At 45.3% G+C, this 114,135-nt stretch overlaps 1 protein-coding gene and 1 non-coding gene across 8 annotated transcripts; one reads left to right on the top strand and one right to left on the bottom strand.

Annotated features, from left to right (window-relative positions):
* The first annotated feature begins 37,002 nt into the window (after positions 1–37,002).
* Positions 37,003–88,719, top strand: Plekha1 (pleckstrin homology domain containing A1). Of its 7 annotated transcripts, none has more exons than XM_045151129.1 (13): positions 37,003–37,101; positions 50,940–51,100; positions 54,425–54,481; positions 56,870–56,915; positions 60,167–60,264; positions 70,187–70,312; positions 73,602–73,745; positions 75,254–75,322; positions 79,644–79,708; positions 80,280–80,343; positions 82,530–82,619; positions 83,754–83,794; positions 85,072–88,719. In XM_045151129.1, the coding sequence occupies exons 2-13, from the start codon at positions 50,960–50,962 to the stop codon at positions 85,280–85,282; spliced, it is 1,152 nt and encodes a 383-aa protein (XP_045007064.1). In that variant the 5' UTR covers positions 37,003–37,101; positions 50,940–50,959; the 3' UTR covers positions 85,283–88,719. The 7 variants fall into 7 exon arrangements, with proteins under 7 accessions (XP_045007064.1, XP_045007060.1, XP_045007076.1 ...); XM_045151125.1 differs by having other exon boundaries at positions 83,754–83,824; XM_045151141.1 differs by having other exon boundaries at positions 83,754–83,824; positions 84,990–85,209.
* A 5,247-nt stretch (positions 88,720–93,966) lies between these two features.
* Positions 93,967–94,073, bottom strand: LOC123458307. The gene has a single exon (XR_006635594.1). It is a non-coding gene; the product is annotated as a U6 spliceosomal RNA (small nuclear RNA).
* Between the last annotated feature and the right edge of the window lie 20,062 nt (positions 94,074–114,135).

The raw sequence follows: 114,135 nt of genomic DNA, 5'->3' as shown, positions 1-114,135 counted from the left end.
GGCTCCCTTCCCAGAGCAAGGGTCTGATTAGCTGGTGCAGTGAGATGGGAAAGGATTCAGTCAGTCCTCCTTCCCCCTCAGGGCTGGGACTAGGCTGAGAGCCGTGAGGCCCTGGAACAGGCATAGTGCCTACGGATGTCAGAAAGCTCAGTAACCCAGACAAATAAGATTCCAATGAAAGGTTTTAAAACTCAGAATTGGGATGGAGAGATGGCTTAGCAGTTAAGCGCTTGCTTGTGAAGCCTAAGGACCCCAGTTTGAGGCTCGATTCCCCAGGACCCACATTAGCCAGATGCACAAGGGGGCACACGCGTCTGGAGTTTGTTTGCAGTGGCTGGAGGCCCTGGCACACGCAATCTCTGTCTCTATCTGCCTCTTTCTCTGTTGCTCTCAAATAAATAAAAAATAAACAAAATTAAAAAAAATATAATTAAAAAGGCCATTTTGATGGGCTTGCCCAAAAAAGAAAAATAGAGACCACTGCTGTCACTGAGGGGCTTAGCAGGTGACCCTCTGGCATGGATTTGGTGCACCTAGAGTTTTCTCTCTCTTGCCCACAACCTCCAGAATGCAAAACAAATCTGTGAATCTCTTTCACTGGCTAAAAGAAGAAATCATGTCTGTCGGTGAGGAAGCTCCTCCCACGGTGAGCTGTAATTCTGAGAATCCATTTCTCTCCACTAGAGGGGGAAGTGAGCTGAAACTTTAGGAGCTGGAATTCCAGCGGTTATCGTACCAATAACTGTGGGCTAACTCCACAATGCACGACCCGTTTACATCAACAAGGAGGGTCCAATGGGAGGGGGTAGATCATGGATGAGCCTAAACAATGGTACCAAACTGCCTGTATTGGCTGAAAAGAAAACTAATAAATTAAATTTTAAAAAAAATTAAAAGAAAGAAAATAAATAAATAAATTTGGTCTTGGCCAGGTGTGGCGGTGGATGCCTTTAATCCCAATACTTCCAAAGGCACAGACAGGAGGATCTTTGTGAGTGTTCAAGGCCAGCCTGGGACTACAGAGTGAGTTCAGAGTGACTTGGAAAATATAAGTTGAGACCAAACCAAAGACGATCTGACAAGCTCTTCTTCCAAAGGGTAGTTTCCTTTGACTAGGATTTGAAGACCCACAGTTACAATGCTGAGGCCCTGGCCCTGAGAACACACATGACAGTTAACGTTGATGTTACAGTTACATGGATGTGCTGCATCCGAAACCTCTCTGCTTGGTCCTCTCACCTTCCAGACCCAGCCCCTCCATGTGAGTTGGCCCACTTCGGTTCTAGAATCAGGATGACCTGAGTTTGAGCCCCACCCACCTCTGCCCCTCACTTGCTATGTGGACTTAGGCAAGACCTGTCTAAGGCCCAGAGTCAAATCTGAAACTGGTGCTATTACATTAGGCCATTTGATGGGATTTTTAAACCATCCGGTGCACTGTATGCGATACAGTTTACTCCTGTTCTTCACTCGAGGCTTGGAGTCACATCCTAATTACTGAAGGTCAACATGGATTCCGTGGGCACCAGAGTACTTTCTCCTCCTTGGCTGCTTCCCTGATAGGGGTGACCAGGCTGGACCATGGGCTCTCTCTGGTCATTCCGGCTGCATTCATGGGTCCTGATTCTAGGACTGGAAGAGCAGAGGGGCTGAGCTTGTGAACTGGGAGGAGGAAGTGAGCCACGTCGTATTTTACCATGGGCTCATCAGAATGTCCTAGAAAGAGTGAGAAACATCCTTTTTCTCCCCATCTCTTCTCCCCCCACTTTTTTTTTCCTTCAAGACAGCACCTGCTATGTAGCTTATTGTCACAGTTAGGTTCCCATTGCTGGCAGAAAACATCCAACCAGGAGCATTTGTGGGAAAATAAAAGGTTTATTTTGGCTTATAGATTTTTTAAATTTTTTGGTTTATTTTTATTTATTTATTTGAGAGCCACAGACACACAGAAAGAGACAGATAGAGAGAATGGGCATGCCAGGGCTCCAGCCACTGCAAACAAATTTCAGACACGTGCGCCCCCTTGTGCATCTGGCTAACGTGGGTCCTGGGGAATCGAGCCTTGAACCAGGGTCCTTAGGCTTCACAGGCAAGCGCTTAACCGCTAAGCCATCTCTCCAGCCATGGCTTATAGATTTGAGGGGAAGCTCCATGATGGCAGGTGTTGCAGTCTGGTTCACATTGCTGGTAGAAATCACCCAACCAAGAGCAGCTTCTGGGAAAAAGAGATTTATTTTGGCTTACAGGCTCGAGGGGAAGCTCCATGATGGCAGGGGAAAACGATGGCATGAGAAGAGGGTGGACATCACCCCCGGCCAACATAAGGTGGACCACAGCAACAGGAGGGTGTGCCAAACACTGGCAAGGGGAAACTGGCTATAAAGCCCATAAGCCCGCCCCCGACAATACACTTTCTCCAAGAGGCATTAATTCCCAAATATCCATCAGCTGGGGAGCTAGCATTCCCAACACCTAAGTTTATGGGGGACACCTGAATCAAACCTCCACAGCAGGAGAAAACAATGAAATGAGCAGAGGGTGGACATCACCACCTGGCCAACATCAGATAGACAACAGCAACAGGAGAATGTGCCAACTCTGTCAAGGGGACACTGGCTATATCACCCATAAGCCTGCCCCCAACAATACACCGCCTCCAGGAGGCTTTAATTCCCAAATCTCCTTCCCTTGGGGACATAGCATTCAGAACACCTAAGTTGATGAGGGACATCTGAATCAAATAACCACATTCTTCCCCGACCCTCATAAACTGATAATGCATGATGTAAAATACAATGCATTCAGTTCATCTTTAAAAGCCATAGTTTTTATCAATCCTAATGATTTTTAAACATTTCCATAATTCCAGGTCTTTAAATTGATCCATAATACCAAAAACTCCCCCCAAACCCATAATGGCACAGAATAAACATTCACGCTACAAAAGATGGCATTGGGCATAAAAAGAAATATTCAACCAATACAAGACTTAAACAGAGCAAACGTCAAACTCTGTAGTTCCAAGTCCAACAACCTCTATCCAGTGACGTCTCTGGAGTTTCAATTCTGTCTCTCCAGCTTGGCTACTCACAGTCCTGGAAAACTTTATCCAGTGCTGGCAGCTCACTTTGGCAGTCATCCCATAGCCCTGGCATCTCCATTGGGTCTCCACTGCACCCCATGGTCCATCCTCATGGCTCTATCAGGTCTCCATGCAGGTCATCCAACAAGCTTGTCCATGGCCATTTCCAAAATACAAAACTGTGTTGCAAATTCAATGACTTTTTCTTTCCTGCATTTGTTATACTCCATACTATCAGGTGGGCGACTGCCTTGTTAGTCCAGGGGGGGAATAAAGCAGACTTTGAAGAACAGGACACTCCTTTAACATCCAGGCCTCTTGAGGGGACGCTCCATGATGGCAGGGGAAAATGATGGCATGAGCAGAGGGTGGACATCACCTCCTGGCCAACATCAGATGGGCCACAGCAATAGGAGAGTGTGCCAATCACTGGCAAGGGGACACTGGCTATAACACCCCTAAGCCCACCCCCAACAATATATTGCCTCCAGGAGGCGTTAATTCCCAAATTGCCACCAGCTGGGGACTTAGCATTCAGAACACCTAAGTTTATGGGGGACACCTGAATCAAACCACCACACTTAGGCAGGCTGGAACTAATGATCGTTCTACCTCAGAATGATAAGAATGCAACACCATGCCCAACCCTCTCCCCTCTGTTTGAGAGGTTTTGCATCCTAGAGACCAGCGTCAAGAGTACCAGGAGCACGGAGGGTGTAGGGTTAGCATGGGAAAGGAAGCTCTGGGCTTGCAAGGTGTTGGGGGATGGTGCGCTCCTGAGAGTGATGAGGAGGCCCAGGCATGTCCGCTCTACCCGGGGATGGGTGTAGGATGTGGGAGACTGTGGAACATGGACCCCAGGGTGGAGGAGTTCTCCAAGAGGAAAGAGAAAGGACAAGACTCTATGAGGAGACCTAGGGCAGGGCTGGCAAACAGAACTTTCTACAGTGATGGAAATGTCCTGTCCATTACATGTGCCCTAAGCCATGTATGGCCACTAAGGGTGACTACTGTGACAGAGAAAGCAAGTTTTGACTTTTATGTCATTTTGCTGGATGTGCATTCGAATTAGCCATAAGTGAAAGTCCAAAGAGCAGGAGAACATAGTGCCCAGCATGGAACCTCCCTAATGCTGCAGACATTCCAAGGTTCTACCTCTCTCTAGAACCTGGAGGAATGGAACATCGGGGACCAGCCACGCCTCAGGCTCAGCCTGTGGTCACTCTAGAACATTACCTGCAGAGCTGAGTGAGGGATACCTCCCAGGGACAGAGAGAGGCTGTGCTTCCAAGCTCGGAAGCAGAGTTCAGCTCCATCTCAGAGTTTCACTGGTACCCCACTCCTTCTACCTACGCTGTATATATTTCAATACATTGAACTTAAACACAACGTAAAACTTCTCTTGGTCATAGCTAGTGACTAGTCTTACGTGGATGATGCCAGCCTATGTGCAGGGCAGGAACAAGACAAAGGGTGTCATTCCTCCTCCTCATGACTTTGAGTCACACGACCTTTGTGCTCTTGTTTATTTGGACTTTTGACACTTCCACACACATATGTATACACATATGTATATATATATATATTGGTTTTATGAGGTATGGTCTCACTCTAGCTCAGGCTGACCTGGAATTCACTATGCAGTCTCAGGGTGACCTCGAACTCATGGCGATCCTCCTACCTCTGCCTCTCAAGTGCTGGGGTTAAAGGCATGTGCCACCATGCCCGGATATATATTGTATTTTAATCTTATTCTCCCATTACCTCTCTCTTCTGCTAAAACCCTTCTTCCCAATTAATCCCATTGTATTTTCATGCCCTGATTTTTTTTTTCTTGATGACCCACAGAGCTAAAGTAGGATGGCTTGCATGAGCCAGGGTCTAGAAGAGTTATGGAGTATAATAAGACCAAAGACAGTGGCTAGAAATGCAGGAGGTGGGACTTCACCCGCCCTGGAGACCTGTACTGTCTGAACTAGGCTTTGGTTTTTCTTCAAGCCTGGGTCTACTCTGATGTCACATGAACTTTGAAAATGTGATTCTGGGGCTAGAAAGAAGGCTTAGCAGTTAAAGCACTTGCCTGCAAAACCTAATAACCCAGGTTTGATTCCCCAGTACTCAAGTAAAGCCAGATACACAAATGAAGAAGAAAGGAAGAAAGAAAGAGAGAGGGAAGTGAAGACGAAGAAGTCGTTCTGGGTTATATGCAGGTAGCAGAGGGAGCAACTGGTATTATGAGGCTTCCATGGGGACCTGGGCACAGGGAAGGGGAGCAGGGAGAGGAGTGACAGCCCTGGCACTGGTACAAAGCACACAATCTGGGGGAGATGTGGGGTTTAGCTCCTGCTCTGTCCAAAGCCAAGTGGATACCTTTCTTTAGCTTCCACTGGTCTGGTCACTACTATGTCACTACGGTCCCTGGAGAGATAGAAAGAAGGTCACCCTGCTATCATGGACTGGGCACACCATTTCACAAATGGTTGAACCAGCTTATATGAAGACATGCCTGGTGGCATTATAAGTTGATACTGGCTTTCAGGGCCAATGTGACCCCTGGTCAAGAAGGGTTCCAACGGTCAGGTCATGGAGGAGACCGTGGTGATAGTGACCCCAGTGAATCACACAAGATTGGACCCACATCCTGGCTCTGCTGCCCCACCCGTCAAGAGGTAGAGTCTCTTTGTATTTCCTCTGCACCCTGGGCTGGCCCTGAGGCTTGTCTTGGCCAACAGAGTAGAGAGAAGTGGATCTGCCCATGAGTTCAGGTGTTTGGAGCCTGAAACCATACAGCTTCTTCTCTTGTCATTAGGGGGCCCTGTGCCCAGGCAGTGCCTGCCGTTCACTGAAAGCCACATGGGCAAGAACCAGGGGCCTCCCCCAACCTGCAGCACCAAGTGCCAGAGGCAGGGCCACCTGGAACATTCCAGTCAAGTCTCCTCTAGAGGAATGCAACCTCATGAACCATGCCAAGAGAAGCCCTGGAAAGGTTGCAGCCAACAGCTCAAAATCATAAATAATTCATTGCTTTAAATCAGTAAGTTTTGGGGTAGTTTACTACCTAGTAAGAGATAACTGACATAGTCTTTTGATTAGGAAAATACACTTTAGGAGAGTAGAGTAATAAAAACAAAATCCAGAAAAGAGCCAGTGTTTTAGCTACAAATTTGTTCCTTGAAGCATTGTTCATAACATGCAGCATTAGCCCGACCTTGGATGTCTTACAGCAGGAAGTATAAACAATGTGGGTTCATCTGTATTACCAGACATTCATCCAAAAATTATTATGTTGGAGCCAGGTATGGAGGCTCTTGTCATTAATCCCAGAACTTGGGAGGCTGAGGTAGGATAAACTCTGTGAGTTCAAGACTGGCTTAAGCTGCAGTGAGACCCTGTTTAAGAAAAAAAAAAAAAAGTTATATTGGGCTTGAGAGATGGCTCAGTAGATTAAACAGTCATTCAATGCTAAAGCTGGAGTACCCAAGTGCAACCCCCAGACCCCACATTAAAAATGGAAGCTGGCAGTGAGATGGGAGGTAGAGAAAAGAATTTCCCAGAAGCTTTTGGAAAGCACAGGGGGGGAAAAAAACCCTCCAAAAACTTGCAGAGCAGGAAACTCTGCCTCAAATGAGGTGAACAGGCAAGACCAACCCCAAAATTATCTTCTGACCTCCACATGCATGTTATACCCACACCCCCACATTCACACACACACACACACACACACACACACACACACACATACACAGAAAGAGAGAGAGAGGGAGAGAGAGAGAGAGAGAAATAATTTCGTTTCGAAAGTTATTTTTAAAAGTTATTATTGAAGCATCTCTGTGGTAACATCTCCAGAGCATACTGTTCGTTATATAGTTTTAAAAATATATGAATATGGTCTGTTAAATGTGTTAAACATTTTTATGTGAAACAGATAGGTCCAAACATGTGCTGCACTTTAATTTTCTATAATAAAGTTGTTCTCCAAAGTGCGTGCTATGACTTCTCATCCCATCTGAAGGGAGAAGCCTTCCTGTTTCTCTGAGTCTCTTTCTGCTTTTTTTAAAAATAAATTTATTTAATCTTATTTATTATTATTTTTTTTCAAAGTACGGTCTCACTCTAGCCCAGGCTGACCTGGAATTCACTATGTAGTCTCAGGGTGGCCTCGAACTCACTCACAGTCATCCTCCTACCTCTGCCTCCCGAGTGCTGTCGATTAAAGGCGTGCGCCACCACCACCCAGGCCCAAGGTTCTTCCTTGGTATCACTTCCTGCCAGCCCAGCTGCCATTGAGGAAAGCCCTTCACCTGCCGCAGCAGCTGATGCCCGAGTAACATACGTCAGAGCGAAAGAAGTGACTTCAACCTTTAGGTCACCACCCTGAATCTGATGCTTTCCCCAGCCACCCAGAGACACCTTTCCCCTGGCCCGTTTCTCACCAACTGAAAGGCTCTGACTGGCTCCTGGGCTCCCTTCGGGAGAGGAAACTTTCCAGTATAGCATCAGGAAAAGCAGCCGGAGGCCAGGCGTGGAGATGGAAGCAGTGGTGCCAGGTGCCGTCACGAGCTGGGTCCCTCGCAGCGATGAACTTTTCCTTAGTCTCCGCATCACCGAGCAGCTCGCTCTACTGCCAGCTCCCACCGCGAGCGCCGTGAGTCACTCCTGTCTTCCGGGGGCCTGAGTGTGTTTTATCACAAGGAGGTGCATGCAATTGCTCACTCACGTGGCCTTGAGGTATTCAAAAAGTCACAATGCCTGTGGTCCCCTCCAAGATCGATTAGATTGACTCAACAGAGCTTTGGTTAAAACAAGTGAGTGTTCAGCACTCGGGAGGCAGAGGTAGGAGGATCGCCATGAGTTCGAGGCCACCCTGAGACTCCATGGTGAATTCTAGGTCAGCCTGGGCTAGAGTGAGACCCTATCTTGAAAAACCAAAAAAACCAAAAAAAAAAAAAAAACCCAATAAACAAAAAAACAAGTGAGTGTTAATCTAAGAGTCTTCTTTTGGGAGGTGGGCTGACTTAGTGCCAAAAAAGAAAGCCCTATTTATTTTAATATTATTAAGCATTATTTCTGTCATTGGTGTCTATATACATACATGATGTGTGTGTACGGGCACACATGTGCCACCATGATTATGTGGAGGTCAGAAGACAGCCCTAGGATGTTGGTCTTCTCCATTTTGTTTGAGACAGGGTCTTTCTTGTTATGTGTCACTAGGAACAGACTGGTTGGCCTTAGAGTTTGGGGACTCTCCTGTCTCTGCCTCCCATTGCTGTAATCACCTTGGGATTGCATGTGGGTGCCGGGGATCAGAACTCTGGTCCGTAGGCTTGTGAAGCAAGTAAGAACTTTTAGTCACTGAGCTAGCTCCTCAGGGCCAGAAAACCCTATTCCTTCTTTTTTCTGGCTGTTGAATCAAGGCTGGGGGTCCCTGGGATGCAGGGCATCTGTGTAGGTCACAGGAAGGTTACTGCCTAAGTCATGGGTTAATTGTGGAAATCTTTGACTAAACCACGTGTGGGTGCCAGGCCAGCAACCCTTGGACTGCCATAACAGCTGGGCAGGGAGGGAAAGCTGGAGCTAGCTGTGGCCCAGTTGGCTCTTTTCTTCTGACGTGGGTCCCTTCTTGAACTAGGACAGCCTGCAGGTGTTCTCTTTGTGCTCACACATTCAACTCCTAACCCTTGGAAGAAGGCGGCGGGCACAAAGGCCTGAGCTGGAGGAGTAATAGGCGGTGGGAGGGAGGCATCCGCAGGCTTTCCCCAGCTGCAGGGCGTCGGCCTCTTCTGGCCTGTTTGTCCGCCGTTAACTTGGGGTCTTACGGTTCTGAATTCCACCACTTCCTCACCAACTCTCTGGCTAGGTGACTTTGGCAAATTATCTAACCTCTCTGAGCCGCAGCATCTGATCCTTCCAGAGCCAGTTCGGTGATGGAAGGGGCAAGAATAATAGACCAAACGCAGCCTGGAATCTGTGACGATTGCTTCCTATAACAAACAGGACTCTGAAACTGTGATTTCTTCAGGGATGAGTATGTAATTATCCAAGTGGGCCTGATGTATACACAGAGATCTGTGTAAGAGGGAGGCCGGAGCTCTGAGAGGCAGGGGATGAGACAGCAAAGGCAGGGATGCAAGGCCGTGGTCACTGGCCAGGGAGCTCACGAAGCAAGGAAGAGAGCACAGAAGGAGCCAGCCCTGCCAACACCTTGACCTTGGCCTGGTGATGGGGACTTCAAACCTCTCCCCTCTAGCACTGTAAGGGGTCAGATGCGTGGCTTTAAGCGGCCACGTTTGGGCTCTCTTGTTAGAGCAGCTGTAGGCAACCAATTCAGGTTGGTATGTAAAGCACTGGGAAAATGAAAAATCTGTCGTCACCTAGCTAGAGGGAGGGGTAGAGAGAGGCCAGAGGTGTGGGTGCCTGTGGGCCAGTGAGGTGTCTGCCACAGGGTACCAGTTTGCTTGAGGGGAGAGGTTAGGGCCTCCAGGAAGATCTGTTTGGCACTAGCTTGTTCACTGCCTAACTGCCTGGTCACCAAATTAGAGCTTGAGCGCAGGCATATTCTAGTGTCTTCAAGGCTACATGTCAGGCAGCCAGTGTCAAGGAGAGACAAGAGCCAAAGGCACAAGGTTATGCTCAGCTCTTCTCAAGAACCAATAGGATGGTCCCTGCAATTCAGACTGATGTGTGGGTATCCACTTGTTGGGCAGGCCCTGGCACCGGCAGGTCTCCACAGGGCCTGCCTTGTGGGCATCCACCAAGGTTTCTCTGTGGGACAGACACTGACTCCGGAGCAAATCCACTGCCCTGGAGTCACAGCACAGCCGTGACCACACCTTGCTCTTTGCAAAGCGCGGCTTAGTCACAGGGAGCAGTGCCTTGGGTTCTAATGGAGCCTCCCCCCATGTCACATGGGACTGCCTGGAGAGCAGTCAGACAGGGTGGCAAGGTTGAGGAGCCCCATGTCACCGGGCGGCTGCCAGCTCTCACTGCGCCTCTTCCGGCTTCCCCGCCGTCTCTGGGTGGAGCTCGCCCATGCCCGGCTAACTCCTCACCGCCCGCAAGTGCCCGGGCTGCGCCGGCTGGCTGCTGTGCCTGCCCTCACAATGCCACCGGCTCAAAGGTCACCTAATTAATTAGCTGACTCCCCCAGCATAATGACTGAGAACGGAGGGTGGAGTTTTGGGATTTGAAAGCCACACACAGCCTATCTCTCAGCTCACTGAGCTGGAAAATCTCCCAAACTAGCTGGGTGGAAGAGGCGCAAAAGGGATTGTTCCATCATGTTAGCCTCAGGGGGCTTGTGGAAAGCTCTGGAAGAGTGCACCTACTGCTCCTGCCAGAGGCCAGCCCCCCCTTCCCTGAGGGTGCCTGGGATCTCCTTCTGCATCTTTCTCTGCCCACCATTTTTTCAAAGTAAATTCTATTACTTTTACTCTTTCATAATTTCATACATGTATATAATGTATTTAAAAAAAATTTTGCTGTTTATTTTTTTGAGAAAGACACAGAGAGAAAGAGGAAGAGAGAGAGAGAGAGAGAATGGGTGCACCAGGGCCTCCAGCCACTGCAAACGAACTCCAGATGCGTGCGCCCCCTTGTGCATCTGGTTAACGTGGGTCCTGGGGAATCGAGCCTTGAACCGGGGTCCTTAGGCTTCACAGGCAAGCGCTGAACCACTAAGCCACCTCTCCAGCCCTATAATGTAGTTTGATGATATTCACTAGCATTGTGCTCTCTTGTCCCCCTCCCACTAACCCCTTCCTCTTCTCAAGTAGTCCCCAGTCTACTTTCAGGTCTTTTCCTGGTGGTGGTGGTGGGGTAGTGATGGCCCGTGAGTTTAATCAGGGTTGCCCGCAGGAACATGAGCAGGAGGTGAGGTTACTTAATGGAACGCGGATGACTGACCAATGGTTGCACCGCTGAAGAAAATGTTTTCCCCTCCCCCAGCAGCCACTACCTGCCAATAACTCCTCGGGGAGGTGTGGGGCCTGGTGAGTGTTCCTCCCATGCATGCCTGGCTGTGGACCGGCCCAGTCTTGCCCAGGTGATTACAGCTGCCCTGGGTTTATTAATCTCCCACTACCCTCTGCCTCAGTCTCATGGCACTGACTCAGACGGCATCATCACAGCCCACCCAGCTTTGTCTCTTGTCCTTCTCTAGGCACAGGTTAAAGATGGGTTAGAAAGTTCTTCCCAGTCACTAGGTGCTTGGGGAAAGGCCTGAAAATGATCTTGGCATTCCTATAGGATGACCTCTAATCCCTTTCTCAGAAAGGGATGTCACTAGTTATTCTAGAACTTCAAGGCCAGGGAAGAAGGGGCAGGAAGTAGTGGAGAAAGAGACAGAGATCTTCGGTGTTTATTATGTAGGCTGTGTCCTGCAAGTCAGGCCTCTGAGTCTGCAGGGATCCTGGTGTCTGAGCTGCTCACTGACCTCAGAGGCAATGCTGTATGTGGCGGGGACCAGCCAAACAACATTCGTATAAAATACAAATAACCAGACTTCTAAAACTATATATATAAAGACATCTAAACCATGTGGTCACTGATCATGCCTTTGCAACGGCTACATTCAAATGCTGTTTGCTTCCACTTACTTTCTGTGTCTGTAAATGCCCCAGTGAGGATGCACAGTGAAAGTGTGGGCACCGGTACCAGTCCAGGGAGCACTCTTTGGGTGGGAGGCATCGATCCATGAACAACTACTTGCTTGTTCAGGGCTGTGATCCCGAAAGTGTTAATTCTAAGCCTCTCTCAGCAGAGGAAAAGAACGCTTTCACCATTCACTCACTGCCCCTGATCTTGCTGGAGGACAAAAGCAAGCTCCCTCCAATAAAGTGAGGGCCACCAAAGCTACAATCTCTGGCAGGAGGCAGAGGTGACCTTGCTGGATTGTTCAGGACTGCCAAGAAAGAAAGGAAGCCATGGGAAGCCTAGGGGTAGGTGGATTCAGAACTAGGACATGGTCACGTCCCTCCACATGGCCTAGTTGGCTGCCTGTCTATGCTAGGGGAATCCTCACAGAGTGGCCTCTGAAGACAGGGTGAGTACCGCGATAGTGAAGTTCTGTTGTCAGCTCTCCCACGTCAGGAGTCCACAGACATTTCTCTTGCGTGGGTCTCCGTTTGCTTGATGTAAGGAAGCTCTGGAAGAAGACAGCCCCTTCCTGTCTTCCTGCTGCCTGCACTGCCGGCTGGGTAGTTGCCTTTGCTCGCACGTGCATCTGTCCTGTTCCACTATCCTTCCTCGGCATTGGAGCCACATTTCCTCAGCCTCCCATCGTGGGCTGAAGACCAGTGGCTCCCCAAGAAGCCTTCAGGCCTTCAGTGTTGGATTGGGACTGTTGAGACATCCAGCCATGTGAACTGAGCCGCTGCTGGGTTCCTTGACTCTCGGACCTGCAGAATTCCTGTTTTCATACAATCCATTTTCTCGGTTCCACTCCTCTGGAGAACCCCGACTGACACAAATGCTTGTACTAGGATCCCCACATTGTAGCTCTGTTCAACTTGCAAAATGGCACTGGTGTTTAGGATGGGCTGAGTGGTTACTGTGTGGTAAGGGATGACCTCCAACTGTCCATCGGGATGTCGTTGCCCTTGCCCCCCCCACTTCATGTACAACTGGGACCAGTTTACAGGGCTGGTGATTGGCAGAGCTAGGTGACTCTATGACTTCGGAGCGCCCTTCTCTGTGGCATCATCACACCTTCTCCGCACCCACGTAAGGTGCTATTTATGACTCTTAGGACAAAGATTCCTTGGCACAGGGCTCCCTGGAGTCAAAGGCAAACTGTGCATTGAAACGGCGACAGCAAGAATTCAGTCTCAGGCTAGAGAGATGGCTTAGCAGTTAAGGCACTTGCCTGTGAAGCCTAAGAACCCATGTTCGAATCTCCGGATTCCACATAAGCCAGACACACAATGGTGAGGCAAGCTCAAGGTCACACATGCCCACTAGGTAGAGTTCAATTTCAGTGGCTGAGGCTCTGGCATGCCAGTTCTCTGTCTGTCTATCTGTCTGTCTCTCTCTCTCTAATTTTTTTTTTTTTTCAAAAGAATTCAGGGGCTGGAGAGATGGCCTAGCACTTAAGGCATCTGCCTGCAAAGGCCAAAGGATCTGAGTTCGATTCTCCAGGACCCACGTAAGCCAGATGCACAAGGGGGCACATGTATCTGGAGTTCGTTTGCAGTGGCTGGAGGCCCTGATATACCCATTCTCTCTCTCTCTCTGCCTCTTTCTCTCTCTCTCAAATAAATAAATAATATTTTGGAAAAAAAAAAAAGAATTCAGTCTCACAAAGAACATCATTCAAGGCACTAGTTCTCAGACTTGAGTGGCATCAGCACCACCTGGAGGACTTGTTACACGGACTTCCGGGCTTCTGGCCAAAGTGACGCCTGCTGGATAGGCCTGAGGTGGGAGGCGGGGGACTCTGAATTCAACAACTTGAAGGTGATATCATAGCTGCTAGGCCCTAGCTCATGCTTTGGAACCAACCTTTGAGGCAAAAACAGGCAGGACCGCACACGGGGATGCGCTCTGTGTTGCTCCCTGGGGAGACGGTTTGTGAAGAAGGGAGTCTTCGTGACGTCTCTCCATCCACTCGGATCTTGCCAGCAGCTCATGGTACTGACCGTGTTCTGAAAGCCCGCGCTGTGAATCAGCACAGCCGCACGCAGTGAGCTTTGGGGCCCAGTGGCTCTGACCAGGTTTGTGAAGCCCAGCAAGGGCCCTCACTAAGCTTGTGCACACACCTCCCTTCCTCATGAGGCTAACCTGGGCCACACCCAACCCCTTCTCAGCATCCATAATCCTCTTTTCTCAGCTTGACTTTCTCACCTTCCACCTACCATATAATTTATTGAATACATCTATTGTTTACCTGCCCCTCACACCTCTGCTCTACACAGAACATAAGCTGTAAGGGACTCAGAGCTTTGGTTGATTTTGTTATTTTTTTTTCTCTCACTATTATATCCCAAGAGGCCAGAAACACACCTGGCACTTAATAAGCATGTGGAGTAAAAGTACATGTCTCACTGTATTGGAGATGGGGAAAAACGTGAGGGTCTTTCCTTATATGACCAGGAGTTGGGAAAAAGCCTGACCTCCTTGTGTAGTAATATCTGGAAGATCTGCTGGCTGAAGCTCCTGCAAGGCAGGGAGGGTCTGGGGGGTTGTAGGAGTCCCCACCTGAGTGTGGACCTTTTGAGGGACCTCCCCCTGCTCAGGCCCTGCACCTGGAGCCTGAGGTAGAGTCCCACAGAGCAGAAGGAGCTGGGGGAGGGGAAGAGGGAAGGAAGATGCTAGACAGACTTACGAGCGATGAGGAAGCAGAATAAAAAAAACAGAGGGAGAAGCCAGGTGCGGCGGCGCACGTCTTTAATCCCAGCACTCGGGAGGCAGAGGTGGGAGGATCGTCGTGAGTTCGAGGCCACCCTGAGACTACACAGTGAATTCCAGGTCAGCCTGAGCTACAGTGAGGCTCTACTTGAAAAACAAAAAAACAACAAACAAACAAAAATCAGGGCGAGAAAAGAGAATCTCTAACAACCAGGGAACGATGCCCAGGGCTGAACCACCACCCGGCCCCCAGGACAGAGCACAAGGGGTTTATGTGTGCTGCAGACTCCCACAGAGAGCTGGCCCTTGTGAATCTTGTGACCGTGTCAAAGGTGGGACTCACCTGTGATCATAACCAACCACTGCAAAGAGCGCAGGCATGCAGAGCACCCCACTCACCTCTTTGACCGAAGGGCCCTGGTGCTGGGGCAGCACAATTGTTGACAAGCGTCAACTGCAGCTTCTGCCTCACAGCAAAAACAGTTTTGTGCCTGTTACCAAATGCTGCACACCTACAGCTGCGGCTGAAGTGGAAGGCAAGTTCGGCTGGCTGGGACAGAAATATGGACCAGCGTCCTCATGGGAGGGAGCAGATAGGGAAGTTCAAGGTCATTCTCCACCCTAGTGTTCTTTGTTGCTGCACTAGCTCTTCATGTGACTGTAGATGAAGACGTGTAGATGGCCGGAAACGTAAATAATGCCACTTTCACTCTCCAGAGGGTTGCTAGAGACACATGTACATGTCACTCAGGAGGAAAACAGGGGCCATGTACCGTGAGTTGTCCCATGGCCAGGCCCTGCTAGAGCCTAACCTGCAGGCAGGATGGCTTTACCTGTGCATCATGAGGCTCAACCCTTCCCAGTACCCCCTGGTCCCTCCACAACCCAGAGTTGTCCTTAACGGCTAGATGCAGTTACCAAGAACAGCCGGGTGCAAGGTACGCCCCACACCATACCCGAGGCTTCATGGCAATGCCATCCTGGTCTATTTTTTTTAAACAAAATTTTATTTATTTATTTATTTATTTATTTATTTATTGGTGGTTTTTCAAGGTAGGGTCTCACTCTAGCCCAGGCTGACCTGGAATTCACTATGGAGTCTCAGGATGGCCTTGAACTCACGGTGATCCTCCTACCTCCGCCTCCCGAGTGCTGGGATTAAAGGCATGTGCCACCACGCCTGGCTCAAAATTTTATTTATTTATTAGAAAGAGGGAGAGAGAAAGAGAAAATAGGCACGCCAGGGACTACATAGTGAGTGAAATCCAAGTCAGCCTGGACTAGAATGAGGACTTACATTGAAAAACAATACAAAACAATATTTTATTTATTTATTTATTTGTAAGGAGAGAGAAAGAAAGACTCAGAGAGAAGAAAGACAGACAGAATAGTCCAGGGCCTCCAGCCACTGGAAAAAAAAAAAAAAAACAACCCTAAGATGCATGAGTCACTTTGTGCATCTAGCTTTACATGGGTACTGAGGAATAAAACTTGGGTGATTAGGCTTTGCAGGAAAGTACCTTAACCACTAACCCATCTCTCCAGGCCCACTTTCTATTCTTTATTGGTTTTTAATGCCAAGCTGATGGGCAAAATTATTCATTGATTTACCAAGAATGCCTTTTCTGTTTTATTTGATTTCTGCATATACATATATATAGATAGATATCTATATCTATATCTATATCTATATCTATATCTATATCTATATCTATATCTATATCTATATCTATCTATCTATCTATCTATATATATGTCTTTAGTCTTTATCAACTTAAGAAAGTTTTAAAGTCTTAAGTCTCTTTTGAGATTTAAGATGGTATCTTAGGTCTGGAGAGATTGCTCAATGGTTAAGGCGCTTGCCTGAAAACCCTAAGGTCCAGAGTTTGATTCCCCAGTATCCACATAAAGACAGATGCACAAGGTGGTGTACATGTCTGGAGTGCGATGGCAGGGAATCAATTCAACTGAAATTGATAGCTTAAAACTGCATTTACTGACATCAAAAAAGATGTGCCCGTCATGTTATTGAATCTCAACTCATAGAGCTGGGCTACAGCTTGGTAGAGTGCCTGCCCCAAGCATGCACGAAGCCCTGGGTTCTATTCCCATCACTGCATGAAACCGAGTATGGTGGGACATGCTTGTAATCACAGCGCTCTGGAGGTGAAGGTGAGTGAAGTGCGATAAAGTTTAAAGTCTTCCTTAGCCTCACAGTAAGTTCAAGACAAGACTGGGCTATGTGAAACTTGTTTCAGAAAAAAAAAAATAATAATAAAGAAAGAAGAAAGGATGTAAGGAAGAAATGAAGGTAGAAGACAGGGATAAATATGGAAAGGAAGGAAGAAAGGGGGCTAAAGAGATGGTTTAGTAATTGGGATGCTTGCCTATGAAGTCTAAGGAACCAGGTTCGATTCCCTAGTACCCACATAAGCCAGATGCACATAGTGGTGCATATGTCTGGAGTTTATTTGCAGTGGCTAGAGGCCCTGGCATGCCCATTTTCTCTCTCTCTCTCAATAAATAAATAAAAATTTTAAAACATTTAGAAAAAAAGAATGGAAGGTTAAAAAAAGAGAGAGAGAGAGACATAGATTGCCACTAAATATATATAAATATTTTAGATATTATAGGTCAGACAGGCATAAGAAGAATTTGTAAGGTTGACAGAAGGCATCCTGGGTAGAGAGAGCCTCGGGACCCAGGGCAGTAAGACGACAGGGCTTTCTTTTTGCCACCCATGCTCCAGAGAGCATACAAGAGAAGCTGGAACCTGGGCTCACCAGTAGTCACAAACAAAGAAAGCTCTAGGCGAGCCTTGCTTTCTGCAATGAAAGGCTCAGGAAAGGAGCAGCCGTGCAGCCCAGCTGTTAGCCAGTAGCCGCTGTTCTCCAGCCACACCACAGAAACACCGACTCCACCTACACTCCCCCCAGCAATGCTGTGTGGACAGAATTCGCTTCTACGGCTGCCAGGATGAAACAGGTGCCCCAGCTCCACACTCAGCCACCCATCCCACGCACTGCAGGGTTTCTGCCAGAGCAGGAAGTTAAGACGGTGGGAAGTTAAGACGTGTAGCAACATGTCCCCCACTCTCTCAGCACAGTGTTGGTGGGGATTGTCCACGGATCCTAAACTTCCACTGACACCCCAAATCTATGAGGCGCCTCTCTCCCTTCTAGCTGGGGTGCTATCAGAGGTAGTAACAAGGCTGCTCGTGATCACTGGAGTCAGCGGAGGCACCACGGGGAGCAACAAGAGCACCCTTGTCCTTCTCAGCAGGATATTATCAGCTGAGGATCCTAAGGATCAAGGACATCCGTCTCTATCCAGCAATAACAAGGACACCAGCAGCATCAAGGAGAGAGCCTGGAAGTCCACCATTACCTAGCATAACAGATGGTTCAGTGGTTGAAGGAGCTTGCTTGCAAAGCCTGCTGCTGGTCTGGATGAATTCCCCAGCATCCACATAAAGTCAGACATAAAGTGAAGTATTGTCTGTGACCCAATGTGCCTATAATGATGCGAGGTGGAGGCAGGGGAATACAAAATTTGAGGACTAGCTAGTCTGATATTCCTTTGTAGTTTGGCAGTTTGTTTGCAGTGACAAGAGACCCTATCTGAAAGAACGTGAAACAAAGACACGTCAGTTATACTCAGATCTCCTCATGCATACTGTGGCATGTACCCCCCCTAACACACAAATAAGTAAATAAATAACATTTTAAAATAAGAGATAAGGGACTGGGAAAATGACTTAGCAGTTATAGCATTTACCTGTGAGGCCTAAGGACCTGGGTTCAATTCCCCAGGAACCATGTAAGCCAGATGCACAAGGGGGCATATGTGTCTAGAGTTTGTATGCAGTGGCTAGAGGCTTCTCTCTTTCTGTCTCTCTCTCATAAATAAATAAATAAAATCTTAAAAAGTAAAAATGAGATAAGATTAAGAGCCTCATAATATTGTACCCAAATGTCCAAGTTTCAACAAAAACAAAAATTCACTCATCATTCCAAAACAAATATTTTTTACTTGAATGAAAACAAAAGATAATCAAAAGACACAACACAAATTTAAAATTACCTAACAAAAAATTAAAGCAGCTATCATAAAAATGTCTTAATAATCAATAATAATCAAAATAATAATCAAACTGCTGGCATAAATATCCCAGCAGAGAAATAGAAATCTCAGTAAATCTGCACAAGTTTCAAAGAACCAAATGGAAATTTCAGAGCTGAAAGACACAGTGTTTTAGTATGATCCAGTTTTTGTTGCTGTGACCAGCATGCTGGAGCCAGACAGTCTAAGGGAAGGAGAACTCACAGCAGCCGCTGGTTTCAGAGAGTCCAGTACTATGCTCAGGGCAGCAGGAATGCCTGGCAGAGGACAAACATTTGACAGGAAGCAGACAAGTACTTCTAGCTTTCTCCACCAACCTTATTCTTTTTTTAATATATTTTATTTTTATTTATTTATTTATGAGAGAGAAAAAGAGAGAATGGGTGCACCAGGTCCTCTAGTCACTGCAAACAAACTCCAGACTCATGCACCACCTAATATGTCTGACTTTATGCAGGTACTGGGGAATTGAACCTGGACCCTTAAGCTTCACAGGCAAGTGCCTTAACCACTAAGCCATTTCTCCAGCACCTGCCCCCCGCAGAACCTTATTCTGTCCAGGCCCCCTGTCCATGGGATAATGATGGCCACATTCAGGGTTGATCCTCCATCCTCACTCATGGCACAACCAGAAGTGTGCCTTACCAGTCTCCTAGCTGATTTAAAGTCAGTCCAATTGACTATGAAGATGAACTATCCACTATAATAAACAAACAAGAATGAAAACAATCAGAAACCACTTTGAGGCAGTTTGAATGTAAAAAGTCTCCTTTAGCCTCGTGTGTTTGTGGTGCTAGATGGGTCTGTGTCCCTCAGTGGTTGCAGTACATAGCCCTGTGACCGACAGGATAGAGCCCCGCACACATTAGACCTGGTTTCATATTGTAGCGTAATTGTGTGGATGTAACCATCAGGGAAAACAGAAAGAGTCCATGGGGATAGTTAGTGGTGCCTTTTCAATTTCCTAAGTGCATTTAATTACTTCAGATTGAAATTTTCGAGTAAGGATCATGTACAATGTGATTTAAAAAAAAAAAATCTAAATGTATCTGTGTAGAGAGGTATAGGGAAAGATATTTGTCAGTTTTTTGAGACATGGTCATTGAAGGATGAGTGAGTTTCACCTTCTTCAACAGTCCATGTATTGCTGCAGTCATTTTCCAGTTAAAGTTTAAGGTAGCAAAGAGCCTGATCCACCCGGGAAAGGAAGGGAAATTAAAAAATCCCTCCATTTTGCCTCAGCAGGGGTGAGGAGGGTGGTGGAAGCAGGCTAGCTGTGTCGATTCAACACTTGGGGCTGTAGCCCAGTTAGGGACACTAACCCCTTCCCAATGGCTACTCCAGGGAGCCCAACACAGCACCAGTTGCTGATTATCACCCAGAGGCATGTGCGTTAACTCACCCAACTCCAGCCTTCTTCTCCATTCACCATGTCCTTGAGAATGCCGCTGACATCAATTAATTTCAAATTCCCACTTTAGTCAGCAAGTTATGAAAATACTGATTTATTTATTTGAGAGCGAGAAAGATAGAGAGAGAGAGAGAGAGAATGAATGGCTGTGCTAAGGCCTCTAGCCACTGCAAATGAGCTCTGGGTTATGTGGATACTGGGGAATTGAACCTGGGTCCTTAGGTTTTGCAAGTAAGTGCCTTAACTGCTAAGCCATCTCTCTAGTCCTAGCCAGCAATTTTTTTTTGGTTTTTTGAGGTAGGGTCTCACTCTAGCCCAGGCTGACCTGGAATTCACTATGTAGTCTCAGGGTGGCCTCGAACTCACAGCGATCCTCCTACCTCTGCCTCCCAAGTGCTGGGATTAAAGGCATGCGCCACCATGCCCGGCTTAGCCAGCAATTTTTAAATTTAGTCCTTAGGCAAAATAGAGAATAGACAGATCCTCCTGAGGTTTTTATTTCTTTGTTTTGAACTCATAGGCACTAACTATCCCAACTGGTAAAACAATAGTAACTCAGTCATAGCTGTTTGAACCCCAATGTGCTAAGACATGACATCCCCAATTCGTAATGCTTCACAGAAGGGCTGTTTTCATGCAAGCAGAGAAACATGCATAAGTTCAATGACAGTATTATTATTCATGGTTTCAATGAACAAGTGTTTATTCTGATTATTTCACTGGAGAATTTGTACATAAAGAACTGACATTAAAACGAGTTAATCTGTGTGTGCATGCACATGTGCATGTGCACGTGTATATAGGTTTTTCTGTTAAGCTCAGGGTTCTATTATATCTATTTAGACAGATGTGCCTGGCATGACAGGAAATTCAGGTCTTGAGTCTGGGCTATTCCACTGTCTAGGTGTGTGAGGTCCGCCTCCCTCATCTGTAAAATGAGATGCTTACCTGACAGTCGTGAATAAATGCTAAGTGAGGCATCTGCACAGCAGAGTGGACATGTTCTCTAGTCCATATAGCTCCAGGGTTGACTTTTGCTACCAACATAGACCCAGATGCACTTTTGAAGAAGCACAAAGCTGTTCTCTTCAAAACTTTTGCTTGTTTTGAAGCAAGGTCTCAGGCTGGCTTCAAATTCCCAACCCTCTGAGTTCTGGAATTCCAGGTACATGTCACCAGGTCTAGCTTCTTCTGGAATGTTAGCGCCCTGGATATTCACAGAGACATCTGTCTATCACTAAGGTGAGGTGACCAGTGCTTTACTCACACTGCAAAGGTCAGGCAGGAGGAAGTGAGCCTCGGGGCCATAAGGGACAGTCACCTACTGTCCCATCTTCCTGTCATTCCTTTAGCGATTACTCCATCAGTCATTGTTCATTCATTCAGCTGCTCACTTAGCCCTTGATTTTATTTAGCTGTCACTTTATCGATCCATCTTTTACTCAGTTAGACCATCACTGTCCACAAATTCAGTCACTCATCTAACCACCCATCTGTCCATCCCTCCACTGGCCCATCCTCTCATCCCTCCATCCACTCTCCACCCATCCATTCACCCATCCTTTCATTTGGTCAGTTACTATTTAAATTAGCCAATCAATGGACACATCTGAGCTCCAAACTTCAATGTTCAATCTTCTGCACTGAGGACAGAAAGACACTGACATTCGTGGCCAGGTTACTTTGTGCCAGGAATGGCGCTCACGTCTAAGCATACTAGATTGTCACAGAGGCAGGCATTAACCTCTCTGCTTACAGAGGATGAAAGCAAACCCAGAGGACCAGCTGGCTTGTCTAGAGAACATAAAGATGGTTAAGAAGTATGAGACAGAGCCAGAATTCCACACGAGGTCTTCTTGGCAACTCATCCATGTCTTTCCAATCTTAAAAAAAATTATTTATGAGAGAGAAAGAGAGAGGGAACAGGCACACCAGGGCTACTAGCCACCGCAAACAAGCTCCTGATACAGGTGCCACCATGTGCATCTGGTTTATGTGGGTACTGGGGAATTGAACCTGGGTCCTTCGGCTTTGCAGGCAAGCACCTTAGCCACTAAGCAATCTCTCCAGCCCTTTCTCAGCTTTGATTTAGGTTCCCACTTAAAGGAGTGCCTTTACATTCTCCTCACTTACCACAATCATATTTGTCACTTAGCTCCAGGGAGGCGCACTGGATTATCCTACAGAGCCAATGAGGAATATGTGGCTCCAAGAACCTGTAGAGATTCTGAAGACCACATCATTGCTAGACAGACTCTGAACTTGAACTCAGGTCTCCTGACTGCTAAGCTTTCATTCTTCTCACTGCACTGCGTGCACCAAGAATTAGCTGCCTAAGGCAGCAAGTTCTAAGTACCTGTGTCCAGTGGGAATGTGGGGAAGAACCACAGGCTCCGGGGGTGGATAGGCTAGGCTAGGCTAGGCTGGGCTAGGTCAGGTCCAGGGAGGGATTACTGGAGCAGGTTGAGCCAAGCTAGGCCTAAAGCACACAGGGAGCTATTTCCAGTAGGGAATACTGTGAATGGGGTAGCAGTGCAGAGTCTGCCTTGAAGGCTTTGACAGAGCGGAACATCTGTGCTGGGCAAAAGACGATGAGTCTGGAATGTGGGCGGAACATTTCTTTTTTAGGAAACTTACCCACCTTTCAGATCTGATCCCGTCTCACTCATACTTAAAACCCTTTAATATCACTTTCCATTTCTCCAGGATAAAGCCACTGTCTTGTGCCAGGCTTGTCCAGCCCTCTGTCCCCAGGCATTCTGTCTCTGGCATGTCTGTGTAGGTGCTGTGATGGGCCGGTTTTTCCCAGCAATGACTCCGGGATCAACTCTTGTTTCAAGGAACCGTATGCGCAGGCCCGCCACTCCTTGGTTGGCCTCCTGCATCCAAAACAAACAGTCTGGCGGGAGGCATGTGGGCGCTGGAATGAGATGCAGGAGGGCATCCCAGGATAGGCAGGAGGGCTTCCAGAAGAAAGGTCACTTGTTGCTGGGAGACAGATGATGGGCCCAAGGCATCTGGCTGGATAGGGGGTCTCGCGTGGCTCCTGTGGGCGTCATCACAAAAGTCACTTGCTACATGCTGCACGTGATCCTCACAATCTCTCTACAGCAGAGAGACCATCTTTCCATGAGGAAACTGACCATCAGAGCTGAGGTTGAGTGAGTGTCTCAAAGCCACACGGTCAGCAAGCCGTGGGACTGAACTCAGGTTGGTCTGGGACTGGCCGTGTCTGCATCAGCACTGTGGTATTTTGATTCAGGTGTCCCCCATAAACTTAGGTGTTCTGAATGCTAAGTTCCCAGCTGATGGAGATTTGGGAATTAGCATCTTCTGGAAGCAGTGTATTGTTGGGGATGGGCTTATGGGTGTTATAGCTAGTTTCCCCATGCCAGTGTTTGGCACACTCTCCTGTTGCTATTGTCCACCTTATGTGGGCCAAGGATTGATGTCCTCCCTCTGCTCATACCATCGTTTTCCCCTGCCATTGTGGACCTCCCCCTTGAGCCTGTAAGCCAAAATAAACCTCTTTTCCAACAAGCTGCTCTTGGCTGGGCGATTTCTACCAGCAATGCGAACCTGACTGCAGCAATAAAGTGTTACTGAGGAGTGGGGTTGCTGCTAGACACCTGACTGTGTGGCTTTGGTCGTTTGGAGCTGTTTTTCTAGAGGAATGTGGAAGGATGTGAAACCTTAGCCTAAGAGATGCCTTGCAGGACTGTAAACACAGCTTGATGGAATATTATGGTCAGAGTTGAAAGACCTGAATGCAGTAAGAACTATGGACTGTGAGGTTTGGTGTATGAGGTGAGAAAGAGCTTTACTTGGACTGGGCTAGCAGTTTGTATAAAAAGCTTGCTGTTATGGCCATGTCCTGAGAAGTTCTGCAGGGTTGCTTTGTGTAGAAATGAACTGGTTTGAGCAGAGGGATATGGCACAGAAAAAAAAAAAAATCTTTGGGCTTAAACTTCTGCCCATTCACCTGCAAATTGTTTGAGAGATTCCAACCTTTGAGATTGGGCCAGCTGACCTGCACTGGGGCAACAGGAAGAATATAGACTCTTTGCAAGGGGCTCAAGGAGTGTCCTGCTCTTCAAAGTCTGTTTTATTCCCCCCTGGATTAACAAATTAGCACCCTAGATGGTATGGTGGAGTGTAAGAAATGTAGGAAAGGGAGCCATTGAGTTTGCAACACAGCCTTGCATTTTGAAAATGGCCATGGGCAGTGTGAAGCAGGTTTGCTGGTTTGCCTGCATGGAGACCCCATGGGGCCATGAGGATGAACCGTGGCTTGCAGTGGAGACCCAGTGGATATGCTGGGACCACGAGATGGCTGCCAAGGAGAGCTGCAGCCCTGGATGAAGTTTTCTAGGACTGTTAAGTAGCCTAGCTGGTGGGGTGGAATTGAAATGCCAGAGACTTGTCACTGGCTAGAGTTGTTGGACTTGGAGGTACAGAGTTTGATGTTTGCCCTGTTTAAATCATGTATTGCTTGAGTATTTCTTTACTACGCCCAATGCCATCTTTTGTAGTGTGAATGTTTTTTTTCTGTGTCATTATGTTTGTTTGTTTTTTTTTTATTATGGCTCAGTTGAAAGATCTTGGAGGGCTGGAGGGATGACATAGTGGTTAAGGCATTTGCCTGCAAAGCCAAAGGACCCAGGTTTGATTCCCCAGGAGCCACATTAGCTAGATGCACAAGGGGGCGCATGCATCTGGATTTCATTTGAAGTGGCTAAAGGCCCTGGTGTGCCCTCTCTCTCTCTCTCTCTCTCTCTTTCCCTCTGTCTCTCTTTCTCTGTCAAATAAAATAAATAAATAAAAATAAAATATTTACAAGATCTTGGACTATGGGGATGTTTGCACATCATTGGGATTGATATAAACTATGGGGACTTTTAAGTTGGACTGAATACATTATATTTTACCTCATGTATGGATATTGGTTTATAGGGGCCAGGGGCAGAATGTGGTGGTTTGATTCAGGTGTCCCCCATAAACTTAGGTGTTCTGAATGCTAGGTTCCCAACTGATGGATATTTGGGAATTAAGGCCTCCTGGAGGTGGTGTATTGTTGGGAGTGGGCTTATTGGTGTTATAGCCCATTTCCCCATGCCAGTGTTTGGCACACTCTCTTGTTGCTATGGTCCACCTTATGTTGGCCAGTGGGTGATGTCCACCCTCTGCTCATGCCATTGCTTTCCCCTGCCATTGTGAAGCTTCCCCTTGAGCCTGTGAGCCAAAATAAACCTCTTTTTCCCAGAAGCTGCTCTTGGTTGTGTGATTTCTACCAGCAATGCGAACCGGACTGCAACAAGCACCAAGGATCAAAGAGCTGAGACTACATGGATGTGCTCAGTTAGGTTTTGATGGGAGGTCAGCTATTGTGCTGCTGTTATTACTACTTATTTATTTATTCTGCAGGTATGTATTGAATGTACATGTGTGTGTGTGCATGTGTTTGTGTGTGGGGGGGTGCATGGAGGCCAGAGGATGAATCTCTAGGGTCAGCCTCCGAATGCTGTCCATCTCCTTTGAGACAAGATCTCTCATTGGCCTGGAGTTCACCAAATAGGCCAGATAAGCCAGCTAATAAAGCATGCTTCAGGGACCCTCCTGTCTCTGCCTCCCCAGTATTGGTATTACGGGCACATGCCATCACACCGGGCATTTTACATGAGTCCTGGAGATTCAACTCAGGACCTTGTGCTTGTCAGCCAGATTCTTTACCAACCTAACTACTTCCCTAGCCCTATTATGTGTGGGCATGTGCATACCATGGTGTGGGGTATGGAGGTCAGTACACAACCTTCAGGTGTCAGCTGTTACCATCTACCTTCACTGAGATAGGGGTTTTCTTGTTGTTTGCCACTGGCTGAGAATACCAAACTAGCTGTCCTGTGAGCCTCAGGCGTCTCCTCACACTGCCTCCCATTGCTGTGTGTTGGAATTACAGATGTGTGTGCCACTTGTATCTGACTTTATGTAGGTTATGTGGGGATCTGAACGCTGGTCGTCAGGCTTATACAGCAAACACTTTTAGTCACTGAGCCATCTCCTAGCCTTCCCCATTATTGTGTGTTTAAAGCAGCTTACCTACACAGTACTTTTCATTTGATTATGACAAAAAGTCTATCCGGAGGCAGATCTGTGGCACTGAGCTTTGTGAGAAGCGCTATAGTAGGGTTGGCTTGTTGAATCGAGACTGATGTGGATGGACTGCCAACACATGCCACACAGATGAGTCGCAAAGTGGGCTGAGCAAAGAAGCCACACGGGAAAGTGTGCACACTGCCTGATTCTACTTGTGGACTGCAGATCAGTGGTGGCAGTGGAGGGGGCAGAAGGGAAGAATGGGAAAAGGTTAGAAGGAGAACACTTTTGCACTTCTAGAGGGGTGAGATGTGTTCATTATTTTGATTGTGGTGATATTTCCAAAGGTGTATTCACAGGACAAAATGTGTCAAATTATACACTTCACAGACGGGCGCTTTACGGCCTATCAATTATACTCAGTAAAGTGAATTGCGGGCATAAGGGGGCTGGCCCAGCCTGGGTGTGAGAACCATTGTGTTAGATTGGAGCCAAGCCTAGGCTTAGATGCCAAGAGAATGTTGTGCTGTGGAATGAGGATCTCATCCTGAGGCAAGCGGGAGTCATGGAATGCTTTCAAGCAGGATAGTGGGCACTGGTGCATTTGTACGTGGAGAGGTCTGCTGGGAGGGGAGGCTGATGGGGTGCTAGGCACAAACCGTAGGGCCTGACCCAGCTTAGGAGCAGTGACAGACAGAGGATTAGTAGGGTTACCTGACGGTTAAGAGTCAGCCTCAGCATCTCGAGGCTTGGACAACAGGGAGGGTAGGACTTGGGGGAAGGGGAAGGGTGGGTGGGGGCACAAAACTGAACTCAAATTGAACTGGTACCATAGAATCCTATATCCTGGAAGTTAGACTAAAATGTAGAACCCTCAAGAGGATCTTATGGGGAGCACCTGAATTGAAGGGCCCTGGAGTGGATAAGATGAAGCCTAACCTTAAATTTGTCCTGTTTGATCTTTCTTCTCTTCTCTTCTCTTCTCTTCTCTTCTCTTCTCTTCTCTTCTCTTCTCTTCTTTTCTTTTCTTTTCTATTTTTAGTTTCTCTTGGTGCTGGCCTATAACTCCCTGTACCAGGATGTGATTTGCATCCACAATGAGCTGTTGATCAGAGAGACCTACTAGATCTTCTAAAATAAACAAGACAGACTTCTGTCAGAGCACTTGATTACCCACCAAAGGTGAATGGTAAGATCCTACTGCTGAAGACACCATACACTATTGGCTGGGACCATTGAGAGACCTGGTTGGAATCCAGAAGAGAGCCAGTCCCCAGACAATTAGCCCATCTAGTGCTGGAAGGTGTGACATGAGCTACCAGGGGGAAGTGGCCAACATCTGTCCGAGCAACTCAAAGTCTAAGTGACTTAGAGGCAAACAACCTGACGTGATGCTCATACAAGTGCAATAGTGGCACACAGCCATGATGGGTAACCAACTGCTCTTGGATTGGCTGACAGATCTGCTCAGCAGAAAGCTAACCATATCTGGAGCTGGGAAACAAGTTAGAATCACTTCCAGATAACGATTCTGCTTTCCATTTTCAAGCTCCCACTAATCTTGGGCTATAAGAGGGTCTACACCCTTTAAATTCTCTCTGAATTAGCAATGGCTATCCCATTTAACTGGTGCTGTCTTTAGTCTCCACTGGAGAATCTGCTTCTCTTTCAGAGGAGAGTTGGACCTGAGGAGATAAATGACCCAGTGCACTCCACCCTGGCCCCAGCTGAAACCACAGAGGAATTGAGGAAATGAGCAAGAGTGTGGCTTTCTTAGTGAATCTGATATCAGCACAAGAGTGAAGGAGATAGACACTGAGGACACTCAACACCTACCAAACCAGAGATCCAGAGGCTCCTAAGAGCCCATCACTGAAGTAGACTTAAAATGTACCCAACATGGCTGAGAGAATTTTGCAGAAGAGGTGGCAGAAAGGTCATTAGAGCCACAGGTTGGGACATTTTGCACAGAGACACTGCCTCTCCCCCATAACTGATGTTGCCCCCATAATGCATGACCCACAATCCCCATGGGGTTGGCCTGCATCCCCAATGAGGAAGGCCTCTTCAGAAAAGGGACAGGGAGGAGGGAAAGGATGGTACCAACATGTGTTGTTTACATATTAAATATGTCCATATCTAATAAAATTGAAAAAATAAATAGAAGAGGGACCAACTTGTTATAAACAAGAGATTCAGTGGAAGTGGGATGGGAGAGAAGTGACAGAAGAAGGTAATGAGAGAGGGTTATGATCAGAATGAAAACTGTCAATAAAGAAGTTTAAAAGAAAAAGAGTCAGCCTCAGAAATACTTAGTGTTCAGCAGCTACAAAGCAGGAGGCCAGGAGGGCGGCAAAGGAAGTGATCAGACCTCTGTTTGGTGACTAAAAGGCAAACCACAATGAGGGTACATGAGTTCGGCTGTGCTGGGTAAAGAGCATGATGCCAACAGCCAGCTGCCTGGCACCTCAGGCCCTAACAACACCAGGGAGCTTCCTCTGACCGTGGGCCATGATTCCTGGCAGCAACCCTGCTCTCCCAGGGGCCATCGAACCACCAGGTCCTCCGGTGCCCCACATGGTGCTGACCTGCTGGAGTCACACCAGCTTGCTGGGCCAAACCTTCTCGGATGCTGAAGGGAAGGCGGAGGACAGGCCTAAGCATCAGTGATTCACTGCGGGGGTGGGGGTGGGGCGAAACCAGGAGTGCAGTCCTGTGCTTGACTTTGACCCTACCTTATCTTCCCCTTTTCCTTATCTATAGACCAGGGCAGATAAGATCCTTGAATCACAGCCCAGGCTGGTGCATTAGAAGCACTTGGCAATCTTTGGAAAATGCTGACAGCACAGGGATTCCATTACACCCTCCCCCCTCCACCCCCAGAAAGGCTAAAATGAAAAGGCTAAGGGCAGCAAGAGCTGATGGGATTATGGAGCGGCTGGAATGCCCCAACTCCTGTCTATTGCTGGTAGAAGTGAAGTTGGGGCAGCCCACGGCTTCTTAGTAAACGTTACCTTCCTGGATGACCTCCCAACACCACCTGACATCCAAGAGGAAAAGATGACCCATGACACATGTCCACCACTGAATTTCATTAAAAGGTTCTGAGGAGCCAGGCACACGCCTTTAATCCCAGCACTTGGGAGGCAAAGGTAGGAGGATCGCCATGAGTTCGAGGCCACCCTGGAACTATATAGTGAATTCCAGGTCAGCCTGGGCTAGTGTGAAACCCTACCTCAAAAAACAAAACAAAACAAAGTTCCAAGGGCCTCAACGGTCAAAGGTGCTTGCTTGCAAATCCTGACAACCCTGGTTTGATTCCCCAGTACCCATGTAAAGCCAGATGCACAAAGTGGGGCATGCATATGAAGCTCATTTGTGTGCAGGAAGCCCTGGCACATCCAGTCTCCTCCTCCTCCCTTCTCTCTCCCTCCCTCTCTCTGAAATTATTTATTTAATTAATTTAAAATGATTCTAAGCAACTTTATTCACAATCGCCTCAAATGGGAAACTCCAACATCCAACAACAGGCAAATAGATGGTGGTTTGCTCACAAAAAGGACTGTCACATAGTGATGTGACACACAATGCAATAGTTTCAGAGATACAACGTTGAGCAAAAGAAGTTAGACCCCCAAAGAGTACATGGCATACTTAGTCCAATTCTGTGACATTCAAGAATAGGCAGAACTCATCCGTCTATTATGACAGATCAGAAGTGTGGATTCCTCAGGCTAGCATAGGCAGTCTTACGGGGTGCTGGATATACATCTTGCTCTGGGTAGTGGGAACACAGTTTGTTAAGCTTTACTCTTAGGAACTGCAGACAGCTGGGGAAATGGCTCCGTGTGGGTAAAAGCACTTGTCACAGAAGCATGAGGCTCCCCAGCATCCATGTGGAAAAGCGAGGTGTGGCTGTGCACCTCCAGCACTAAGGAGGGAGGCAGAGATGGAAAGACCCCTGGGGCTCACTGGTCAGCCAGTCTAACAGAAAAAAATGGCTGCTCTAGGTTCAGTGAGACACCCGTCTCATGAAAATAAAGCAGAAAAGTGAATAGTTAGAACATGCAATAGCTTCCTCTGGCCTCTCTGCACACATGCCTAAGGGGCATACATGTTGGCACACACACAGCAATTTTCTTTTGTTTGTTTTTCGAGGTAGGGTCTCACTCTAGCCCAGGCTGACCTGGAATTCACTATGTAGTCTCAGGGTGGCCTCGAACTCATGGCGATCCACCTACCTCTGCCTCCCAAGTGCTGGGACTAAAGGCACGCGCCACCACGCCCCACATGACTTGGAATTCTCTATGTAGTCTCAGGGTGGTCTCAAACTCATGGAGATCCTCTCCTGAGTACTGGGATTAAAGGTGTGTGCCACCTCACCCGGCAAAATATTTTTAAAAACACTAAAAGAAAAGGGAGCTGAAGAGATGGTTTAGTGGTTAAGGCATTTGCCGGCAAAACCAAAGGACCCAGGTTCGATTCCCCAGGACCCATGTAAGCCAGATATGCACAAGGTGGTGCATGCCTCTGGAGTTCGTTTGCAGCAGCTGAAGGCCCTGGTGCGCCCATTCGCTCTCTCTACCTGCCTCTTTCTCAAATAAATAAAGTAAATAAACAAATGAGACTTTACATTATACCTCAGACAAAACAGGAAGAAGAGAAGAAATAATAGCAAGGCCAGTTCCTGTGGACAAGGGCCCTGAGTGAATTGGGCTCAGGTTCCCCAGCACAGCGGAATGCTAGAGCATCTTTTTCAGCCACCTCTCTTCTCAAAGGTTTCAGGACCCGCTGCTGGGCTCATCCTGGAACCTAGAGGACTGCAGCTCAGGCTCAGGAAATAGGTGCAGAGCTCTCTTTTATCTGGAGGAAGTCTTGCATGCAACGCTGGTGCAGAGAAGGCGCTGGACTCTCCAGCCTGGAGCCCCCTGGCTCCATCACAAGACCACCGAACAGACTTCTCAGAGCTAGCCCCTGTGTGCACACCTGCTCTTGGATAGGGCCCAGACTCGGCATCCCTTCCCGGCCCCTCGAAAGCCCCACTGAAGAGGCAGGAAAGCCGTGATTCAAATAAGCCACAGTGGGACTGGGTGAAGAATTGTGAATGGAATTCATGCTGGAACTTCTGGTTCTCACAGCTGCGGCGGGGGCGGGGAGAGTCGCCATGGGAATTCAGAGTACTGCTCAGCCCTGACTGCAGCTTGCATTGTCGAGCTCTGATTACAGCTTTTGTTTTTACCATAAAGTACAGTTGTTAAATGCCAGCCAGGAACAAAGATGTATTTACATGCCAGGGGGTCGGTGAAGGCGGGCTATTTTTAGAGCTGCTCCTGAGATTGGTTGCTGGTGGGACAGTTGTGGAGGATGTAGGGAGGTCCTGGAGGGGGAGGACAACCTGGGAGCTTTTAGGTAAAAGCAAAATGTCTGTGAGGGAGCCATCAAGGACTGAAAAGGACGAACTCATCTCAGTCTGGCCTTTGCCAACTTAAGCATATTTATTTATTTATTTATTGGTTTCTCAAGGTAGGGTCTTGCTCTAGCTCAGGCTGACCTGGGACTCACTATGTAGTCTCAGGGTGGCCTCGAACTCACGGCGATCCTCTTACCTCGGCTCTCAGGTGCTGTGATTGAAGGCATGCATTGCCATGCCCAGCACATTTTCTCTCTTTTTTCAAAATTATTTTTATTTATTTATTAGAGAGAGAGAGAATGGGTGTGCCAGGGCCTCTAGGCACTGTAAATGAACTCCAGACACATGTGTCACCATGTGCATCTGGCTTATGTGGGGCCTGGAGAATCGAATCTGGATCCTTAGACTTTGCAGGCAAGTGCCTTAACCTCTAAGTCATCTCTCCAGTCCAAAAATATTTTTTTTTTTTTTTGTGGTTATGTCATCCGAGTCCACTTGAGGAAACAAACAAACAAAAGTTCCCACCTTAGAGTGTCATCCCCAGTCCTTCCAAGGTAAGTCTTCTACTTCCCCAACACTAGATCTACCTGGCTCTGCTCTCCAGCAATACTGAACCTCTCAATTCCATCCCAGTCACCTTGATATAAGCGTGAGGGCCACAGCAGTCAAAGGAACTGGGCTAGAGAACACGGTGTAATTGCTGCTGCTGATGGAGCTGTTCTTTGGGCCAGGACGTTATATGTTTTTCATTTAGGACTCCTGAGGAGGTTTCGAAGGAGGATCCGTTGTCCTCCTCATTGACAGATGAAGAGATGTTAAAGCTGGAGAAATAAGGTCATGGCTCAAGGTCACGCAGCTTGAGTCGGTCTGGTTCCTTGTCTTCCCTCCCTGGGGAGGCGACACAGCAGTTGGGGTCCCTTGGTGAAAGCTGTAACTTCCGTGTTGCCTTCCTTGGGAGTCTGGTCGTGGTGCACGGCCCTGTGGGACACTTGAGGCATTGATTCTTGTTTGATGCTAGTGATCTCTTCTGGCACACGGAGAGGTGGAGGAGAGAAGCCAGTGTCCTTTGACTAAAATTGGAGTTTGGTTGAAGAGGGGCAGTTAAATAGCACGGGTCAGAGAAGTTACCACATGCTCAGGTGTTAAGGAAGCCAAGGTGAATTTGCACCCCTGCTTTCTCTTGACAACTGAAAAAGTCTTAATTCTCTAGAATGTTCTTCAATTTAACACAGCATGCAGCAACCTAGCTACGGCCCTATGATCATCTCAAGATCAGAAAACCTTGCTTTTCAAGTCTGCATGACACACCAGAGCAAGAGGCCACATGTCTGGATGCTAGCGAGCGATCTGCGCACCTCAATTCTAAGGTTTAGCAGCTTCTCAGCACTGCTGCATGTGGTCAGAATAATTAGACTATGATTTAACCACGGAGTCTGATGCAGCTAGGGCCTCCCAGACCCCAGAGATCATGTGGTCGCTAGGGATTTTGAGAAAGTTCTTGGTGGTGTTAGGTGCTTTCATAGACCATCAGTCCAGATGTGGTTACACTCCTTGTCACCTGATAATCAGGAGACCTGACTGTGTCCCTTGTCTTGGAGGCCATCGACTGCTCGCACTCATTTTTCCTCCTTTGTGGGCCTGAGCTTCGGGCTGGCTGCTGACCTGCTTGGAAATCTTGCTTACTCGTGGTTAAGCTTGAAATGAGGACAGTTCTTCACATTCTTTCCTGGAGGAGGACTGCACTCAGCCCTGGGGTGCAAGAATTAGCTCCAGAAGGAAACTCCAGCTGCCTCATTTGTAGTCTGGCAGGTCCCTTAACCTGACCAGCCCCGGGTAATTATGGGGAACCAGTCTCCCTGTCACCAGGTTGATGCCAGGTGTGTGGGTGTGGCAGGGAGCCAGGAGCCAGCTCCTCCGCTCCAGCTGCCGAAGCAACCTTCTGACTTCTCCCAGCTCCAGTCCTACTTTTACAGCAAAAAAAAATAAGGAAGAGCTGTTTTCTAACCCTCTGCTCCCCAGTTTCCGGAGAGAGCCCCAAAGAACACAGTTCGCTTCAGACACTGTTCAGTTCTTGTTCTAGGTTGGTCCTGATTTGGGGGAGATGAGTTGTTCAGGAATTATCTCTGCTGCTTGACTTCTGATTCTGACTCTGGCCACAAAGGGGGTTTGTGACATTCATCATGCCACAGAGGTTTCTGTGAGGGATAGTCAGAGGATAGCAATGAACAAAACAGATACAAATCTCTGTCCATGTGGGGATTGTATTCTAGAGAGACACGAAGAAAATAAGATCCCTGAGATAGATATATATGTAATTTTCTAATTATAACTACATAAATAATATATAATCATGGCTAAGGAGAAAAAAAAAAAAGCAAGAAGAGGCTTGAGGTATGAAATGTTCCTACAGAAAGGGAAATCAACACTGTACCAAACAGTTGAGCAGCGCTCAGTAACACTGTCTGCCTTCGATCAGTCACGTGACCTCCCACTGCTCTACTTCCTTGTGCCAAAGGGGCTGGTGTCTTTCTGGAGGATCTAAGGCCTGGCACTTAAGCACTTAGAAAGAAATCAAGAAATACTTTTGAATCAGACATCAAAGTCCTTTTACTCATGTAAAACGTGATGATGATAACGATGATGTTTTAAAGGTAAATTACCAATCCTTGACCTAAGATTCCTTTTTCTTCAGGCGACAGCAATCCATGGAATATTCCAGCATGCCTCAGTGCCTTCACTGGTTCTGGACTCTTCTTGGTTTGCTCTGAGACTGTAATTTCAACAGGGGAATATTCCACGTACTTTTTTTTTTTCTTTAAATAACACTGAAAGTACTGTTATGTAATGAGCTTCTCCATCCAAAAAAAAAAAAAAAACAGAGGAAAAGAAAAGCAGAGATCTTTTCTCCCCACACCCTCTTCAGCCTGCACTTATTGGTAAATCAGGAGCTATCAATCAACTTTTGGCCGGATCCCAGCCTCAAAGTACTCCTGGGACTAGGCATTGTGTGTGACTGGGTAAACTAAATCTTGTCTCTGGCCTCCATCATTGTGTACAGATGAGGCTGTCAGGGTCAAGCTTATTTGGGGTTTATTATGTAAAGAAGAGCGAAGAAACAACACACTAAGTAATCACTGGTAAAGTCAGTATGACTCCCTGGTCTGGCCCAGAGGCTTACTGTTTCGGCAGTCTGGTTTCTGAGTTACAGCTTTCAAATTCAAAAGGATGTTAAACTTAAATTTGAATTTCAGATTACGATGGAGTTGTAGTTAGCTTCGAGTTGCCGGCACAAACCATCCTACCAAGGCAACTTGTGGGAGGAAAAAGTTTTATTTTGGCTTACAGACTTGAGGGGAAGCTCCACGATGGCAGGGAAAAATGTGCCTTGAGGAGAAGCTGGACATCACCTCCTGGCCAACATCAGGTAGACAACTGTAGCAGGACAGTGTGCCAAACACTGGCAAGGGGAAGCTGCCTATAACACCTACAAGTTCACTCCCAACAATACACCACCTCCAGAAGGCGCCTACTCCCAAACTGCTACCAGCTAGAGACTTAGCATTCAGAACACATGAATTTATGGAAGACACCTAATTCAAACCACTACAGATTTAGAATTGGTTAAGAGACATACTGCTGGGAGTGTCTGTTGAGGGTGTTTCTAGAGGGATTCAACTGAGGAAGATTGACTCTGAGTATGGGGAACCCCGTTCCATAGGCTAGGATCCCAGTCTGAAGAAAAGAAGAAAGCTAGGGGAAGAGGAGCCTCCTTCTCCATTGCCTGACTGCAGAAGACATGACTAATCAGCTGACACTCCCACTGCCACGCTCCGTCTGTCATGACCGACTCCTTCTTCAAGCTGTAAGCCAAAATAAGCCCTTCCTTCCCTAAGTTGCTTTAATCAGGTATTTTGTTATAGCAATGAAAAAAAAAATGACGAGTACACTGATAAACAGGAGTTATCTGGAATCTTCTAGGGCTCCAGCACTGAAAAGCTAGGGATTCCTTCCAAATCTCCAAGCCATTAAAGGTCAGCTCAAACGCCTACAAAAATCAGACAGGTGACATCTGGATTTTTATGTGAAGACTTTATTTTGGAAATGTCAGCCTCACATTCAGTGACGTCCACAAGCACTCACCGTGGGGATCAAAAGAAGCCCTCACTCTGACTGCTTTCTAGTCTCAAGTGAGTCTAAACTCATTCAAGCCATTCTCCAGAGGAAGACAAGAGACAAGCAAGAAGAGAGGGGTTCAGCATGGGGGATGCCGCTGAGGTTTCTCCTCAAAAGACAGCAGGTCATCTTGGATAAAAGAGACAGCACAGGAGGAGTCCATGCATTTTGCAAGTTGTTTGCACCTCCATGAGCTTACCAACGTCAACGTGAGAACAGTATGCCTTGTTTCCCAGTATGAACGGTCTCAGGTATATATGCTCACAGAGGAAGGATGTTCTGAAAGATTTTGAAATGAAATGGCATGTTTTACCGCTGTGCAAGGACAGGAGAGGCAGAAGGGCACAAGAAGAACAAATATTTATTGAGAATCCAGTGCGTGCCATGCACTGTGAAAGGTGGGACATGCAACTCTTTTCCACGACTTTGCAAGTCTGAATATTTCTCCTTCTTCAGGTTTCAGCTCAAATATCATTCAGTGAACTCCCCTGACTATCCTCCCTGAAGAGACTTGCTTTCACTGTGTCTATCATTGGACCTTGCTCCTTTCTCCAATACACTTCGTAATGATCTTGCTTAAGAGCTAGCTCCTCTTACCGAATGCAGGCTCCGCGAGGGCAGGAACTCTGCACACTGTAGTTGATCAGCAAATATGGCAAATATTTATAAATCTTTATGCGAATACACTTGTCCTGAGTTTCGACCAACCCGTCTTTAATTCTCTCTTAGTCTCGTGTCATCAACATCCTTCTAAGGAGGTGCAAAAATAGTGTTTCTAAGGAGAAATAAATGATTAGGAGCGGAAAAACTGGTGCGGAAGTTTTAAAACGTTTTTCTCCAGGTCACACCGCAGCCTGTGAATTTACGCCTCTTGGGATGAATTGTGGGACAGCTTGCAAACAAATCATCTGCAAGCTGAACCAAGCCTATTTTTAAAAGCTCTCTGCGCCTCGCAGCCCTGGGCGATGACATCAGAGAACCCGGAGTTCCACCTCCCGGGCGAGCCTCATGGTCCCCCTAAAACTACAAGCCCCAAGATGCAGCGCGGCGCCGAGGCCCAGCACTTAGCGCGAGGCCCTCCCACCCGAACGCGCTGCAAGCCACGGGCGGCCCCTGAAACCAGGAAGGCGTCCGCTTCCCTCGCCGACCCTCCTCCCCAGCCCGCCACGCAGCCGGGCGCGCGCGGTGCCTGTCGGGACTTGTAGTCTCTCTGGCTGGGAGTTGTCCGCTCCGGAATCTCAGCCGCCGTCTGGGAGGGTTGAGGCGGGCGCGTGCACGCGTGCGCAGTGTGCGCGGGCGGGCGGGCGGGCGAGCGAGCGGGCGGGCGGGCCGTCGTGGACGCCGCTCCCCGGGCAGCTGGGTACCTGTGGGAGCCGGGACCGAGGCCGCGGTGAGGCGGGACGCGCGAGGCGAGCGGGGAACGTGGTGGGACCCAGCGGGAGCGTGGCGGCCAGCGTGAGGCGGGTGAGTGGCGGGGCCGCGCCCCCGAGCCGAGCGTCCGTCCGTCCGTGCGTGCGTCGGTGCGCCCGCGCGCGCGGTACCTGGGCGAGGCCGCGGGGTCGACTCACCTGCGCGCGGGGCGCGGGCGGGCGGGCGGCGTGGGCGCGGGCGCGGGCGCGGGCGCCGGCCGGGGGTCCCGCGGGGAAGTGCCGTCGCGCCTCTCCTCCTCCCTCAGTCCCGCGGCCGCTCAGCTGCCCGGGGATTCCCGGTGGCGACGCCTGTCGGGGTGGCTGCGGTCCAGGGCCGTGCCCACGGTGCCGCGGGCGCCGGGCATCGCTCGCCGGCCTCGCCGCGCGCGCGCTTTCTCGCGTGGGGACCGGAGCGGGCCGACGTCGCGCGGCGTGCGTGATTGACCCGTGTCCCTGCGTGGGCCCGCGGGAGAGCGGAGAGTGACTTGGGCAAGGTCACACCAGCGGGACCCGGGATGCGTGCGGCCGGAGCCCGCCGCCCGCTCTCCCCCCACCGTCGCTCGCCCGGGTCCAGGGACTCGGTGGCGAGCTGCCAAGCACAGCCACCGGGGAGGCGGGGTTGTGGGGTTTGCTTGCTTTCCGCTGACCCCCTCCTGGGGCGCTTGTGGAGGGGCCAAGGATGCAACTTCTCCGTGCACCGACTTGGGTATCCACTGTGGGCTGCGCGAATATCGAAATTCTAGTTGCTTTCTGTTCGCTGGCAGGTCCCAGAGCAGGTTTAAGGAGCCAAGGATCCAGGCAATGTGTGTCATGTCCTTCACCGCTTCACCTCCCTATGCCCTGTGGTACCTTCTTGACAGCCAGCTAGCAGATCGCTGCCTGCCCGCATAAGGGTTGCCTTCGCCTCTAATGAAGCCATTACCCTTTGTGAACGACTTTTCCTACTAGAAAAATCTCATTTCCTGTGTATCTAGTGACTGGAACGGAGAGCGCCCTCTGAGGTTTATACCATTGACTTTTAACTTTCAACTCCGGTGCAGTCTTTTATTTTCCTTCATTACCCAAACTTGCACGCTTTCTAGGTTTGTTTAAAAACATTGAAGGAGGGGCTGGAGAGATAGCTTCTTGGTTAAGGCACTGGCCTGCAAAGCCTAAGAACCCCAGTTTGATTCCCCAGTACCCACGTAAAGCCAGATGCATGTAATGAGTGGCACGCGCATCTGGAGTTCTTTTGCAGCAGCTGGAGCTCCTGGCATATCCGTTCTCTCCGTCTCCTCTCTCTCTTCTCCCCGCTCCCCCCCCCCCCCGCGCTTGCAAATACTTACTTTCCCCCCTCCCCCCTCATATTTTGGTTTTTCAAGGCAGGGTCTCATTCTAGCTCAGGCTAACCTGGATTTCATTATGTAGTCTCAGGGTTCCTTTGAATTCATGGTGATCTTCCTACTTCTGCCTCCTGTGTGCTGGGATTAAAGGCATGCACCACCACGCCCGGCTAATAAAAATATTTTTTTAAAAAATTGAAGGACATTACAGCGGAGTTTAGGTGAGCGTTATATGATTTAGAGAAAAACTTTGAAAAAAGCATGTAAAACTATTTTTTGTTACAGCTGAAAGAACTTGAACTATGATTCAAGAAGAGTAACATTTATTTGATCACAGTGCCTATAACTTCACATTCATATTTTTCAATAGGCATTTCCTAAATTTAAATATTCCTTATCATGGGCAGCTCTTTTCAAGGGACATTATATTTAAACAAGAACTTTTTATTTTTCTAGGTAAGGTCTTGCTCTAGCCAGGCTGACCTGGGATTAAAGGTATGCACCACCACACCCAGTTTTAAACAAGAATATTAAGCTTGGCAGAATTTGATGTAATTATTCTTTAGTGTGTCCATTGACAGATTTCTCTGGAAGAGTATGCCTGTGTCAAGAACATGCTGGGAATCTCCTTTGGGGTAAACAGTTAATGGCTTGCCATACTAGAAATATGATTGGTGTTGCCCTCTCTGTCTCACTTTATCTTGTTAGCTGGTAGTTTTATTGTTGCTGGTGGGGAGAATAGTATGGTTGTATTTTTTTTTTCCTTTCTAGTTTTAGCAGTGTAGCAAAATAGGAAAGAGTTTATGTGCAAATTTGTTTATTATAGAATAGGAGAGACAGTGGGACAGGATAAGTATACAATTGTGAGGAAACTGCTATGAGTTCATAAGCCGGAAGGACCTTTTTAGAAGTGTTTAAGGATGTTAAGAATAGCATTGGGTTCTTTTCTTTAAACAAGTCATTGTGGCCCATAGTCAAGTATTGGCTGATGAAATTTGGGATACAGAAAGATACTAAAGGTGGAAACACTTAACTTTTTTAACATGGGGCTTTCCCTTTAAGACCATTGACTAGAACTTTTATAATTGATATATTTCTCCTGAGGCAGGTCTCACTGTAGTCCAGGCTGGCCTGGAATTCACCTTGACCCTCCTACTTCAGCCTACCCAGTGCTGGATTAAAGGCATGTGCCACCACATCTAGCTTAGTAGAATTTTTCAAAGACCAACTTCTTGGGCTGGAGAGATGGCTCAGCGGTTAAAGATGCTTGTTTATAAACCTTCATGGCTCAGGTTTGATTCCCCAGTACCCTCATAAAGTCAGATGCACAAAGTGCCACTTGGATCTGGAGTTTATGTGCAGTGTCAGGAGGCCCTGGTGCGCCCATTACCTACTCTCTCTCTCTGCCTCTTTCTGCCTCTCAAGTAAATAAAAATTTTTTTTTGTTGTTTTTATTTGACAGTGATGGGGGGGGGAATGGGTGCATCAGAGCCTCCAGCCACTGCAAAGGAACTCCAGACGCATGTGCCACCTTGTGTATCTGGCTTACATGGGTCCTGGGGAATTGAGCCTTGAGCTGGCGACCTTAGGCTTCACAGGCAAGCACTTAACCGCTAAGCCATCTCTGCAGCTCCTAAAATATTTTTAAAAATAAAAAGTAACTTTTTGATCTGAACCTGAAAGTTATTTACTTTTTAAGTTTCCGATGTCACAAATTCCACATTTTTTCTCTGTGATAATTATAATTCAGAATGACTCTTAAGAAATAATTTAGTAGGGTGATTTTAGTTAGGCGTTGACATTGCTTGGGGCTGGCTTTTCTTGTTCTTGTTTAAATAACAAGGAAGTTGGTGCTGAAGAGATGGTTCAGTGGTTAAGGTGCTTGCCTGCAAAGCCTAATGACCTGATTGTGTTTCCCCAGCACCCATGTAAAATGAGATCTGCAAGCTGGTGCATATGTCTGGAGTTCGTTTGCAGCAGCTAGCGGCCCTGGTGTGCCCATTCTGTCTTTCTCTGGCTGGTATGGTAGTTCCCATCTTTAATCCCAGCACTCAAGGAGGCAGAAGTGAGAGGATTGCTATGAGTTTGAGGCTAGCCTGATACTCTGTAGTGAATTCCAAGTTAGCCTAAGCTAGAGTGAGACCCTACCTCAAAAAAGTCAACCAGGGGGCTGGAAGATGGCTTTGTGGTTGAGGCATTTGCCTGCAAAGCCAAAGGACCCAGGTTCGATTCCCGAAGACTCACATAAGCCAGATGCACAAGGGGGCGCACGCATCTGGAGTTCGTTTGCAGTGGCTAGAGGCCCTGGCATGCCCATCCTCTCTTTCTCTTTCTCTCTCTCTCTCTGCCTTTAAAGAAATAAATAAATTTTTAAAAAGTCAAACAAACAAAAAGGGCTAGAGAGATGGCTTAGCGGTTGTGGTGGTTTGGTTCTGGTGTCCCCCATAAACTTAGGTGTCCTGGATGCTAGGTTCCCCAGCTGATGACAATTGGAAATTAAAGCCTTCTGGAGATGATGTATTATTGGGGGTGGACTTATGGGTGTTATAGCCAGTTTCCCCATGCCAGTGTTTGGCACACTCACCTAATACTCTGGTTCACCTGATGTTGGCCAGGGGGTGATGTCTAGCCTTTGCTCATACCATCGTTTTCCCTTGCCATCGTGGAGCTTCCCACTTGAGCCTGTAAGCTAAAGAGGTTTATTTTGGCTGCTCCTGATCGGATGATTTCTACCAGCAATGCGAACCTGACTGCAGCAGTAAAGTGGTACCAAGGAGTGGGATTTCTGCTAGACACCTGACTGTGTGGCTTTGGCCTTTTGGAGCTGATTTTCAAGAGGAATGTGGAAGGATTTGAAACCTTGGCTTAAGAGACACCTTGCAGTGCTGTAAGTACAGCTTGATGGATTATTCTGGTCAGAGTTGAAAGACCTGAATGCAGTAAGAACTATGGACTGTGAGGTTGGCTTATGAGGGTGAGAAAGAGCTTTGCCTGAACTGGGCTAGGAGCAGTTTGTATGAGAGGCTTGCTGTTACACCCATGCCCTGAGCACTTGTGCAGGGTTGCTTTGTGTAGAAACCAACTGGTGTGAGCAGAGGGATATAACACAGAAAAATGAAATCTTTGGGTGAACTGCTGCACATTGAGCTGCAATTGAGAGATTATAACCTTTGAGATTAGGCCAGTTGATCTGCACTGGGGCAACAGGAAGATGTAAACTCTTTCGAAGGGGCCTGAGTGCCCAAGGAGTGTCCTGTTCTTCAAAGTTTGCTTTATTCCCCCCTGGGTTAACAAAATGGCACCCCACCTGGTATTGTGGAATATAAGAAATGCAGGAAAGAGAGGGTCTTTGAGTTTGCAACACGGTCTTTTGCTTTGGAAATGGCCATGGGCAGTGTGAAGCAGGTTTGCTGGATGCCTGCATGGAGACCTGATGGAGCCATGAAGATGAACTGTGGCTTGCAGTGGAGATGCTGGAACCTCGAGATGGCTGCCAAGGAGAGCTACTGGCCCCAATGAAGTTTCCCAGGACTGTGAGTAGCCTAGCTGGAGGGGAGGAATTGGAACTCCAGAGGCTTGTTGCTGGTTAGAATTATCGGACTTGGAGATTTGTCACTGGCTAGAGTTGTTGGGCTTGGAGCTAAAGAGTTTGATGCTTGCCCTAGTTGTTTTAAATCTTGTATTGGTTGAATATTTCTTTGCTATTCCCAATGCTATCTTTTGCAGTGTGTTTATTTTGTGCCATTATGTTTTTTTGTGGGGGAGGGTTATCTTGGTATTATGACTCAGTTAAAAGATCTTGGACTATGGGGATGTTTGAACATCATTGGGATCAATTAAAAACTATGGGGACTTTTAAGTTGGACTGAATGCAATATATTTTACATTGTGTATGGATATCAGTTTATGGGGGCCAGGGGCAGAATGTGGTGGTTTGATTCAGGTGTCTTCCATAAACTTAGGTGTTCTGGATGCTAGGTTCCCAGCTAATGGCATTTGGAAATTAAAGCCTCCAGGAGGCAGTGTATTGTTGGGGGCGGCCTTATGAGTGTTATAGTCAGTTTCCCCATGCCAGTGTTTGGCACACTCTCGTGTTGCTATGGTCTCCCCTCTGCTCATGCCATCATTTCCCCCTGCCATCATGGAGTTTCCTGCTTGAGCCTGTAAGCCAAAGAGGCTTATTTTGGCTACTGTTGGTTGGGTGATTTCTACCAGCAATGCGAACCTGACTGCATCAGCAGTTAAGGCACTTGCCTGCAAAGCCAAAGGACCTAGGTTCAATTCTTCAGGATCTACGTAAACCAGATGCACAAGGTGGAGCATGAGTTTGTTTGGCTAGAGGCCCTGGTGTGCCCCTTCTGCCCCTCCCTCCCTCTCTCTCTTTAATAAATAAGAGAAGAATAAAAGAACGAGGAAGGTAATTTTGTGATAGAATGGATTAACTATAGATGCAACAATAATTACACTCTACTTTTTTATTAGAAAAGTGCTACAGCACAGCAGTAAGGGCCTCCATTTCTTTAGCCATTTGATTACAGCTGAGGTCCGAGGTAATGTGTATTCCCTTCCTCACATGCTTGAGAAGTTCGCTTTTGAGCTTTAACATGACCACTTAAAATTTCAAGATTAAAAGATCATTTTAGAACTGCAGTTATATCGTACAAGAGAAATAAATATTAAAGTTTAGGTTTTAACAGAAACATTTGTGAGTACACAGCATTTGGAAATATGTTGGCTAGTTGGAAATGACTCAACAGGGCAGGAACATTTGATAGTTGTAATGCTTAGTTATTTTTACAAACACATAGATAGGATTGTTTTTTTTTAAAGATTTATTTTTATGTGTTTATTAGAGACAGAGAGAGTGGGGGAGAGTGAGAGAGAGAGTGAGAATGGGTGTGCCAGAGCCTCTAGCCACTGCAAACGAACTTCAGATGCATGTGCCACTATGTGCATCTGGCTTACGTGGGACCTGGAGAATCAAACCTGGGTCCTTAGGCTATGCAGGCATGCACCTTAACTGCTACGTCATCTCTCCAGCCTGATAGGATTATTTTTAATAAGAATAAAACTTTCTGTTTGTATTTGCTCTGTTACAATCAATGAGTAACTAAGTAACCTAATCCTAAATAGTGGTTTTCTTTGTAGGTACTACATGATAAAGATGTGAACTTGAATTCTTAGAAGACATTGAAGTAAAGATTTGTTTGCTGTTTATTTTAGTAAATCTTTTTACCAGTTGAATAGCTTTGATTCCCAAAGATAATCTTTTGGCTTTTTTTTTTTTTAATCAAGCTTTCCTTAAACAGGGGTTTCTCGTGAATGTTAAAATTTGAGTCAGTTAGGATATTTTAGAATTACATATATGGTAAGGTAAAATATTGTTTCTACATCAAACCTGTATTAGATTTGTCACTCTGAAACTTTATTCTCAAAAAAATAGTAGGTTGTTTTTGTTTTTGCCTTTTACAGTTCAACCATTGAGTTTTAGATTCTGGATTCCACTGAACCTCTTCTTGAAAAAAGGACAGTCACAAGTGCTAGACTTGGAAGTGATCTCAGAGCTGTTCTCATGTGGCCTCTAACCCAGTACAGTAAATCCTTCTGACAGTCTCCATGGAGGCCAGGTGTCCCTCCCGTTGCTAAGGACGGCTGTGCAGCTCCTATGTCATCTGGCCATTGAACAGTCCAGCGTGATGACAAGCACGAGGCGGGGCTGACTGCCCCACTCGCGGCTTTGTAGTTTCTCCTCCCTCCCACCAGCTCATGGCTGGCTCAAATACAGCTTCTCATCATGTATAGCTGTTAAAAGCTCCAGTCGGATCTATTCCAATTTAAAACCTCAATCTTCTATGCAGTTTAGAGCTTCTTTCCCCGTACCGAGGCTGTGGCCACTTGCTATCTAAAGCTCTTGGGGTAGGAGGGCTTATGTGTGCTCTGGAGTCAACCTCTTTCTTTCTCTGTGGGGATCTAGTCAGAAGAGAAATGGAGTCCCCCCCCCCCATATTTCCTGCCTGGTTCTCCCACAGTTCCCTTGACTGCCTGTGTCAGGCCAGTGATGTCCACCCATAGACAGCCACATTGGCGTTTCTGGTGAGATTTTGCATGGAGACTCCCGATGCATAGCTCCTAGATATGAAATTTCTGTGTTTAAGCCCTTTCTACCCCACAGTTTCCTTGAGTGTGTGAGGTGAAATAGGGTGAGATCTTTTTTATTTTTCTGCAGCCAGATTAAAAAAAAATTATTTTATTTTTACTTATTTATTTGAGAATGACAGACAGAGACAAAATGAGGCAAAGAGAGAGAGAATGGGCACACCAGGGCCTTCAGCCACTGCAAACAAACTCCAGATGCATGCACCACCTTGGGCATCTGGATTACGTGGGTCCTAGGGAATTGAGCCTTGAGCTGGGGGTTTCTTGGGCTTCATAGGCAAGTGCTTAACCACTAAGCCATCTCTCCAACCCTGTAGCCAGATTTTTTTTTTTTTTGTTTGTTTGAGGTAGGGTCTTGCTTTGGCTCAGGCTGACCTGGAAATAACTATGTAGTCTCAGGGTGGTCTCGAGCTCACGGTCATCCTCCTACCTCTGCCTCCCAAGTGTTCGGATTAAAGGTGTGTGCCATCACGCCTACAGCCAAATTTTTTTTGACGATGGCAAGACCACTTGAGTCCACGCACTTCTGCACTTGCTGCTCAGTTCACTGAAAACTCATTTTTTTTTTTGTTTAAAATAAAATTAAAACTTAAAAAAATTACATAATATTTTCCACCCCTTCACTGAATTCTCTTTCCTCCTGTTCTCTATTATTGTTATCACTATTAATTATTTTGCTCTCCATTGTTCATAGCAGCTTGTTGCTATGCATGTCATAGCAGTTTCTGTGAGGGCATGAACACAACCACCTAGTGCAAAGCACTCCTTCCCATCCACCGGCTCTTACGTTCATTCCTCCGTCTCTGCCGCTGTGCTCCTTGGGCCTCGTTTCTTTATGCCTGATGGTAGCTTGCAGGCTGCTCAGGCTGACCGCTTTCAGGGTCCTGCCGGCTCTCATTACCTCTTGCCGTTCTTGCTCAGAGAGGCAGTTTTGTGCAGGCTCCTGTGCAGCTGAGTGTAGTGCCAGTCTCCCTGCCTTCTGGGCACTTAAGATCTTGGTGAAAAGAATCTTGGAGGTTCCTGCCACTACTTTGAGGTGAATACCTCTTTCCTTTCCCAGTTCTCACTAGAGACTTGAAGTACTTGGATTCTTTCCTCTCTTCTGTCACTTCCAGAAAGGACAAGGGTGGTAAGGTAGTGGTCAGGGTAACAGCCATGTGTGTTTTTAGCCATATCTGACTGCACGTGTGTGTGTGTGTGTGTGTAAAGACACAGGGAGGTGAGGGAGCTGTGCCTGACTCTACACACAGGTAGGGTGAGTGGGTGAGTGTAGATAGAAAGAGACAGACGAGGTGAGGGAGCCGTGCCTGACACGGGGGCAGGCGTGTGTGTGTGTGTGTGTGTGTGTGTGTGTGTGTGTGTGTGTAGATGTTGTAGTCAGGTTCGCATTGCTAGTAGAAATCACCCAACCAAGAGCAGCTTGTGGGAAAAAAGAGGTTTATTTTGGATTACAGGCTCGAGAGAGAAGCTCCACGGTGGTAGGGAAAACGACAACATGAGCAGAGGGTGGACATCACCCCCTGGCCAACATAAGGTGGACCATACCAACAGGAGAGTGTGTCAAACACTGGCATGGGGAAACTGGCTATAATATCCATAAGCCCACCTCCAATAATACACCGACTCCAGGAAGCATTAATTTCCAATTGTCATCAGCTGGGGAACCTAGTATCCAGAACACCTAAGTTTATGGAGGACACCTTACTCAAAGCACCACAATAGAGAAACAGAGAATGATACAGACAGACAGACAGACAAAGACAGGGAGGCGAGGAAGCAATGCCTGACTGCACATAGATTATGTGTGTGTACTGCACAGATATCTGATCCTGATGCTTGTCTAGTGCAGTCTCTGTCCACAGATTCAACCAACCATAGAATGAAAGTATTAAAAAATTGCAGAGAAGTAGCTGTTTAATCATATTTATGTTAAGAATTGTAAGGACCCTAGAGATGCTGTACAGCAGATGAAGGGTGTGCATAGGTTACCTGCAAATACTCTCCCATCACAGCTTTCCGTGTCCGTGGGGTCCTGAAGACAGTCCCTGTAGATGAGGTGGGACAACTCTTAAATCCTCAGCTTTGTTTTTGGATTCTGGGACAACAGGATTAGGCCCATGTGGCATCTAGTCAGCAATGAACAGGAATGTCAAGAGAGTTGTGATGGGGAGGTAATATGATGGAGAATGGAATTTCAAAGGGGAAAGTGTGGGGGGGGGAGGGAGGGAATTACCATGGGATATTTCTTTATAATCATGGAAAATGTTAATAAAAATTTAAAAAAAAAAGAGAGAGAGGCTTCAGGAGTTCTTGCTGTACAGAACTTAACTTTTTCTTCTTTGTCTTTCTAGTTTTTGTCTTGGCTTTTTTCTTGGCTCCTCAGTGCTACAATGTTAGCTGTGAATGTTAATTTATGGTTACTGTGTAAGAGCTCCCTGCACCTTACATCAGTAAAGATGAAGGGTGACTTTGAGGGGTAATTAATACTATGATTTTATTAGTTTTTGTCTGGTGCTAGCTTTACTAAGAATATAAATTTAAATAGAAATACAACATTTGAACCTTTTTCCTTCTATCACCTAAAAGCAGCTAAATCTGCTAGGTGGCTTCTTGTCTGAGGGACAGCAACTTTGTGTCTGCAAACTTGAGCCTTCCTGTTAGATGCATCATAATGGATATTATGTTGATATTATATATCAACATTTCATTCAGCAGGTAGCCTGTGAGTGCCCTCCCTGATCCAGCACTGTTGTAGACATTGGAGGATTAAAATGGAAGAAGTCCCTGGTCTCATGCAGTGTGCACTCCAGAGTTGGTGAATAGTGGGCTCTCATTTGAGATACTGGTGCGTGCTAAGAGAAGAGTGAAGCAGAGAAAGGAGATGGGAAGTGGCAGGTTTGGAACACCTGCGTTTTGAGATAACTTCCAGTCCCAGTTGGGTTAAAAGGTGGTTCTGCACTGGAAGCTTATTTGTCGAGGCCAGCAGGCAGCTGAAGAGGGAGACGAGGCCTGTAGGCCTTGGTACAAGCCTTGGTTTGTACTTGGAGTAGGATGGAGTCCTGTTGAGATAATGGTTTTCAGCCTTGTCTGAACACTAACATCTGACATAATTGGCCTTGAGTGAGTGGGAATACTCCCTCAGCTTTTTAGGCACTAGGGTTTTCAAGAGCTCCTAAGTGATTCTTCTGAATATCTAACTAAGGCTGGTGTCCTGCATTGAAGCGTTTTGAGCAGATTGGAACCACAGAACTGGGGAACATGGCCTCTCCCTTATTGGAATCCTGGCTGTGTTATGTCCTTGGCTTTACTTTTCTCCTGTGTACAGTCGTTACAAGTATTAAGATAAAAATACTTAGAACAGTATCTGGAAACTGGTAATATGTATTATTTTTAGGTAAACAATTGAATTTTTTTTCTTTGGTGGGTCTAGCTGGGACAGAACACGTGACCAGAATCAGCTTATGGAAAGAAAGAGTTTATTTCAAGGGCAAGTTTCATCATGGTGGGGAAAGTGTAGCATCACCAAGGAGGTGGTCGTAGAGCGACCTGAGCCAGCACTGGCAAGGGGCCGGGTTATAAAACCCCAAGGCCTGCGCCCACTGTGGTCGTTTGGATGTATGCTCCCTACCAGACTCAGGAGTTCATTAAAGCTTGAAACCTGGATTTGCAGCTGCCTAGCTAGAGAAGGTGTCACTGTGGGCAGGTCCTGGTGTCCAGCCCTAAGGTGTTACTGGGAACGGTGCAATAGAGTGAGATCTTTTTTATTTTTCTGCAGCCAGATTTTTTTGACAGTGGCAAGACCACTTGAGTCCAGGCACTTCTGCACTTGCCACTCAGTTCACTGAAAACTAATTTTTTTAATGTTTAAAACAAAAATTTAAAACTTAAAAAATTACATAATATTCTCCACCCCTTCACTGAATTCATTCTTCCTGTTCTCTAGTATTATTATTATTATTACTATTAATTATTTTGCTCTCCTCCATTATTCACAGAAGCTTATTGTTATGCATGGCATAGGATTTAAATAAGGTCTGCTTGTTTTGGTCAGTCAGATGTCTTTTGCATTCTTTTGTTAGTTTGTAAGTGCTCTCTGCTTCTTTTCCCCTACTGCATTTAAATGCTTTTCAGAGTAGGTATACCATTTTGCATCCAAGAAGCAATGTGTGAATGTTCATTTGCCTATATCTCTGACAGCATGTACTGTCAACGTTTTGTCCATTCTAGTAGGTAGATAAGTATTGTCTGTAGTTGTTTAATTGTACTGCCTTTCTGGCTGATGAGAGTTTAGTATTTTATGCATACTTACTATTTGTATATCTTTGTAAACTTCTCTGTTAAGATTTCTTGCCAGTTTTACTATTTGGTTGTCTTACTGAGTAGTAATTACCAACCTGTTCTTGGATATCAGTAGTTACGTGAATATAGGCATACTATTTTCACCAATTTCATGGCTTGATCCATATCCACCCCCCCCATTTGTAGTACTGGGGTTTTGAACCCAGGTCCTCGTGCATGCCAAGCAACTGCTGTACCACTGAGGTACATCCCCAACCACATTTTACATAATTTTTACGGGTATAGATGTAGCTCAGAAGTAGAACGGTTGGGTAGTATGCTCAAGGGTCCTGGAATTAATCCCAGGATAAGAGAAAATACCCACCCCCCCAAAAAAGCCTTGAAAGAAATTTCATTTAGATGTCAGATTTTTTAAACCTGTTTTTTTTTTTTTTAAAGAGAGAATGAATTGGTGCACGAGGGCCTCAGCCATTGCAGTGGAAGTCTAGATGCTTGCACCACCTAGTGAGCATGGGCGACTTTGCACTTACCTCACCTTTGTGCGTCTGGCTTATGTGGGATCTGGAAAGAGATCGAACATGGACCCTTAGACTTCACAGGCAAGCACCTTAACCACTAAGCCATCTCTCTAGACCAAGTGTTTTTTTTTGTTTTTTTTTTTTAAGTATGTGATTGACTTGTGGAGGAAATTGGGTTGTTTGCCTTGGGGTTTCCCCCAGTCTGACTTGTGCTGGTGGAATGCTTGGAGCACAGCTTACCATTTCCCTCCGCCTTCTGCATTTCTTGGAAGCTGGTAGTTAGATATGGGGGAATCTATTAACTTGTTCAGATTTAGAGACAAACATTTTTTATATGCTGGGTTTCTAGGTGATGTTAAATGTCTTCCATCAAGCAGGTCATAATACCTGTTTATCTCTGTTTTGTTAGCCAAGTTTATTCTGATTCACCTTAGTTTCAACAATTTAAACAGTTTTAAAGAGAGGATAGTGTGTAGTGCTTAAGATAGGAGCTCTAGAGCCCAGGAATCTGCGTTTAAGTTTTGACTCTTCCTTCTTTCCTTCCTTCCTACCATTCTTTCTTTAAAAAAACACACATAAAACAGTTCTATAATCTGGGAAGATCACTCTCTGGGTCAGTGCTAGTTTCCCCACAGGTGAGGTGGAGGTGATGATGGTACTCATAGGGCAGTGTTGTTTAAAAAATATCTTTTTAGCAAGGAGTGGGGAAGGGGGAGATAACTATTGAGATTAAAAGATTGAAAATGGACACACCTGGATCTCTGTCACTGCACATGAACTCCGGATGCATGTCTTTATGTGGGTACTGGGGAACTGTATAAGGGCCAGCTGGCGTTAATCAGTGAGCTGTCTCCTCAGGCCCTCAGGGTGAGTTTGAAGATTGAGAACCTCCCACAAGGCTTATATACAGTAGGTAGTCAGTAAATATTAACTACTGTTGTGAATTTAAAAGTATTCTGAAATAGTATAAAAGGTAGGTTATCTTGATTTGTAAGTGAGAAAATTAAAATTTGGATAGCTTAATTTCTAATTCACTTGGGTTTGTTTATTATTTATTTGAGATCAACAGAGAGAGAGAGAGAGAGAGAGAGAGAGGAGAGAGAGAGAGGGAGGGAGAGAAAGAAAGAAAGAAAGGGCACGCTAGGACCTCCAGCCACTGCAAACAAACTCCAGATGGATGGGCCACCTGTGTATCTGGCTTACATGGGCCCTTGGGAATCAAGTCTTGAACCGGGTTCCTTAGGCTTCACAGGCAAACACTTAACTGCTAAGCCATCTCTCCAGCCCCACATTTGGGTTTATTTTAAGGGAGAAGATGATCAGTTATTGAGTGGAATGATTCTTGTTTTCCTTACTGGTTTAACAGCTGCATTTAGGAGGCATCTTTAGTAGACCTGATTTCCAAAATGATTTTGCCCATCTGTCAGATATTGATAAAAGTTCTTGTTAACTGACTTCACCTATGTTAGAAAGTAGGCTTCTGGGAGAGCAGCGTACCATAGCCCAGATTAAATCTTGACATCCACTGGAAAATGCTTTTGTTTTCCTTAGGGAGCTTACTGTTAACATGCTTAATAAATAATGTCTTTATTTTACAGTGTAATGTTCAAGCCCAGAAATGCCTTATGTGGATCGACAGAATCGTATTTGTGGTTTTCTAGACATTGAAGAAAATGAAAACAGTGGGAAGTTTCTTCGAAGGTATTTCATACTGGATACCCGAGAAGATAGTTTCGTATGGTACATGGATAATCCACAGGTTCGTAATTACCTTTGAAAGCATAAGCATTTGGCATAGGTTGTAGGATTTGTCTTTATAAGCAGTATATATTAGATTTATTTTCAGTAGGTTAGCTTTAGTTTCATGCTCTATTCTTGGCACCCAGGATCATGTTTGAACTTCTAAAGGTAAAACTAAGTTTATTTCATTAAAGTTAGAATTTGTGCCTATATATTTATCTATTTCCTCTCTTGGGAGATGCATACCATTTCTGGTTGAAATTCTTGACTTTTACACATTTGAGACCCTATTCTTAGGTTAGAAAATGTTACCTCCTGGAAAATAAACTACTCAGTATTCTTGGACATAGTATTTCTTTCATCTTGTAGAGTCAGACATTTGAAATACATCTTAGTTTTGTTGTTGCCATACGAATCATTGAGACTAGTGGCATAAGCCAGGTATGAGCATCCCAGGTTTGAGATGTGTGAGAGACCTGGAGTCAGAAAACGTCTGTTGAGTAGTTTTAAGCTTTTCCTACTTGTGGCAGGCACTCTTCAGTGTTGTTTTATGCAAAATGTATGTGCAGTACACATAGAGGCCACAGGACAGCCTCAGGTGTCACCCTCAGGAATGCTGTCCACTTCCCTTGAGGCCGTCTCACTGGCCTACAGTTAGGCTAGACCAGCTGGCCAGGGAGCCTCAGCAATCCTCCTGCCTCTGCTCCCCAGTGCGCTGGCATCGCAGCCATGTGCTGCCCTGTCTGGCAGTTTTACATGGATACTGGGGGCGGGCGTCAAGCTTCGGTGCTCAGGCTTGTGAGGCGAGCACTCTACCTATTGAGCTCTTGTCCCTGCCCTGTGAGGCTTTTTATTTCAAATAAAAAGCATTGTAACAGCTAAAAATGGAGAAGTATGTCCAGTGTGAGGGATGTGTCTCTTTACAGTGTCCACCAGTGCTGCTTGTGTGGATGGGAAACAGCGAACTCGAGGACAAGGAGAAATCAGATAATTAGCGTCTGCGCTCTTCATCACCCTGCACTGTTTTGACTAGATGAGATATATATATATGCTAGTGATGAATATTTCTTCATGTAGATTTTGAGTTACATGGTACCTCAGTGTTAAGTCACTCCCTTCACCCTGGTCTTCATTTTAAATGGTGCTTGAGTTATACATTGCTAAAAGCATATATTATATTTGGAATATTAATTATTTTTTGAGCCATAATCTAGTTCCTTGCATTTTCTACCCATCAGGCCTAACTTTTACCCTCTGATACGCCATGATATGAGTTTAGTCCTCTGCTTACATCTGGAAGGACAAGTGTGTTTTGATTCAGCTATGTTAACTGCACTGACTTTGCATGAGGCTTTTTCATAGGAAATGTCTCCATGTCACTGTCGCTGTAGAGCTTACTGACACCTTGTTTTGCTCCCTTATCTCTGGGTCTGATGCCCTTGGGAGGCAGCCACATGATTATTGCCTTTATGTACTTGACACAAGGTGCAGGTTTGCAGAAATCAGAAGTTTATGTTCAGTTTTTTTCTAAATTATGTAAGTCATATTCTTCCCTTGTATGACCCCATGTTTTAGACTGGGACATGATCCTAACACTTCCCTTGTCGTTGGTACAGCTGCGTTCTCCTGGACTTTCTCTAGTCACTTTACCAGATCCTAGCTTCTGGTTCCCACAGAACTGCATACATTTGCCAGTGTGCTTTCCCTGATCTCTCAGGGTCTGAGGGCTCACATATGGTGTGTGTACACACACACACACACACACACACACACTCACTCACTCTCGCTCACTCACTCGCATGTAGATGTGTTGCCACTTGCTCACCGTTGAGCAGATCAGAGGAAGATACCGGGTCCCCCCACCTTCTGCCATATTTCCCTGACACAGAGTCTGCCGCTTGTTGTTTGGTTTGACGACTCCTCTCTGAGGACAAACATGCACACAGTCCTGCCTGGCTGTTTAAGTGTGTGTGTGTGCTTTCCCAGCAAGTGCTCTTACCTTCTGAGCCATCACTTAGCCCCATAAAACTTCTTAAGATTTCACTTGTTTATGTCTCTAAATATTTTTTCTATTGCCTTTTGAAACAAAATCAGATTTTGTTTATGGTTCTGTAAGCTCATACAAAAGAATATTAGCTAAGCTGCAGTGAGAAAGTAGTCTTTAGCTATAGGATACATAACAGTAGAACAGTAAGACTCAGCCTCTTGTCTGAATTGTCTTTTTGCTCACCTGTAGGGGCTGGAACAAAGGGCCACACAAATGCGAGGCCAGTCAGTACTCTACCTCTGAGCCACACCCTCTGCTCTGCACTGTTGTCTTGATCCAGAAACTAAATAAACTGAAAACCTGAACAAAGTTGATTGAGAAAATGTGGTATCAAAAAATCAGGGCCAGAAGCTGGGCACAGTGGCGCAGGCCTTTAATCCCAGCACTGGGGAGGCAGAGGTAGGAGGATCGCTATGAGTTTGAGGCCACCCTGAAACTACATGGTGAATTCCAGGTCAACCTGAGAGAGGGTGAAACCCTACCTCAAAACAAATAAACAAAAAATCAGGGCCAGCTGGGCGTGGTGGCACATGCCTTTAATTCTAGCACTTGGGAGGCAGAAGTAGGAGGATCACTATGAGTTTGAGGCCACCCTGAGACTACATCATGAGTTCCAGGTCAGCCTGAGCTTGTGTGAGACCCTACTTCAGTAAACAAACAAACAAATAAAAATCTGGGCTGGAGAGAGACTCTGCTCCATGACTAAAGGTGCTTGCTTGCAAAGCCTCACAGTCCAGTATCCATGTAAAGCCAGATGTGCACTAAGTAACATACACATCTGGAATTTGTTTGCAATGGCAAGAGGCCCTGGCATGCTCATTTCTTCTCTCTCTCTCTCTCTCTGTCTCCCTCCACTTGCAAATAATGCACATTTTAAAAACAGAAATCACATTTCTATGCTGGGAAGGTGGCCCCAGTGGGTAAAGCATTCACACTCAACCTCAGACACCCGGGCTCCATTTCTAGAGCTCATGTAAAGCCAGAAGCTGTGTCAGGCTTCTGGAGTCGCAGGGCGGGAAGTTTCCTGGACGCTCCTAGTGAGGGCAGCAAAGAACCTCAGAGCGAGTGCCTGTCAGGAAGCCCTGCCTCCGATAGTTGAGGTGGGCAAAAGGACTGGCCCAGAACTTTTCTTCTGATCTCTACACATGTTCTCTGCCACGTGCATGCCCACACTGACACATGGACGTATACACAAAATAAATAATAATCAAAGTTGTTAACATTTTAACATATGAAATAGTATAAAATGAATTCATAATGTTGACTAATAATTATATATTAATAATTTGTTTCCAGAACCTACCTTCAGGATCATCACGGGTTGGAGCCATTAAACTTACCTACATTTCAAAGGTAGTGTTTATACATTGTATTAGTACTTTTTGTTGTCTGGTTTTTGTTCTTAAAAATTTTTTTTTTTTTTTTTTTTTGAGACAGGGTCTATCTTATGTAGCCCAGGCTAGTTTTTACAACTGATCCTCCTTCCTCAGTTTCCTGAACACTAAAGTTAAATGTGTATTCCATCTCCCACAACTATCATTGTGTTACTTTCATATGTGCATGAAATCCTTCCAAGTGAAAGTGTGAACAGAATTAGAGATGTTCAGGTTCATATCAATGATGTATACAAGAAATTTTTAAAAAAATATTATTTTACTATTTTATTTATTTGAGAGAGAGAGAGAAAGAGGCAGATAGAGAATGGGCATGCCAGGGCCTCTAGCCAATGAAAACAAACTTCAGACACATGTACCACCTTGTGCATCTGGCTTTACGTGGGTACTGGGGAATTGAACCTGGGTCCTTTGGCTTCACAGGCAAGCTCCTTAACCGCTGAGCCATCTGTCCAACCCAATAAGTATTTTAAATTGATAAAATTGAGAAGAATATAGATTTAACTTTCGGGATGTGGCATGTTGTAAAAGATAATATTCATTTTCACGATTGGGCACATGGTGAGAACGGTTTCTACACAAGGACCTGCATTCAGTCCCTCGCATCCATGTCAAAAGCCAGCATTGCCAAAACTAAAGCTGGGGCAGGGCCAGGGGAGACAGGAGCATCTCTGGTGGTCCTGGTCTGTAGCCCTGCCCTGCCAGTTCTGAGATGTGTGGGGCAGAATGCAGGAGGCGCTCTGGTGGTCCTAGTCAGCCAGTCTAACAGACAAGAAAGGGAGCCACAGGTTCAGTGAGAGACTGTTTTGGAAATAAGGCAGAAGAGTGATAGAGGACGCCCAGTGACCTCTTCCACACAGAGCACATGCACCTGAATGCGCATGTACACATATATTGTACTTCCCCCAACTCCAAAAAAAGAGGGCAGGGGCTTTCCAGGAATAGTGGCATTCCCATGATCCAGCATGTAGAGGCTAAGGCAGGATTTCCACTTTGAGGCTGATCTGGGCTTCTTAGGAAGTCTGTCTCAAAAGTAATAAAATAAAAATAAACAGGGTGAGGGAGGAGTCAGTAAACAGGCTGTGTCTTGAGTTCTTCGGGAGATTTTTCTACATTTGTATTATTATTTTTTTTTAGATTATTTTACCTCAACTTTTAAAATGCCATTGCCTCTGACATTTCCTTTTTTTTGTTTTGAAAGGATGATTCTACTTTTTGCTTTGATTCTACGAATTTCTATTTTCTTACTCGTTTGTTTTCCTGGTGTTTTGCGACACTGGTTTTGTTATTTTAAAAACGTTTTTAAAGCCAAGTGTGGTGGCACATGCCTTTAATCCCAACACTTGGGAGGCAGAGATAGGAGGATTACTGTGTGTTCGAGGCCAGCCTGAGACTACATAGTGAATTCCAGTTCAGCCTGGGCTACAGTGAGAACCTACCTCAAAAAAAAAACCAAAAAACTAAAAACAAAAGTTTTTAACCAAGTGTGGTGGCCTATGCCTTTAATCCCAGTACATGGGAGACAGAGATAGGCGGGTCATTGTGAGTTTAAGGCCACCCTGAGACTCCATAGTGAATTACAGGTCAGCCTGGGCTAGAGTGAGACCCTACCTTGAAAAACCAAAATAAAATAAAATAAAACCTGGGTTTTCTGAATGTTAATCTTTTGCTTATTTGTGTGTGTGTGTGGATTGGGGGAGGCAATATGGGCACAGCAGGTCCAGGTCCAGATGCATGCGTCACTTTGTGCTTTTAGCTTTATGTGGATACTGGGGACTTGAACCCTGACCCAGCAGGCTTTGCAAGCAAGTACCGTCTCTCCAACCCTCAGATGGCTTTTTGTGAGGCGCTAGCCCTGTAGGTTTATTTAACACAGAAAGGCTGTTGAGACGCAGAAGCACCAAGACTTAGTCAGCGGTGCTGCTGCGCATGTGCCGTAGTCTGATGGCAAATGGGAATTGTTCCAACAGAACACCAGTTTACTAAAGTGCCCGTGTTCAGAAGACATACCTTGATAAATAAAATGCCTTGCTATCAGTAGTACAATGCAGCTACTCATTCTCTTGACAAAATATATTTTGGCTGTTAGACAATATAGATTAGATATTTAAAAGGAAATATTTTCTGTTCAAGTCATATTGTCTAAGTTTACAAAACAAATGTTATGTAAAAGGTGTTTAAACAATTCTTCAGGGTAGATTGCAACCTTACATTCTGTAGAGATTTTCTGGGAAGGGAGAATTCCGTCGTAAAATTAACACCCCCCCCTTACCTGTTGGCTGTGGCACAGCAGCATTTGAAGAAGGGAGTAACCCGCTCTTCCCTCTTTCCTTTTTCTTTTAATTAGGTTAGCGATGCAACTAAGCTCAGGCCAAAGGCTGAGTTCTGTTTTGGTAAGTAACCACAGTTCATGTCACTTATTTTAACTCAGGCAGATTTAATCACATCGTATTGTAAAATAAAACAGTGACAGAAAACAAATCTAGGGATAGGTATACTGTTCTGTGGCACCTTTCCTTACAGCCATTTTCCAGTGAGGGAATAAAACTTGGACCCTCACCTCCAACCCAGAGCCTCTTTCCTGTGTCTGGTCCTTATTGTAGCTTCCTCCCTGCACCTAGTGTTTATCTCATGCTATTTCAGGTAGATTTTTAAAAAATATGTTTTCATTTATTAATTTGTGAGGAGATAGATATTTGGATGTGTCAGAGCTTCTTGCCATTGCAGATGAACTCCTGCTGTATGCACCGCTTTGTGTGCCTGGCTTTATATTATGTGGGCACTGAGGAACTGGACCCATGCTGGCAGGTTTTATAAGCAAGGGCCTTTAACCATTGAACCATCTTCTCAACCCCTGATAGTTTTTAACTCTGTGCATTGTATTATTCTATATTAAACATGTATATAATAAAAAGGGTTTCATCTTTGGCTTGTGAATAATGAGAAAATTACAGCTTGGAGGCAAGTGTATTTCAGGGCATTAGACTTACCTGCTGAGCAGACACTGTGCTTGTATGGGGGCCATAAGGGAAACAAGGGCTGTTGCCCTTCAGGATCTCCCAGGCTGGCTGCTGTGGAATGCTGGGTTACTACTAGAGCACTTCCCAGCTTGAGTCATGGATGCCAAAGGGGATAAGGAGGCTCTTGCATTGATGGCCAATTAGCATCTGGACCACCTTTTGCCATAAGGGAGAAGAAATCGGAGGCCCTCACGGGCAGAGAGTGTGGAGAACTGAAGGCAACTCTGGAAGGCTAGAGAAAAAATCAGGCAAAAGTCAGGTTTTTTGTTCTATACATACATACACACATATACATATATATACATACATACACATGCATATGCATACACACATATGAAGATAGGAGAGAATAATTCACGGTGTGCTCCAGTTCTTGACTTTCTAGATGATCTTTTGTGGGCTGTGGGCGTAGATGTGTGCTCTGGTGCCCTCCTCAATCCAGGTAGCTCTGGTTTAGAGAACCTGGGGCTCGCTCCCAATTTCGAAATCATACGTGTTTGAGAAATACCTTTTTTTGTCTTGAGGGTTTTCATTTCCCCCTCATCTTAGTCATGTTCAGCATGGGGCTGGTACATTAATTATTCAATGTTTTATAGAGACTTTTGGAAGTTATTTTTATATTTGACCAGTTCCAACAGTATTCAGTATTCAGAGGCTGTGGGTCCTATAATAACATTTTTTAAAGAAATACATATGCATAATATATAGAAAATAAGTATTGCTCAAGAGCAAACTGTGGTAGCTTGTAAGCCACTGTCTATGCAGGTGTGCTTTGCTTTGAAAAGCAGGTAGTCCCAGTCCCTAAAATTGCATAGAAAGCTTCAAATGTATTAAAGTTTTAAATTAAAAAAAAAAAAACTTATAAAGACTAGGTAAAGATGTTTATAATCTTAAGTTACTTTCAAAGTATATGAAATATGGAGAAATTAGACGAAAAAACTGATAGATTATTTGTTTCAAGGAAGATGCCATGGGCAAAGTCCTAAGAGACTAGAAGAATACGTAGATTTAATAGCGACAGATGAACAAGTCAAGAAAAATGGACAAAGAACATGTATAAAGCTCCCAAAATAAATAGAGATGACATAAACATACAGAGCTTACTTGTTGCACAACTGAAAGAAATTCCAATTTAAACATGGTGTTATTATCCACTAATTAGCAACTAATTAGGCCGCTAATCAGAACATTATATATCAGTCAGGGTCCTGGGAAGAAAACATTGCACGAGCTTTTCAGTCCCAGGGAATTGTTGGTCCACATGAGCACCAAGTAACTCAGAGATTAGAGACTGTGGACTAGCAGCCTGGTGTCTGCAGGGCTGGCACTGGAGCATCGGGAGTCTTGAGGTAGCTAGTCGTGGGCTGCTGCTAGTACAGGGAAGGCAACAGGAATGAGGCAGCCAGTCTTCTCTCCTCTTCCTCACTCTTACCTTCCAGGCTTCCACCAGCACTTTCCACTGGCAGAGAATGACTCCAGTTGGCACCAAACCTAGGAAATAAAGTCTGAGTCCTGGCCCCAGTGCCACAGAACTTTGGGGCTGAAAACAAGGTTTATAGCAGGTGCAGGTGCTAATAACAATACTGGTTAGGGATATTAAAGAGGCCTTTCTGTATATAGTTGGGAAGGTGTAAATGGGAAGACAATTTGCTCATCCTTATAAAAATCTTGAATGTTAATTCTATGCCTTGGTCTGTTTATGTCAAGAAGATCATCCCATAGAAAGGTTAAGTATAAATCCCTATGTGGTAGCACACACCTAAAATTCCAGCAATTGGAAGGCTGAGTTAAGAGGGTTCAAAGTCAGCCTGGGCTGGAGTGAATCCCTACCTTTAAAAAGAAAAAAAGCATAAAGAATGATGTATGTATGATGTTTCATTGTGTTATTTTTTTTCTTTATTTTCCAAATTTGTAGCCAAAGTATGTCAAAGGTTACATCATTAGTAGATTGACTTTCTATATAGTCGTATGTGCACTTAATGAAAAATATGGCCATAAAAACATCTTACCTTGGCTAGGGAGATGACTCAGGGGGTCAGAGTGATTGGTTCACAAGCATGAGGACATGAGTTTGATCCCTGGCACCAATGTTAATAAAAGCCAAGCAGAGGCCACACATGCCTAGAACACCAGCATTGCGCTTGTGTGTGTGTGACAGAGAGATGTGTGGGGTAAGGGTTAGAGGGGTGGAAAAGGAGGACTGCCGGGCCTCGCTGGTCAGCTAGTCTACCCGGAAAACAGAGAACTCTGGGTTCAGTGAGACCCTGTCTCAAGGAATTAATACAAGAGCAATAGAGGAGGACGGTGGTGTCCACTTGATGAAGTACGGTGGGAGAGCCGTGGGGGCGGACGGCGGTGTCCATTGATGAAGTAAGGGGGGAGAGCTGTGGAGGAGGACAACTGCCCATTTTTGTCCTCCACATGGGTTACACCCAAATGTGCTTACATCACATTCCAACACATACACCCCAAAATTTTATTTATATAATTAAATGACAAAAGCAGTATGTTATATAGTCCAATGTATTTGTCAAATTTAAAAGTCTAAGGGTTGAATCCAGACTATATCTGCTGCAAACATGCATACAGGGACAGGTCCAATATCTATGCATTTTCCCCAACAGTTATGAATGCAGGAATGAGGAAATACTTCCTTCAAGCCAATGATCAGCAAGACCTAGTGGAATGGGTAAACGTCTTAAACAAAGCTATAAAAATTACAGTAAGTATTTAAAAATTTTCAATATAGATAATCTTTAAATTTTGTAAATGTGTTTACTAATGTCCACAGGTTGCGAACCCAAGATTTGTTTTCAAAGACAGATGTTCTGACTGCAAATATTTTCTTGGACATGGTGACTCAACCTGTTCTTCAGCCAGTGAATGAATGAATGCCTATTCACTCAGTATACTTAATGAGTACTCAGGTTAACACTGCTCACAGGAGTCTTTCTAGAGAAAGATGTATGTAGCCTGCTGAGTTACCTGGAAGGCTTTAAGAACAATACTTGTGATGTAGGGGGTGAGCATGACCCCTGTGAGTTAAGGCAGGTGGTGACAGTGGGTGCAGGACGAGGGAGGCGAAGGACCGGGACTTGAGTCTGAAGAGCTGTGGCCCTGGGGTTTGTCTGAGTCTCTAAACGTCGTCTTTTTTTTTTTTTAATTTAATTTATTAGTTTTCTTTTCAGCAAATACAGGCAGTTTGGTACCATTGTTTAGGCTCATCCATGATCTACCCCCTCCCAATGGACCCTCCTTGTTGATGTAAATGGGTCGTGCATTGTGGAGTTAGCCCACAGTTATGGGTAAGATAAATGTCTGCATATCATGACCCAACATGTGACTCTGACATTCTTTCCGCCCCCTCTTCCGCAAAATTTCCCTGAGCCATGTTGGGTTCATTTTTGGTCTGCTTCAGTGCTGAGGTGTTGGGGGCCTCTGAGGCTCTGGCTCTCTGATTTGGTAGGAGTTGATTTTTCTCTGTGTTGGTCTCCTTCCCCTTTGTGCTGGTATCCAGTTCATCAGGAAAACAGCACCCTTGCTTGTTTCGCCAGTTATCCTTAGTTTCAGTCGGGCCCCTTTTGAGATATGTTGGGGCAGCTCTCTCCTTAGGATCTGCATCTATCTGAAAAAGAGAAGAAGATTCTCCGGAGGAGAGTAAGTTAGCACCCGGAAAATTGAGATAACACTTACTTTTTTGATAGAGAGTTTAATAGGTGTAGGCCCTCTTGTACCCCATGATTGATGGTAGCTTGATATTGGAGAGAGGGTTTATGTTTGGATAGGATTCTGACTTGTTTCCCAGCTCCAGCTATGGGTCTCGTACCACTGAGGGGATCAGTTAGCCAAATCAAGAGCAGTTGGTTCCCCACCATGGCTGTGTGCCACTATTGCACTTGTGTGGGCATCACATCAGGTTATTTGTTGCTAAGTAGGTTAGACCATGAGTTGCTTGGACAGATACTGGTCATTTTCCCCCAGTCGCCCATGTAGCACCTTCTGGCACTAGACACACTGACTGTCTGGGGACTGACTCTCTCCTGGCTTCCAGCCATACCGTTCCATTTTACATGTCAGCTGCATATGGAGTCTTCAGCAATAGGGTCTTACCACTGACCTTTGGTGGGTCATCAAGTATTCTGACAGAAGTCTGTCATTGTTTTGGGAAACCTTGTAGGTTTCTCTGATCAAAAGCTCATTGTGGATGGTAGCCCCAAGCTGGTAGTGGGGGTTACAGGTCGGTGCCCACTAAGAAATTGAGGAAAAACATAACTAATATACAAGAGTTAGAGAGGGGAGAGGGGGAGAGGGAGGGAGGGAAGATGTAGAAGGTTTAGGTTAGACTTGATCCTACCCTCTCCAGTGGCTTGTGGTTCAGGTGTTTCCTGTAAGGGTCTAGTGAAGGTTCAGCCATTTGGTCTGCCTTTTAGGTACCATAAACTTCTTTTTTGACCCACTGTTTTCTCCTTTTCTTCTAGAGCTTTCTATCCTAGTCTTTCCTCCTGAGGCTTTGAACCCTTTTCTTCTGTCTCATTTTCTAATGACCCAAAGTACTTATTATTTACATAGTGTCAGGCTTTGAACTGCAGCCTTTCCTGAAACTCACTGGTGATGTGAGGTAGGAAGGTCCAGTTTTCAGAGCTGGGAGCCCAGGCCAGCCTAAGGGTCTGGAGCCTGAGATACGGAGCACAGTGACCAGAGATCCTCTTCCTAGTGTCTGTCTTCACAGCCAACCAGGTGGCTGGATGTCGTCCTCCCTGACTGAGCCTGGCCCTCCCTTACCTCCTTCACACTCAGGAGAATGTGGCTGGCTGCGCAGGAAGGCTCTTCCCGCGTGGGTTTTGTAGCTGCTGTGTTCTCACTGACTTGTAGCCGCTCACTGATCCTACGCTTCTTATTGCCGCAGAACAAGTGCTCCAAAGTCTCCATGGACTGGCTACTCTGGATGGTTTCATGCTTATGCCACAGCACGATACGGAGTTAATGTGGTTAAAGCTGTTCTTCAAGGTGGCTGAAGTTTTGTCTTGCACCAGAGCAGTTTGTTAACATGACAGTGCACGCCCACATACCGCATCTGATCTGTGCACGAAGCAGAAGTTATTTTGGGACTTGTGCAGTTGCAGGAAAGCAATATTTTGAACTGATTCAGAAGTGTGTATTGTTAAAAGGTTTAGTTGATCGTTTTGAACTCATAATAAATATTCCCTATTTGGAAAACTTTAGAAAGACAATCTGTAGTACTTTACTGAATTCATCTTTCACAATTTATAGTAAGCATAACTGGTTTCTCAGTGCTGAAAGACAAGTGAATGGTTTCATCTTTTTACAGTTTTGGGGGGTCTGGAATTGTATGTCTAATTTATTCCTGGGATAGAACAATCTTATTCCTACACTGTCAGACTTCAGAAATAGGGTTAGCAGTTGGGTAATGTTTAAGGCATAGACTTTTGATTGGCTCTTGGGATCTTGAAGCTTTATTTTACAGGCTGAGAATTTTGATTTTCAAGATACATTATTTCAATTATTTTCATATTTCTATAATTCATATTTAGAAGGCATAAGCACATGCAAGACACAGAAAGCTTTGGCTCATCAAATAAGGTGACTAAAATTTCATTGAAGTGGCCAGGCGTGGTGGTGCACACTTTCAATCCCAGCACTTAGAAGGCAGAGGTAGGAGGATCGCTGTGAGTTCATGGCTGCCCTGAGACTACATAGTGAATTCCAGGTCAGCCTGTACTAGAGTGAGACCCTGCCTCAAAAAAAAAAAAAAAAACAACCAGAAAACAAAAAAAATTTCATTGAAGTGAACGTGGAACTGATAACTAATCCGAAGTCAATGACAGAATGTCCCATGCTGTAATAAGAGCTATTTCGTTAACTTTAGTTTTATGAAAATCTAATTAGTTTGATTTCATATGTATTTTATGCATTTAAGTGTATTAGGGTGTGGCATCTCTGATCTCCTGAGGCACTGGCTAATTTAAAGTAGGTTCATTGAATAATTAGTTCACCAGCTTGATGCAAGTGTAGTCTGCCTTCTGTGGAATCATCCCAAAGGACGTTTTGGTCATCTATATTAGTTAGGTGTCTCCTGAGTACTATGTGACATACAAACTTTAAATTTTTAGAAATTCAGAATCAGAATTTGGGAGTGTATGGTTTCATCATGGTGATTAGAGGTAATGGGTAAGAGAACTGGTTCCTAGTCATAGTAGCTTAGCATTTTAGTGTACTGTCTTTCTGTGCTAGAGTCTTTTTTTTTTTCACCCAGATTTTAATTTAAAAATCAATCTTAGATTTCATTCTAAAAACTAGCCTTTTGAAGTTGTAACCAAAACCATCCCACAAGATTTTTTTTTAATGAGTGAAAGAATTGGCACTCCAGGGCTTCTAGCCGCTGCAGTCAAACTCCAGATGCGTGTGCCACCTTGTGTGTATCATGATCTTGTGTGTCTGGCTTATGTGGGTTCTGGGGAGTCGAACCTGGATTCTTAGTCTTCACAGGCAAGCACCTTAATTGCTAAGCCATCTCTAGCCATTGCCGATCTTTCTATGCTTATCAGTGAATAGCTCTTAAAGAGTTATAAGTAGAAATTATAGTCAAAATGTTTAACCTCTGGACTAGGTATATGGCTCAGCAATAAAGGCTGTTGCTTGCAAAGCCTGCTGACCAGGGTTCAGTTCACCAGCACCCACACAAAACTGGATACAAAACAGCACATGAATCTCCAAAGCCGGCGAGCCAGCTAGTCTGATGTTTGGTTGCAGTCTGACATTGGTTCGCAGTGGCAAAAGAGCTTGTACTAGGACGCTGGAGAGATGTCTCAACAGTTAAATACACTTGTTTGCAAAATCTGGATCCCCTGTACCCACATAAAAGCAGATGCACAAAATGTCACATGTATCTGGAGTTGATTTGCAGTGGCAAGAGGCCCTGGTATGCTCATTCTATCAAATAAATAAATTAAAAAGCTGGATGTAGTGGTTCATGCCTTTAATTCTAGCACTTGGAAGGCAGAGGTAGGTGGCCACCCTGAGACTACATAGTGAATTCCAGGTCAGCCTGTACTAGAGTGAGACCCTACCTCTAAAAACTAAAAAAAGTAAAAAATAAAAATAAAGAAACAAAATATATTTTTTTATAAAGACAAGGGTTGGAGAAATGGCTTAGTGGTTAAAGCACTTGCCTGCAAAGCCTAAGGATCCGGGTTTGATTCCCTAGTACCCATGAAAAACCAGATGCACAAAGTGGTACATGCATCTGAAGTTCGTTTGTAGCAGCTAGAGGCTCTGCTTCATACACACACACATACACACACACATACACACATTCTCTTTCTCCCTCCCTCTTGCTGCTTGCAAATAAATAAATTATTTTGCTGGGCATGGTGGCACACACCTTTGTCCTAGCACTCTAGAGGGAAAGGTAGGAGAATTGCTGTGAGTTTGAGGCCAGCCTGGGCTAGAGTGAGATCCTACCTCAAAAAACAAAACAAAAAAGCTGAATTACTGTATGATCCAGAAATCCTACCTCATGCCACCCAAAAGAATTGAAAATGGCCTCTCACAGTGATCTGTGCATACACACGTGTTCATAGTAGCGTTACTCACAATAGCTCATAGTAGAAGCAACATGAATGTTCATTGACAGATGAGTTGATTAAAAAAAAAAACCAATAAGGTACTGTAGAGTTTTGTTTTGTTTTGAGGTAGGGTCTTGCTCTAGCCCAGGCTAATCTGGAATTCACTATGTAGTCTCAGGCTGGCCTGGAACTCACAGAGATAATGCCACCTCTGCCTTGCGAGAGCTGGGATTAAAGGCGTGCGCCACCATGCCTGGCTCCGTGGAATATTATCATTTTTATTTTTAAGTGGTAGCTAGAGCAAATAGAAGGGTAAGCTGAAAATAGGACTTTGGTTTAACAAGACGATGTGCCTGCCTTACAGTGTTAGCCAGGTCTCTTCCTTTCCGGTGGTCAGGTACAGAACACTCAAGAAAGACCCAGCAGCCCGGGAGGTTGGCTGAGGTGTAAGTTCCTGTTTTCAAGCGCAGTCATTGTTCTTGGTGACCTGAATATTAACGTTTCTTCTCCATTATTCACGGTGAGCCAGATGCCACCTTTCGCTCATCGTGACTTGTGATGAGCTGAGTATTGCTCTTCCCTGTAACTTCAGAGAAACTTGTAGCATTTTAATTGCTTTTGTTTTTCCTACCATTAGATTTTCCTATAAGGGCCATATGCAAATGTCTGCTAAGAATACATTTGAATCCCTCATGAAAAACAAAGTTACATTAAAAAAAATGAAATAGGAAAAATGAGGAAAAGCAATAATAGTCAAAGACCCCAAGTATATTTGATTTCTGACATTTGTTCTCTCTGCTCTATGAAGTGACTTGACTTTTTAAAAACTAATTATTTATTTGCAAGTAGACAGACACATGGGGGGGATTAGTATGGGAGGAGTAGGCATGCCCTGGCTTCTAGCCACTGCAAACAAACACCAAATGCCTGCTCCATTTGGTGCATCTGGCTTTATGTGGGTACTGGGGAATTGAACTTGGGCCATTAGGCTTTACAAGCAAGCCTCTTTAATTAGTGAGCATCTCTCCAGCCTCATAAAGTGACAAATAAACTTTCCTGATTCTCATTAACAATTGGCTAGTTTGGGGCATGGTGTGCATGCATGTGTTCATGTTGTAATGAAAATGAGTATCATCATGGCTGAATTTAGACTCACTTTTCATTTGGAGTTTTGTGTAATTTTAGAGTTACCTTTATTTGTGATTATTTTATTTGCATTTTGTTTGTTCTTAAGAAATAAATTTAGATAAATTTAATTGTAAGCTGCAACTGCTTTGTTTGTGTGGTGGTGGGGGGGTTGCATGTTTGTTGTGTGTTGAGGCCAGAAGATAACCTCTGGTGTTGCTAGGCATCATCCAGTCTTTTTGAGACAGGGTCTCTCATTGATTGGCCTGAAAGTTTGGCCAGTGAGCCCAAGGGACCTATTCCTGCCCAGAACCTGAATTATGAGTGTGGCCCCTCTCCCAGTCCAAATACGTTTTCATAGTTCTCATGCTTGCAAAGCAAGCACTTGACTGACTGAACTCTCTTCCCAGTCCATGAAATGCAACTCAAGTTAATTATTGGACTTCAGTGTTGGAATTTATGCTAGATTGAGCTTTTATTTTATTGTAAGGTAGGCTAGAAACAGTGGGATAATTGCAGATAAGGGTCTTTAAAATGCTTTGTTTCTGGAAGAAAAATGGGAAGAGTAGCAGTATTTTGTTTTAATTTAGACATACCTTCAGAATTCCCCTGTGTAGCTATACTCTCAACTTCTTGAAAAGAGATTAACTCCTACTTTTTCTGTGGGTCACCTATGAGCAGCACACCTAATGTAGTAGCTGAATAGATTTCCCCGTGGTTTCAAACTCTTACTGTTCTCTCCGATTCCCCATAAGGTAACAGGGCCGTAGTTTAACTGTCAGTTGAAGTTCAACCCCTCCACTCATGATAATATAAGCAGTCCTAATTTAAATCAGTGGGTCAATAAAATAAAATAAACAAGGCATGGAAGTAAGATGGGGCTCTGATGGGAAGAGCAAAGGTTTTTGCAGGGGGAAGGTAGGTGTGTGTGGGGGGGGTGTCAGCATGCCCTGTAATAAAGGAAATATATAAGCTGGGCGTGGTGGTGCACACCTTTAATCCCAGCACTCGAGAGGCAGAGGTAGGAGGATAGCCATGAGTTTGAGGCCAGCCTGAGAATACATAGACGTAGTGAATTCCAGGTCAGCCTGAGCTGGAGTGAAACCCTACCTTGAAAAACCAAATAAATAAAATAAAGTAAAAAATAATAATAATAATTCAAATATATGATGCCACTCATTAGGAAGTGCACCAGGCTTCCTCTTCACATTGCTGTAGAGTATGATGTAATTTGCATTGACAAGTAAAACTCTGTCTGTTACTTTATAGTGTTTAAAAAGCTCTCCAAAATGGAAAGCCTTTTAGAATACCAGAAGCATTCGGTGTCCACTTCCTTCTCTTCTTTTCCTGTTTCCCTCTTTCTCTTTCAGTGTGACTAGCGTGTAGTGGGAGCATGCATTAGAGGGAGAAGGTCTGTTGCAGTCAGGTTCGCATTGCTGGTAGAAATCACCCAACCAAAAGCAGCTTCTGGGAAAAAGAGATTTATTTTGGCTTACTGGCTTGAGGGGAAGCTTCACGATGGCAGGGGAAAACGATGGCATGAGCAGAGGGTGGACGTCATCCCATGACCAACATAATGTTGGACAACAGGAACAGGAGAGCATGCCAAACACTGGCAAGAGGACACTGGCTATAAAGCCCATAAGCCCGCCCCCAACAATACACTCCCTCCAGGAGGCGTTAATTCCCAAATCTCCATCAGCTGGGAACCTAGCATTTAGTACACCTAAGTTTATGGGGGACACCTGAATCAAACCACCACAAGGTCCTACCAGGGGCCCGGGGTCAGCATGGCAAGGGAGACAGGGTGGGAGGAGAAGAGAAGCAGCTTAAACATTACCTAAGAGATAACGTTTCTGTTCGTAAATGTGTGTGGGTTGAGATCGGCTCCAGCTCTGCATCTTCTCACATCTTTTCACAAAGTTCATGCTGGCAGAAAGTTTCTGTGTAGATCCTCACCTGCATTACATACCTGCCTTTATCTAGGTCTGGTGGAAGTATCATGTAAAATGAGAGTACAGGTTTTAGAGCAGTGTTTCCTGAAGTATGGTTTATGAAGTAACTTCCCTGGGAACCATCTGTTCCTCCTGAAAGTGCCGTGTGGATGGGCTGTTCTGTAAAGACTTAGTCTGAATTTCCGGGGTCTGCAGTTAGTAATGATGTTTCTGAGCTACAGCCTGTACCCAGCAGCTGAGAACACACCCTTGTTTGGTGTGCTCTCAGTTCACACTCACACTCCGTAGGTCTTTCAATACCATGTGAGTGGTATCCTTTAGTTCTGCCAGTATTAACATGAACACTGAACAGGATTAGCTAGGTAGATAGGCAAATGACGTCATTTTTAACTTTTTTTAAATTTTTAAAAAATATATTATTTTTACTTACTTGACAGAGAAGGGGGGAGAGAAAGAGAGGGAGGGAGAGAGGATGGGTGTGCCAGGGCCTCCAGCCACTGCAAACAAACTCCAGATGTGTGTGCCCCCTTTGTGCATCTGGCTAATGTGGGTCCTGGGGAATCAAACCTGGGTCCTTTGGCTTTGTAGGCAAACACTTTAACTGCTAAGCCATCCCTCTAGCCCTAACTTTTTAATTTTTAATATTTTTTATTTATTTGAGAAAAAGGTAGAGGTAGAGAAAGAGAGAGAATGGGCCCGCTAGGGCCTCTAGCTACTGCACATGTGCCACCTTGTGCATCTGGCTTATATGGGTACTGGGGAATCAAACTTTAGTCCTTAGGCTTCACAGGCAAGTGCCTTAACCTCTAAGCCATCTGTCCAGCCCTAATGATGTCATTTTAAAGTAATGTTTTCTTACCACTACTTTTGTGATTAGCCTTTAAAAAGTTAGCATTCAGGTGGGCATGGACATGCACACCTGTAATCTTAGCAACCAAGATGCTGAGGCAGGAAGAGTGAGTTTGAAGCTAGCCTGGGCTACATAGTGAATTTTGAGCCAACATAGGCTACATGGTGAGACTTTGTCTCAAAATGAAAAGGAAAAAACAAAAGAAAAAGGAAAAATCATACATACATGTATGTGTACATATCATTCAAATACAGAACACATAGTTAGCAGTCTATAGGCAAAAATTAATGATTGGCTAAGATCATGTTCCTCAATTCAATTAGACAGCATTTGGTTAGGTTGAATTATATGTTAGATGCGTGTGACATGCTTAATGCTTTGATTGTCGTTAGTGAGATGTGTGTTGGAGATTCTGTTGTCACAATCATCACTGGTTTGTACTGGTGAGTGATTGTCAATAATTTACTCACTCAAGTTGCTTTTTTCAAATCTCTAATGCTAACTTTTATGTCATTTTGAACATTTTGATTTTTGGTATATATTAGTAATTTTATTCTCTTATGATTTTGGATTTGTTCGTCATGTCACTGTCAGGAATGATGGGAATACTCATTCTGGGTTCAGCAGTAGACATACTTCAGCCAGTAAAGATGGATGTGTCATGATCGCTGTCTTCAAGAGCTTGCAGCATGAAGAGTAGGAAGGGAAGAAAAGGAATGTGGTGGTAAAGAGCTGGAATCCATTCCTGAGTGTTCAATACACATAGGATTGTAGTTGGAGTTGAGGGAGAATCATACCAATTAAAATGTAGTGCAGTAGGGATTTGAACCTTTGTTCCCTGATGCCTCTGAGCCTCTTCTCAACCAGAGGCAGTTCTGTTCATAGGGTTGGCAGGAAGAGACAGGAGGACATGCGTGCAGTAGTCCGTCCACAAGCAAACCTTCAGAGAGTGGTGGCTTCGTTACAGAGAACTGCTGGGACAGAACAACGCGAGCTCAAGTATAAACACACAGCGTTGTAGATCATTTATGTATTTGTCAGCTACGTACAAACATTTGAAAATTCTGCGATGAAAGGAGTTAGGTATAATGCTGGTTGCAAAATGATTCTTTGTACTGAAAATTGCAGGTACCAAAGCAGTCAGACTCACAGCCTAATTCTGACAACCTAAATCGCCAAGGCGACTGTGGGAAGAAGCAAGTGTCTTACAGAACTGATATTGTGGGTGGTGTACCCATCATTACTCCAACTCAGGTAACAAGTTAATTCTGTTGTGGAGGGTCTCATTATTGCATATTGATTTTTAAGAAATATTTTATTTTTATTTATCTATTTGAGAAAGGGGGGGGGGGAGACAGAGAGAGAGAGAGTGCGCGAGCAAGCATGCCAGGGCCTCCAGCCACTGCAAACTCCAGACGCTTGTGCCTCTTTGTGCATCTGGCTTATATGGGTCCTGGGGAATTGAACCTTTGTCCTTTGGCTTTGTAGGCAAATGCCTTAACCATTCAGCCATCTCTCCAGCTCTGTGTATTGATTTTTGTCTTGTGATCAAAGTTAAAACAGTGTATCTTTACTGAAGCAGTTCCATACTCAGTCACTATAAAAGCTTATGTTTGGTTTCTTATTCCAGAAGCATGTGTGATTATAAGTACCAGATGCTTCTCACATTTCTGAGGCTCTCGTGTACTTTCTCCTTAGAAATGAATGATGGTAGTTGTATGCTAGACTTTGTAAGCAGCGCTTTTTTCACTTATATCAGGAACATTTTTCTACCCATCAAAATTTATTCCAAGAACTGGAGCTATGTCCCTTTTGGTAGAGTGTTTGCCCAGAATGCACAGGCTCTGAGTTCCATCCCAAGGACCACATAAACTGGGCAGGGTGGTTGATACCTGTAATTCCAGCAATTGGGAGGTGGAGGCAGGAGGATTAGAAGGCTATCCTTGGCTACATGGTGAGTTCGAGGCAAGCCTGGGATACCTGAGACCCTGTCTCAAATGAAAAGTTACTCTAGATCACTTTTAATGACCTTAGACTTGTTTTGCCATAGATTTGCTGTAATTTACAAATCTTAATGTTGAACAAATAAAGTTATATTCCCTTTTTCTTTTAAAACAATATCATGAACATTATTATATCTTCATTTTTAGAAGCACAGTCATAGTTTTTCTTTTGAAGGACTGGGAGATCAAACCTAGGGCCTGTGCATTCTAAGCAAGTGCTGTACCACGGAACTACAACCTAGCCTTTTTATATTTTTTTTTGTCTGAGACAGCAGCATACTAAGTTGCTCAGCCTGTCCTTGAACTCACTCTGTAACCCAGGCAAGACTTGAGCTTTTGATCCACTTGCCTCAGTCCCTTCAGCAGTTGAGATTACAGGTCTGTACCAAGATAAATTCCTGAAACTAATATTGTAGAGTTAGAGGTATGAATACTTGTATATCACTTCCTTTCTCATTGCAGCAAAAAAATACCTGACCAGCTTCTGGAAGGAAAGGGATTTGTTTTGGCTTAGAGTTTCAAGGGGAGGCTTCAAGCTGGCCTCTTATTGCAGCACAGTCTGGAAGCAGAAGGCTGACAGGAAGTGGGGCATGTCATAGCATCTTATGGCCCAACTCCAGTGACCCACTTCCTCCAGCAAGGCTCTGCCTCTTGAAGATTTCACGACCTTCCAGAGCAGTGCCGTTAACTGTTTTAAATACACAAGCCTGTAGGGCTCATTTTACATTCAAACCACATTTTACATTCGAACCATGGCAAGATATAATTATTTTAAATCCATTTATTTTTTACAACCAATGAACTAAACAGAGGACTAGAACTCTAATTCAATTATATCCTAAGAGAACTTATATGCTTTTTTTTTAACTTATATGCTTTTTAATGAAATTCAAAATTCTATATGAACTTAAATTTCTTGTGTTGAATGAATTTTTAAATTAAATTAGTGGTTAAGAATTTTAAGGTAATTGTTCACTGTTTGATATCATCATTCCCCTTGTGTCTTGAACTGAGAAGTATAGGTGTCTTTATAGAACTTTAAAATTATACTATACAGCATGATTTTAAAGTCTTGTCAAGGTAGAATTATTAGTTGAAAAATCTTAGAGCAGAAGTTAATTCACTATTGAGTATACTTGGAAAATGATATAGTAATGTACAAAAATGTCTGCTCAGTAACTTGTAGGCCACAGGGAGATCACACACTTTATAGAATGCTTCAAGATGAAAATTGGTGACAATGCAAAAAAAAAAAAAAAAAAAAAAAAGCCAGGATGAGGTAAAGGGGGTCTGGTACGGTGTGAAATCGTTCAGTCCCCCTCACAAAGAGCTTTATTAAAGCAAACGTGCCATTGCTCTCCCACCCAGCGTTTACTGCCATAGGCATTTATCCCTCAGAAATGGGAAGATGGTGTTACATAGAAACTATTGAAGAAAGTTCGTGGTTGCTTTGTCCCTAATAGCCAGAAGCAGGGAATCCCTCACGGGCCCTTTAAGGCCGGTGCCGGCAGCTGGCACACCTGCAGCACAGCATGACGCGTGAACGCTCATACCAGAGCCGCCAGACGCCTCCCCAGGGCTTGTGCTGAGTGACAGACCTCAGGAGATTCCCTCCTGCATGCTGCCATTTCTGTCCTCAGGATGTCAGAATCCCAGACAGGGAGGGATTTGACTAGGTCCCTGGAGTGCTAAGCTTTGTAGCAATAAGCAGTATTTGTCGTAATTATGGTGAAGGTTGCAAAGATGATGTGCACATGTGGTCACGTTGCATAGAACAGACTGCGTGAACATCCGTAGACAAATGAATACATACAAAGCTGTTGAAATATGCTTGAGCTTATAGGATGTGCTGATGTCAGTTTCTCGGTTTGGGGATGTTCTCTATAAATATGCCATTTCATTGTTGGGAGAATTTGGTGAGGGGTACACAGGACCTCCAGTGCATTTTTTTGGTAGTTTCCTATGACTAAGATTCTTCCAAGATAAGAAGTTAGCCCTGGGCTAGGGAAATGGTTCAGTGGGTCAGAGTGCTTGCACAGCAAGCATGAGCATCTGAGTTCAGTTCCCCGCACCACATCAAAGCTGCTGTGTCCTGTGCAGGGCGGAGACAGGAGACTTGCCGCGGTTCGCTGGTTAGCTAGTCTGACTGAAACGCAGCGGCTCCGGGCTTGGGTCTGTAAAATGGTGGTACAAAGAAACCCGTGACACTGAGCAGTTCTTTGTCTTAAAACAAGTGATACTTGTCTCAAGAAAACAAAGTGGAAGACTACCCATGTTCTGCTCGTGTGTGCGCGTCTGCACACCTGCAGCCCTATGCACACAGCCCCTCCCTCCCCAAGAAAGACCACTAGAGTCAGGACTTTTGCAGAGCCACAGTAGCTATTTGTGATTCAGTGACAGAAGAGTTACGATTAACTCTCTCAGATTAATTAGAAAACTCCTAACTTGGGAAACTGAGACATTTAAATTTTTTTCTGTGAAGATAGCAATTTGAAAGTATACTTTGAAGCAAGAAAATAATGAACTTTGTTTCATTTTAGAAAGAAGAAGTAAATGAATGCAGTGAAGCGGTTGACAGAAACAATCTGAACCGGCCTCAAGGCCGTCTCCCCTACTTTGCTCCTAAGCCTCCTGCGGATGGGGCGGTGATCAAAGCTGGGTACTGTGTGAAGCAAGGAGCCGTGGTGAGTAGCTTGACATGGTGTGGGAAGCAGTGTAGAGGGTGCACTCGTTTATACTTGTGCGTTAACATGCAAGTTATTTTTATTTTCTGAAAAACCCAAAGTGGAGAGCCACCTGCCTATTGGCTGGGTGTCAAAAAGAGGTGGGGAGTATTCTGTGTTTATTGCGCAGTATGATTATTGGTCTTTGGGAAGCTGGGTGGTTTAATATCCACTGGCCTTCATTTTAAATAAGGTTTTCTAACAAGTCAGGTTTATTCCAGAAAGTCTTTCTGTTGATGCCCATACCCTCAGGAATGGGTCAGGAAAGAAGCCCTAACAGGGAGGTGGCAGCCCAGGGCTTGGGACACTTTGCTGCTGATAGTAGGCTAATCTTCACATACGGCTCTGTGTGCTCAGGCAGGCAGTTTTAAGTAAAACTAGTTTATAAAACCTATGGTCTTGGCATTTTGAAAGACAGAGCTGAGAGAGTTTAAAGCCCTTGGCACAAGACCTGGTTCCCAGAGCTGTTAGCAGGGAGTTCAGGTCCATTCCACACAGCTCTGCTCCGTAATGGAGATCTCCACAGGAGCACATGTTTGCCAGCATCTCAGGGTTAGGTGCTTGCTCCAGGCGTAGCTGGTGCATGTCCTGTGTCCTGGAGGCTGAAGAAGGAGAGAGTTCCAGGCTAGCCTGGGCTGCATGGCAAGATAGTGATTTTTTAAAGCCCCTTTTCTAAAATGTGAATTATTCTGGTGTACTAAATCTATATAATCTCACAAGAAAATAAACATTAATGTTTGGAAACAAAAGAAGAAAATGTCTCGAATAAAGTAATAATTCAAACTCTCCTGGCAGTTCTATTTGTGGAATGGCAAACTTTGTTCCCTAGGTCAGCCAGGGCAAGTTCTTCCTGCCTGTTGAACGCCTGGTCCAGGGAGAGCAGGGGTAGATTAGAGGTCTGTGTGCTAAGGAGGGTTTTTCTGATGACAGGCCTTCCTGTTTTGTTTTATTCCTAAGTCTGAAATAGTTACTTAGAGATATTTTAGTGTACTCACCAAATTGCTTGAGGAACAAAAGTATCTACATGGAAATTTATTAAATATTTCTTTACAATTCATGTTCATTTTGTTGCCCTGCCATTATGTATGAAATCTTGAGGAAGGATTCATACATTTCAGTAGTTGAAGAAACCCGGTGTGGTTTCATGTTTCCTGTGCCTGCTCTTTGTGGAGCATGGGCAGTGAGTGGTGAGAAAAGGAAATATCTTTTTTTTAACTTTTGTACATTAGAGCTATAAAATATCATAAAATCATTAATAAAATCTGAAAGCAACCTCCAGAAGCCGAACTGGGTGTGGGTGTGCACGGCCTGGCTAGCAGAGGGTGACGCCCCGCGTGCGAGCTCGCGGAGGGAGGGTGGTGAGGCCTCTTCGTGCTCGCGCTGCTGACGGTGGCCTCAGGTTGTGGGGTTCAGAGCTTACTAACAGCGAACATCCTTAGAAGCCTTACCTCTGTGTTCATCTCTCATAGATGAAAAACTGGAAGAGAAGATACTTTCAGTTGGACGAAAATGCAATTGGCTACTTCAAGTCTGAAATGGTAGGTTGCATCATAAATATCTTTGTTGCAGTACAGTGATTGTGTGATTGTGTGGTCTTGATGCTCTTCTTTCTTTCTCTCTCTCTCTCTCTTTTTCTGTTGGGGGGGGGTGTTCAAGGTAGGGTCTCACTTGGCCCAGGCTGACCTGGAATGCACTATGTAGTCTCAGGATGACCTCAAACTCACGGCGATCCTCCTACTTCTGCCTTCCTAGTGTTGGGATTAAAGGCGTGTACCACCACACCTGGCCTTGATGCTGTTCTCTGCACATAGAATGATCCAGTTCTAGTTTGGAGGGATTTATAATTTAGCTCTCTTTGTTGTGATGCATTTGTTTAGTGGCATTTTCCTTAAGTGCATCTCAAATAAAATTTCTACTTTCAAAGAGGCATGCCATCTGGGTAGACAGAAAATTGGCAGCACCCCTTCTGAAAATCTCCTCCATAGGGACATAGGAAGAGGCAGCATGTAACCCTCTGCACTTCTGCCTTCACACCCTGCTTCTTGCTTCTCTTTCTGTTTTAGACTCTTGTAGTTGTCTCATTTCAGAGCCTTTCCTGTCAACTGAGGTTCCACGTCACTGACTGAGTAGCATCTTAAATAGATGGTGTCAAGGCTGGGGATATGGCTTAGTGGTTAAAGATACTTCTTTGCAAAGCCTGATGGCCCTAGTTCAGTTCCCCAGACCCACATAAAGCCAGATGCACACATTGATGCATATGTCTGGAGTTCATTTGCAATGGCAGGAGACCCTGGAGGCCCATATTTACATATTCTCTCTCACTCTGTCTTGTGTCTGTCTCTCAAATAAATAAATAAAATTTAAAAAAAATTACCAAAGCCAGGTGTGGTGGTACACGCCTTTAATTCCAGCACTTAGGAAGCAGAGGTAGGAGGATTGCTGTGAGTTCGAGGCCACCCTGAGACTACATAGTGAATTTCAGGTCAGCCTGGGCCAGAGTGAGACCCTACCTCAAAGAACTAAAACAAATAAATAGTAAATTAATTAATTAGATAAGAAATGATATTATCAAAGGGTCTGGATCCTGTAACACATGCTGCGAAAAATGAATGCTGTTCAGTGCCTTTCGTTGTATGGGCTTTGAGAAGGGACTGTATGCTTTATTTGCATGAAAACATCAGAGCAGAGTGGTAGAACATCCTCTTCTGTTGTCTTGTACACTGGCTGGCTGTGGCTTCTAAGTGGGATAGTGTAACCTGTGTGACTGAGCAGTTGACTTCATTTTGTCTTAAAAGTAAAGGTAAACCATATTTTGTGCTATGAAAGCTATATTTCTTGATATAACATTCTCAGGAGTAGACAGAATGCATTTATGTTTGTGTGTATATTATATGCTCTAGCTTTGTGCCATGAGAAACGTAAACTCCATGGAGAAATGGTTGGTTCCAAAACAGGGGACAAGAGAAATATGTGTGATGACTCTGGAATGTCTTATGTCAGGAAGTAAGGAAGTACACACAGATACCAATGACCCAAAAGCCTCATTGAAAACAGTCGCCTCACCAAATTAGGGAGAATGAGAGCTGACACCTGAGATAAATCTTACCACATTCCCTTTCAGTTGTTTAGTGCTTTGCTATTCAGTATAGCAGCCGCTACCCATAAGTAGCAAATAAATTCCAGATCATTAATGTGAAACAAAACTGGGTTTAGTTTTAAAATGAAATCAAATATATGATGGATTTTTCTGAGCTCACACAGATACAAGCACATGATTGAATATGTGTGTATACTGAGGAGTGAAATACTTAAATAGTTATAGATAGTATATGCACAGGGAAAAGAGCACCCTGATAGTCAGCCGAGAAGCCTGGCACATTCCTGGCATGTAAAGAATGCCCCGCCTCTGTGCTGTTCCTGCTGGAGTCCTCCGTCGGCACTTAGTCCCGGGACGCATGGGCCTCCATGAACCCTGGTCAGCAAATGGTCATTCCTGAAGTCTTCAGTCAAGGGATGAGGAGCTTTCTTACTAAAGTATGGAGGAACAACACACACGTTTACCTTGTGACTGAGCTGAATGCTTTGGCTTCAGTAAAGACAGTTTTTTGAACATTTCCTGATTTTGGTGGTTACAAAGGTGATTTTGTAAAAGGATGTCTTTAGAGAAAATTCCACCAAACTATTGAGGAGTGGTGTGGCTAAGCTAGCAGCTCACTCTAAAATAGCTCAGGAAAGTCAGTTCCTTGTACTTTGTTTTTAATCTTTATGTAAATTTGTGATTGTTTCAAAGTTCAGAGAGAGAGAGAGAGAGAGAGAGAGAGAGAGAGGGAGAGAGAGGGAGGGAGGGAGGGAGGGAGGGAGGGAGGGAGGGAGGGAGGGAGAGAGGGAGAGGGAGGGGGAGAGGAAGTTAGGAAAATACCCAGTAGGAAAGTGAACAAAACTCACAAAGTATTTAAAAAGAAGCATTTGTCTCATATATGCAAGGCTGTGGGCTTGAGCCTTAGTACTACTAAAAAATAAAAATAATTAGACATTCAGTACCACTTGCAGTTACAGATTGTAGCTCTTCAGACATTGCTTCTCATCTACAGGGAGAAGGCTGTGGCTCAGTGGAAAGATTCGTGAGTTGTCTCTCCCAAAAGCAATTGTGATTGCCAATTTCTAAGCAAAGATCTTGGGCTCACTGGAGAACTGACTGACTTCAGAGCATGGATAGCCAAAAATACAGGCTGAGCCTGGAACATCTAGTTGTGCCAGGAAATATGAATGGGCTCGGACATTGATGGGCTGTGATAGGACATAAGCTTCAAGTACAGGGGCCCTCAGTGCCCAAAACTCAGACAGTTTGAACAACAAAATAAATAAATATGATTATTGACTGTCACCCATAGGATAAAATGGGTTGTAAATAAAAAGTGGAGAAGTAAAAGTGTTTCCTCAGGATCAAATTCCAGGTTCTTAAACACATGGATGGAGTTAGAAAAAAAATTACTATTTGGCAGCCACTATACCAATAATGGTTTCAAGTGAGAATCCTCAATATTTGGTGAAACTAGTAGGCAAATTTATGATGAAAATTGAATACTGCATAGACTGAGTACCTCCCAATTAACACTGATGACAGGAAAAAGTCATTTTATATAAGACAGTCAACAGTGACCAACAAGAGGTCAAGGGTCAGATCCATGCCATGTGCCTCCCAAGGAGAAGATCGCAGTGTCGCAGCTTTGCCTTCCTGCCTAGAATTGTGCAGCTAGCTCAGTAAGTAAGCGTAGACGAGGGCTGGAAAGACGGCTTAAGGTGCATGCCCGTGAAGCCTAAGAACTCAGGGTTGACTCTGCCAGATCCCACGTAAGCCAGACAAAGGTGAAGCAAGCACAAGGTTGCACATGCCCAGTGGGTGACACAAGCGCTGGAGTTTGATTGCAGTGGCTGAGTCTCTGGTGTGTCAATTCTCTCGTTCTAAAAAAAAAAAATTCAAAAAAAAGAGCATAGACAAGCCCAGATCGGGAGATAATCTATGAAACAAGTGGCCTTAAAAGACCATGAAAGAGAAAGACTGAGCTGTTTAATAGCAAAGGAGTCTAAGAACATGGCAGCTTAAAAACAAGGTTGGGTCCTGGCTTAAACTCCAGACAGAAAAATAGATCATTTTTCTTTTGCTGTAAGGATACTCACGTGCTAGAGAGATGGCTCAGTGGTTAAAGGTGCTTGCTTGCAAAACCTGACAGCCTGGGTTCAATTCCCTAGTACCCACATAAAGCCAGATGCATAAGGTGGCAGATGCATCTGGAGTTTGTTTGCAGTGACTAGAGGACCTGGTGTGCCTATGTCCCTCCCCCCACACCTTTGTACATGTCTGTCTGCTTGCAAATATATAAATAAAAATAAAACATACAAAAAGGATGCTTGTGCAGACAGTAAACTCAGAATATCATCTGTAGATTAGAAAATCATTTTATATCAATGTTGAGTTTATGGTTTTATAATTGGACAGTGATTATATAAATGTATATGTTTTATAAAACAAATACTGAAGAATTTAGTAGTAAAGATGCATAATATCTACAACTTTTCTTAAAACATTTCAGTAGGAAAGTGTGCTCACATATATGCTCAGATGTGCCTGGACAATATTAAGGCACAGCTGGATGCTCCATCCCTGGTTGCTAGACACCACATGGTGTTAGGGAAGAAGAGGAGGGGCACTCACTGGTCCACAAGGGGCACCCACGACCAGTCTGCTGCTTAGTAACTTTGATAAGCAGAATTTTCCATAGAGCTCCAAAGAAGATTACGAGCCCTTTAAACAATTTTAAGACTAAAGTCCTGTGTCTGTTCCCCTTTTTTCCCCCTCAGGAAAAGGAACCTCTCCGTGTAATACCACTTAAAGAGGTTCATAAAGTCCAGGAATGTAAGCAGAGGTAAGGAATTGCTCCAACTTGGTGGGCAGCTGGCACACTTGCCAAAGCAGGGCCGGGCTTTGGCCACATCCCTGTACTTCTCCGTTTCTGTTTCCAGTACTAGTTCTGTTTGTTGACTGTATAGTTGGAATATGCAGTCATTTCTTAAGACCTTAAAGTATTAAAATAGTTCTTTGAGAACTCAACATTAAGGTAGCTCGTTAATGGAAAGGAATAACTTAATATAAACACCTTCTGTTATCAGATTGACTTGGTATGTTATTTAAGTATTTCTAAGGTGCTGCAGAGTGTGGGGTGGTTCACAAGAAAACGCTCTAGCTATATCAGTGTTGAGTAATCTTATTCACATTTAGAAACTTTGAACTTTAAAGTGGCCTTATGAACCTTTTCTATAACTGCATTAAAGCGTGTAAATTTTAATGTAATAAACTGGGATAATTTGATTTTTAAGTCACTGTTCTACATCTGACATTTAATTGTTGGTACATACTTGGCACTGAGTAAACAAGTAAAAGAAAAACTTTCATATAATTGCTACTTAAGTACAATTGGATACTTTTTTTCGTAACAGTGACATAATGATGAGGGACAACCTGTTTGAAATTGTAACAACGTCTCGAACTTTCTATGTGCAGGTAAGACACCTATTAGGAGATTATAGATTCTGTCAAGGAATTAATAACTTCAGAGGGGAAACAGATGTGAATGAATTTTGTTGACTCGACAGACAGAATGTGTCAGCTTCGTAGAGGATATCAAGGAAGGGATTATTGGTAGTGTGTATGTTCAGGAATGGGATATCAGTGAAGTAGGACTGACTTGTATATGGTAGAAAAGAAGTGCTACTTTAACTTAGATTTTAACTGTGTGCCTTCACATTACATTATCTTTACATAGTTTTAAAATTTTTCTATTACATCATCTTTGATCATTTTATAATAAAGTCTCAAGTATCTGTAAAAAGAATAAGCAGTAGGTCTTCTAGTTTCTCAATCAGTGTTTCCTGAATCTAAGTGTAAAATATACTTTTTGCTTATCAATTAAATTATGTAAAAGAAATTATTTAAAAGAACACTTGGGACCGGGCGCGTGGTGGCTCACATCTTTAATCCCAGCACCAGGAGGCAGAGGTAGGAGGATTACTGTGAGTTCGAAGCCACCCTGAGACTACATAGTGAATTCCAGGTCAGCCTGGGCTAGAGTGAGACCCTACCTCAAAAAAAAAAAAAAATTAAATGAATAAAAGAATACTTGGTTTAGTTTCATGAAAGTTACATTATTTGCTTATTGCAAAAAAATTAAGAAAATGGTGGGTTATAAAACACAGTCACCGGCTGGAGAGATGGCTTAGTGGTTAACGCTTTTGCTGCAAAGCCAAAGGATCCTGATTCGATTCCTCAGGACCCACGTAAGCCAGATGCACAAGGGGGCACACGCATCTGGAGTTTATGTGCACTGGCTGGATGCCCTGGTGTGCCCATTGTCTCTGCCTCTTTTCTCTCTCTCAAATAAATAAATATAAATAAATCACAGTCCCACATGACTGTTATATTTTACTGTTTTTCTTAAAACAAGCAGAATTATACTAAATATGATGTTAAGTCTTTTTAATTTCATATATCATTTTTGCCATAGTATGAAAACTTCTCTGAAAATCTTTCAGACTCACTTTGAGCTTCCGTGGGGAAAGTGCTTCTGTTACACGGACCTTTTTTATATTTTCAAATTTATTTTTGTGATTGTGTTCAAAGTGGCATTGAATAAGAATATGTTCTGCCTTTGCCTGCTGTGAGTCTTGTCTTGCCTTATTCATTCCATTGGTTCAGAAACATTGTTTATCTTGAAAGTTTTAAACTTGTAGATTCTGGAATCTGGTTCTAAGTGTGCTTCTAGAGAGAGGGGAGTGTGGGGCTAATGGTTGGGGCATGGGAAGTGTTTCTGCCCTTCTCAGGCTCTTCTTTGCCCGAACTTCATAGTAAGATTTTTTTTTTTAATTACAATCTCTGTTTAGAATTTATTTTTTAAAATCTTCATTTAAAAGATTTCAGAGAATGCCTAGGCTAAGCATTTCAATAAGAATGTTGGCAGGCAGTGTCTCGTTATCTTTTACTTACTTTAGTGATCAAAAATAAACCAATGGAGGATGTAGATCTATTTAAAATATGTTAAATACTTTTGACATTAGAATCATTTGGTCCTCAGGAATATTGCTTTAAAAGTCAAGTTCAGCTTAGTGGGAGGTAAAAATAACGACACCCAGTGTTGGAATGTTTATTCTCATTTGGGCTGCAGGTGAGACTTTTGAGGGTATCAAACACTTTCTTCAAGAGCATTGATAAGTTCGTTCAGTTCCTTCTTCAGCTGCTTGGGTCACTGTTGGAGGGCACACAATTCCTCCTTGTACTTGGTCTTGGGCTCCGCCCCACTGGTCCGCATGGTGGCCACGCCCCTGTTGGCAAAGATGAAGGTGATCATCTGGCTGTTCTTACTGGTAGGAGGGACCCTCTCTATTCTCGCAGAGCTTGTGCAGGTTCTGCAAGGGTGGCCCTCACAGCTGGGCTGGCACCTTGGTTGTCGGCTGCACTGTGGACACCTGCTTCAGAGTCACGGTGATCTCGTCGACCAAAGCCGCACTGGTGCCCCGGAACGCGTGACTGACGAAACTGCCGCCCGGAGACTCCCGTCTAAAACTCTTGGAAACCATTGCTTTGGGATGGTTTTGCTGGTGAACAGCCTGTTACCAAAATAAATGCATTGTATTTATGGCACTCGAAGGGGATTTTGAGGTAAAAAGGACTGAAGGAGCCCTTTCTTTCCTTAGGCGGATAGTCCTGAAGAGATGCACAGCTGGATTAAAGCGGTCTCGGGCGCCATCGTAGCACAACGGGGACCTGGCAGAGCTGCGTCTTCTGTAGGTCTCCTGTCTTCTGGGATGGCGCACCCATGGGGCCCCCACCCTGTCCAGCTGTTTTCTTGCTTCCCCCCAGGCCTCTGGTTTCTTTCTTTGTTCATGCTGATGTTCATACCAATTGGATTTAGAAAAAACAATGATGCATTTCTAATGTAATGCTGCCATGAGGTGTCACGGGCACGTCGCCTCCTGTGCACTGCAGCAGGGCGTCTCCCTCGCTTTAGTAGTTACCCACTGGTTAGTAGGTCTAGGTTTGTACAAGTTCACACTCTGACCTAATCCCTTAAAGGTACTTATAATTCTAAGTACATAGTTTTGTGACAACTCAGTCTCCTCTTTATTTTTCTGGTTTCAGTTAAATATTTTTTCTTACTAATGCCATAAGACCACTGACCAAGCTAGACTCATAAGCAGCCGGTGATCCCCTTGCGGGTCTTCTGCTTCTCGTTTCTAGTCATTCTCTAGCAAGTTAGTAAAAGCCTTGTCTGAAATTCTTCCAGGAATCTTTGTAGCAGCATGGTAGTAACACTGTGCTCAGAACTAATGAGAGCTTTTTATTCACTGTGTTCAGTCAAGGACTTTATAAGAAATAGGGGTTGCTTTGCAGTACTTTGGCCACTCTCTGATCCGAAAAGTCAGATCCTACTGAGAAACTGTGGCGTCTTGAAATGTAGCCCTGTCATCTCTAGCAAGCAGCTGATAGGCAGTGCTATATCCTTTCTTGTGAAGGCTCATTATGTGTGCTAGAGATCTGTCCTTTTGATGGTTTTCCTGGCACAACATTGTCTTTAAATAGTTCTCTGATAGGAGAAAAATCAAAACAGGAAACGTTTTTTCTCATTTCTCTATTGTTTATAATTCTCCTTGTATTCTTCAGGAATATTTAAGGAATCACTTTCATGAGTGTGAATTTGTAACTGTCTATATTTTATGTGACTTTCAAGTCAAGTATGAGATTCTCTGCAAAAACAGTTGTCTGTTGGGAAGAGGAGAAGGTGGAGAGGGTGTTTGTGTTTTGTGCTTTCTGGTGGGGGCACATTGGACTATCCAGCTCTGACTGTCAATCAGCAGAATTTTCTCTTTTCCTCCTTCAATATAGGTTAACTCTAATCTTAGCTTTGCACTGTGTTCCAGATGCGGCAGGCCAGAAGGCTGTCGAGCCCTTGTATACAGAGGTATACATCCAGAGCTGGTGACTGCAGCGCGTATGTGGGCTCTCATGCAAACGCGCCTTCTTAGTAGAGGGCCCGGACTTACCCTACTTACAGCTGACCATAGAAAGTTGAGTTAACCGAGCTGCCTTTTGCAGTTGTCATGACTGATATTGTCAACACTAACGCAAACTATTTCACTAGCGCCATCAGGTGAATATGTGTAGTAAAAACAGTAATAAAGATGCAGCTTTACTAATGGAGAGAGGTGTCAAGCTAGCTTCTACCTAAACACTAACTTCCTGAAGCACCGCAAGAGTTGAATCTCCACATCTTATGTATTTTGATGTTTTCTGTATATTGCCAAACTTAATATTATACTTTTTATATAAACAGTACTTGAGAATGTACCTTTGTTCTAATACATGCAAACTTATGCAGGCATATATATCGAATAAGCCATATTGCCATAAGTTCGCATGGTATTTTAAATCTGGCGAAGGGTAGATATGTAGAAGGAGTCGGTAGTAGTTCAGTGATTTGTGATACTTTGTGTTCAAAGCCGCTAGTCTCACAAAGGAGTGCGCTATACTAGCAGCCACAGAGCACAGTGGTTCTAGAATGCACAGTACCTTCAGATTTGATTACTGGAAGCATGTAAAAAATCAGTATTTGTAACTGATACCACTTGATCAAAGTTTTAAAAATAACTGAATTGTACCCACTTGCCTTTAAAATCATAAGCTATATGACACCCAAAACTTAGTGAAATGAAATAGAAAGGCTGCTGTTGGTCACAGTGAAATTCAGGGAAGCAAAATTTAATTTCAGACTACTAGACAAGCTAGTGTTTGAAAAATCTTGATCTTTGTTGATTAAAGAAGTCTATGGCCTTTCATTTTTAGGATCTACTTTTTTTTTTTTTTTTTTTTGTCTTTCTCAAGCACAGTCGCATCGCTCTAAGTAGGAAGGTAGAACTGCTAGGCTCCTGTAACGTGATGTGGTTGCAGCTGGAACGCTGTATCCGTTGTAGGCTGGCTAGGTCTCCGGTGTCATCAGCTGCCAAATCCAGCTTTGGAGACTAGTTCCTTAGTGAAGATGGTTGTTGGCTGTCATTGCTTTGAACTCACCCTAAAAATGCATTGCTGTGGGGAAGAACTCGCGCTTATGCTGCATGGCTCATGCTTCTGCTGTGTGTGTGTGTGCGTTTGTTTTTCAGAGAATCAGGTCTCACACAGAGTGACTAACTTTGTTGTTGATGATTGGCTGTGTCTGACCACCACGCTCACGCCTCTTTCCAGGAGCATCCCGGCTGTTCTCCAGAGTCCAAATTCCCTGTCCGTTCTGCCGGCGCCGCCGCAGCCACCTCACATTCCACAGCCACTCGCAGCCACTCTCTGGTCTCAAGCTTTACCATGGAGAAGCGAGGATTTTACGAATCTCTTGCCAAGGTCAAGCCAGGGAACTTCAAGGTCCAGACTGTCCCTCCAGGAGAACCAGCTTCCAAAGTGACTGAACAAGCTCTGCTCAAACCTCAGAGTTTTAAAAACGGGCCTCGGGAAAAAGATCAGGAGCCTGTGGACTTGGATGATGCAAGCCTTCCAGTCAGCGATGTGTAAGGTGGAGCCTGTGGACTTGGATGATGCAAGCCTTCCAGTCAGCGATGTAAGGTGGAGCCTGTGGGGCCGGCCTGCCCTGCCCACCCCCAGTGTCCTTCCACGAGGCTTCTAGCCAAAGATGAGGAAAGGTGAAATGGCTTCAGGGCATATACTGCAATGCCTCTTAGGTGCACTCTATAAGCTGGCAAACCAAGGATCTAAGCAGTTGCCAACTAAATGTAATTTTGTTAAGGAAGAAAGAACAACCTGTCTCCATATCTGCCATCTGAAGTTTTATGTCTGGGTAGCAAAACTGTACGTGTATTTTTTCTTTTTTTTAACTAGTGACTTTTATAGTTTAAATTTTTATTGAGAATTTTCGTACATGAACATACTGTAATTTGATCACATTCCCCCTCCCCTTTTGTTTCCTGCCCCATCCTACTGAACCTTTCTTCTTTCCTACGAATCCTTCTATTTTGATGTCCTTTCCCCCTTCTCTCTCATCCATGTAGGAATGGTCATGGGCTCAACATTGTGTGGTAATTGTACCCAATGGCCATGATGGGGTCAATGCCACTGTTGCTTCATGTTTGGAGGACAGTGACCCCGAGTGCTCCTTCCCAGTCACTGCCTCCCGCATCCTTTCTGTCCGCTCTTTCACAGTTCCTCGAGCCTTGGAGATTAGGCTAGATATGTCTCATTTAGTGCTAGGCACTCAACAGCCACTTACTCTCAGCCCTTGGACAAGTTTTGAATCCCCCCAGTTTCCACCGCCTTCTGCACAAAGAAGCTTCTCTGGCCAATGGTGAGAGCAAGACTAATCTGTGCTTATAAACGCGATGTAAATTTTGAGGGGGCAATTTGAGCATGTCATATCCATTTAGTCAAACAGTAGTAGTAGCTTCCCACACCCCCAGCCACCTTCTTAGTCACAGATTTTTGAGTAGGTTTTCAGTATCGGGCATGAGTTCCCTCCTAAGGAGTAGACATCTGCAGAGAATACTTTCTCCCATAACAGTCATACCTCTATTGCACCAGTAGGTACATCTTGCCTGGCTGAGCAGTGGGTGGCAAACAGAGAGGATCCACTGTTGGGTAAGACTGTTAATGACTGTCTTCCCCCAGCAACCTACATAGTACTTTGCAGCACTGTGGCAGCTCTCCAGCAGTGACAGCGCCCTCATGTCAATTCTAGTTGGCTTATTCAGTGTCCTACAACTGAAGCATGTGGAGTCTTCAGCCAAAGGAGCTTGATCAACAGTTACGATGGGCAACCGAGAGCTTTGGCAATAGTCTATTATTTTGGGGACCCCAGGGACCTCCCTGACCAACAACTCACTGGGAGGTATCCCACCCCTGGTACTGGGATTTTACCACAACAACCTATGGCTTCAGAGAGCAGCATTGTCCACTTCCACCTCTCATGTCCTTTAAAAATCATAATTATATTTTTAATTAGCTAACAAAATTAAAACCTTTAACAACTTAAAACATTGAAAGTTCTTATTAAGTATTTTGGTCACTTTAACAATAATACTGCGACTTCTCATTAAATGCTCAGCATTTACAGTTATCACAGTTGATATGTTAAGGGGAACATCGCCAAGCCGATGTGTGTGGCACTGCACTGTGGGCTGGTCTCTGGCCAGTGTGGACACCCTGGATCTCAAGGTGAGAAAGCTTTGCGTAGGAGATAGGATTAGACCATTGGCGAAGATAGTGGGTTGTGCAGGAGTAGAGAAAGGGGGAATTAGAATTCAAGCACCTGTATCCAAGGTTGATTCCCTCCTTCCCTCCCTCCCTTGAGATAGGGTCTCCGTGTAAACCTGACTAGCCTGAAACTTGCTTGTAGACTTGGGCTGGTTCAAGCTTGCCTCTGCCTCCTGAGTGCCAGGATTAAAGGGACGTGTCACCAGCGCTTGGCCTAAGACACACGCTTGAAAGAGCTTAGAATGTGCAATTGTTAGTTCTTTATTCAGTGAAATTATTTGGTCAGAAATTTTGTGGAAATCCAATTTTCTTACCAAAGGTTTTTGAATGGTTCTTATTTCTGAATTTGGATCAGTGAAAGTTCGCATGTAGTTACAACTGCCCATAGTCATGAAATGTGGCCTCCATCTTTCATCATTAACGTGTATCCAAGTGCCTGTGCCTTTCCACTTTGTTCAGGAGTGTGCTCAGAAGTCCTACATGATTGGCTTTAAACATTTGAATAAAATTAATTTTCAGTAACATGGCTTAATGTGTTAAATTAAAATAGCTTTTTTTTGTGTTAGTAATACCAGAGTGCTGATTTTCTATGAACTGTGCAATATGTGTTTTCAGAAACAAATTTAAATACCCATTTGATCATGGGGCGATTGTAAACAGGAGCACCACTGTAAAGAATCCTGTTTCAGGTGGTGAACGATAGACTGGCTTGAGCAAGTACTCTTCTGTGGTTCAGTCTTAAATATGTGCTTTAAGGAAACAGTCTTGAGTTTCACATGCTGCTACTTTTATATTTTCCATTTCACAATACTGTTTTGTTTTAGGTTCATACATGTTACCATTTTTCCTTTTCATTTTCTAAGATGACTTCTTGTCTGAGAGAGAGAGAGAAGTTTGCTACTACAGTGGTGGGGTCCAGAGGTGACGACGCATTGCACAGAATCACGCAGCCTCAGTTTTAAATCCACATGCACAAGAATGCGCCACTCGACTCCTTATTCATAAGCTAATAGTTTTGAGTTATATTTAGATGTCTCTCTTTGACACTTAAATTTGAAAATTATAGGATGAAAGGGTTTAAGTAGTTTCCACTTTCTGCTGACATCTCCTTGTGGTGGTTTCTTTTCAAAGTTCCTTTTTCCTGAAAACACCCAAGAAATTGTGTAGAGACACTTGAGATGTTTAAGAGCCCACTGCTGTTTTCTTTGGTACAGGTTACATATTGCATGTTCAGTTTACCATCTTTTGATATTGGTAATTTGATATATTTCATGGTGGCAAAATATTAGCTCTATTTTGGGACTTTTTATAGAACCACCTTTATTCAACAGCATAGGAAAATGTTCTTGTGACTGTCAAGGTCTCATGATATTTATTTCAATTCTTTTATAAGTATCAGAATTATTTAATTATTTTAAAACTTACACTTTTCTTATAAATATGTCACATCTGAAATGTTAAAAATTACTTTGAATAGCTTAATATTTGTTGCATTTTTTCCCCTGTGTATATAACATGTCTTCTTTAAGAATGGGAATGTGTGATTCGCAGTGTTTACTGTTAGTTACATCTGCCAACTTTATATGTCAGCCTTGGTTGAACACTGTAATGACTTCAGAATAAACTGCTCAGAATTCATTCTAACTTTTCATTTTGTTTGGTTCAGCTCTTGTGTGAACCAATCAGTAGAACTAATTTGAAATGCTTTTGATTGATTGACTTGAACTGAGCATATTTAAGACCAGTGCTTTGATAACTTTGAAAATTTAAGAAACTGCAGATCTGTGAATTCTAAGACAGCTTCATGTGAAATTGTACATGGAAAATGTATGTTTCAAGAGCTTATTTTACTTGAAAGATATATTCTCAAAAACAAAATTGTTCTTCTTGTGAAGCAAGTTCTAGTCATCTGGGTTGCTTACAGTGCTTGGGTGCTGGTCGCTGGGTGTGATGGGAGACTGGTTACAGTGCTTGGGTGCTGGTCACTGGGTGTGATGGGAGACTGGTTACAGTGCTTGGGTGCTGGTCGCTGGGTGTGATGGGAGACTGGTTACAGTGCTTGGGTGCTGGTCGCTGGGTGTGATGGGAGACTGGTTACAGTCCTTGGGTGCTGGTCGCTGGATGAGATGGGAGACTGGTTAAAGTGCTTGGGTGCTGGTCACTGGAGGTGATGGGAGACTGGTTACAGTGCTTGGGTGCTGGTCGCTGGGTGTGATGGGAGACTGGTTACAGTGCTTGGGTGCTGGTCATTGAGTGTGATGGGAGACTGGTTACAGTGCTTGGGTGCTGGTCGTTGGGTGTGATGGGAGACTGGTTACAGTGCTTGGGTGCTAGTCGCTGGGTATGATGGGAGACTGGTTACAGTGCTTGGGTGCTGGTCGCTGGATGAGATGGGAGACTGGTTACTGTGCTTGGGTGCTGGTCGCTGGAGGTGATGGGAGACTGGTTACAGTGCTTGGGTGCTGGCCGCTGGGTGAGATGGGAGACTGGTTACAGTGCTTGGGTGCTGGTCGCTGGGGGTGATGGGAGACTGGTTACAGTGCTTGGGTGCTGGTCGCTGGGGGTGATGGGAGACTGGTTACAGTGCTTGGGTGCTGGACGCTGGGTGAGATGGGAGACTGGTTACAGTGCTTGGGTGCTGGTCGCTGGGTGAGATGGGAGACTGGTTACAGTGCTTGGGTGCTGGTCGCTGGGGGTGATGGGAGACTGGTTACAGTGCTTAGGTGCTGGTCGCTGGGGGTGATGGGAGACTGGTTACAGTGCTTGGGTGCTGGACGCTGGGTGAGATGGGAGACTGGTTACAGTGCTTGGGTGCTGGTCGCTGGGTGAGATGGGAGACTGGTTACAGTGCTTGGGTGCTGGTCGCTGGGGGTGATGGGAGACTGGTTACAGTGCTTGGGTGCTGGTCGCTGGCGGTGATGGGAGACTGGTTACAGTGCTTGGGTGCTGGTCGCTGGGGGTGATGGGAGACTGGTTACAGTGCTTGGGTGCTGGTCGCTGGTTGTGATGGGAGACTGGTTACAGTGCTTGGGTGCTGGTCGCTGGATGAGATGGGAGACTGGTTACAGTGCTTGGGTGCTGGTCGCTGGGTGAGATGGGAGACTGGTTACAGTGCTTGGGTGCTGGTCGCTGGATGAGATGGGAGACTGGTTACAGTGCTTGGGTGCTGGTCGCTGGGTGTGATGGGAGACTGGTTACAGTGCTTGGGTGCTGGTGGCTTGGTGAGATGGGAGACTGGTTACAGTGCTTGGGTGCTGGTCGCTGGAGGTGATGGGAGACTGGTTACAGAGCTTGGGTGCTGGTCGCTGGGTGTGATGGGAGACTGGTTACAGTGCTTGGGTGCTGGTCGCTGGATGAGATGGGAGACTGGTTACAGTGCTTGGGTGCTGGTCGCTGGGTGAGATGGGAGACTGGTTACAGTGATTGGGTGCTGGTCGCTGGGTGCGATGGGAGACTGGTTACAGTGCTTGGGTGCTGGTCGCTGGGTGTGATGGGAGACTGGTTACAGTGCTTGGGTGCTGGTCGCTGGATGAGATGGGAGACTGGTTACAGTGCTTGGGTGCTGGTCGCTGGGTGAGATGGGAGACTGGTTACAGTGCTTGGGTGCTGGTCACTGGATGAGATGGGAGACGTGTTACAGTGCTTGGAGGCTGGTCGCTGAGTGCGATGGGAGACTGCATACAGTGCTTGGGTGCTGGTCTCTGGGTGTGATGGGAGACTGGTTACAGTGCTTGGGTGCTGGTCGCTGAGTGTGATGGGAGACTGGTTACAGTGCTTAGGTGCTGGTCGCTGGGTGAGATGGGAGACTGGTTACAGTGCTTGGGTGCAGGTCGCTGGATGAGATGGGAGACTGGTTACAGTGCTTGGGTGCTGGTCGCTGGGTGTGATGGGAGACTGGTTACAGTGCTTGGGTGCTGGTCGCTGGGTGAGATGGGAGACTGGTTACAGTGCTTGGGTGCTGGTCGCTGGGTGTGATGGGAGACTGGTTACATTGCTTGGGTTCTGGTCGCTGGGTGAGATGGGAGACTGGTTACAGTGCTTGGGTGCTGGTCGCTGGGTGAGATGGGAGACTGGTTACAGTGCTTGGGTGCTGGTCGCTGGAGGTGATGGGAGACTGGTTACAGTGCTTGGGTGCTGGTCGCTGGGTGAGATGGGAGACTGGTTACATTGCTTGGGTTCTGGTCGCTGGGTGAGATGGGAGACTGGTTACAGTGCTTGGGTGCTGGTCGCTGGGTGAGATGGGAGACTGGTTACAGTGCTTGGGTGCTGGTCGCTGGGTGTGATGGGAGACTGGTTACAGTGCTTGGGTGCTGGTCGCTGGGGGTGATGGGAGACTGGTTACAGTGCTTGGGTTCTGGTCGCTGGAGGTGATGGGAGACTGGTTACAGTGCTTGGGTGCTGGTCATTGGCCACAATGAGAGACTGATTGCAGAAGGCAGATTTCCAGGTGGGCTGCTAAAATGCAATGTTGTAATTAAGAAAAGGAAAACAAAGGAGAGAATTTCTGCATCCAGCCATAGAGTGCTTCTTACCGATGTGAAACAGACATGTCTTGGCTGATGCGGTGGGTGGGCTCTGCGTCAAGAGTCTGAGGTTGTGGTTGCTGCCTGGGAGAAGCTCCTGTACTTTGTTAGGTGAAGGTCGCGAGGGTCACTGTGAACCAAGGATCACTACGATCTCCTGTCACTGCACATGTCCTGTTGGACTCTAGTGCCACCACCCTCTTGCTGTCACTCTCGGGACAGGCTTTAAAGTGATGAGCTTGGGTACTCACGCTGAGTGACATCTTACAGATAGGCAGCCCCTCGCCACCCCCTTTGTCAGGACAGTGGTGACGCCAGGAAAGAATTCCATTCGTACTCCGGAGCTTCAGGCCAAGGGAGCCTGGCCTCATGTACCACAGTGCCTCCTGCTGTCCCACAGGGCTCCTCCCTGTGCTCCCAGACCACTCAGTGCTGGCCCGTTACTCTGTCAGGTTTCCTAAATGCTTACTTCAGCCTCGGCCCTGTGGGCTGGGACTAGTTAACAGACCTTTTGTTTGTGTGCGTGTGTGAATCTAGGAAATTGGCCCAGGCAGTCCCTCTGCCCTCTGGTTAGTAGCTGACAATTAATATTTATGTTCAAAATGTAATCCACTACTGCAACACTAGAGCTTGCCTAGCAGCTTCATGCCAGACCTCCCGTGTGTGCGCAGGTGTCTACCATCCACGCAGGACACTGTTAAAGCGCACGTTTAGGTGGTTTTGTGTTTGCCTTTTGCTAGCTTCCATGTCGCAGAAATTCAAATGGGTTGTTTGTCTATTTTAAATGATTTGTAAAAGTTGTATTTTTCGGTCGGACTGGGGAGATGGCTTAGTGGTTAAGGCGCTTGCCTGAGACGCCTAAGGACCCAGGTTCGATTCTCCAGGTCCCACGTTACTCAGGTGTACATCGTGGCACGTGCATTTGGAATTTGTTTCCATGCCTAGAGGCCCTGATGTGCCCATTCTCTCTCTCTCTCTTTCTCTCTCTCCCCCTATGTATCTAATAAATAAATAAATAAATCATTTAAAAAATTGTATTTTTCAGGCTGGAGAGATGGCTCAGTGGTTAAAGCGATTGCCTGTGAAGCCCAAGGACCCACGTTCCACTCTCCAGGTCCCACATAAGCCAGATGCACAGGTCACACATGTGCACAAGATGTCACATGCGTCTGGAGTTCTAGTGCATCGTCTAGAGGCCCTGGCATGCCATTTCTCTCTCTTTCAAAAAAAAAAAAAAAAGCCAGTATGTTGGGCTTACCTCAGAAAAAAAAATTGTTTCTCCCGAACACGATACATATTGAAAATGCCACTGAATTGAAGGTGATATTTGCAATGCTGGTTGATGAAATCCCAGTGGTCCACTCTTTACAATGTTAAAAGGTGAATAGTGCCAGCTGGGCATGGTGGCACACACCTTTAATCCCAGCGCTCGGGAGGCAGAGGTAGGGAGTTTGAGGCCACCCTAGGCTATATAGTGAATTCCAGGTTAGCCTGAGCTACCTCGAAAACTTAAAAAAAAAAGTGAATAGTGCCTTTTACATATGTTCATGAGGTAATAGCGCCACCTTATGGATATCTTGTGGCTACATTTAAAGTAATTCGGTTCTAGTTTTATTTATTTTTTTGTAACAGAAAATTAGGGAAGATACATTGTTACTTGCTTAGGAGAGCTTTGGTGTTAGTAGCAACTTTAATTCACCATCTACAAATGAGGGTTTTTGGTCAGCATCCCAAAATTTTTAATAACAAGACAAAATTGTGTAGTTTTGGTAGCCGTGGCTTGCACGCCGTCCGGCCTCTGGCATACTCTAGCTTCCTGCCCTTGGGCCCTTGGAGCTGACGTAGGGTTTGGTGTGGCCGTGCTGGGTTCCTGGGGCATTGCCAACATGCCTGTATGCCCTTATATTATCTCCACATGTAGTTTGTTTCTAAAGCTTTCCAGAACCATTATCTTTCAAATGACAGGTTTTTTGTTTTTTTTTTAAATCAGTTACTGGGCTAGAGGGATGGCTTAGCAGTTAAGGTGTTTGCCTGCACCGCCAAAGGACCCAGGTTTGATTCCCCAGAACCCACATTAGCCAGATGCACAGGGTGGGGGGGGGGGGGCATATGTCTGAAGGCCCTGGCACACCCATTCTCTCTCTCTGTTTCTCTGTCAAATAAATAAACAAAAATAAAATATTTTTAAAAATCAGTTACTTGTACATGTGTGTCTATGTATAAGTGTATGGTCATGTCAAGGTCACTTGCCAAAGCAATTTATTTTTCCATCCAGCTTTTTGTGGGTATCTGGGGAACTGAAGTTTGGCTTGCAGGTTTTGTAAGCAAGCCTTTTATACACCAGGTCATCTCCATATCCCCTCAAATGACAGATTTCTTCATGAATTTGCGTGTCGTCCTTGGGCAGGGGCCATGCTAATTTTCTCTGCATGTTCCAGTTCTAGCGTGTGTGTGCTGAAGTGAGCGCACGTGACAGATTGCTTGACATGCTAACAGCATCACGATCATGACCACAGTGGAAGTTGTCAAGTTTTGATCTTTAAAATCTCATAAACGATGGATAAGATGAAGAACGAAGATAATAGGGTTGGGCTAGAGGGATGGCTTAGCAGTTAAGGCACCTGCTTGCAAAGCCAAAGGACCCACATAAGCCAGATGTGTAAGGTGGCGCATGCATCTGGAGTTTGTTGGCAGCAGCTGGAGGCCCTGGCGTGCCCATTCTCTCTTTGTCTCTCTGCCTCTTTCTCACTGTCAAATAAATAAAAATAAGATATATAAAAAAGAAAATAATAGGACTAAAACCCCAGATTCTTTCATTCGAATTAGATGTAGAGACTGGTTACAATGATCACTTTGTATAGGCTACCAGTGGGGTGTTTTTCTGTGTGAAAGCTTTTCACCTCTTGAACTCTGGGTGAGGTCTTTGTCATTAGTATATAGCACAGCACATAAGCCTAAAAAGATGACAAAGATGTCCACAGGAAATTCATCAAAAGAAAAAAAGTGCGAAGTGTGATAAAATCTGACATGGGAAAACTACAGTATCTCGTAAAACTATGCACCCAGAGGCCGAGGCAGTCAAGAAGTATGGCATGGGGAAGAAGCAGTGAAGGGGAGAGACTTCTAGAAAGCCCCAGAAGATCCATGAAATAGCTGTGCGCCACGATGACGTACACATGTCGATTTGCACCCCGAAGGGGCCAAATGAGCACAGAATACATCATTCTCTTCAAAGTCCACCGGCTCTTTCCAGCTGTGGCACTTAACACTTCCCATCCTAGTTTTCTTCCGGTGCAAGGGTGAGGGGAAGGGTAAGGAACACGGGACCCCCACGATTCAGGAGCACTGGGCTCAGTCCCTCATCGTGATGCCAGTGTTGAGTAACTAGTCAGTCTGCTTTGCCCTGGCTTCTGTGAAGAGGCCATTGGTGGTTCCCCACCTGGCAGTGTTGGCTTTTTGTCTACGACAGAAATATTTATCAGCTTAAAGCAGCATCCCGACTAGTCATAGTGGTTGAATTTTGTCAGATAGCTCCAATATCTATGAAAATAACCCTTTTGTCCTCTTCAATGAATTAATTTGGTGAAAAATATTTATCCACTTCCTAGTAATCATTACATCTGTGACTTCATTCCCACGTGGTTCAGACGTCCTATTTTCAAAGGGTGAAGGAGATAGACACTTGAGGGCACTGAACACCTACAAACCAGAGATCCAGAGACTCCTGAGAGCCCATCACTAAAGTAGACTTAAAACACACCCAGCATGGCTCAGGGAATTTTGTGGAAGAGGGGCTGGAACGATTGTTAGAGCCACAAGTTGGGACATTATGCCAGAAACATTGCCTCTCCCCCCTAACTGACGGCTGCCCCCACAGTGCATGACCCACAATCCCCATGAGCATGACCTGCATCCCCAACGAGGAGGGTCCCTTTGGAAAATGGTCATGGGTGAGGAAAAGGATGGTACCAGCATAAGCTGTTAACGTACTAAGTATGTCCATAACTAATAATAAAAATAAAATATAAAAAAGATGTCCTATTCTTAGTATTTTTTATGAGAGAGAATTGGCATGCCAGGGCCTCCAGTCACTGCAATTGAACTCCAGATGTGTGTGCCACTTTGGATGCATGTGTGACCTTGTGCATGTGTCAGGCTTGAATAGGATCTGGGGAGTCCAATATGGGTCCTTAGGATTTGCAGCTCTTTAACTGCTAAGCTATCTCTCCAGCCTATGATGTCCTATTTTTAAAATATGTTGCTGTTTTGTGAATATTGCACATGAATGGTGGTGTCTCATTTTCTTCTGTGTGAATGGGTTTTGTAGGTTTTATGGCATACCAGCTTCGTAGGGAAAGCTGGTGATGGTGATCTTTTTAGCTGTTCTTGTAAGAGCTTTCTTTAAAAAAAAAAAAAAGAAAGAAAGACATCGCCCCCTTTCAAGTTGGTAGACTTTCTCAGTGTAACCTTCTGGACGTTGGTGCTCTTTGGAGCCTGTGACAACTTCCTCACTTTGTCTATGAAAACTTGTCACTTCGGCTTTCTGTCATTCGTTGGAAATGATAATTTAATCTTAAGTTTTCAAATGGACGTTCACAAAGCTGAGCTGTGTGTACAGTCCTTATTGGCAGAAACATTGCTGTAGCCCTCACCCTGCAGTCCAAAATGCGCCAACAACGGTGGAGGCTTTGTATGCCAGGCTGTGGTAGTGTGTGGGTTTTTTTTTTTAATTTTTTTGTTCACTTTTTATTTATTTATTTGAGAGTGACAGACACAGAGAGAAAGACAGATAGAGGGAGAGAGAGAGAATGGGCGCGCCAGGGCCTCCAGCTACTGCAAACGAACTCCAGACGCGTGCGCCCCCTTGTGCATCTGGCTAACGTGGGACCGGGGAACCGAGCCTCGAACCGGGGTCCTCAGCTTCACAGGCAAGCACTCAACCGCTAAGCCATCTCTCCAGCCCTAGTGTGTGGGTTTTGTGTGGCATCAAAGGGATTGCCAATAAGGATGCCAGAATAAAGCAGTAGCACTCAGGAATTAAGTCATCAAATCAATCTAGTGAGTCTAAAGGTGTTCATGGTGGCGCACGCCTTTAATCCCAACACTTGGAAGGCAGAGGTAGGAGGGTCACTATGAGTTTGAGGCCAGCCTGGAACTACAGAGTGAGTTCTAGCCTGGGCTAGAGAGAGACCCTGCCTCGGGGGTGGGGGAGAAGGATTAGTGTGAAAACATGTAGTTTCTTGTAAACAAGCTGTGATCCCTGGAGAACAGTTCTAAGTTCCTGACTTGAGAAACACTGTATTGCATTCCGCTCCTCGTTGCTAAGACAACCAACCAATCAGACACAGCTTAAGGGAGGAAAGGGGCAACAAACTCATACACACACTATATATATATATATATATATGTATGTATGTATGTATGTATGTATGTATGTATGTATGTATATATGTAAGAAAGAAAGAAGGAAAGAGAGAGGAAGGAAGGGAGGGAAAGGAAAGGAAGAAAGAGAGAAACAGCAGGAATTGCTTCAAACTGCTCTCTCCACACCTTGGAGTCAGCATATCCCCGAACACGTCTTAGGGCTGGCCTCCGCTCCGGGATCGGTCCCCAGCGAGACTCCCCTGTCTCAGGAGTCTGCCTGCCAGGGGCTGAAGTTGCAGGCTCAGTTTCAAAAAAGCACTTGAGTCTTGGGGCCATACATTCAAACTTGCACACTCTGCCTCATGAGTGGCGGGCATACTTCTAGCTTCTCTGTGTGCCTTCCATACCCAGTCCTCCCCGTGCGTGCTCCACAAAGCCAGTTAACTGAGCTATACTTTGCTTCTCGGTGTCCCAGCTCCCTGCCATTCCTGTCAACCCTCCTGCCCGGAATGCCACTTTCCTCATAATCAATGCCTATTCATTCCACCCATCCTTCAAGTCTCACCAAAATGGGAAATTCACCTCACATTTTTGCTCTTCAACTCCAGGCTGATTAAAAAGCTTTCCTCACCTGGGAGGGGGGAGGGTTGGAGGGATGGCTTAGCAGTTAAGGAATTTGCCTGCAAAACCAAAGGACCTAGGGTCATTTCCCCAGGACCCACATTAGCCAGATGCACAAGGGGGCGCACGTGTCTGAAGTTTGGTTGCAGCGGCTGGAGGCCCTGGTGCGCCCATATTCTTTCTCTCTCTCTTCCTCCCTCTTTCTCTGTCAAATAAATAAAATATTTAAAAAGCTTTCCTCCCTTCACTGAAGTCCCTTTAAAAAGCCAATGACTTGGGGCTGGAGAGATGGCTTAGTGGTGAAGGTCCATGCCTCCAAAGTCTAAGGTCCCAGGTTCGATTCTCCAGGTCCCACATAAGCCAGATGAACACGGTGCATGCATTTGGAGTTCATGTACAGTGGCTAGAGGCCCTGAAGTGCCTATTCTCACTCTGCTTCTCCCTCTGTCTCTAATAAATCAATAAAACACATCTTTTTTTTAAAAAAGACAGTGACTTTAAAGTTTGGAAGAAATTAGAGAACAGCTTATGTTCAACTCATTTTTTTTTTTTTGTTGTTGTTGTTGTTGTTTTTGAGGTAGGTTCTCCCTCTAGCTCAGGCTGATTTGGAATTCACGATGTAGTCTCAGGCTGGCCTTAAAGTGATCCTCCTACCTCTACCTCCCAAGTGCTGGGATTAAAGGTGTGCACCACCACATTTGGCAAGTTCAGCTCTTTATTGGCTAAATTAGCCCAAATGTGGAGTTAAAAAACAATCAGAAGCACAACACAGTTTCAGAGGGTTGCTCTGTGTGTGACGTGGGTCTGGGGGTTTTAGCCACTGTGTGGATGCAGGGGTCTCAGCAATAGCCATGGACCCCTTCACACTGCAGAGTGTTCATTTTTTTACGTTTAGTTTCAGGAAGTTAACAGTCTCACCCTCTCTCTCTGTAGATAGATAGATAGATAGATAGATAGATAGATAGATAGATAGATAGATAGAGAGACAGAGGGAGAAAAAATGGGTGTACCAGGGCCTCCAGCCATTGCAAATGAACTCGAGACACATGTGCCACCTGTGCGTCTGGCTTACGTGGGTACTAGTGAATTGAACCTGGGTCCTTAGGCATCTCTCCAGCCCATAGAATGGTACTCTTTATTATTGTTTCTGAGGCAGTGTCTCACTCTAGCCCAGACTGACCTGGAACTCACTTTGTAGCCCAGGCTGGTCTTGAACTTATGACAATCCTCCTACCTCAGACCTGTGAGTGCTGGGATCAAAGGCGTAGGCCACCCTGTTGGGCTTTGATTTCGTTGTTTACAGACAGGGTCTCACTGTCTAGATCAGGCTGACCTAGAACTCATTCTGTAGTCCCGGTTGGCCCGAAACTCATCAGGATCATCCTGCCTCAGCTTCCCAAGTGCTGGGATTAAAAAGGAGAGTCGCCATGCCCCATATAGAATGCTGTTTTGTTTTTGTTTTTAGCTAGGGAAATAGCTACACAAATCACCAATGTGTGGCATGGTTTAGGTGAGGAGCCCACCGAAAAAGGCCGTGGGCAGGGGGATGCTCTGACCAGTTACACTTCAAACACAGGTTGGGGGAAAAAAAATAAGTGTTCTTTGGCTGGAGACATTGCTCAACAATAAAAGGTTGCTTGCAAATTCCCAAGTACCCACAGAAAGCCAGCTGCACAAAGCAAAGCACGCATCTGGAGTTTGTTTGCAGTGGCAGGAGGCCCTGGCACATCCGTGCTCATCTCTCATCTCTGTGCTCATAAATAAATAAACAGATAATAAGTATTTTTAGCTGGGTGTGGTGGCACACCCCTTTAATCCCAGCACTTAGGGGGCAGAGATAGAAGGATAGCCATGAGTTTGAGGCCACCCTCAGACTACGTAGTGAGTTCCAGATCAGCCTGGGCTAGTTCACTTTAAAACCAGATTCAAAAACAAACTCATTTAGACTATTCTTTTTTAAACAAAGCAAATATCCTTCTGTGGAGGAACTTAATCTCTAGGAAGAAGGGAACACCACAATACAATAATGCCCACAGTGGCTGTGTTCATGGAGCGTAGAGCCCTGCGTCAGCAAGCAGGGCCTTGGGAAGGAAGAGCGAGACCCTACCTCTTAAACCCAGAACTACCAAAAGTATTCATTTTTTTAAGTGTTCATTATTTTGATAAACACAAATGGTGCTTTCTACACATAGCATCAGCTTTGAGCTTCCTGATGTCAGAAAGAGAAGCATTGGATCCTGCTATAGTCTCTGTCCTTTTGATAAGAGAATTTTGCAGGTATTAAATGTTCAGAACTCAGCGTGTGGCTTGTGTTACAAGTGATGCTGAGCAACATGGTGACCAGTGCTCTTAACAAGTTTTGTAGATGATGAAAATTCTTCAGTCTTCTGTGTTTACCCTTAGAACCATGGGCAGCCGGTACAGGGCAACTCTATGGCAGTGAGTTCCATCCACCTTGAACACCCTTTCCCTCCTTCTCGGTTCTTTTTTTTTTTTTTAATTTTTATTTATTTATTTGAGAGCGACAGACACAGAGAGAAAGACAGATAAGAGGGAGAGAGAGAGAATGGGCGCGCCAGGGCTTCCAGCCTCTGCAAACGAACTCCAGACGCGTGCGCCCCCTTGTGCATCTGGCTAACGTGGGACCTGGGGAACCGAGCCTCGAACCGGGGTTCTTAGGCTTCACAGGCAAGCGCTTAACCGCTACGCCATCTCTCCAGCCCTCGGTTCATTTTAAGCTCCTTGTTCCTCCCATGACTTGGTGTGCCAAGTGACTTCCTTCCCAAGGCCCTGCTTGCTGACGCAGGGCTCTACGCTCTGTGAACGCAGCCACTGTGGCCAGTATTGCATTGTGTTGTTCTCTTCTTCCTAGACATTGTTAAGTTCCTCCACAGAAGGATATTTGCTTTGTTTAAAAAAAAAATAGCAGTCTAAATGAGTTTGTTTTTCAACCTGGTTTTAAAGTAAACGTGTTATTGTGAAGCACCTGCATAAGAAAAAAAAGAAGGAAAGAAGGAAGGAAGGAAGGAAGAAAAGAAACTGTTACCACCCAAACTGTTAACATTTACTTCCAAAACCGGCTCTGGGCTCTGACAACATTGTCAGGAACTGATGACAGCAATGGGTACTGCTGACTCAGGAGCATGCCAGAATGGGCATTTGCCCCATTTCTGTGGAGCCTGGCATAGGTAAGGGCCACGGGGCTGACAGCCCAGCCAATTCACTGATCTCCCCTGAGTGTGCTGTAGATGCCCGTGAGACACAAGTGCTAAATTTTCAGAAATTTAAGAGTTGCTAACACGTACATTGTTAGAATTAAACTATATCAACTTCTAGGTAAATTAACTGAATTCAAAGCAAAGGTAACAGATATGCAGCCCATCACCGCATGTGCATTGCACTATGTCTGACTGTCACTGTGCTCTTGAGGTCATGCACATGGTGGTTTTCTGTACAGTATCTGTGGTAGTTTGCATAAACTCATGTGTTCCCAATGCTTGGTTCCAAGCTGACGGCAGTTTGGGAGGTGGAGCCTTGCTGGAGGAGGTGTGTCGCTGCGGGTGGACCTTCATGGTGTCTGCTAGATCTACCTTGTCACTATCCGTTTGGCTTGGTTTCCTACCACTGCCATCTGCCAGCTGTGGCAAGGAGGGGATGCCCAGCCTCTGTTCCGCCATCTTTCCCTTGCCACCATAGAACTTCCCCTCCAGACTGTAAGCCAAACAAAAAAATTTCCTCCAGCCTGCTGCTTTTGTCCCAGTGACTGCAACAGTATTGTGATGGTTTCAATCAGAAAGATTCGCGCCCCCCCCCCCCACACACACAGGGTCATGTGTTGAAGGCTTTGTTCCCCAGCTGGCGGCACTGCTTTGGAAGGTGATTGTAAGCCTAAGGAGGTGGAACCTAGCTGGAGGAAGAAGGTCACCAGGCACCTGCCTGACCCTTAACTATTTCTCATTGCTTCCTCTCTACCATGAGGTGAGCCACTTTGGTCCGCCATGGGGTTCATCCTCACCTCAGACCACAGCAGTGGACCGGCTGCCTATGGACTGAAGCCCTTGAAACCATGAGCCCAAGTAAATCTTCCCGCACTTCAGCTGCTCCCCTCAGGTGTTTGTCTCAGCAATGAGGGTCTGACAGATGTCTCTCCAGCTGTGCCATGGGATACCTCTTTCTGAGTCTGTATTCAATAATGTCATGTAGGCATCTTGACATTGGCACAGTGGGGTGCGCACACCATGGAAACTGGAAAATGCTACAAATCAGAGCATGATTTATCACTTAGATGGTTGTCTAGCTGACCCTCATTGGCCAGATAGGAGTGTTAGGCTTGATGGATCATATGGTCTGTGTCCAACTAATAATGCTATCACAGAGAAACCAGCCACTGGCTGTGCAGATGGGTGAGCAGGGCTGTGTTCGAGGGCAGCTGCTTGTGGGTATGAAATTTCAATTTCCTAAAACTTTCATGTGTCTTGAAATACTGTTCTTCCTTTTCCAACCATTCAGAAAAGAATCTGATTGCAGGTTGTGAAAAACCAAAACGAGACTGCCCTTACTGAAAAGTGGCAGTGTATTACTCGTAAACCTCACACTATAGCATCCCTGCTGTATCAGTTACTTTGCCATGGCTGGAACGAAATGCCTGGTCATACGCAGTTTAAGGAAGGGTTTGTGGCTTACAGTTTGAGGGGAAGCTTATGGCAGGGAAAGCATGGCAGCCGGGCGTGGTGGCGCACGCCTTTAATTCCAGCACTCGGGAGGCAGAGGCAGGAGGACCGCCCTGAGACTACAGAGTGAATTCCAGGTCAGCCTGGGCCAGAGTGAGACCCTACCTTGAAAAAAATCAAAGGGAAGGGAGAAAGCATGGCAGGAGCAGACAGCCAGTGTGTTACATTGTCACATCAGCAGGGACAAACTAAAGTAAACAATGCTGCTGCTCAGCTAGCTTTCTCTTTTTTTTTTAAATCTTTTTATTTATTTATTTGTTTATTTGAGAGCCACAGAGAGAGAAAGAGAGAGAGAGAGAGAGAGAGAGAGAGAAATAGGGGGAGAGACAGAGAGAGAGAAAGAGAGTGAGAGAATGGGTGCGCCAGGGCCTCCAGCCACTGCAGATGAACTCCAGACACATGCGCCCCCTTGTGCATCTGGCTAACATGGATCCTGGGGAATCAAGCCTTGAACCAGGGTCCTTAGGCTTCACAGGCAAGCACTTAACCGCTAAGCCATCTCTCCAGCCCCATTTTTTTTTTTAATTAAGTAGAATGGATACATCATATATTAGTATCCTCATTTCCCACCTCCCTGCCCCCATTCTTTGGGGTTGATATTATTCCTCCTGGGGTTGTGGGTTATAAGATGTGAGAGCGTCAGTCATTGCAGGGGGTGGGGCTTTCTCCTTCCCTATCCAACCCAGGATCCAAGCCCATAGAATGGTGTCTCCCACAGTTAGGGTGGGTCCTAATCTAGAAAATCTATAACAGGCATGCCAAAATATTCATTTCCATGATTTTACATCCTGTGAAGTTGAAACCATATTAACCATCGTACCACCTATCAATAAAACTTATAATAAACTTTTGCCTCTAGAGAGCTGTTTGGTAAACACTTACTAGCACACCACTGTGTCAACGGTCCTATACCCCAGGAGGAGTGAAGAGGGGCTTCGGGCAGCACCAGGGTGGGCGCTTGTTCTCCCACATACCCCTGGCCCAGGGGCAGGGTGAGCTTACCCATGAGGATGTTCTAACAGCTGCTGGGAAGGAAGAGCAGAGGATGACTGCTAGCGTGTCGAGTGGGCATCACCAGAGAACTGTGAGATGGGGCCAAGCCCCAAATCAGCAAGGAGGAGCAGGGAGCTGGTGAAACATTTTATGCACAGACGGGGACACTGGAAATTCCAATTATATAATATCTTTCTCATCCAGGAATATTACCATATGTCTTTCCACTTAGCCAAATCTTTATGTCCTTTATTGCTAAGACTCCTGCCAGGTTCCGTTAAGTTCTAGACAGTTCTATTTTGCATTGCCCGTATCTTTATTATGCTTATATTTAATTGTATTTAAATTTTCTGCTCACTTTCATGTCTGTAATGAAGATACCATTGATTGGCATCTACTCTCTGTTTTTAATGTAAACACTTGTTACTGGTCTGTAGGAAGCTGATGCTTGTATAAATTAATTTTAAAGTTAGCCACCATGCCAAATTACTAATACTTTTAGTTAATCCCTTTGTATATTTAGTAGTACACTAGTGGCATCTACAATAAATGATCATTTTGCTCCCTTCTTTCCAGATTTTATTTTTTGGTATCTTTTATTCTTACTGAAGTGGCCAGTTCTAGTGTGAGGAGCATCCTTGCTTTAGCCAGATCTTAAGGAGCATGCCTTTAAAGCTTGACTATTTTGTGTAATGCTCTCTGTTGATGAGCTACTTTTATAATGTTAAGAAGGTTTTTATTTTTAAGTTTACCAAAATAAAATTAAAATTCTTTTCAAAAAAGAATTTGAAATTTTATTAAATTCTTCTTGGCAATTTATATGATATATGATAAAGTATATTAATATATCTTATCCTAAATAGTATATAATTTTTAATATTATGCCATTTTTGTTTTTGGTTTTTCAAGGTAGGATTTTCACTCTAGACCAGGTTGATCTGGAAATCACTATGTAGTCTCAGGGTGGCCTCAAACTCACGGTGATCCTTCTACCTCAGCCTCCCTATGCTGGGATTGAAGGCTTGCCCCATCATGCCTGCCTTGTGTCCTATTCTTTAATGGGACTAGATGGGTGGCTCTCTAATTGTTGTGTATTTGTGCCTATAACTGATTTTTCCATCTGTTCTGCAGGTAATTAAAGATGCTGTTGTCTTTGCATGTTTGTATTAAAATGAGCTTGCTTTATAAAATGGAAGGGTTTTTTTTTGTCCTTTTCCATGCTCTATTTCAGTTGGAAAAAAATGAAATTATCAGATCCCTTAAAGTTTCAAAGAACTCAACCGTGGAACCATTTGGGCTTTGTAATTTTTCCAGAGGAGGTTTTTGCTTGTCTTGCGATGTTTTCTTGAGACTCTGGAGGTATGGTGGTTGCTTAGCATGCATAATGCTCTGGGTTGGATCCCTAGCCCCACATAAACTGTGTGTGGTGGTACACACCAGTAAATCCAGAGAGCATCAGAAGTTGGCTACAGAGTGAGTTTGAGGACAGCCTCAGATACATGAAAACCTACCTCAAAAAATTATTTTTCTGTAGAGAAAACTTTAAAATTTTGGGGGTATGGGCTGGGGAGATGGCTTAGTGGTTAAGCGCTTGCCTATGAAGTTTAAGGACCCCGGTTCGAGGCTTGATTCCCCAGGACCCACATTAGCCAGATGCACAAGGGGGCGCCTGTTTCTGGAGTTCGTTTGCAGTGGCTGGAGGCCCTGGTGCTCATTCTCTCTCTCTCTCTGTCTCTTTCTCTCTCTGTCTGTTGCTCTCAAATAAATAAATAAAAATTAAAAAAAAAATTGGGGGGGTATTTTTTTTTTGTCCAGGTACTGGTGTTATGGTTTCAATCTGAAATGCCCACCCACAGGCTTAATGCTTTGTCCCCTAGATGGTAGCATTATTTTTGGATGCCATGGAACCTTGAGAGACAGGGAGCTAGCTTGTAGAAGTCGGGGCAGGCCTTTGGAGGTTATGCCCAAGCCTGGCTCCAGCTCCTAGCTCTGCCTCCTGATGTGAAGAGCCTCTGACATACTCCCACGAGCTTCCCCACCAAGATGGACTGAAGCCCTTGGAAACTGCGAGACAAAATGAATCTTCCTCCCCCCACCCTTTAACTTGTTTCTGTCAGCTTTGTGGTCACAGTGACCCAAAAGTAACTAATGCAATTGGTAATTTATGATTCTGAGAAAATTATAGTCCATTCCTATTTCTTATCCTTCTATAATCTGTTTTCTAGCCTTTCCGAAGGGCCTCACCTCCTTTTTTGCATGTGTACCTGTGTGGAGGACAGAGGTCAATGTCAGGTGTCTTCCTCAAGAAGTCCTCCACCTCATTTAAAATTTAATTTTAATTTTTATTTTTAGAGAAAGAGAGAGATAGAGAGAGGGAGAGAACTGACGCACCAGGGCCTCAGCCACTACAACAAAACTCCAGGCGCATGTGCCACCTAGTGGGCACGTACAACCTTGTGCTCCTTTTGCCTTTGAGCATCTGGCTTACATGGGATCTGGAGAGTTGAACATGGGTCCTTAGGCTTCACAAGCAAGTGCCTTAACCACAAAGCCATCTCTCCAGCCCTCATTTCTTTCTTTTTTTCTTTTCTTTTCTTTTCTTTTCTTTTCTTTTCTTTTCTTTTCTTTTCTTTTCTTTTCTTTTCTTTACAAGATCTCTCACTAAATTTGGAGCTCTCCAATTGGCTAAACTAGCTAGCAGCAAGCCCCAGGAATCTTCCTGTCTTTTCCTCCCCAGCACCAGGATTATAGATAGGCACACACCACTGCATTCAACTTTTACGTGGGTCCTGAGAATTCAGACTCAGGTCCTGATGCTCGTGTGATCAGCACTTTACCGACTGTGCCATCTCCCTACTAATATATCTGTCACTCCCCTGCATAGACACCTCTGATAATTTCCCTCAGTCCTCCACTGCTCTGCATGTCTTGGTCTGTCCAGGTCCACGTGACCTTGCCTCAGTTATCTTTAACTCCCCCATCCTCGCTGGGGTGTCATCCTCTGGCTTACAGTGACAGGAGAGCCCCCAAGAAGAGCCGACAGTCAGTTGCTGAACACTGGCTTTCACTCTGGTCATGGAAACAGCTCCAAGCTGGCCATGGAGCCTTCCCTGTTCTGGGACATTTTGCTGACCTAATGCAGCTTGGCTCATGGTTGACTCGTGTCCTTAAGCTCAGCATTAGGATGGGCACTAATGAAGGTCATACCGGGGCCGTGGCTGTGCTCAGCCAGCTTCTTTCCCAGCAGAAGAAATATCACATTTGATTAAATTCCATCAGCATTTTTCAAGGGCTTCTCAGGCACGAGAAGCTTCCTGGACTCTGGATATAAGAAATAAGTGGGATTGACACCAGGTGAATGTCGATGGGCCATGCTGGAGTACTCTGTGGCAGCGAGTCCAGGATGTATAGTATGCGGGCTTGTTGACCGTTAGGCATCCTTTGCGGGCTGTGGATGGTTCTACTCTTATTTTCACACCGAGGCCCGAGCAAGCTGAGCAGCCTGCACTTGGGAAATGTCCACAGGTCCTGGCAGAAGCTGGCTAACATGGAAACATGCAGAAGTGGCTCATGCTGCTAAGTTCATGGTTCATTGGTCAGAGAAAATGACATGGTCATGCTAGGCACCAAAGGATCAGGGCCAGTGGGGCTGTGAAAGGAGTCTGCTTCAAAGAGGGTCTACCTAGGGTCAGCTGGCATGGCCATGGAGACTGGCATTTATTTATTTATTTATGAGAGAGAGAAAGAGGTACAGAGAGAGGGAGAGAGAGAGGTGAGAATGGATGGACAAGGGCCTTCAGCCACTACAAATAGAACTCCAGACACATGTGCCACCTTGTGCATCTGGCTTATGTGGCCACTGGGGAATCAAACCTGGGCTCTTTAGCTTTTCAGGTAAGCGTTTTAACCACTAGGAAATCTCTCCAGCCTGAGACTGGCTTTCTTAACCTTTCTTCTAGTCGTAACAGCTATCACAGCCGGAGTTAACGATGAGTGCAGAAGATGGGAAGCAGAAACACCACCCACTGCCCTCCCGACAAAGGTCTCTCCTCGCCCCGTAAGTTCAGCTCCTACCCGGAATGTGTCTGCATATCATTCTGTCAAATAGGACCAGCTTCATATCCTGCATCTTCTAGTGGCTAAGCGTCTAGTGTGATTTCTTTTTGAAGCTCCAACCAGGAAAGCTAGGCTGCTAGGGAGGGCTTCCTGGATTTCCTCTGAATGACCCCAGCGGCTGGGCTGGGTCTTCCTGAAGCTCAGGCAAAGCATTATTTCTCGCTCATTCCTTCCAAACTGTAGGTCTTCCTGAAAGGAAAGGGGTGTGACTTCTAAGAGCTGGGTTTCTCAGGCTTGTGACTATTCTTTACAAAGGAATAGGAGAGAGTGGGTTTTATAACTGGAAGCCAGGTGCAGGACCAGGCGGGCGCATCCAGAAACTGCCCACATGATGTGGAGGCCAGCTGAAGAAAGGCCCAAGGACTTCCGGGCAAGATAATAGGCCCTCCGGCCGAGTGGAAAAGTACCTGGGCTGTGATTCATCCAGAATAATGCTCTTCTGGTGCCCTGCCACCACCCATCTGGGCATGTAGATGGCTGACAGCTGAAAGTCACATTAAAAAAAAAAAGGATCCAAGTTTAAGAGAAGAAACTCAATGAAAACCAAGACAAAATGTGTTCCTTCTTGCTGAAGCTGGCTGGGGACAATCATCTGTTCATACCGTAGCCCAAGGGCACAGCCTACCATGCATCTCACTGTGGACACAATGAGCAAGTGGGGCTCCCTGGGCTTGGCAACCTCCGCTTACCAGGGGAGGACAATGGGGTGTCCCATGCGGCTCAGTGAAAAAGGTGATGAGCTCAACAAGACTCCTAGTGTCAGTCCAGGGAGATGGCTCAGTGGACAGAGTGTTTGCCGTGCAAATGTGAGGGCCCAAGTTCAGATCCCCGGCACACATCTGAAAGCAGGTCCATCATGCACACTTACAGTTCAAGCATTGGGGAGACAGACGGAGTCCCATGGGCTCCGTGCCTAGGTGGTCTTGTGAGCTCCGGGTTCAATGAGAGAGCCTGTCTCAAAAATAAGGGGGGGGGGCTGGAGAGATGGCTTACAGGTTAAGGCTCTTGCCTCCAAAGCCTAACAACCCAGGTTCAATTCACCAGTAAAAGCCGGATGCAGTGGCGTGTGCATCTGGAGTTCATTTGCAGTGGCTGGAGACCCTGGCACACAATTCTCTCTTAGTCTCCCTCTGTGTCTTTCTTCTTTCTGTGCTTACACACACACACACACACACACACACACACACACACACACCCATGTGTGTGCATTTTTGGTTTTTGACGTAGGGTCTCACTCTAACCCAGGCTGACCTGGAATTTACTATGTAGTGTCAGGCTGGCCTCAAACTCACACTGATCCACCTATCTCTGCCTCCTGAGTGCTGGAATTAAAGGCATGTGTCAACATGCCCGGCCATAAAAATATTTTAACAAATTAAAAAAATAAGGTGGAAAGTGATTAAAGAAGACATGTGACATCAATCTCTGGCCTCCACATGCATGTGCACCCACAACATACAAACATGCCTACACAAAACACACACACACACAGCTCCTAGTGTCGCCGAGGTTTAGATCTCTTAGGTCACTCTCCTGGCTGTAGAATAAGTGGGTGATGGGAACCTGTGTCCACAGGGCACCCATACACAGAACCACCTGTTTGTGGTTCTCAGCCCTGTGCTGCTTCAAGTCAGAGACACTCAGCACCCCTCCACTGTTTCTTCAAACCAGCGTTGCTGACAGATCCTTTAAAAAGCATGCAGTTTGCCCTTGAAGTTGTGTGGTGAGTGTGTTTAGAAGATTCATAAACTTGTATAACATCACAGTTTTAAAACATCATCTTTAAAATCGGCCCTGAATCATAAGCTATTTGATTTCCTTACACTTACTTAACTGCCCCACTACCACTGCAGAAATTTTTAAGTTTATTTACTTGAGAGAGCAAGAGAGGGAAAGACAAACACACACACACAAACAGAGAGAGAGAGAATGGGCACAACAGGGCCTCCAGCCACTGCAAACGAACTCCAGACGCATGCACCCCCTTGTGCATCTGGCTTACACGGGTCCTAGAGGGTGGAACCGGGATCCTTTGGCTTTGCAGGCAAGCACCTTAACTACTAAGCCATCTCTTCAGCCCCGAAAACATTTTTTTTTTCTGAGGTAGGGTCTCATTCTAGCCTAGGCTGATCTGGAGTTCACTATGGAGTCTCAGGGTGGCCTCAAACTCACAGTGATCCTCCTATATCTGCCTCCTAAGTGCTGGGATTAAAGGCATGTGCCACCACGCCCGGTTCCCGGAAACATTTTTTGAAAAGAACATATGATGTGGGCTGGAAAGATGGCTCAGTGGTTAAGTGTGCTTCCCGTGCATCAGTGTATGAGACTGCATGAGTTTGAATCTCCAGAACCCACATAAACAGTGGGGCATGGCTAGGGGCACCTCTAACCCCAATCTCACGAGGGAGCAAAGACCTGGATGCCACCAGAGCTGAGAGAAAACGGCAAGCTCCAGGATCAGCAAGAGAGTCCTCCTCAAAAACAATGGACGGAAGAGGGATGGAGCAGAGACACCCAGCTTTCCACTCTGGCCACCACCAGTGAGGAACACCCCCTGCAGGCAAGCACATGGGGTGCTGCAAGGGCACATACATGTGAATACTACACACGCACACACTCAGCACTCAAAGAAAACATAATGCTGCATCTCTATGAAAAGTGTTTTACTGGGCTGGAGAGACGGCTTAGTGGTTAAGGCGCTTGCTGCAATGTTTAACTTTCCAGGTCCCACATAAGCCAGACACACAAGGTGACGCAAGCATACAAGGTCACACGTGCATACAAGGTGGCACACACATCTGGAGTTTGATTGCAGTGGCTGGAGTCCCAGGTGTGCCAATTCTCTCTCATAAAAAATATTACAAAAAAAACTTGTACTACTGAATCCTTTTTTTTTTTTTTTTTTTTTTTAGGGTCTGCCATCTAGATTTCAGTAATGTGATTCTGCCGAAACACAGCTTAACAGCGGATTAGAACTCCAGTAGGAATCTCTGAGGTCCCAGTGAGAGCCCTTCCCAGTCCTAGTGGGGAGACCACAACCTGCTTGCCGCCGCCTCGCTCGGCCAGGAGTGGCAGCGCCAGTGTGCGCCAGGAACAGCCTAACACGGACCCCAGCGCATGCTTCCCCTACCTGCCCAAGTCTTCTCCATCCCTCAAGATACTCCCAAGCTCTTTTTTTTTTTAAGTACTTTTGTAAATCCAGGGATGGTGGTGCATGCCTTTAATCCAGCACTTGGGAGGCAGAGGTAGGAAGAAAGATTGCTGTGAGTTTGAGGCCAGCCTGAGACTACAGAGTAAATTCCAGGTCAGCCTGGGCTATTGTGAGACCCTAACTCAAAAAAACAAACAAACAAAAGCCCACTGCAATATCTCTATCACACCTTCCAAGGCTCACGGTCCATTGCAGAAGACGTGGTGGAAAGAATGTAAGAGCCAAAGGAAGGGTAGGACTCCTTACAACGTGCTCCTCCAGACACAAAATGGCCTGGATATCCATGACCCCACAGTTCCTGACACTACCTACACAAGACCATCATAATAGGGGGAAAAGATGATGACATCAAAATAAAAGAGAGACTGATTGAGAGGGGGAGAGGATGTGATGGAGAGTGGACTTTAGAAGGGGAAAGTCGGGGGAGGGAGGGCATTACCATGGGATATTGTTTACAATCATGGAATTTGCCAATAAAAAATGGAAAAAAAAACCCTTTCATGGATACTTGATATTTGTATATTTTATTAGTATTATTTGATAATCAGACATATGTTTATGATCTGTCATGATACAATCAACCTCCGCAGTGTTGATCATTTCCGTGCCAGCCCCTTTGGACTCTTCTAGCTGGTTTTTTTTTTTTTGTTTTTTGTTTTTGAGGTAGGGTCTCACTCTAGCCGAGGCTGACCTGGAATTCACTATGTAGTCTTAGGCTGGCCTCAAACTCATGGCAATCTTCCTTCCTCTACCTCCCGAGTGCTGGGATTAAAGGCGTGCGCCACCACGCTGGCTTCTTCCAGCTGTTTTGAACCACATTATTGTATTCGTTACTTCTCTTGCTGCCATAACCAAATGCCTGATGAAAGTAACTAAAGGAAGGGGAGATCTGCCTTGGCTCCCAGTTGGAGGGTTCAGTCCAGCGCGGTGGGCAAGGCGTGGTGATGAGAGCCTTTCGAGGCAGTTGGTCACCTTGTGTCTCCAAAGCAGGGAGAGGCAACCCCCAGTGCTCATTCTCTTGTGTTTCTTCCTTCTGATTCTGTCTGGGGGACCCCCTCTCCCCACCGCACACCAAGCCGTGGGATGCTCTGGAAATGCTCTCACAGACACTCTCAGATGTGTGTCTCCTCAGTGGCCCTGTCTCAGTCACCTGGCAGAACCTATCCTGCTCCCTGTGCCTGGCATCTGGCCTCTCTCCATCGCTCCACCTGCCCCTCTCCAGCCGCAGAGACGCTGCTTCTCTCCGCTCTTCTTCCAGACGGATCCTTAGCTCCTATGAGTGAGGGCGCGTGTTACTTGCTTTTCCGTACCTGGCTTATTTCACATAGTTATGCTCCTCTAAATGTCCTGATCTCCTGTACCTCTTAACTCACCCTGCAGAGGCTTCCTTACTCCCCACTCACTTCGGCGTGTTAGGACTGGCTTGTGGGATTCCTTCATGTGACTCTTTTCACCCAAGATAATGCAATTAGATAAAAATAAAAATCTAGTTTTCTTTGTTTACATTGGCCACACTTCAAATATCCCGTTGTCATACTTACGCACACACAGACTGGGACTGCTTCCATCATCCCAGAGAATGTCAGACTCTGGAGCTCCTGGGGGCTGGGCTCAGTTAATCGCCACTGTAGCAGGGAATCATAGCCCGTGGCACATGCTCAAAAAATTTCTCTGAAATGAAACCAAACTAGGGGCAGTAGAGATACCTCAGGGAGTAAGAGCACTTGCTGTGCAAGAACCCAAATTCGATCCTTGGCACAGAAAAAGGTGGGTCGTGGCTGTGCATGCCTGTAACTGTAGCATTGAGAGGGATGGAGCGCCCGTGTCACTGGGGACCCCTGGTCAGCCACTCTGAGTGGGGAGGCAGTGTGGACAATGAGTTCTACGTTCACTGGGACCTTGTCTTAAGGATATAAAGCAAAGGGGTGGGAGAGTAGTCATTTGAGCTCTGCATATGTGCGTGTGGTGGTTTGATTCAGGTGTCCCCCCAAAACTCAGGTATTCTGAATGTTGGTCTCCCCAGCTGATGGCAATTGGAAATTAATGCCCCCTGGAGGCAGTGTATTGTTGGAGGTGGGCTCAAGGGTGTTATAGCCAGTCTCCCCATGCTAGTGTTTGGCACACTCTCCTGTTCCTGTTGTCCACCTTATGTGGACCAGGGGGTGATGTCCACCCTCTGCTCGTACCATCGTTTTCCCTACCATCGTGGAGCTTCCCCTCGAGTCTGTAAGCCAAAAATCAACCCTTTTTTCCAAAAAGCTGCTCTCAGTCTGGTGATTTCTGCCAGCAATGCGAACCCAACTGCAACAGTGCCCAAGGGGGGTGCGCAGCTGTGCACTCAGTGTACAAACACCTGCATGTACCATTTGCACACTCACACCATACATACCACACACACACTCCGCCACCAACCACCACCACACCAAAAAAAGCTAGACCAAACTGAAAAGACGGGTAACTGTTACCAGGGAAGATGGCCAGGTGCACCTGCTGTCAAGGGAGGGGTGTGTACCCAGTGCCCAGGAGAAAGGAGTGCAAACCAGCTCAGAAGTCACCTCTTCTCTGGTAGTATGTCCTCAGCCAGGCTTCGGTGACGATGGAGGAATGGATGGGTAGGAAATGATACCTGCTTCCCTAGGGTAGTGGACAGCGTGGCTTGAGGCGCAGTTTTGGTGAAAGGATTGTGGAAGGCAGGTGGAAAAGATTGAACTTAAACTTGCTGAGACTGAGAGCTTAAAATCCAAGGATTGGGCTGGGGACATGGCTCAGCAGTTAAAGGTGTTTGCCCACAAAGCCTAACATCCCAGGTTCCATTCCTCGGTACCGTGTAAAGACAGCTACACAAAGTGATGCATGCAATCTGGAGCTCATGTACAGCAGCAGGAGACCCTGACCTGCCCATATATTCTCTCTCTGATTACAGATAAATAAATAAAAATATTAACTAAACTAAAATCCAAAGATTGAGACAATGACTTAACTCTACTTTTCAGCTTGAGTAATTAATATACTTGCATAAATAATATACTTGCCTACAGATGAATCATTTCAAAATGTTTTTAAAAAGAGGTGCCAACACTTTATCTGGCTCTGGCTCTGGCTCCATAATAAAACTAATGCTTACAACAGTAAAGTTTCTTAATGATAGTTCTTAATAATGTTTACAAAATGGCTTAAATACAAAGATCTTATGTTTTATCTTTTGCTAAATGAGACACTTAAAACCTATGATGAAATTTTAACCACATATCGTTTATATGTTTTCCCATTTGGGTAAAGCCTTTACTTATTAGATAAAATAAAATTGAATAAGAGAAACTAAAAAGAGAGAAGTTTAAATTTACTTATAAAATTTGGCCTATTTTACAAAAAATGTATTATGCCTATAGAGTAGTGTTTAAATGAATGAATGATGCTTATAAAGTGTAAGAATTTACCAACACATTTATCTTTCATAACTCAGGACACCCCCACCTTGTTTTGGTGAATTTAATAA

Source organism: Jaculus jaculus, chromosome 1 (assembly GCF_020740685.1).
Source record: "Jaculus jaculus isolate mJacJac1 chromosome 1, mJacJac1.mat.Y.cur, whole genome shotgun sequence".
Classification (NCBI taxonomy): domain Eukaryota; kingdom Metazoa; phylum Chordata; class Mammalia; order Rodentia; family Dipodidae; genus Jaculus; species Jaculus jaculus.
Note: the sequence above shows the minus strand (reverse complement) of the source record. Positions and strands in the feature narration are given on the sequence as shown.

Excerpts from the sequence above, each read along its gene's own strand:
- Plekha1 (XM_045151115.1), top strand. The coding sequence starts at position 50,960 with ATGCCTTATGTGGATCGACAGAATCGTATTTGTGGTTTTCTAGACATT. Across the intron at positions 60,265-70,186 it reads ACAAAGCTATAAAAATTACA|GTACCAAAGCAGTCAGACTC; the intron begins GTAAGTATTTAA and ends TGAAAATTGCAG. Across the intron at positions 82,620-85,071 it reads CTGGCAGAGCTGCGTCTTCT|GAGCATCCCGGCTGTTCTCC; the intron begins GTAGGTCTCCTG and ends GCCTCTTTCCAG.